Source organism: Salmo salar, chromosome 17 (assembly GCF_965601325.2).
Source record: "Salmo salar chromosome 17, fSalSal1, whole genome shotgun sequence".
NCBI lineage: Eukaryota > Metazoa > Chordata > Actinopteri > Salmoniformes > Salmonidae > Salmo > Salmo salar.
In genome coordinates this window covers 16,151,439-16,293,155 of record NC_138307.1, presented here as the reverse complement: position 1 = coordinate 16,293,155, position 141,717 = coordinate 16,151,439, and the positions used below count along the sequence as shown (strand labels likewise).

General features: G+C 45.5%; 10 protein-coding genes, 2 non-coding genes and 1 pseudogene across 18 annotated transcripts in view; 6 read left to right on the top strand and 7 right to left on the bottom strand.

Annotated features, from left to right (window-relative positions):
- pou3f3b (POU class 3 homeobox 3b) overlaps positions 1-411 on the top strand; it is a 2,061-nt gene extending 1,650 nt beyond the window's left edge. The window contains exon 2 of the mRNA XM_045698988.2: positions 156-411. Coding sequence (XP_045554944.1) covers positions 156-266 — 111 coding nt within the window. The 3' untranslated portion in view covers positions 267-411. The remainder of the gene's footprint in view (positions 1-155) is intronic.
- A 21,656-nt stretch (positions 412-22,067) lies between these two features.
- On the bottom strand, positions 22,068-35,329 carry LOC123728169 (NACHT, LRR and PYD domains-containing protein 3). Of its 3 annotated transcripts, none has more exons than XM_045698985.2 (9): positions 34,959-35,329; positions 33,930-34,083; positions 30,551-30,851; positions 30,347-30,379; positions 25,417-27,157; positions 25,103-25,270; positions 24,542-24,715; positions 24,291-24,337; positions 22,068-23,963 (listed from the first exon to the last, which is right to left on the bottom strand). In XM_045698985.2, the coding sequence occupies exons 3-9, from the start codon at positions 30,840-30,842 to the stop codon at positions 23,428-23,430; spliced, it is 2,991 nt and encodes a 996-aa protein (XP_045554941.2). In that variant the 5' UTR covers positions 30,843-30,851; positions 33,930-34,083; positions 34,959-35,329; the 3' UTR covers positions 22,068-23,427. The 3 variants fall into 3 exon arrangements, with proteins under 3 accessions (XP_045554941.2, XP_045554940.2, XP_045554943.2); XM_045698984.2 differs by having other exon boundaries at positions 35,039-35,329; XM_045698987.2 differs by having other exon boundaries at positions 35,077-35,329.
- A 45-nt stretch (positions 35,330-35,374) lies between these two features.
- LOC106575457 (small ribosomal subunit protein uS9m-like) lies at positions 35,375-60,059 on the top strand (annotated as a pseudogene). Its single transcript, XR_014381054.1, has 12 exons — positions 35,375-35,398; positions 36,071-36,253; positions 39,761-39,823; positions 39,932-39,965; positions 40,174-40,253; positions 53,144-53,229; positions 53,433-53,439; positions 53,822-53,893; positions 54,952-55,108; positions 55,347-55,455; positions 58,013-58,181; positions 59,618-60,059. The product of XR_014381054.1 is annotated as a small ribosomal subunit protein uS9m-like (transcript).
- Positions 60,060-60,787: 728 nt separating this feature from the next.
- LOC106575456 (SLAIN motif-containing protein 1) lies at positions 60,788-70,812 on the top strand. The gene is made up of 9 exons (XM_014151957.3): positions 60,788-61,429; positions 62,663-62,796; positions 65,419-65,550; positions 65,984-66,094; positions 66,846-66,995; positions 67,448-67,822; positions 68,807-68,959; positions 69,186-69,483; positions 69,594-70,812. The coding sequence occupies exons 1-9, from the start codon at positions 61,014-61,016 to the stop codon at positions 69,667-69,669; spliced, it is 1,845 nt and encodes a 614-aa protein (XP_014007432.1). The 5' UTR covers positions 60,788-61,013; the 3' UTR covers positions 69,670-70,812.
- A 381-nt stretch (positions 70,813-71,193) lies between these two features.
- Positions 71,194-71,265, bottom strand: trnae-uuc (transfer RNA glutamic acid (anticodon UUC)). Its single transcript has one exon. It is a non-coding gene; the product is annotated as a tRNA-Glu (tRNA).
- A 1,779-nt stretch (positions 71,266-73,044) lies between these two features.
- Positions 73,045-73,116, bottom strand: trnae-uuc (transfer RNA glutamic acid (anticodon UUC)). Its single transcript has one exon. It is a non-coding gene; the product is annotated as a tRNA-Glu (tRNA).
- A 215-nt stretch (positions 73,117-73,331) lies between these two features.
- Positions 73,332-79,572, top strand: LOC106575454 (WW domain-binding protein 4). Its single transcript, XM_014151955.3, has 10 exons — positions 73,332-73,467; positions 74,911-74,983; positions 75,260-75,322; positions 75,698-75,824; positions 76,162-76,347; positions 77,491-77,561; positions 77,717-77,792; positions 77,880-78,061; positions 78,195-78,382; positions 78,571-79,572. Coding segments are annotated over exons 1-10 (1,185 nt in total). The 5' UTR covers positions 73,332-73,465; the 3' UTR covers positions 78,788-79,572.
- Positions 79,155-82,625, bottom strand: LOC106575453 (peptide chain release factor 1, mitochondrial). The gene is made up of 9 exons (XM_014151954.3): positions 82,144-82,625; positions 81,837-81,934; positions 81,664-81,745; positions 81,428-81,535; positions 81,139-81,311; positions 80,921-81,038; positions 80,620-80,756; positions 80,414-80,512; positions 79,155-80,290 (listed from the first exon to the last, which is right to left on the bottom strand). The coding sequence occupies exons 1-9, from the start codon at positions 82,484-82,486 to the stop codon at positions 80,180-80,182; spliced, it is 1,269 nt and encodes a 422-aa protein (XP_014007429.1). The 5' UTR covers positions 82,487-82,625; the 3' UTR covers positions 79,155-80,179.
- A 105-nt stretch (positions 82,626-82,730) lies between these two features.
- LOC106575455 (tumor necrosis factor ligand superfamily member 10) lies at positions 82,731-86,022 on the top strand. The gene is made up of 2 exons (XM_014151956.3): positions 82,731-83,025; positions 84,092-86,022. The coding sequence occupies exons 1-2, from the start codon at positions 82,876-82,878 to the stop codon at positions 84,725-84,727; spliced, it is 786 nt and encodes a 261-aa protein (XP_014007431.1). The 5' UTR covers positions 82,731-82,875; the 3' UTR covers positions 84,728-86,022.
- Positions 86,023-87,222: 1,200 nt separating this feature from the next.
- LOC106575451 (coiled-coil domain-containing protein 122) lies at positions 87,223-89,493 on the top strand. Its single transcript, XM_014151951.3, has 5 exons — positions 87,223-87,877; positions 88,080-88,228; positions 88,391-88,789; positions 88,951-89,067; positions 89,331-89,493. The coding sequence occupies exons 1-5, from the start codon at positions 87,844-87,846 to the stop codon at positions 89,475-89,477; spliced, it is 846 nt and encodes a 281-aa protein (XP_014007426.2). The 5' UTR covers positions 87,223-87,843; the 3' UTR covers positions 89,478-89,493.
- Positions 89,494-90,035: 542 nt separating this feature from the next.
- On the bottom strand, positions 90,036-111,579 carry LOC106575452 (ephrin-A2). The gene is made up of 4 exons (XM_014151953.3): positions 109,856-111,579; positions 93,607-93,899; positions 92,740-92,805; positions 90,036-91,033 (listed from the first exon to the last, which is right to left on the bottom strand). Exons 1-4 carry the CDS (start codon positions 110,044-110,046, stop codon positions 90,900-90,902), a joined length of 684 nt encoding a protein of 227 aa, XP_014007428.1. The 5' UTR covers positions 110,047-111,579; the 3' UTR covers positions 90,036-90,899.
- Positions 111,580-119,782: 8,203 nt separating this feature from the next.
- ptbp1 (Polypyrimidine tract-binding protein 1) lies at positions 119,783-130,099 on the bottom strand. Of its 4 annotated transcripts, none has more exons than XM_045698468.2 (17): positions 129,991-130,099; positions 129,276-129,332; positions 129,099-129,183; positions 128,568-128,610; positions 128,193-128,365; positions 125,960-126,106; positions 125,614-125,823; positions 125,389-125,499; positions 125,059-125,248; positions 124,823-124,897; positions 124,524-124,660; positions 123,824-123,857; positions 123,239-123,331; positions 123,053-123,142; positions 122,330-122,456; positions 122,150-122,227; positions 119,783-121,500 (listed from the first exon to the last, which is right to left on the bottom strand). In XM_045698468.2, exons 1-17 carry the CDS (start codon positions 129,996-129,998, stop codon positions 121,368-121,370), a joined length of 1,791 nt encoding a protein of 596 aa, XP_045554424.1. In that variant the 5' UTR covers positions 129,999-130,099; the 3' UTR covers positions 119,783-121,367. The 4 variants fall into 4 exon arrangements, with proteins under 4 accessions (XP_045554424.1, NP_001133760.1, XP_045554426.1 ...); NM_001140288.1 differs by having other exon boundaries at positions 129,099-129,117; positions 129,991-130,013; XM_045698470.2 differs by lacking the exon at positions 129,991-130,099 and adding an exon at positions 129,470-129,582 and having other exon boundaries at positions 129,099-129,117.
- A 928-nt stretch (positions 130,100-131,027) lies between these two features.
- Positions 131,028-141,717, bottom strand: part of LOC106575483 (uncharacterized) — an 18,053-nt gene continuing 7,363 nt past the window's right edge. The window contains exons 3-6 of the mRNA XM_045698983.2: positions 137,697-137,777; positions 133,738-133,853; positions 133,394-133,452; positions 131,028-133,102 (exon numbers count right to left, since the gene is read on the bottom strand). Coding sequence (XP_045554939.1) covers positions 132,717-133,102; positions 133,394-133,452; positions 133,738-133,853; positions 137,697-137,777 — 642 coding nt within the window. The 3' untranslated portion in view covers positions 131,028-132,716. The remainder of the gene's footprint in view (positions 133,103-133,393; positions 133,453-133,737; positions 133,854-137,696; positions 137,778-141,717) is intronic.

Here is a 141,717-nt window from a genome sequence, read left to right as displayed (position 1 = left end):
TGATGGAATAGGAATAAGACTGCAAATGTGTTATATATTTTTCACCAGAACAAAACAAACCCCCCTTTTCCACCCAACCCCAAAACGCACCGATAACCTTCTTCCAAGCCCTGAAATGTCTTAACCTAAAAGGTTCCTTCTGCTCTTTCTTTCAGGGACATTTTTTAGTAGATTACTTAAAAGACGCAAGTTTAACTGGGCCGAGTGAACCGACCGACCAGAGGGTGACTACAAGTTCGTTCCATCAGGTAATTTTGGCGCATTAACAACACCAACTGGAAATTTCAAAGCAAGTAGTCCTATTAGAATTTGAAAAAGATTCCCCCTGTACCCTGTATCTGATTTGCGAAAGACAAAAGAGGCAGGCATTTGTATATTTAAAAATGGGACATTTTAAACCCCTACTTTAACAAAGGAACAAAAACTGCAACAGCATCAATACGAAGAAGAGTGGCATCCACGAAGCTTCCAACATATTTTTTGCGGGGAGGACTGCATGGTTTAAATTTTCACAAAGAGGAATTGGGATTTTGAGGCCCTCCACGCCTAATGATAAAATATATACTCACCAGGACTGTCCTCGCCATCTGATCTAAAAGATCACCTCTTTTTTTCAAATGGATTTTTTTCTTCATGGGACTTGAACACCGTGAATGAAGAAATAGAAATAGACATTTGAAAAGACTATCTTCAGCTGCACTTATTTGAAATTCTTCTCCTCTCCGTTGCCAAGTGTGACTGAATGGGTGCTGTGGATGTAACTATACATGCTGCCATTTCTAAGCAGTATTCTTTGGTAGGTTTTAATAAACAACAGACTCTGTAAAGCCGGCAATATAGATTCATTAGATCAGATGCTGATCTGACTTATTTACTTTATATTTTTCATCAAAATGACTTGTTTTAATATTCTATTCGGAATACATATCAATTATTCCAAACGGTAATTTATTTCCCCCCAGAACTTTGTGTAAGATGTTTTGCTTTCCTGTTTTCATTGTTGACTTCATTTGTTATGTTTAATTTTTGTATTCTCGTTTCTAAAAGGAGCACAAATCAACATAAACTGACATTGACAGTTGTTAGGTAATAAGGGTATATTTTGATGTGATAATTTGATTGTAATTTAATTTCAGTAGTGATTCCTTACGAGCTGATTGAGACCAATAAATTTGTTAGAATGAAATTACGTCATTGTGTGTTTTGAGATTTATATTTGAATTGAATATTCAGCTACGTTTGTTTATGAAACAAGGCGTGCATTCGTGATATTATTTGATGTGAGAAAGGTTAACGCAGAGGAATTGCCGATTGTTCTTGTTCCGACTACTTTTGTCACAGATTTGCATAACATAAGTTTACAAAAAAAGACTATAATTTAGGAAAAAATAGGCCTATGTTATATGAAATGCTGAACCTCTGTGCATCTCCACTGTCAATGTTACTGGTGCACCATAGGGAATTATATTTCACAATTTCACCAGGGTATATTTGATTTATTCACCATTCATATTTATCTTGAACTAATTCGCTTCTTCACCTTCATCATCGCAGCAGCATCCGATAACTTTATTGATTATGTAGCGTTTGCATCATCTAGCCCTATAATTAGTCCGTAGACGACTAGTCACTTCAAAGTACGGTCTATGCGTTTGTTTACATCCACCGCGTGACACTTCCGCAGTAGGCCCAATATGGGGGATCTTGCCGATCTTATTCCAGAGCTCTGGTTAATGCTGTAGGCCTATCTCACCGGAGTTGTGCGTCATGTTTTACAGACAAACATAAAGGTAGATGTTGCTACTGATATTGTTTGTCAAATATTGAATCATTCGCCCTACGTCAGTATAGGAGTAAGACGATCCGATTGAAAGCAGTATAGTCTATATATTTTAGTGTTATTGTTTTCATGCGCCAGTGTATTCATATGTTCAGAGTGGAAGTTACATCTCATGGACCTTATTTATGTTTTGAGAAACAGTATTGTTATTTTGCAAATATGCACAAAGGTCAAGATTCTTCATCCCGACACACTCACATGCATGCGCATGTGAACACACTGTACACTATCCACTGTTGTCATTACGTTATTAGAGTTTTGGCGTTGGATATTCTACTTTTTAGTTGCAAAGTGGTGACCGTATCCTACACTGTTTAGGTTTTCCTTGTAGGCCTATGGTGTAAATATGCTCTTGCATGGGATGGTGCAGGGTGCATGGACAACTCGTTTTTCAGTGACTATAGCCTAATGCTTCCCGAATTCCCATTATTGTAAACATCCTTTTGCGATGATTTAAATGAAACATAAATGTCATTAGTTTGAAAACAACACAACAAGCATGATGCTGACCTAATGTATAGCGAGTCTAAATATATCATGTTACCCTCAAAGTATGGTAGTCTTGGCGTAGACAGATGTTTCATGGTTTAAAATAATACTTAAGATAACTGCGATTTCACATTGACACCAGGCTTTGGGGCAATGAGTTGGACATTGATTAGGCCTATCAAATTGGACATTGGAGCCAACGAATACAAGTAGATACAATAATGGCGTTTTAATATGTTTGAATTAGCTTTCGTTGTGTAAAATTGACATTAGCGTCGAGAATGCAGTACCTACAAGGTTTGCGCATGTTTGTTTTATGTTGTGTGACTTTGGTCCAGCTTAGGCCTATAGGCCTGTGGATAGGCTACATCTCTATTTGCATAATAGTGCATGCCACGCCATAAATTATGCTACAGTGTAGCCTATATAAACTATTTCGATTTCTTAAGACTGAAATTAGGACGAAACCTATAGCTTGGAAATGCACTCGGCTCTCCAACTTTTCGCAAGTTGACTATTCAGCTAAATGCACTATCCACGCTCGAAGATTTAAATTTCGCGGATGATTTCCCATACACTAGTTGCTTAGCAACTGAATTCAACGTTATAGAAGAAGTATGCATCACTTTCCTTTGTCCTCATTAATAAAAGTGCCAGTCAGACACGCGGGTAGATTTGGTCATTCGAATCCATGAAATCCCAGAGAAATGGGTGGCTATAGCCAACGTTCTGATTATAGACGCATGCAGTTTGGTTCGAACTGAATAATACAAAAATATTTTTGTAGTATTAGATAGCTGCCACTTGCAATATGCAATTTCCATAAATGCCTATAAAGAAAAGTAGGATAATTTAAGACATGCATATAAAAAGTAAGAATATGTTTCGTTTGGATATTTCAAATAGCCAAGATAATTGTGAGCACACGCGTCCATCCATATACGTCACCAACGCACCCAATATAATCGAATTGGTATTTGTAAAGAGGGATAACCCATTGACTAAAATGAGTTGTCAATAATTTCAATCCTATGATATAACACAATATATAATAGGTCCAGGAAACCTATATTATTTTCCATATTCTTAATATTTGATCATCTGGGGCTTATTGCCCACCTTCGAAATGTGATAATATGTCACATGACGTGTGTGATATGTTTTCCACGTCTGCAAAATTATTTTGATCTGAATCGATGTTTCTGCGTTATGGGTCTAGTATAGGGATTATTACCTGCATTGTTTAATAGTACATTAATTATAACCATTATGCAAACTTAGTGCATTGTGCGTTTACCATTCATGCATGCGAAAAGTGCTTGTGCAGTATTATCTGTCTGTGTGAAGCGTTCAAAAGTATCCACATTTATAGAAAATTATAATATTTCTCTTTTACAGCGTGACGTGTAAAGACTTCCAAAATAACATAACTGGATTTGATTTGCTTTATGCACAAACTCTCTCTCGCCCAGCCAGCCTGTTCGCTCAGCATTTCATGGGTCTTCAAAACCTGGTGGGCAATACCCTGGCCTAGTCCTTTGTCTCCATAACGCATAAGGATATTTCTCGTTGTGGAATCTGTATGGCAGCGTAACTTTCTCTTTTAAATCGTGAACAATTGTTACCCGGGTTAAAGGGGAGGCCCCCCGTCACCCCAAAGCCCTGCAGTTCGGACATTCTCTCAACACAATGGGGTTCAACATAAGGCCGTTTTCATAGAGAATATTTGTTTCGCCACCACACCAAGCCATTCAGTGGTAGCAGAAATGCTCATCGACGTTTATGATTTGGTTAGATGTCTGCAAGTCCATCTCTGCGCCCAGTTTAGGCCTACAGTATGTGGCAGATTAACGTTGAGTGTTTTTGGATTCATTATTCAAATATCAACACTTTCTCTGCACTTCAGAATAAATCCGTTCAGTCACGGCGCAACAATGGGCCTAGCATAACGAATGGCAACATTATGGACTGCTGATAGGAGGATTTGGGTGACACATATCAACAACAACGACGAAAAACAACAACCTAACACAACAAATTGAGAAATAGCCTGATTCTTCAGATTGTGCTCTTAGACTCGATTAGACGTATAGGACTAATATGTTATAATGTAGGCCTGTGTGCACACCGTACACATTTACAGGATCTCAACATTGTTATTACGTGATAGTATACTATGCTAAAGTGTTTAATATGGTTTAGTTTAGGCTTATTTCTCACAACATCGGTTATATTATGCATGCACGTATAGTGTTTTGAATTCCTTGAAAGTGTAATATCCCAGTCAAAATGTGACCCCCACAATCGTTTCCCGCATATTCTACTTCTCCCACGTGCCGTCCACATGAATTTGCATTAAACCGGCGTTGTTTTCCATGGGGAGGCTTCCTCGATGGCCTATAGTTCATATCCTGTTGCGAAAATTGTAGACTTCTGTCGGTGATATAGATTCCCCCACCAAAAAATCTAAGCCCCCTCATGTTCTGCTCTTGACTGATGTGATGATAAAATCGAATGTATATTTATTTGATATATTCCTAATCTCTTACGAGTCATGACACATGCGTCTCCTTCCAAACTGAACTTCTTCTTAGGCCTTTTGTTCTATTGCTAATATATATATATTAAATCCCTTAGCCCAGCTCTTTTTCAGTAGGCCAAGTCTAATGGGCGTTGTAATAGGGTACTTCCCATGGTTATGTTATATTATGTCAATACTTCCACATGAAGCTCCATTTCATCAGAAACTTCCTGTTTCTCCTTCTGCGGGCACAGATTCCAGTGTCTCCCTCTAAAACGGTTTGGATTGATATTCCTTGTATGCATTTCATTGCCTGCAGGTAACCATCCTATTCTCCAGAAAGTGAAAGATAAAACCTTTAATCAACTTAAAATGATGTAACCAATGATATTATAACAAAAACGTTCACAATTGTGATGATTGATTTTATGATTTAATTTGTTTTGAAGAGTAACTTGAGCACAAAGGCATTGCGTTGTAAATATCTAAAATATGATATTATACATGTATTATAAAATATGCTAATCAGTAGCATATTTTTATTATAATTTTGTATTCGTTTCAAGTTAATGTCACGTGCACAAGTACAGTGAAATGCCTTTCTTGCCAGCTCTAAAACCAACGATGCCGTATTCAATATCAATGTAGTACTAAAAATAACATAAGGTAGAACAAAAACACACGAGAAATTAAAATAAGAAATTAGAAGAACATGAGACGTAAGTAACCTATATACAGGGTCAGTTAAATGTGTGACTGATTCAAAGCCATGAAGGTGTAGAAATAGTTAATATAGTGCGTGCTCTCTATAAACGTTGCAACTTCTTATGGCCTCATCCCTGCCTATAACATGTACGTTATTGGACTTCACTTACAGGTATTTAGATCCAAATGAAAAGGGAAAAGGTGAGCACGATAATAAGCACATAAACAGAATATAGGCCTACTATATATCATGTGTCACTCGGCCTTCTGACAGCCAGGGTCCGGAGATTGGACCGTACAAAGCACAGATTGAATTCCACGGATTGGCATGATGTGCTGCACGCGGGGTGCCTGTTCCTAATTCCGACTGCCTCGTGCCTACCCGACCTGACATTCTCACGCGCAAGAATGGAGGAGGACGCTTTAAAATATGTATGGCGGTGACGCGACTCTTGGGGTTTCCTTTCTATAAATCGTGAAGGTCAGGGTTTCGTGGTCACAGCGGATGGGTAGAATAGAGTCTGTTTAACTAAGTACTCTAAACTAACATGATTCAGTATCTGATCCGCCTGTCAACAACAAAAAAATTACTTCAAATGTAATGTTTTATTTTTTAAATTTGACATGCCATTAAAATGTAGGCCTACTAAACACATGCAGCTAAACATGTGTGACCCACAAAAATGAACGAATAATCAACACATAAAGACAATGAAATAGACGCTGATCTATAAACGTATTGTCCGCGTCCTTCTTCCGTTTGAAGACGCTGTATTGATTCACGTTTAAAGAAATAGGTTGACATATCCAACAACCTGAAAATACAGTGGCTAGATGTAACTGGCCGAACAGTTGACAACTCTTGTCAGTTGCAAGTCAGGCACCGTAAAGAAGACAAAGTGCACATCACCCAGTCACACTCATCCCTTCATACTCCATCCCTTCATACTCCTATAAGACAACTTGACCATTGTGAAATAATCAAGGAGGACTCGGCGTTGGTATGCCCTGCAAAGGTCTCTCACCCAAGTTGAACCGCGGGGTTTATGGTAGCCCACTTTCAGCCCATGAAGAGCCGTGCGTGAGATCCTGCTACATTACAAACACACCCGCAGTCACGCACGCATGGCTTCATTCACCAACCTCGCCAACCTCCCACAGCATCTATACATCTGATGTATGGGCATTCAGGACGTCATCTGCACAGAGGTAAGATTTGATATATTCGAGCGTACAGAATTTTTGGGGTTTTGAATGGACACTCGCCTCACTCTCTTCCTCATCAGGTCTGTTGCATGCATCTGTTTTTGACATATTGAGATTTATCAGTAAACTTTGGATACATCTATCGGGTGGGTTTAAATACAAAACTTTATCAAGCTTTAGCAGGAATATTAATGGAATGTCATTTTAAATGTGATAAAAGATGGCTTCAATTTGTTTCGTTTAAGTCAAGAAAAAACTTTGCCTAAATCCGTTTTGCCTTAGGCCTACCATTATAATGATTAATAGTAAATTCATCTTTATAATGCGTTCAACAGTAGCTGTATTATTATTATTATTAAGCTGGTGCTTTACTTGATACAAGGAAACACGTAAAGCTTCAAATATTCACATGCGAATCCAACTTTAGATCATGTGCAGGCTTCAGGTTTTCCCTAAAGATTATACCGACGTGTATCACTTTTCCAAGATGCACTTCATATACAGCCATGAAACTACAGCAAAGCCACGTATTTGCTATGGATTGTTTTGTCTCATGTCAAATTTCTTGCAGTAGAAAATATCGTTATGTTATGAAAATAATTTAAAATATGTATTCTTTTTTTATTCATCTCTTTGATGTATGAAATGGATTTTGGGGTAAATGTGGCTCTCCAAGCTTCTATGACATTACAGCGCCATCTGCTGGAATTAATACCTGGGTCTAATATTCTGTAAAATGAAGATGCTTTTTATTTTCTTTCCTGCAATTAAAAAAAAACCTGTATTGCATACAAATAATAATGATGATATTGGAAAGACCACGATAAAAACAAGAATTTCAAGTGGGAACATTATTTACAAATTAGGCAACTCTGAATGTCTTTGTGTGCTTTATGTGCGCATTATATTCAAATATGTAAACTGTTTTAATCAATGAAAGTCAACTGTTTTCGTCATTGTTTAAACATAAATTATATTTATCATATAAGCTACGTTGATAACACATTTAAAAAAAAAATCATATGTGAGGATTCGTATGTAGCGAATCCTGATTTTAAATGTATCACAATGTTAGCTGAGAGTTACAGTAGCCTACGTATAGACAGACCTCTTGCCCTGAACGCTTCGGGAAAACAGCGCTTCTGCTGTGCACGAGACATTAATAACAACAGCATTTTAAACATGTACTTTCTCTGACTTTTAATTTGTTTGAAAATTGCAACAGGTATACGCAAATTGAGCCTAATTGTTTGTCATGATGCGTGAGTTGATCTTATCTCAATGTTTTCCCCTTAAATGTAATTTTTAGGCTAGTTTTTTTTAATGTACATTTGATTTCGTTCAAGACTGGAGATTACGTTCAATTTTGGAAGTCTTTCCCGTGCAAATTATTATTGTATTTAAAGTAGGCCTATACATTTGATTCAATTTGACTTTGTATATTCTTATCTTCCACAAAATACAAAAAAATAGATTTTGGGGGATTTTTTAAGGAATATTTTCAATCCAGAGGACTTGAAATCACATGCATGTTTGACCAACCTGATGTTATTGTTAGATAGCCTGCGCTAGAGTGGGGTGACCCTCTCATTCACTTCTTTCTGCACAACACAGTTAAATCCCCTATGTCTGGAGGGGCCTTAGTGTGTCTCATACCCACTCCCCTAGACAGAGTTTTACCATTACAGTTTCAACCAGCATCGTAAGATACAGTAAAACGACAATAGACCAAACTACTGTATAGCTCCATCTCTCCTTTCTTTCTCTGTGTTCTCTGCGCTTTATCATAAAAGTCAGCTGTTGACCAGTCATTCGCCTACTCTCCTCTCTGCCCACTTCTCTCCTCTCCTTACCAAACCTCTCCAGAGAGTTGGACATCTCCACTAAGGAGGGAGGGGGACAGTTGAGGGTGACACAGTCCTAAAAGACCTGAGTCATCTGGATGACATCATAGCTCTGATGATGTCATCTCCTTTTCAGGAAAATGATTTAATGGGGGTGAGAGGATGTCTGATGGCATTGTAAGGTATAGGGTACACATAAGATGACTTCACTGTGTGTAAACTAACTATGTCCACCAAGGGAAAGAACCCAGACAGTTATAGTAATGACAAGTAGATTATCTCTTGACATTGTGTGTTTAGTATTTTCAAACCACAATATGATAACTCACTAAGTCCACAGTGCACACTTTGGTCCTCAAGCAAACTAAACCACTGCATATTTCAACATATAACTTGATGAATTATTGCTCTGAGTTAATAGATTGTTGATCACATCTAGTATCTCTTTCTAGATGTTCTTAATGTTTATTCTGTCAATCAGACCTGGGTTCAAATACATGTGTATTTGAGTATCTGGTATTTAAAAAAGTTTTTCTGTGTATTTGAGTATTTTCAAATACACAGCCCAAAACAAGTACTTTTATTTGAGTATTTGAGTGGTTATATAAAAAAAATTGAAAAATAAAAAAGTCTGCTAAATTGTATTTGACAGGACTTTCATATACCTGGGTTAAATGCATGGTCGTGTAGGCTATTTGGGTCAGTGTATTTGAGCATTTCAAATACTTTCCAAGTGTATTTCCAAATACATTAAAATATTAAACAACTTGTCTTTTAAAATAAAAAATATGTCAAAACTTACTTCGAATGTATGTGAAAGTAATTGCGATATTTGAAATAGTATTTGAACCAAGGTATGCTGTCATTTAACTAGTAACCGTAGCGTATTCAGCCAGGCTCACCACCACATGTGGTTTGGTTCTCACATATCAATACGCAGCAGAGAGAGGCTGTTCAGGCGATCTACGGCCTCAGACCTTGTGTCCGATGGCTGCTCCACACAAAACAGAGCATTCCAAACAACTGACGCCCACAACCACAGCAGGCCAGTGCCAATGAATAACGCTTCAAATCGCCCTTCGAGAATATTGTTCATACTTTACAATGAGAACTAATCCAGATGCCTGCCTAGGGCCAAACAAATATATATATATTTTTAAATGCATTCTTTAAAAAGTGTTTACAAAAAAAAACTTTTTTCAACAGCAATTTCACATAGACAAGAGAATAAAAAGTTTCCATCATACATAAACAGACATCTGATCTCACTGTGTGGTTATTGGTTAATAATCAAAATGTTATAGGATAACTCTTCAGACCAAACCAAATCAATTCACAACAAATAAAACCCCTAATACTTCAATCTCAATTTAAGGATCCCTGAACTGGGCACAACAAAGTTTCAAATTAATCATTGAAATCTATAAGCCTACCACCATTGCCTGTCTGTCTGGCCCCAAAATGCTAAACAGCTCCCTCCCTCTCTCACGTTTGACTGGAATAAATGTACCCAGAGAGGGTCTGGTTTGGTCTAGCCAGTGACGGGGACATGGAGGCGGCTGGGCTGATGGATCGATGGCTGGGACCATGAAGGGCCCGTCCTCAGGGGGTCTGGTCGCGGTGACATCTCCTGCCACACGCCGCCTGCCGTGGCCTCACAGTGGCCCGCCAACAGAGGTCAGCTATCCCAGCAGGCCGTTCACTTGGGCAGCAGTTACCAAGGTGACAGCATGTCAGCGACGGCCCCTGAGTCCTGCGGGGCGAGCCAGGAGCCGATGCATCACTGCCTGTGATGGATTTGTCAATAATACTTAGACCGCAAGGAGCGAGGCCTCGCGTGACACACACACACACACACACACACACACACACACACACACACACACACACACACACACACACACACACACACACACACACACACACACACACACACACACACACACACACACACACACACACACACACAGATGAAGAACTGTCCATCCTCAACACACACGCAAACACATACAAACATGCCAAAACAGGCGCATACTATATGCACAGACTCAAACACACACACACATTCACTCACACACACACACCCTTCACAAGAACGCAGCCTCACACATGCACTAGTGACATGCTGATTGTTTGAGGAGACATGTGCATTTGCATACATGCATGGATTAAACCATGGGAGCAGGAGGCTAGAGCAAGCTGGCAGATAGAATTACTGTATACTCTGAGACCCAAAGGAAACAGAGAGAGAGAGAAAATGTGAAAGGTAGAGAGAGAGAGAGAGAAAGAAAATGTAAAAGGTAGAGAGCGGAGAGAGAGAGAGAGAGAGAGAGAGAGAAGAGAGAGAGAGAGAGAGAAAGAAAATGTGAAAGGTAGAGAGAGAGAGAGAGAAAGAAAATGTAAAGGAGAGAGCGAGAGAGAGAGAGAGGAGAGAGAGAGAGAGAGAGAGAGAGAGAGAGAAAGAAAATGTGAAAGGGAGAGAGAGAGAGAGAGAAATGTGAAAGGTAGAGAGAGAGAAATGTGAAAGGTAGAGAGAGAGAGAGAGAGAGAAATGTGAAAGGGAGAGAGTGAGAGAGAGATGTTCACATTTAGAGAGAGAAAATGTGAAAGGGAGAGAGAGAGAGAGAGAGAGAAAATGTGAAAGGGAGAAAGAGAGAGAAAATGTGAAAGGGGGAGAGAGAGAAAATGCAAAAGGGAGAGAGAGTGAGAGTGAGAGAGAAAAATGTGAAAGGGAAGAAAGAGAAAATGTGAAATGGAGAGAGGGAGAGAAAGAGAGAAAATGTGAAAGGGAGAGAGAGAAAAAAATGCAAAAGGGAGAGAGAAAATGTAAGGGAGAGAGAGTGAGACAGAGAGACAAAATGTGAAAGGGAGAGAGAGAGATGAGGAGAGAGGGAATGTGACTCTGTATCTCATTAACCAGAGTTTGATTGAAAGCAGAGAGAATCTGGTGGGTTTTGCCTCAGAGGGGTTGCTGTGTAACCATTTATAGGTTGGGGATTGAATAGATTACTAATGGTTGGACACAGGTATTTTCAAGTTAGGTATTAAGGCCTCAGGCCCAAAGATAGATTGTGGTTAATTCATGCATTCTCACCTCTCTTTGGTTCTTTAGTTCTGTTCTACGAAATCCAAATGGAATATTTGCAGAAGAATGTGAGTTCCTGGTTGCGTAGGTATGGGGAACTTTGAGGGACATTACTCACATGTAGTTTCAACTCCACACCAGAGAGGAAATGGAGTTTGAAATCGTGTTGCCGTGCTAGCTTACGTCTATAATGTTTATACGCTGGCTTCAGGTCATGGCCTATGCCCTGGATTTATACAGTACGTATTCAATGACCAAGCCTCTGAAAGACATGAGGTAGGAGCACAACGCACTCTTCATGATGGAGAGACATTTTTACCATCCTTTTCAGTGATTGGTAAATAGCAACCACACTGGTCCTTCAGCCACTGTACAGTGGGACGGAGGGAAGAAGGGAACGGGGGAAGGAGAGAGGGAGGGAGAGGTTAGAGTGTGAATAGGACCAGTGTTAGTCCTGTGTCTCTGCCAGCTTGGCAGCACCAGAGGATGGCAGTCTGCAGCGTAGAATGTGTCATCTGTATAGAGAGGAATGAATGGGGAACTCACATGACAAGTAGTGTGCAGTACACCTGGAGAAGCCAGGAGAGGATTGGTCAATAAAGGACCAAATAAGTATGCAAGATCATAAGATGACAAGGTATTGTCTTTGACTCCCGAGTGGCGCAGCGGTGTAAAGCACTGCATCTCAGTGCTAGAGGCATCACTACAGACACTGGTTTGATTCCGGGCTGTATCACAACCGGCCGTGATTGGGAGTCCCATAGGGCGTCACACAATTGGCCTAGTGTCGTTAGGGTTTGGCCGGGGTAGGCCGTCATGAAAAAAAAGAAATTGTTAAATAAATAAAAATACATTTAGACTAGTGACGTCATTCTAATGTGACACATCACAAATTAACTACTTGTAACTTTTTTGGCAAACAAAAAATGGTTAAGAAAATATTACAATGAATCTACATAATGTTAAAGATTTGCCTCTGGTCTACTCTTCTCTGTTAGGAGCACATTTCTATCACATAGATACTAACTAACTAACTAACAAAATATGCCAGTTTTTAAGTATGTGCTCTATATGAATCAGCACGCACCGTTGTTTAAAGAGCTTTGCTACTCGCTGAAATAAAAGTAATTAATTGATGTTATACACCAAGGACATAATTATCTTTTTCAGTAACTGGCACATATTTAATTACCAGTAATTGTTCCCGAGCCTTGTTGAAAAGTGTTGTACACCAGACAGTGGTACTGTATTATACATTAATCCTGGTGCTGATACACACTCATTACCATGTTGGTGTCAAAGAGTAGGCATGAAAACAACAGTGAAAGATTATTGCCCCCACCCCCTTCAGTGATGTGATAATGAGCTGACATGTAGGGGAGACCGGGGCACAAACTAACAGTTTTGGTCTTTTGCTTATTTATGAAAACATTATTTGAGTTAGATTCATAATATGTTTATACAAACATCACATATCTCAGCTACCATTGCACACTAACTACATTTATAGGACATACCAGTCGTTTACAAGTAGCGGCAGTCAAAATGTAGGCGGGGTTAATTGTAACAGGCTGCAGGGTTAAATGGAACACTGTCTTCAATTGTAAAAATTAGGGGCAATTGAACAATTTTATGATTTGAAACTGATATTTGAAACTGATATATGAAAATACCCAAAATTGACCAAAAATATTTTAATTTCATCTTTTTGGTAAAAAATCTATATATTTTATATAAGATACTTTTAGCATTCAAAAGTATGAATATGTTTATTTTTTAAGGTATTATCTTAGTTGTATTGGGAAACTTGATGTAAAGAAGTGAAATGTTATATCACTATGTGAATGTGTCTAAATACCATATAAAATACCATTTAATTTTAGGTAAGGGGTTTAATAGTAACAAATGTTACAATTTGAGTCTAATCTGAGTCTTGTGAGAAAATACAAGAATAATTGTAATCAACTACACCAATGAAAATACTTATTCTTACTGATAAAAATCCTATATGATTAGAAACATAGGGGATGTTCCACATGTCAATAATAAAACAAATACAAAACTTCTTGTTGTCAATACAACAAAATATAATAATGTAATAGGCATGTAGATACACTAACCAATCATTTTCACGTTGAGTAACAGCTTTCTAACTGGTTTCTAATTTGAGTTATTTCGTTGTTACTCTGTGCCCCGGTCTCCCCTACATACATGTAGTACATACACATACGGATCTACTCCTGGTCCACATGTCTTTGTTTCCAGTCCTTAGGCTCAATACCCATCCTCCACCATAGGTGTTAATGCCAGCCAGATTGGAAAAGAGTAATTTAAGACCCCTGTCTACCACAAAGGGCACCAATACTGATTAACAGGACTTTCAGTGAAGTGTGGTCCCATTTAAAAGTGTCAGGAGCTAAACGTACCTGCTGGGCTGATGGGGGGGGCGCAATTCAGGCCCTTGAACATGAGAACAGGGTTTAATAAGTAAACAGAGACACAGGAGAAAAGGAGAACAGTGCTTCTGATCAGGGCTTATTTGCCCAGCCCCCCTGTATGCCGCAGTAGCTGATTAGCCCTGCCGATTGTACCTTGTAATTGCTCTGCCTTGACCCCCTCTAGGCAAATATTACATTTTAGTGGTTTAACCTTTGCAGGCTACAGTGTGGTGAAATTGCCAGAGCAGATGTCTATGGAGCCCAGCAGTAGTTCCCAGGTCCCTCTGATCAACAGAGAAAATGCCTCCCAGATTGGACCCTTGACTATAGTCTCAATTTGCCGCCGCAGCCTTTCAGTCAGACGGCTGATTTCTTTACAGTGATTTCCCCCAAAATGATTTCACTACTCCTGTCTCTAGGACTACCTACCCTGGCTGTGATTTGAGGTTGTAAGCGTGGCGTGTCATTTTGTGTCTGTGCAATCACTGTAATTATAGAGGGAGAGAGAGGGAGGGGGATCGATCAAAGGAAAGATTGTCAACTCATCAATCAATGAGAACAGAGTTTAAAAGTGGTCAATCTATCTATTGAATTCAAATTTCAATCCTAAGACTCTATTCAACATAGGCCTACAATATTGTTAACTCTAATAGTTAACATTATTCCTTTTAATTGTGTTAATTGCAACCATTTCCCCTAATGAAAAAAGGAAAAGTTGTAATGGTTCAACCAAGGACAACTCAAAGGTTTCTCTCTCTGAGAGCTCTAGTCTACATGAAAGACTTAAAAATGTCAAATTTTAGTTATTGACAATACAACAACCAAATCCCTTATGTGATGAAAGAGTGGTTACCAACTGGTCGCATCGTGTTGAAGGATCCATGAAGACTGAAGAAAACAACTCATTTCCACTGACTGTCATTGGTGTAATATTCCATGCAGCCACAGATTACTTGAGGAGAATTTAGAGTCAAACTCCTGTCACGCAGTCAGATAAAAGCATTATTTTCAGACAAATCTTTTTTTGTAATAAACTATGATTGATTTGCGACTACATGCTATATTTCTCTCCAAACCTCCATCCAACCGCAGGCAAAATGAAAACAATATGAATATAGTCGCAAAATGCTCACACAACCACATTGCACAGACTGGAATTTCCCTGACTTTCAACTTCCATGTTCAAATATCTGAATATTTATTTGCCCAGATAGGTCTTCATTCCAACTAGCACCAGTCTGATTCAGCACGGGCATAAAGTATGCATGCTTTTGATTTGATTGTGAAATCCTTCAGGTGTTACAGTAAGTAAGATAAGCTCACTGTGAAAACAAGTTGTTCCAACTTGAAAAAGAAAATAAAGTTACCCAACTGCTTTATTAGTGATTTTAGTGTGTACGTACATGTATGTGTATGAGTCCTGTCTCTCTCAGTGTCTCTGGTGTAGGGTATGGGGAAACCTGTGGGGAGACCCCTACTCATCCTATTTGCAGGCTGAGACCATTATGGGAAATGTTGGTGGGACGAGGCGGGCCGAAGTTTTTCTTAGGGCATTCTCAGCTATTTCCAGGGGCTCAGGTTTCCCCTGTCCCGTCTGGGTCCCCCCTCCCGCGCACCTCTTCCTCCCAAACCACCGCCAGCTGGCTCCCAGGGCCCCCCACCGCCCCTCTCCACACAACGCTGTAATGACTTCCTTCCTGCTGCTCCCGCTCTCCGGTGCAGGGACTCCCTGCCTCTGTCTCCACCTCGACACTCACCTGAAATGAAAAAAGGGAGCAGGGAAAAGAGACTACTTCTTTATTTTATCCTGGGAAAGGACTGAAGTAACCCTTCAGTTTGTTTCAGGGGGGAAACCCAATACAGAGAGAGAGAGAGAGAGAGAGAGAGAGAGAGAGAGAGAGAGAGAGAGAGAGAGAGAGAGAGCAAGAGGGGTCTCCAAAGTGGTTCCATATGATAGACGGAAGCCAAGCTTGGTCTGGGAGCCACTGGGCCACTCCAGGGACACAGACACCTGATGGTCACACCCAGACCCATACAGACAGAGACATCCCATAACTAAGACAGAAAGTCCAACAGAAAAAGAGAAGCATAGGGGCTGAAAGGACTGACAAATATCATGTGTTATCTTAGAAAATGGTAAACCGTGTGATGTTATACTGTTTTATATAGTAGCTTATTTTATTACATTATATCATAGCTTGTTATATCTTGTCATACTAAATCATGTTTACTATTTCATTGTCAAGATCTCTAGAGAAACCTCCAGGGCTGAAGCCCCAATAAGACATTAGATGTGAATCCCTGTGTTCAGTCTGAGGGTGGCTAGCTTAATGTAGCTCTCCCAGCCAGCTCTCCTCTCCTCAGCAGGACAGCCAGGCTCCCCGTCTCCCTATGGGCCCTTGCTAAAAAAGACTAATATCTGTGGACATCTATAGCTGCCGCGGTCCAATCTGTCTCAGTTGTCGATTCGTTTCACGGCCTGCCAGGAGTGTTTTGTAATTAGCCTGATATTGATGAAGGCTGATTCCAGCAGGTAATCGCTGACAGTTCAGCTTTATGTCTCCGCACCGCAGAATGTCTCTATTCATTAAAAGGTTTCACGAGTGTGAATTAATTTCCACTTCATGCTTTTGCTCTTTGATCAGCTGTGAGGGGGGATTTCATGGCCATCAGAGATAGGATATCTAGCTAAACAGTCTTCACGGTAGGAGACTGTGTGGCTCAGCGGGACGGGTGGGGAAAATGGCCGAAGACACAGCAGAGTGATCGGGGATATCTGATCTCATACTAGATTCACTGTGGGAATCAGTGATCACTGATGATCAGTTTGGGGGATTAGTCAAAGACCACAGACACACTGATAGGAATACCAATACTGTTGATGGAAGGTCTAATAGTAAACCAGAGGTTTACTGCAGAGTAGTCTGGACGCAGTGGTCTAAGGCACTGCATCTCAGTGCAGAGGCGTCACTACAGACCCTGTTTCAATCACGGGCTGTATCACAACCGGCCGTAATCGGGAGTCCTATAGGGCGGTGCACAACTGGCCCAGCGTCTTCCGGGTTAGAGGGTTTGGCCGGGGTAGGTCTTCATTGTAAAATAAGAATTTGTTTTTAACTGACTTGTCTAGTTAAATAAAGGTTAAATAAAAACATTTAAATGAATAATATCCACTATAGCAGGGGTACTCCACTCTTACCCTACGAGGTCCGGAGCTTGCTGGTTTTCTGCTGGTTTAATTGCACACACCTGGTGTCCCAGGTCTAAATCAGTCCCTGATTAGAGGGGAACAATGAAAACAGGCTCTGGAACTGGCTTCGAGGTCCAGAGTTGAGCTTGAAGGTTCTTTAACACAGGAGGCTGGTGGAACCTTAATTGGGGAGGATGGACTCTTGGTAATGGCTGGAGCAGAATCAGTGGAATGGTATCAAATACATCAAACACATGTGCTTGATGCCATTCCATTTGCGACGTTCCAGCCATTATTATGAGCCGTCCTACCCTCACCAGCCTCCACTGTACTACAGGGTTGATAGAAAACCATTTTGCCATGAGAGAATGAATAAGGAGACAAAGGGCTGAAGAGAAGTGTTGGTTAGGAGTGGAATAGACATCCATTATTAGAACCACTATAACCCTCTGGCCACCAATGCCACCCACCACCACCCTCCTCATCTTGGCACTGCTGCCTATACCCTGAGGCTGGCTAAGGTGGTGGTGGGCGAAATAGGCTTTTTGACCCCAGGCATTATAGAATGACAACAATTACCTCAGCTCGTCTCTTTAGCGTTTTGGTCAAGACAAGCTGGCTGCAGTCTGACTGGCCTCAGGCCAAGCTAGCCCATTAGTGCCTGGCCACATTAGAGATGCATTAGGTCAGAGCCTAAACTGTCCTGCACCCCAGCTGCTAACCGAGGCCCTCAGTGAGGGGCCATGTTGGGGCCAGGACCGGGACGGCTGCTCTCTGGGCTCAAATGGTACTATGGGATTTTACACACAAACACACGCACTCATGCACACACAGCCTGTTTATCACAACAAGGTAACTCCATGCCGGCCTATGTGTTAATACTGTATGAAAACTTATATTGGACAAAATGGTCAACAGCCCAAATAAAGAAAATCTCCTATACAGCCCTTTTGAACTTTTAGTATGCGTGTACTAATATACTAGTTGTTCAGGTGTGGCACAGTGTGTGCATCTGTGTGTGTGTTGTTCTGAATGTGTGTGTGTTTTGAAGGCTGCTCGCTGGACTGGCTCCGCGACACCATGTGGTCGCCTCATATCCCCAGGCTGCCTTTTCCAATCAGTGCCTGCCTCTCTCTCTCCCTCCCTCCCTCCCTCCCTCCGCTCACAACAGATAAGAGGCCAATCAGTGTTGGCTTGGGTACACATGCTTGTTCCTGAATGAGGGAGGAGGTGGGGGTTGTTGAAGAAGGCCTGGGGATATGTATGGTGCGCTGGCATCCATGACAAAAGCATACGCCTGTTTCCACAAGGGGGGAGGGGGGAGAGCAACTCTCTCACTCTCTACTCACCTCACGCCTGCCTCTCCTCTGAGATTAGTTATTAAGCAATTTGGGGGATACACACACCCTCACACACATACACACACACACTAAGAGGAGACAAGCGGTTTACACTATGCAAAGCATTCTCTATGAAGGATGAGTTGGGGGAACTCTTGACAGAGAATAGCAGGGTCTTGAATTAATGTAGGTGGTTGCGAGCCTGTTTGTCAAGAAGGAGTACCAGAGGAACGAGAGAGCCAAGGAGAGGAATAGGAAACACTATTAATAAATACGGCCGGCAGGTAGGCAGGCAGGCAGGTAGGTAGGCAGGTAGGTAGGCAGGCAGGCAGGCAGGCAGGTAGGCAGGCAGGCAGGCAGGTAGGTAGGCAGGCAGTCGGGTAGGTAGGTAGGCAGGCAGGCAGGCAGGCAGGCAGGCAGGCAGGCAGGCAGGCAGTCGGGTAGGTAGGTAGGGTAGGTAGGTAGGTAGGTAGGTAGGTAGGTAGGTAGGTAGGCAGGTAGGCAGGCAGGCAGGCAGGTAGGCAGGTAGACAGGCAGGAGGGTAGGTCGGCAGGCAGGTAGGGAGGTAGATAGGCAGGTAGGCAGGCAGGCAGGTAGTCAGCCAGGCAGGCAGTTAGGTAGGCAGGCAGGCAGGTAGTCAGGCAGGCAGTTAGGTAGTAAGGCGGGTAGGTGGGTAGGTAGGTAGGTAGGTAGGCAGGTAGGTACGTAGGTGAGTAGGTGGGTAGGCAGGTAGGTAGGTAGGTAGGTGGGTAGGCGGATAGGGAGGTAGGTAGGTAGGTGATAGGGAGGTAGGCAGGTAGGTAGGTAGATAGGCAGGTGGGTAGGTAGGTGGGTAGGTAGGTAGGTAGGCGGATAGGTAGGTAGGTAGGCGGGTAGGTAGGTAGGTAGGTAGGCGGGTAGATAGGTAGGTAGGCGGGTAGATAGGTAGGTAGGTAGGTAGGCGGGTAGGTAGGCAGGTAGGTAGGCGGATAGGTAGGTAGGTGGATAGGGAGGAAGGTAGGTAGGTAGGTAGATAGGCAGGTGGGTAGGTAGGTAGGTAGGTAGGTAGGTAGGTAGGTAGGTAGGTAGATAGGCAGGTAGGCAGGCAGGCAGGTAGTCAGCCAGGCAGGCAGTTAGGTAGGCAGGCAGGCAGGTAGTCAGGCAGGCAGTTAGGTAGTAAGGCGGGTAGGTGGGTAGGTAGGTAGGTAGGTAGGCAGGTAGGTACGTAGGTGAGTAGGTGGGTAGGCAGGTAGGTAGGTAGGTAGGTGGGTAGGCGGATAGGGAGGTAGGTAGGTAGGTGATAGGGAGGTAGGCAGGTAGGTAGGTAGATAGGCAGGTGGGTAGGTAGGTGGGTAGGTAGGTAGGTAGGCGGATAGGTAGGTAGGTAGGCGGGTAGGTAGGTAGGTAGGTAGGCGGGTAGATAGGTAGGTAGGCGGGTAGATAGGTAGGTAGGTAGGTAGGCGGGTAGGTAGGCAGGTAGGTAGGCGGATAGGTAGGTAGGTGGATAGGGAGGAAGGTAGGTAGGTAGATAGGCAGGTGGGTAGGTAGGTAGGTAGGTAGGTAGGTAGGTAGGTAGGTAGGTAGGTAGGTAGGTAGGTAGGTAGGTAGGTAGGTAGGTAGGTAGGTAGGTAGGTAGGTAGGTAGGTAGGTAAGCGGATAGGTAGGTAGGTGGATAGGGAGGTAGGCAGGTAGGTAGGTAGATAGGCAGGTGGGTAGGTAGATGGGTAGGTAGGTAGGTAGGTAGGTAGGTAGGTAGGTAGGTAGGTAGGTAGGCGGATAGGTAGGTAGGTAGGTAGGTAGGTAGGTAGGCGGGTAGGTAGGTAGGTAGGTAGGTAGGCAGGTAGATAGGTAGGTAGGTAGGTAGGCGGGTAGGTAGGCAGGTAGGTAGGCGGATAGGTAGGTAGGTAGGCGGGTAGGTAGGTAAGTGGATAGGGAGGTAGGTAGGTAGGTAGGTAGGTAGGTAGGTAGGTTGGTTGGTAGGTCGGTAGGCAGGTGTGTAGGTAGGTAGGTAGGTAGGCAGGTGTGTAGGTAGGTAGGTAGGTAGGTAGGTAGGTAGGTAGGTAGGTAGGTAGGTAGGTAGGTAGGTAGGTAGGTAGATAGGCAGGTGGGTAGATAGGTGGGTAGGTAGGTAGGTAGGTAGGTAGGTAGGTAGGTAGGTAGGTAGGTAGGTAGGTAGGTAGGTAGGTAGGTAGGTAGGCGGATAGGTAGGTAGGTAGGCGGGTAGGTAGGTAGGTGGATAGGGAGGTAGGTAGGTAGGTAGGTAGATAGGCAGGTGGTAGGTAGGTAGGTAGGTAGGTAGGCGGATAGGTAGGTAGGTGGATAGGGAGGTAGGCAGGTAGGTATATAAGTAGACATATAGAGAGGGAGATCATGTCTTTGATGTATTGATGCTGTCTACTGCTGCAGCGTGTTAGGCTTTGGTTAGAGGAGAGGAGAGGGGCATCACCCAGCTTATCTTAGAGGACATCAGTAAAGGCTGAGGGAGGATGCCCTTGGACATGTTCTCATTCCCACAACACTGTATGACTACCTCTAACGTTCTATGTCTAACTTGGTGGAAACTTTACTAATATACATACTGTAGATACATACACATGAATGGTAAAAATATAGTTACTACAAGGTATACTCCAAGGATATTCATTGATCATTTACCGGCCATGCACAAATGTGTTGCAACAGCCCCTGTAGTCCATTGTGATCTATAGGAGGTTCTCTGTTACATATCAGTGGGGTAAATACCAGGGAAAATGAGCTTGTGCAGACTGGCCCTCTGAGTCCATGTTTGTGGATGGACCATAATGGATTCTTAAAGCGATGAATGGCTTATAGGCATGACAGCCATGTTTCAGCGGGATGGGCTTATCCACGGCACAGGGCACAAAGGATATTAGGGAATCAGCGTAAAGCGCAGAGGAGACGACGACAGGAATAAAGCCTTGGCTCGCTGGTAAGCCCTCTTCCTCCTCCCTCGCCAGCCAGACCAGCCTGGAAACGTACGTGGTGGAGACGATGAAGCAAGAAGACTTGGCACACAGCCATATTGTGTGTTCATATCCCCATTACTTGTTGTGTGGTTCATTTTGTGGGCCAAAGCCAACAATTAATAAGTGTCACTCAATCTGCCATCATAGTGACTGGAGGTCATCGTTGTCTGTTGTGGCAGTGTCTTTCAGGATGAATGTCTGCTGGAATGCCTTGGTAATCCATATGGAACAATGACTGGATTGGATGGAAGCCAATTTCCTAATGACTGTGAGTGAGCGAGGTAGCCTATCATAGATGTGCCAACAAGCAACCATGCATCCATAATATAGGCCCAATATATGAATGTACTTCTCCTTATACCGTATATCTCTTTCAGTCTAACAGTTGGCAAGGTATTTGTTATCTATTTAGATATATTTTGAACAAAGCGCAGAAATCCAGATTAATAAAATGCTGTCATTTAATAAAACACATTACAAAAACAAAAACGAACAGTGTCTTGTTTGAAGTAATTACAACCTAGTGTCATGTTTCACAGTTTACACATGAAGAACTCTCTCCTCGGCGCGCACGCACACACGAATATCTCCACAACACAATCTGCTGAGGCTCCCCTGTCCTGTCAGAGTGGGACTGAGGCAGAGGTTTGATTTATGTGGCACCCCTCACCCCCCACTGTGAATTAGAGACCACGGGTCGAACACTATTTTTCTTTGTGAGCAGGAGCATGCTCGTGGCTAAAACCAGGGCAAACACCGTTTATCATTAGCTTGACGATAACATTCCTTAGGCGAATTAACCACGCCACCATATCGACTGGCACGGGCCGGGAGTCTGCGCCCCTTCACTTTGATTCATCTCCCAGAATTCCCATTCCAACTCTATCGAAGTAATCTCAGTGAAGAAACAGCATTGATCTCTAAACACCACACACACACACACACACACACACACACACACACACACACACACACACACACACACACACACACACACACACACACACACACACACACACACACACACACACACACACACACCACACACACACACACACACACACACACACACACACACACACACACACACACCAGGTCTGCAGTGTACTTCTTACCTCTTCTTCTAGATGCACAAAGGATCTGGACTTGCATACTACTTAATAGGCCTATGAAGTGATGTTTACCCTTGCCCATTCATGTACTGTAATGCTAGCACCTTACAGTCCATTCACAAACCTATTGCTGCTCACTGCCTTGTGCCTCAGTCTCTCAATAATATCAAATAAGTCTATGTACAAGTGGAGGCTGTTGAGGGGAGGACGGCTGATAATAACGTCTGGAATGGAGTAAACGGAATGGCATTCAGTTTAATTGATACCATTCAACTGATTCCTCTCCAGTCATTACCACGAGCCCGTCCTCCCCAGTTAAGGTGCCACCAACCTCCTGTGGTATGTACTATGTATCCTACTTTAGTCAAATATTGAAAGACGCCAACAGCACCTATGCTTATTGTATCTAAAAGTAGAACGTAAAAAAAAAAAAGAACATTCTAGAAACATTTTATTACAAACAATAAGGAAAAGCAATAACAACTAGAGATTTTAAATAGGAGATTTTTACAGCAGTGCGGTGATTCTAGTTACAAGGTCAGTCAACTTTAGAGATGTACGGTATATTCATGTTTACTTACTCATTCATGTCATGACTAGAGTGAAACATATCCCATCAGATCACCCAGATGTGATTGAACAGGAGTATGACTTTTCTGAAGACTCAGGTGTTCCTCTAGGACATAGGAGGTTATTTTACCTGACACAGGGTCACAGTCCCTGTGTCACCCCTTACATAAAACCCTGGGTAGACGGGCTCAGTGAATGTAGAGTGGAATGTGTGCAAGTGGGTCAGTGTGTCAGAGGAGACGCTGTAGAAGGACAGAGTGCCGGACGGCCAGTCCAGATACACTCCTACTCTGCTGGAGCGGGACGAGGGGACAGGTATGTCAGTTCTCTTATAATTGTGCCTGGCAGAGTAACTGTCATAAAATCTGTTCAGATTCCAGGACTTGTCATTGGCTCCAAGCCGACTGGCAGGACCCTTTCCTCTCCTGCTGATTCCTTTATATGTTACTGCTATACAAGCCCTCCCACTCAACTCTACCTCCCAGTAACAGCACCCAGTCAGACCCTCTCTACACAGCACCTGTTCATAGTCCTCAAATCTCTCTGGGTGATCTGAATACGGCTGCTCCTTCCAGGTCCATTCCACCTTCCTGTTCTCCTCAGACAGAGAGAGGGTTCTGTGTGCTGTGTTTGGGTCCAGTGTGAGATCACATGCATCTAAATGGGGGAGACCAGGATTGAAATATACTGTATTTGGGAAAAAACACTTGGAAAACATGTATTTGAACATACACAGTATTTACACAAACATTTAAATACTCCCATGCATTTGACCCAGGTCTGTTTGGTATTTGAAATAATGTATTCTGGAATATTAAAAAAATATACTTTAAAGTACTTCCATTAGAAGAAGTTGATGAGGGCCACATTATTTGTGAAAATACACAGAAAATAAGCATTTAAATAACACATAATCGAACACATGTATTTAAACCCAGGTCCAACACAAACAGCATATGTTCATGAATTAAACAAAAAACTCACATTTTTGGGGCCCTGATTTTAACCTGCACCCTCTACCATGGTCCACACTGTAGGAAAAGCAGTGGAATAGACAGTGAATTAGTCTCTCACACACACACACACACACACACACACACACACACACACACACACACACACACACACACACACACACACACACACACACACACACACACACACAGAGGAAGGAGACATACTGGGGAATACATTGTGTTACACTGAGTACTGATTGATTCAAAACCTCTACATACTTGAGTTTCTCCAGTTTACAGTGTGGATCCTCCCGTATAGCATAGAGCAGCTTCACTCCTGAGTCTCCTGGGTCATTGTAGCTCAGGTCCAGCTCTCTCAGGTGGGAGGGGTTTGACCTCAGAGCTGAAGCCAGAGCAGCACATCCTTCCTCTGTGACCTGACAGCCTGACAGCCTGCATCATGATTTCACATGAACATAAAAAATGACAGATGCATTTTGCTTCTTCTCTCAAAGCTGATATGGTTTAAACTTCAGTCTAAAATGTGATGTTCACATTGACTTCTGGATTATGATAAGGTACTGTACGTAGTACTAAACTATTTCAGACACTTCTAAACCATGTTGCTCACAAACAACGAGCATGGCTACAATATTGCTAAAACATTATTGCTGAATTAATTATTGGAGAAAATGAAAATGATGTGGATTTAAAACGTTTGTTTTACAGGACTTTTGTTTTGCAGTATTGAATCTGAAAGTTAATTAAACTGAAATTGGCCTCTAAACACATGTTGATCTAATGAATAATTATTACTTGTTGAAGTACAGGAATACTCACTTCAGTGTCACCAGTTTACATTGTGGACTTTGCAGTCCAGCAGAGAGTAGCTTCACTCCTAAATCCTGCAGGTCGTTGCCACTCAGGTCCAGCTCTTCCAAGTGTGAGGAGATGAGAGCTGTGCCCAGAGCTTTGCAGCATCGGTTTGAGAGGTTACATTGATTCAGCCTAAATTAGATGTTTAAAACGGACAATTTGAGGTTTTACAGCATGTTATTTGAGAAGTAGCATAGCAGTATAAAAATATATATATATATTCATTGAAATATTTCTTCCTGATGATCTGTATTTAAAATGTCCTAACAGTTACTCACAAGGCTGTTCTGGAGGCTTTGACTACTGGCAGCATCCTCAGAAGACCCTCATCTGATCTAAAGTATTTCTTCAGGTCAAACACATCCAGCTCTTCTTTTGAAGACAGCAACACAAACACCAGAGCTGAAAACAGTGCAGGTGACAGTTTGGTTGCTGAGAGACTTCCTGAGCTCAGGTAACTTTGGATCTCCTTCACTAGAGAATGGTCACTCAGCTCACTCAGACAGTGGAACAGATTGATGCATCTCTCCGGAGACGGATTCTTCCTGATCTTCATCTTGATGTACTCAACTATTTCCTCACTGGTCTGTGAGCTGCTTCCTGTCTGTGTCAGTAGGCCTTGTAGGAGAGTCTGATTGGACTCCAGTGAGAGGCCCAGAAGGAAACGGAGGAACAGGTCCAGGTGTCCATTCTTACTCTTTAGGGCCTTGTCCACTGCACTCTTGACTAAGTTCATCATAGGTTGGTGTTTCCGCAATATCCGCAAAAATGAGTTCTGTTGGACCAGTGGGTTTTTATTGCAGTTTATGAATGTGAGAAACACATAAACAGCAGCAAGACACTCCTGGATGCTCAGATGCACAAAGCTGAACACTTTCTTCTGACTGGTCCTCCCCTCCACCTTAAATATCTCGGTGCACAAACCTGAGTGCACAGATGCTTTTATGACTCCAATGCCACACTCTGTCAGGTCTTCCTCATAGAAGATGAGATATCCCTTCTCCAGCTGATGAAATGCCAGCTCGCCAAGTTTGAGGACTATGTTGTCACTTTCTACGGAGTTCTTTTTTGCTCTTATCCTGTCTGTCTGAAAGATCAGGAAGTGTAAGTACGTCTCAGTCAGGGTTTTGGGCAACTCTCCACTCCCTGCTTCATCCAACAGCTTCTTTAGAACAGTGGCTAAAATCCAACAGAACGCTGGTATGTGGCACATGATGTGGAGGCTCCTTGATGACTTGACATGGTTGATGATTCTGCTGGCCAGTTTCTCATCACTAATTTTCTTCTTGAAGTACTCCTCCTTCTGTGGGTCATTGAACCCTTGTACCTCTGTCCACTGGTGGATGTGTTGACGAGGGATCTGATTGGCTGCAGCAGGTCGGGACGTTATCCAGATGAGTGCAGAGGGGAGGAGCTCTCCTGTGATGAGGTTTGTGATCAGTTGGTCTAGCGAGGCTGGCTTTGTGTCGTCTGTCAGAACCTTACTGTTGAAGTTCAGAGGAAGTCGACTCTCGTCCAGACCATCAAAGATGAGCAGAACTTTAGAACCTTCCCCCAGGGTCTTCACCGGTCCCATGACACTGAAGAATTGATGAAGCAGTTCAATCAGACTGCAGTCCTTTCCCCCCATATTAGAATTAATTTGGCAAAAAGGAAGTGGAAAGATGAAATCAATGTCTTGGTTCTCCTTTCCTTCTGCCCAGTCGTGAATAAACTTCTGAACGCAGACAGTCTTTCCCACGCCAGCGATGCCCAGTGTAAGCCCTGTTCTGATTGGCTTCTTTTGATCAGGTCGGGGTTTGAAAATGTTGTTGGCTTCAATAATGGTCTCTCCTGTGGCTGGTGTTCTGGATTCCAGATGTATGACCTCATGCTCATCTCTGACCCCTCCCCAGGCCCCCTCGATCACATGGAGCTCAGTGTAGATCTGGTCTAGGTAGATGGAATCACCTTCCTTTGACGTCCCCTCATATATACAGCCGTACTTATTCTTAAGGAAGGATTTCAGTTTGTCTTGGACTGCAAGAAAAAACAAAGATCCAGTGAGTTGACTTTTTATATTACTGCCATGGTAACGGTATGTGTGTGTGTGTATTGACGTCCTTATGACATGTTTTGGTCAGGTTGTTTTGTCAAACGTCTTTTTAGAGACCATAAATGACCTGGTTCTCACACCAGATAACAACCAAAATATGACGTATTTCACATGTCTCGATGTCGTCATGAAAGAACACGTCTTTACCAAGTTGTTATCTGGTTATCTAAGACACTGCATCTCAGCGCTAGAGGCGTCACTACAGACAACCTGGTTCGAATTCAGACTGTATCTCAACCGGCCGTGATTGGGAGTCCCATAGGGCGGCACAAAATTGGCCCAGTGTCGTCCGAGTTTGGCCGGTCTAGGCCGTCATTGTAAATAAGAATTTGTTCTTAACTGACTTGCCTAGTTAAATAAAGGTTATATTTAAAAAATAATCTGGTATACAGTGCATTCGGAAAGTATTCAGACCCTTTCCCTTTTTCCACATTTTGTTACATTACAGCCTTATTTTAAAAAGTATTAAATTAAACTATTTCCTCAATCTACACACAATAGCTCATAATGACAAAGCGAAAACATTTTTTTAGAAATGTTTGCAAATGTATTAAAAATAAAAAACATAAAAACCTTAGATAAGTATTCAGACCCTTTGCTATGAGACTGTTTCCATTGATCATCCTTGAGATGTTTATACAACTTGACTGGAGTCCACCGGTTGTAAATTCAATTGATTGGACATGATTTGGAAAGGCACACACCTGTCTATATAAGGTCCCACAGTTAACAGTGCATGTCAGAGCAAAAACCAAGCCATGAGGTCAAAGGAATTGTCCGTAGAGATCCGAGACAGGATTGTGTCGAGGCACAGATCTGGAGAAGGGTACCGAAACATCTGCAGCATTGAAGGTCCCCAAGAACACAGTGGCTTCCATCATTCTTAAATGGAAGAAGTTTGGAAGCATCAAGACTCTTCCTAGAGCTGGCCGCCCTGCCAAACTGAGCAATTGGGGGAGAAGAGCCTTGGTCAGGGAGGTGAACAAGAACCCGATGGTCACTCTGACAGAGTTCCAGAGTTCCTCTGTAGAGATGGGAGAACCTTCCAGCAGGACAACCATCTCTCCAGCACTCTACCAATCAGGCCTTTATGGTAGAGTGACCAGATGGAAGCCCCAGGGGCCTGCGCCCGCTTGGGGCCAGGCCCTGACCCCAGACCGCCGTCCGGTCGGCCGTTGCCGACGCGGAGGGCCAGGACGTCTCTGAATATCCTTGAGTGGCCTAGCCAGAATCTGGACTTAAACCCGATCAAACATTTTTGGAGAGAATATATTCAGCAGCGCTCCCCATCCAACCTGACAGAGCTTAAGAGGATCTGCAGAGAATAATGGGAGAAACTCCCCAAATACAAGTGTGCCAAGTTTGTAGCGTCATACCCAAGAAGACTCGAGGCTGTAATCGCTGCCAAAGGTGCTTGAACAAAAGTTCTGAGTAAAGGGTCTAAATACTTATGTAAATGTGATATCAGCTTAAAATGTTTAATACATTTGCAAAACAATCTAAAAACCTGTTTTTGCTTTGTCATTACGGGGTGTTGTATGAATATTGATGAGGGTGGAAAAACAATTTAATCTGAATACTTTCAGAATGCACTGTATCCGGTCTTCTCAACCAGAACCAGTTTCCTACTAGAATATAACATCATAATGAAGTCACCTGTCCATAGCCATGCGAATTAGCGGTGCTGAAGGTGCTGCAGCTAATACATTTAAGTACATTTGGCAAATGTATATAATTATGGCTGTACAGAAATAAATAAACAAAATACCAGGCTACACAAGAGAGCATAATCTAGCCACCAAGGAGCAATAGCTTATCTTAAAAAATGTGGCTATTGGTTGCATTCAAGACAAGGTCATTGTTATTGATCTCAGTTTGTCAGTGTCAGAGTATAGGCTGTGATTTCATGTAAAACGATGTAGAATTGCATGAATTAAAGCCGCCCCCACCCGCCGGTCAGCACCTCCAACTCAAAACATTATCCTGCTGCTATTACCATGTTCACATGCTCGTCGGGACTTCCTATTTTCTAGTTGTGATGTCGGAAATGCGACGGTTTCATTATTGTGCTTTTTTATTTAACCTTTATTTAACTTGGCACGTCAGTTAAGAACAAATTCTTATTTACAATGACGGCCTACACTGGCCAAACCCGGACGACGTTCGGCCATTTGTTCGCCGCCCTATGGGACTCCCAATCACGGCCGGTTGTGATACAGCTAGCTTGATAAGATAGATAACAATGCTAATAATAAAATTAGCAAGCTTGCTTAACATTGACAATATGGTCAAACTAGATACATTATCCATATTGATGATGTCGTAGTTGTCAAAAATAGATTTATTGTCATCTTTTGGTTGAGAAGGTCAAAGGTCAATCACCACAACATTTTCTCTGAGTTTCCCACTTGTAAGTGCAACATCGAGGGTCGTTCAAGTGAAACTTCCCAGTCGGAACTAATGTGGCGGATGAATCAGAATTAGTTGGGTAACATAGATAATTAAGATGTTTTATTAGCATAATATGTTTATGTGAGATACTTGTCATTAGAAAGTATCCCTTTGGACCCTGGTGTCTTCCAGTTGCACTTTTCCCTTAGCTGGGGCTCAGTCACTTGGGGCCCAGAGAGGGGAGAGGTCAGGCTTGTCTTTTAAACATGTCCCTGAAGAGGACAGAATGGAACATTGTCTTCATATGTGAATGTGTCTTTACCTATTCTTAAACCATGTGAAGGGATGGCGTGATTAATGGGGAACTAATTATTTGTCTCCACAATGTCTGTGCGCAAGTCACTCCCCTCAGTGAGCTTGTCCAGGAATGGGATCAAGAGACATTTCTGATTTTTATTTAACTAGGCAAGTCAGTTAAGAACAAATTGTTATTTGCAATGACGGCCTAGGAACAGTGGGTTAACTGCCTTGTTCAGGGGCAGAATGACAGATTTTTATCTTGTCAGCTCGGGGATTTGGTCCAGCAACCTTTAGTTTACCAGCCCAACTCTCTAACCACTAGGCTACCTTCCGTCCGATAACTCCAATAGTATGTGAACACGGCATATGCACGTTTCAAATTCTGCCCGCTGGGTGCTGTTGTGTTGATTCAAACAGCTTACCTCTGACTTCTAAAACCACTAGAGCACTCGGGGCTGAAAGAGAGAGAGAGAGAGAGAGAGAGAGAGAGAGAGAGAGAGAGAGAGAGAGAGAAAGAAAGCTTTTTTAGTACATCAATTTCGTCTGGGATTTTCTGCTGCCTGCCGTGTTTCGCTGCTTGTTATGTAAAAATGATAATAATCTTAAAAGTTGAATAATTGTCTAACCTGCTGCTTCTGTTTTCTTAAACTCATTGTACTGGTTCTTTAACCTATCAGACAGTTGATTCAGATTCATCTTCCTCAGGATTTCCAGTGAGATCTTCACAGCTCCGTCAGGACTGTAGGTCTCCACCATCTTGTTTGTAATGTCCAGTCTGTCAGCATTCTCCAGCTGGCTCACTGGAATGTGAGGAAAGCCTTCCAGCACGTCCTGGGTCAGGTGCCATTTAAACATCTTTAGATTTCCATTATCAAGGTCCTCCAGAGTGGCCAGCAGAAGCTCAGCAACAGAAGGCATTTTGGATCACTGAGGATAAGACATGAGGAAGTTATCTGCAATAGACTTTAGATACACATGACTAATCTGCCATGGTAGTCATGCAGCATTCTTAAAAGTCGAATGCATCCAAGCCAAGCCCCCTACTGGGGAAAATCATTACAGTCTCACCGGTGTAGCTAGTGTCGTGGACGAATCAGAATTAGTTGGGTAACATAGATAATTAAGATGTTTTATTAGTATAATATGCTTATTTGAGGTACTTGTCATTAGAAAGTGTCCATTGGACTCTGGTGTCTTTTCAGTTGCATGTCTACCTTAGCTGGGGCTCAGACACTTGGGGCCCAGAGAGGGGAGAGGTCAGATTTGTCGTCATGGGAATGTGTCTTTACCTATTTCTTAAACCATGTGAATGGATGGCGTGATTAATGGGGAACCAATGACTTGTTTCCACAATGTCTGTGAGCAAGTCACTCCCTCCTTTTCTTTATTGTGGGGAGGATTATGGCAGTAAATGGACCCTTGTATGTCCTCTCTTAGATCTCACACTTAACCTGCGATAATATATGGCCTAGAGGCTCACTCCCTCCAGTGAGCCTGTCCAGGAGTGGGGTCAAGAGGGGGTTTGCTTGAGATGGGAGTATCTAGAGTTGACAATTGATATATGCCATTGGATGAAATAGTTCTGTTCAATACCGTACCAGGGAGGGACGGTTCTAAGGAGACCAGATACTGGGCTATACCATTAATCCTGTTGACATAGCAGTTACTGTCTGATGTGTTTTATTGATATCTGTCATACAAAACGTAACCTTTGTGAACTGTTACTAAGTATCTGTGGTTTGTCAATGTATGTTGAAGGGGCTGTATCGTTGCTATAAAAGATCCCTTTGCCATTCTGTAAGCACCTCATTAAATTATTCATTCGAGAGAATGCATTATTGGGGGTCAAGAACTTTTGCAAAAGTATCTTAAGTATTAAAGATGTAGTTTTAACTCGGACTGGTGTGTTTGTAAATCCTCATTTGGTAATGCGGAAATTAGCCACCACACTAGTCAGGTGTATTAGTACTGGGCTGAAACTAAAGCCTGCACACCTAGCTCTCCAGGACCAGGATTTTCTTGTGACTCAAGCTAGAAAGTGTCTATAACCGACATTACTGGCTAAGTGAAAAACAACACTTTGAATATGCAGTGCATTCAGAAAGTATTCATACCCCTTCCCTTTTTCCACATTTTGTTACTGTCACGTCCTGACCATAGAGAGCTCGTATTTTTCTATGGTAGAGTAGGTCAGGGCGTGACTGGGGGGGGGGGGGGGGGTTGTCTAGTTTAATTTTTCTATGTTGGGGTTTTCGTATGATTCCCAATTAGAGGCAGCTGGTCATCGTTGTCTCTAATTGGGGATCATATTTAAGTAGTTGTTTTTCCCACTCGTGTTTGTGGGAGATTATTTTGAGTTAGTGCATGTTGCACCTTTTCGTCACGGTTTGTTGTTTTGTTTATAGTTTGTCTTGCATAGTTTCACATATAAATAAAGATGTGGAACGATACCCACGCTGTGCCTTGGTTTCCTTCATATGACGAACGTGACAGTTACCTTACAGCCTTATTCTAAAATGGATTAAATACAATGTTTTCCTCGTCAATCTACACACATTACACCATAATGACAAAGTGAAAACAGGTTTTTAAAATGTTAGCAATTTTTTTTACAAATCCAAAACAAAAATACCTTATTTACGCAAGTATTCAGACACATTGCTATGAGACTCGAAATGGAGTACAGGTGCATCCTGTTTCCATTGATCATCCTTGAGTCCACCTGTGGTAAAGTCAATTGATTGGACATCATTTGGAATGGCACACACCTGTCTATATAAGCTCCCACAGTTGATAGTGCATGTCAGAGCAAAAACCAAGCCATGAGGTCGAAGGAATTGTCCTTTGAGCTCCGAGACAGGATTGTGTCGGGGAACAGATCTGGGGAATGTCTGCAGCATTGAAGGTCCCCAAGAACACAGTGGCCTCCATCATTCTTAAATGGAAGAAGTTTGGAACCACCAAGACTCTTCCTAGAGCTGGTCCCCTGGTCAAACTGACCAATCAGGGGAGAAGGGCCTTGGTCAGGGAGGTGACCAAGAACCTGATGGTCACTCTGACAGAGCTCCAGAGTTCCTCTGTGGAGATGGGAGAACCTTCCAGAAGGACAACAATCTCTGCAGCACTCCACCAATCAGGCCTTTACGGTAGAGTGGCCAGACGGAAGCCACTCCTCAGTAAAAAAGGAACATTACAGCCCGCTTGCAGTTTGACAAAAGGCACCAAAAGGACTCTGACCATGAGAAACAACATTTTCTGGTCTGATGAAACCAACATTGAACTCTTTGGCCTGAATGCAAAGCGTCACGTCTGGAGGAAACCTGGCACCATCCCTACGGTGAAGCATAGCGGTGGCAGAATCATGCTGTGGGGATGTTTTTCAGAAGCAGGGACTGGGACAATTGTCGAGGGAAAGATGAATGGAGAGAAGTACAGAGAGATCTTGATGAAAACCTACTCCAGAGCGCTCAGGACCTCAGACTGGGGCAAAGGTTCACCTTCCAACAGGACAACAAACCTAAGCACACTGCCAAGACAAAGCAGAAGTGGCTTCGGGACAAGTATCTGAATGTCCTTGAGTGGCCCAGCCAGAGCACAGACTTGAACCCGATCAAACATCTCTGGAGAGACCTGAAAATAGCTGTGCAGCGACGCTCCCCACCTAACCTGGCAGAGCTTGAGAGGATCTGCAGAGAAGAAGGGGAGAAACTGCCCAAATACAGGTGTGCCAAGCTTGTACCCAAGAAGACTCGAGTACTGAGTAAAGGGTCTAAATACTTATGTAAATGTAATAATTACTTTTTTTATTTGTATAAATTAGCAAACATTTCTAAAAACCTGTTTTTGCATTGTTATTATGGGGTATTGCATGTAGACTGATGAGGGGAAAACACAATTGAATCAATTTTAGGATAAGGCTGTAACCTAACAAAATGTGGAAAAAGTCAAGGGGTCTAAATAATTTCCAAATGCACTGTATCACTAACACACGACCCAACAACTTACAGTAGTGATCATTAATTTATTTCTCCCCTTTGTGTGAAGCTCTGCTCTTCATTCTGGTGAACTGAAGGGAGAGTCAAGGTACAAAGTGTTTCACTGATCCACCTCCTCCGTGTAGGAACCAGTTGGTCACCAACATTGTATCACCACTGTAAGCCTAAACATGTTGTAACAGAGAGAAGAATGACGGTGAATATGTTGGTACATCAAACAGAATTCAAGTGTACACACCCAAATATACTCACAGTCAGTGGTGGAAAGTACTTAAGTAAAAATACTTTAAAGTACTACTTAAGTTGTTTTTTGGGGTATCTGTACTTTACTACTTATAGTGTTGACAACTTTTACTTCACTACATTCCTAAATAAAATGATGTACTTTTTACTCCATACATTTTCCCTGACACCCAAAAGTACTAGTTACATGTTGAATGCTTAGCAGGACAGGAACATGGTCCAATTCACACACTTATCAAGAGAACATCCCTGATCATCCCTACTGCCTCCAATTTGGCAGACTCACTAAACACAAATGCTTAGTTTAAATGTCTCAGTGTTGAAGTGTGTCCCTAGCTATCCGTAAAACAAGAAAATCATGCTGTCTGGTTTGATTAATATATGGAATTTTAAATGATTTATACCTGTACTTTTAAATTTGATACTTAGGTATATTTTAGCAATTACATTTACATTTGATACTTAATTTTAAACCAAATACTTTTACTCAAGTAGTATTTTACTGGGTGACTTTCACTTTTACTTGAGTCATTTTCTATTAAGGTATCTTTACTTTTACTCAAGTATGACAATTGGGTACTTTTTCCACCACTGCTCACAGTTCACAAGCCATTTCCTCATGTCCATCAGTAAGCCCTTCCTCTCCACCAAGTACAAGTTAATTATTAACTACACAAACACTTCATATAGAGCTAACAAACTGGTTTGATAAAATGTAAATTTAAAGAAAAACATTGTGAGGCACTACCTCCTTTTAACAGTGTCTGTACTGATCCACGTCTGACTTAACACATACCATTAAGTCAATGTTCTCTTACTCAGTCCAGGCGATACTACTCTCCCTTATACTATATAACCCTTACTCCATTCACTCACTCTGCTCTGTCGTGTGGATTCATTTCGGAAATATTTACTTTATGTCATCTCCGTTTTGAAGATGATATTCTACTTTGTCGTCTCATAATAGATCCTGTGCAACAAATCGTTTTTTTACGGTTAACTTTTCCGGAGGACTTTACAAAACACCAGGAAGCCGCAGTGGAGAGAATAACTTCTTAAAGGAAAAGTTCAGTATTTTAACATTTGGAAACTAGCAATGGGTGGAAACTCCCTCCGGCCGAAATGTAGTAACATTGTAACAGTTACATTGTAATACAAATGTATTTGCTATCGACGTACTTCCTGTTTTCACGAGAGCGTCATTCAGCAAACATGGCGGCCTCCAGTGGAAGAACCGTGGGATATTTTCTCTGGAAATTCTGAAATTGCTGCTTCAATTTTTACACAGTCTCGTCAAATTTAACTCGCCAGGTAAAGCCAAGAGTTTAATTCGGCATCTTTTCACGGTAATGTCAACGGGGATGCACTGCAGAGAAGCGCTGAGTCGTCCCTGAAATAGCTAAGCGCTAGTAGCAATGCACTGCTTTGTCAACTAGCTCACATGTAAACTGTCATTGAAGTAAGACAGCCAGCTAGCTAAGTAGCTAGTTGACTTTCTAGATATTGTTCTTCTTGTCTCAACAATGATGCCATAATGGACATAGCTAGCTACATGAACATAGTGGACATACAAGTCGCAATATTTTGGTTTAATAGAACCATAGTTAAGCCTCCAGAGCTTGTTTACATAGCTAGCTAACGTTATACTACGTTAGTCCCATTTACTAGTGGATACCTTGCTGTCAAATGCACATCAGTTGGTCTATTTGTCAATGCCAAATCTCACCGTTTCGGACTAATTTAATGCACCTAAAGACCATAGCCACCTACAGAGACGAGCTGTCTATTAGCCCAGATAACTGACATTCATCTATCCCTGTGAAAACCAAGGCCCTGGGTTATAAAAGCACCAGTCCTATACTACAGTATGTATCCTAACATAAGATCCTCCTCTCTCCCACACCTCAGGTGCTGTCCAGACAGCTATGTGTGAGTGCTGTGCTCCACAGGAAGAACCTGGCTGCAGTGGGCCCAGAGAAGTTCTCAGAGGAGTTCATCAAGAAGCAGGTGGAGGAGTTCAACATCGGGAAGAGACATCTAGCCAACATGATGGGAGAGGACCCTGAGACCTTCACTCAGGGGGACATTGATGTAAGGAAGACTGCACGTATGTCTAACGAGGGGTGTATAACTCCTGTCTTTCGATAGTGGGATGCAGTGTAAACCCTAGAGGGATGTAGTGTAATGCAGTTTTTTGACCATACCCTACAATCAGAGACAGATTCATACCTCAATATGTCTATGGTGTCCACCCTCAACTCAATTGAGATATGGATTTGGCTAGGCTATGTTTAGAAAGGTGGCACCTTATTTGGAGATGTCACATGTATTTAAGGCGGTTTTCCAGCCATATTAGTTTAATTCCCCAACAGTAGTTGAGAATCATCTCTGGTCTGTCTCCGCATGCCATCAGCAGCATCTGGTGGAGCCGATCACACAGACACACTCTAACAGTCACCAGCAGGGGCCAGCACTGTGTAATGTGGTGGGTCCACTGTATTAGCAACGCCTGACACACACACACACACACACACACACACACACACACACACACACACACACACACACATCCCATGTTATATTCATTACGAAGGAAGAATGCATTAGCTTCGTTTGCCCCACTCATTTAGTTTGATTTCCCATGATTCTTCACTTCCCGGCGGTCTCTAACCATCGTTCTATATAATGAACAGAACTGTTAGCACTTACCAGTGGGCTGTGTAAAACAGTTTGTGGTCATATGCATGTCCTTAAAACACCTAGGTGATGGGGTAAGGAAGTTTAATTGAAAAGAACAGAAAGGCCCGCATGCTGAATTTGCCGCCAATTACCACCTTTAATGACAACGTTTTGATCCAACACGAATATTCATCAGGTCAAGCAGACCTCGTTATCCCATCCCCTAATATATCCACATTTTACCCCACATAGTCATTACACATACAACGCATAGTGGGTGTGGATGCTATACAAAACATGGCCATACAAAAAACAACACTTTATGCATATTCAATAATCAGAGAGGTACATGTTGGCATCAATAATTAAATTCATATGTACAATCAGGCCGGGTTGGAACCTAGACAGCAGTAAGGGAATATTATGTTCAAAACTGTAAAACACCCACCTACATTACCATTACGTGTGGGACGCACGGTGGTCGTGCAAATCATTACAGAGTGACCTACTTCAAAACAACTTGTGTGCCTCTACTATTCTGGTATCCATAAGATGTGCACATATAGTCATTATGAAAATATACAATAAGACCTGGATCTGATCACACAGACAGACAGACTCAGCAGGGGCCAGCACTGTGTAATGTGCTGTGTCCACTGTATTAGCAACGCCTGATACACACACATCCCATGTTATATTCATTACGAAGGAAGAATGCATTAGCTTCGTTTGCCCCACTCATTTAGTTTGATTTCCCATGATTCTTCACTTCCTGGCGGTCTCTAACCTTCATCCTATCTAATGAATAGAGCTGTTAGCAGTGGGCTATGTAACAGGAAGTGACATGGAGCGTCCTGTCCTCAGATGAGTGGAGGAGAGGGAGAGATGTGGGGACTGGGGGAGACTGGACGGGGAATGAGGGAGACGGGTAAGGGAAATGAGGGAGGCGGGAGAGGGAAATGAGGGAGACTGGAGAGGGAATGGGGGACCACTGGAGGGGGAATTAGGGGAAAAGGAGGGGGAATTAGGGGAAAATGAGGGGTAATGGGGTGGGGGAATTAGGGGAAAATGAGGGGTAATGGGGAGGGGGAATTAGGGGGAAAGGATGGGTAATGGGGAGGGGGAATTAGGGGAAAAGGAGGGGTAATGGGGAGGGGGAATTAGGGGAGACTTGCGCCTGTGTGTTGTTGTTGACTCTGGCTCAGTTGACTCTGGTTCAGTTGATGTGACATTCCTATTAGTGCAAACAATGCAAGTGTTAGCAGGTGAGATAATAAAAGTGAAAATTAGTTTCTAAATTAGGCACTGTGCAGAAACTATTGTGTAGCAGTACTCTCTTTAAGTTGTTTTATTGACATCGATGGAGTTTAGACAGAGTGGAGGAATCTAGATTGGTGTGAACAACACAGTGAAATCTGTGGCAGGGAGGTGGTCTCTCCCTTTCCCCTCTCTCTGTCTCTCCCTAGGGGACTCTGCCATACTGCAGCCTAGGGTATGAAATGAACAGGTGCTGCCTTCATCTGGCACAGTGTTCCACTCTCCTCCTCCTGTCTTCTTCTTTTTACCTCCCCCTCACCTGCCTCTCTCTCTTCTACCTCTCACTCTCCTTCCCTCCCTCTCTCTCTCTTTGATTCCCCTCATCTTGACAGCCCAAAAGGCTGCAGCATGCTCTCTCCTTCTAGCACCTGTTCCCTCTCTTAATTGAGCAGACAGAGTGAAGGAGGAAAATAAGTTAAAGATGAGGGAGAGGAGGGATGAACAGACTGGCTGGAGAAGAGTGGCAGGGTGGACACTACCTGTCTGTCCCCCTCTCCTCCCACACACACACACAAATGCACACCTTCAGAGACTCGCGCACACACACCTTCAGACTCTCTCTCCCCCACACACACACACACCTTCAGCCCCCCCCCTACCTCCCACACACACACACCCTGTCAAGTGTAGTGCCATCTGTAGCAACACTAATGACCTGGCTCCACTCTGCTGCCTTCACAAGGAGACTGGCTGTGAGTGTGTGAACTTAGGGTGAACTGGTGACTCTAGTCTGTCCTCTGGTTCCTGTCACATAGCTGTTTGTTTGTTCTCTCTCCCCTCTAACTTTCACTGCTGTTCTCTAGGAACTTCCCTCTAGCCTTTATCTGAACTCTTACAAGACTTGAGTGTCTCCTCTCTAACCTGTTAGCTAGCCTGGCTGCTACTATCATTTATCCCTGTTCAGAGCTGGCTGTTTAAACTAAACGTTTCTCCCTGTTCAGAGCTGGCTGTTTAAACTAAAGGTTCTCCCTGTTCAGAGCTGGCTGTTTAAACTAAAGGTTCTCCTTGTTCAGAGCTGGCTGTTTAAACTAAAGGTTCTCCCTGTTCAGAGCTGGCTGTTTAAACTAAAGGTTCTCCTTGTTCAGAGCTGGCTGTTTAAACTAAACGTTTCTCCCTGTTCAGAGCTGGCTGTTTAAACTAAAGGTTCTCCCTGTTCAGAGCTGGCTGTTTAAACTAAAGGTTTTTCCTTGTTCAGAGCTGGCTGTTTAAACTAAAGGTTCTCCTTGTTCAGAGCTGGCTGTTTAAACTAAAGGTTCTCCTTGTTCAGAGCTGGCTGTTTAAACTAAAGGTTCTCCCTGTTCAGAGCTGGCTGTTTAAACTAAAGGTTCTCCCTGTTCAGAGCTGGCTGTTTAAACTAAACGTTCTCCCTGTTTAGAGCTGGCTGTTTAAACTAAAGGTTCTCCTTGTTCAGAGCTGGCTGTTTAAACTAAAGGTTCTCCCTGTTCAGAGCTGGCTGTTTAAACTAAAGGTTCTCCTTGTTCAGAGCTGGCTGTTTAAACTAAAGGTTCTCCCTGTTCAGAGCTGGCTGTTTAAACTAAAGGTTCTCCCTCCATCTTTAGGATTAGTTAATGATATTTGACTTCTCTCTTGTTTCTGTTCCAGAGAAGCATTGCATACCTGTTCCCCTCCGGCCTGTTTGACAATAAAGCCAAACCACTGATGAAGGTAAGACTAGACTTCCTCCCTGTCTCCTTTTTCTGTCTCATGTAGAAGTGTATTAACTCAGAAACTTCATATTCATTAGTGATTCAAAATCTTCATCTTTTCTTCCAGCATCCGGAAGAGGTGTTTCCAAAACAGCGAGTAGGTCCTTTTTAAATAGATTTACAACTGAGATGGATTGTTCTACTCCTGTGGTCATTTTCACTCTGTGTGAGAGCTGCACTTTCACAACATCACCAGCAGGGGGACCTCTGAGTTTTTGCTCAATCTCTAACAGTGATTGGGCTAGATAAAGTAAAGTGGTTTACACCAATGGCCTAACTCTCTCTCTCTCTCACTCATATATCCTCTAGCTGTCCAATGGGGCGCAGATGGACGGCCATTCCACTTTCTGTTCTACACAGGAAAGCAGTCCTACTACTCTCTAATGCGCGTGAGTACTGGGTGTGAGAGAGACCGGGAGGAGAAAGACTGATGGGGGATGTTTTTCTGGAGGTAGAAAGCCCCCAGTCTTAGCCTCCAGGGCCCTATTTATGGGAGAGAGAGGCTTCTGATCCCCAGGGAAAGGTGCTCCTGTCACATCCCATTTCACACACACAGCCAGAGCTACAGCTGAATACAGCAGGCGGGCTGGGGGAGGGAGGGAGGGAGGGAGGGAGGGAAGGGTGGGGAGGTATGGAGAGAGATGTGGATGGAGGTGGGATTGTGAGAGTAGGAGCAGTGTGAGAGGATGGGGGGGGGGGGGGTGTTTGGGAGAGGTGGGTTGTGGAAGGTAGGGAGGGGTGCAGACAGGCAGGGGGTGTGACTGTGTCTGTGACGGGCCCCTCTGTCCCCGTCCTAAATCGTGTTTCAGGCCTGGCTCGGTGACCATGGCTGATAGTCAGGCTTTGTGCCTGGATGAGAGCTGCTCTGCCCTGGGGATTTCACCAGAGAGGTAGAGGGTCCCTGGAGACCGGTGCAGTAGATTAGCTAGCTACCCACCTCTACCCACCCAGCTTACCCTCCATCCCTCCATCTTCTGTATTTTTCCTTCACACCTGCTCGTTCTCCCTCTTTACCTTCCTCTTGTTTATATGGCTGATTTGACCATGGACAGAGGTGTGTTTCTCCGGTAGATAAGAAGTGTTTGTAACCTGGCAATATTTTTGTCCTCTTATCAACCCCCCCACCCCTTCCCATGCCCTGCAGCAAGCCCTGACTCCCTGCTGTTAGTTTAAATAGGGATGTCAGACCAGACGTGTCTGAGAGGGAGGAGGGCTGTCTGAGAGGGAGGAGGGCTGTCTGTGAGGGAGGAGGGCTGTCTGTGAGGGAGGAGGGCTGTCTGTGAGGGAGGAGGGCTGCCTGTGAGGGAGAAGGGCTGCCTGTGAGGGAAAGGGGCTGCCTGTGAGGGAGGAGGGCTGTCTGTGAGGGAGGAGGGCTGCCTGTGAGGGAAAACTACTCTCTCTCTTTCTCGCAATTCAATTTAAGGGCTTTATTGGCATGGGAAACATATGTTAATTAGATAATAAACAAAAGTGAAATAACCAATAAAAAATAACAGTAAACATTACACTCTCTATTGCTCTCTCTCTCTTCCCTTCTCCGTGACGGGGAACTCACCCCCCTCCACTCTTTTGGCTTTTCTCCCCCCCCCCCCCCCTCAGCCCAGACCCCTGTAGTGCAACCCGACCATGTACAACAAACACCCCAGTGTGCCTTTCAGGGGAGAACTGAGTCTGAGATTAAAAGGGGGACGGGTCACTACTCTCTCTGTTTCCCCCTCTTTCTATGCGTCTCTCTCACTACACAGCATATTGTTTGATACCTCTGGAAGAATCCCAATCCCAACATTTGAGTGTTAATTAACTCTGCAAACACACATCTACTTACATGTGCACAGTACTGTATTTACAGCCACAACACCTCCCCCTGCCACCATAATACATCACACACAGCTCTGCCAAGTCATTGGGGTGTACAGCTGGCTGTGTGTATGAGGAAGAGGCTTCCAGGTTGAGTGCTCTGTGGTTCTGTTGGGTTTAGCCCCCTCACTGCTCCACTGCCCTCTTCATCTTATCTACCCCCTAACCTACCCACTGCTGAGTGGAACCAGGGGTACCTGACTACCCCCTAACCTACCCACTGCTGAGGGGAACCAGGGGTACCTGACTACCCCCTAACCTACCCACTGCTGAGGGGAACCAGGGGTACCTGACTACCCCCTACCCACTGCTGAGGGGAACCAGGGGTATCTGACTACCCCCTAACCTACCCACTGCTGAGGGGAACCAGGGGTACCTGACTACCCCCTAACCTACCCACTGCTGAGGGGAACCAGGGGTATCTGACTACCCCCTAACCTACCCACTGCTGAGGGGAACCAGGGGTACCTGACTACCCCCTACCCACTGCTGAGGGGAACCAGGGGTACCTGACTACCCCCTAACCTACCCACTGCTGAGGGGAACCAGGGGTACCTGACTACCCCCTAACCTACCCACTGCTGAGGGGAACCAGGGCTATCTGACTACCCCCTAACCTACCCACTGCTGAGGGGAACCAGGGGTTCCTGACTAACCCCTACCCTACCCACTGCTGAGGGGAACCAGGGGTTCCTGACTAACCCCTACCCTACCCACTGCTGAGGGGAACCAGGGGTTCCTGACTAACCCCTACCCTACCCACTGCTGAGGGGAACCAGGGGTTCCTGACTACCCCCTAACCTACCCACTGCTGAGGGGAACCAGGGGTACCTGACTACCCCCTAACCTACCCACTGCTGAGGGGAAGCAGGGGTACCTGACTACCCCCTAACCTACCCACTGCTGAGGGGAACCAGGGGTACCTGACTACCCCCTAACCTACCCACTGCTGAGGGGAACCAGGGCTATCTGACTACCCCTTACCCCTGGTTCCCCTCAGCAGTGGGTATCTGACTAACCCCTACCCTACCCACTGCTGAGGGGAACCAGGGGTTCCTGACTAACCCCTACCCTACCCACTGCTGAGGGGAACCAGGGGTTCCTGACTACCCCCTACCCACTGCTGAGGGGAACCAGGGGTTCCTGACTAACCCCTACCCTACCCACTGCTGAGGGGAACCAGGGGTACCTGACTACCCCCTAACCTACCCACTGCTGAGGGGAACCAGGGGTACCTGACTACCCCCTAACCTACCCACTGCTGAGAGGAACCAGGGGTTCCTGACTACCCCCTAACCTACCCACTGCTGAGGGGAACCAGGGGTTCCTGACTACCCCCTACTCTACCCACTGCTGAGGGGAACCAGGGGTTCCTGACTGCCCCCTACTCTACCCACTGCTGAGGGGAACCAGAGGTTCCTGACTACCCCCTAACCTACCCACTGCTGAGGGGAACCAGGGATTCCTGACTACCCCCTACCCACTGCTGAGGGGAACCAGGGGTACCTGACTACCCCCTAACCTACCCACTGCTGAGAGGAACCAGGGGTTCCTGACTACCCCCTAACCTACCCACTGCTGAGGGGAACCAGGGGTACCTGACTACCCCCTAACCTACCCACTCTTGAGGGGAACCAGGGGTACCTGACTACCCCCTACCCACTCTTGAGGGGAACCAGGGGTACCTGACTATCCCCTACCCTACCCACTGCTGAGGGGTCCCTGACTACCCCCTAACCTACCCACTGCTGAGGGGAACCAGGGGTACCTGACTACCCCCTAACCTACCCACTGCTGAGGGGAACCAGGGCTACCTGACTACCCCCTAACCTACCCACTGCTGAGGGGAACCAGGGGTACCTGACTACCCCCTAACCTACCCACTGCTGAGGGGAACCAGGGCTACCTGACTACCCACTAACCTACCCACTGCTGAGGGGAACCAGGGGTACCTGACTACCCCCTAACCTACCCACTGCTGAGGGAACCAGGGGTACCTGACTACCCCCTAACCTACCCACTGCTGAGGGAACCAGGGGTACCTGACTAACCCCTAACCTACCCACTGCTGAGGGGAACCAGGGGTTCCTGACTACCCCCTACTCTACCCACTGCTGAGGGGAACCAGGGGTTCCTGACTGCCCCCTACTCTACCCACTGCTGAGGGGAACCAGGGGTTCCTGACTACCCCCTAACCTACCCACTGCTGAGGGGAACCAGGGGTACCTCACTACCCCCTAACCTACCCACTGCTGAGGGGAACCAGGGGTACCTGACTACCCCCTACCCACTGCTGAGGGGAACCAGGGGTACCTGACTACCCCCTACCCGCTGCTGAGGAACCAGGGCTTCCTGACTACCCCTTACCCACTGCTGAGGGGAACCAGGGGTTCCTGACTAACCCCTACCCTACCCACTGCTGAGGGGAACCAGGGGTACCTGACCCTCCCCTACCCTACCCACTGCTGAGGGGAACCAGGGGTACCTGACCCTCCCCTAACCTACCCACTGCTGAGGGGAACCAGGGGTACCTGACTACCCCCTACCCATTGCTGAGGGGAACCAGGGTACCTGACTACCCCCTACCCGCTGCTGAGGGGAACCAGTGGTATCTGACTACCCCTTACCCAATGCTGAGGGGAACCAGTGGTATCTGACTACCCCCTAACCTACCCACTGCTGAGGGGAACCAGGAGTATCTGACTACCCCCTAACCTACCCACTGCTGAGGGGAACCAGGAGTACCTGACTACCCCCTAACCTACCCACTGCTGAGGGGAACCAGGAGTACCTGACTACCCCCTAACCTACCCACTGCTGAGGGGAACCAGGAGTATCTGACTACCCCCTAACCTACCCACTGCTGAGGGGAACCAGGAGTACCTGACTACCCCCTAACCTACCCACTGCTGAGGGAACCAGGGGTACCTGACTACCCCCTACCCTACCCACTGCTGAGGGGAAGCAGGGGTACCTGACTACCCCCTAACCTACCCACTGCTGAGGGGAACCAGGGGTACCTGACTACCCCCTAACCTACCCACTGCTGAGGGGAACCAGGGCTATCTGACTACCCCTTACCCACTGCTGAGGGGAACCAGGGGTATCTGACTACCCCCTACCCTACCCACTGCTGAGGGGAACCAGGGGTTCCTGACTAACCCCTACCCTACCCACTGCTGAGGGGAACCAGGGGTTCCTGACTACCCCCTACCCTACCCACTGCTGAGGGGAACCAGGGGTTCCTGACTACCCCCTACCCTACCCACTGCTGAGGGGAACCAGGGGTACCTGACTACCCCCTAACCTACCCACTGCTGAGGGGAACCAGGGGTTCCTGACTACCCCCTACTCTACCCACTGCTGAGGGGAACCAGGGGTTCCTGACTGCCCCCTACTCTACCCACTGCTGAGGGGAACCAGGGGTTCCTGACTACCCCCTAACCTACCCACTGCTGAGGGGAACCAGGGATTCCTGACTACCCCCTACCCACTGCTGAGGGGAACCAGGGGTACCTGACTACCCCCTAACCTACCCACTGCTGAGGGGAACCAGGGGTACCTGACTACCCCCTAACCTACCCACTGCTGAGGGGAAGCAGGGGTTCCTGACTAACCCCTACCCTACCCACTGCTGAGGGGAACCAGGGGTTCCTGACTACCCCCTAACCTACCCACTGCTGAGGGGAACCAGGGGTTCCTGACTACCCCCTACTCTACCCACTGCTGAGGGGAACCAGGGGTTCCTGACTGCCCCCTACTCTACCCACTGCTGAGGGGAACCAGGGGTTCCTGACTACCCCCTAACCTACCCACTGCTGAGGGGAACCAGGGATTCCTGACTACCCCCTACCCACTGCTGAGGGGAACCAGGGGTACCTGACTACCCCCTAACCTACCCACTGCTGAGGGGAACCAGGGCTATCTGACTACCCCTTACCCCTGGTTCCCCTCAGCAGTGGGTATCTGACTAACCCCTACCCTACCCACTTCTGAGGGGAACCAGGGGTTCCTGACTAACCCCTACCCTACCCACTGCTGAGGGGAACCAGGGGTTCCTGACTACCCCCTACCCACTGCTGAGGGGAACCAGGGGTTCCTGACTAACCCCTACCCTACCCACTGCTGAGGGGAACCAGGGGTACCTGACTACCCCCTAACCTACCCACTGCTGAGGGGAACCAGGGGTACCTGACTACCCCCTAACCTACCCACTGCTGAGGGGAACCAGGGGTTCCTGACTACCCCCTAACCTACCCACTGCTGAGGGGAACCAGGGGTTCCTGACTACCCCCTACTCTACCCACTGCTGAGGGGAACCAGGGGTTCCTGACTGCCCCCTACTCTACCCACTGCTGAGGGGAACCAGGGGTTCCTGACTACCCCCTAACCTACCCACTGCTGAGGGGAACCAGGGATTCCTGACTACCCCCTACCCACTGCTGAGGGGAACCAGGGGTACCTGACTACCCCCTAACCTACCCACTGCTGAGAGGAACCAGGGGTTCCTGACTACCCCCTAACCTACCCACTGCTGAGGGGAACCAGGGGTACCTGACTACCCCCTAACCTACCCACTCTTGAGGGGAACCAGGGGTACCTGACTACCCCCTACCCACTCTTGAGGGGAACCAGGGGTACCTGACTATCCCCTACCCTACCCACTGCTGAGGGGTCCCTGACTACCCCCTAACCTACCCACTGCTGAGGGGAACCAGGGGTACCTGACTACCCCCTAACCTACCCACTGCTGAGGGGAACCAGGGCTACCTGACTACCCCCTAACCTACCCACTGCTGAGGGGAACCAGGGGTACCTGACTACCCCCTAACCTACCCACTGCTGAGGGGAACCAGGGCTACCTGACTACCCACTAACCTACCCACTGCTGAGGGGAACCAGGGGTACCTGACTACCCCCTAACCTACCCACTGCTGAGGGAACCAGGGGTACCTGACTACCCCCTAACCTACCCACTGCTGAGGGAACCAGGGGTACCTGACTAACCCCTAACCTACCCACTGCTGAGGGGAACCAGGGGTTCCTGACTACCCCCTACTCTACCCACTGCTGAGGGGAACCAGGGGTTCCTGACTGCCCCCTACTCTACCCACTGCTGAGGGGAACCAGGGGTTCCTGACTACCCCCTAACCTACCCACTGCTGAGGGGAACCAGGGGTACCTGACTACCCCCTAACCTACCCACTGCTGAGGGGAACCAGGGGTACCTGACTACCCCCTACCCACTGCTGAGGGGAACCAGGGGTACCTGACTACCCCCTACCCACTGCTGAGGGGAACCTGGGGTACTTGACTACCCCCTACCCGCTGCTGAGGAACCAGGGCTTCCTGACTACCCCTTACCCACTGCTGAGGGGAACCAGGGGTTCCTGACTAACCCCTACCCTACCCACTGCTGAGGGGAACCAGGGGTACCTGACCCATCCCCTACCCTACCCACTGCTGAGGGGAACCAGGGGTACCTGACCCTCCCCTAACCTACCCACTGCTGAGGGGAACCAGGGGTACCTGACTACCCCCTACCCATTGCTGAGGGGAACCAGGGTACCTGACTACCCCCTACCCGCTGCTGAGGGGAACCAGTGGTATCTGACTACCCCTTACCCAATGCTGAGGGGAACCAGGGGTATCTGACTACCCCCTAACCTACCCACTGCTGAGGGGAACCAGGAGTATCTGACTACCCCCTAACCTACCCACTGCTGAGGGGAACCAGGAGTACCTGACTACCCCCTAACCTACCCACTGCTGAGGGGAACCAGGGGTACCTGACTACCCCCTACCCTACCCACTGCTGAGGGGAACCAGGGCTATCTGACTACCCCTTACCCCTGGTTCCCCTCAGCAGTGGGTAGGGTAGGGGTTAGTCAGATACCCACTGCTGAGGGGAACCAGGGGTAAGGGGTAGTCAGATAGCCCTGGTTCCCCTGAGGGGAACCAGGGGTTCCTGACTACCCCCTACCCTACCCACTGCTGAGGGGAACCAGGGGTACCTGACTACCCCCTAACCTACCCACTGCTGAGGGGAACCAGGGGTTCCTGACTACCCCCTACTCTACCCACTGCTGAGGGGAACCAGGGGTTCCTTACTGCCCCCTACTCTACCCACTGCTGAGGGGAACCAGGGGTTCCTGACTACCCCCAACCTACCCACTGCTGAGGGGAACCAGGCATTCCTGACTACCCCCTACCCACTGCTGAGGGGAACCAGGGGTACCTGACTACCCCCTAACCTACCCACTGCTGAGAGGAACCAGGGGTTCCTGACTACCCCCTAACCTACCCACTGCTGAGGGGAACCAGGGGTACCTGACTACCCCCTAACCTACCCACTGCTGAGGGGAACCAGGGCTACCTGACTACCCCCTAACCTACCCACTGCTGAGGGGAACCAGGGGTACCTGACTACCCCCTAACCTACCCACTGCTGAGGGGAACCAGGGCTACCTGACTACCCACTAACCTACCCACTGCTGAGGGGAACCAGGGGTACCTGACTACCCCCTAACCTACCCACTGCTGAGGGAACCAGGGGTACCTGACTACCCCCTAACCTACCCACTGCTGAGGGAACCAGGGGTACCTGACTAACCCCTAACCTACCCACTGCTGAGGGGAACCAGGGTTCCTGACTACCCCCTACTCTACCCACTGCTGAGGGGAACCAGGGGTTCCTGACTGCCCCCTACTCTACCCACTGCTGAGGGGAACCAGGGGTTCCTGACTACCCCCTACCCACTGCTGAGGGGAACCAGGGCTACCTGACTACCCCCTAACCTACCCACTGCTGAGGGGAACCAGGGGTACCTGACTACCCCCTAACCTACCCACTGCTGAGGGGAACCAGGGCTACCTGACTACCCACTAACCTACCCACTGCTGAGGGGAACCAGGGGTACCTGACTACCCCCTAACCTACCCACTGCTGAGGGAACCAGGGGTACCTGACTACCCCCTAACCTACCCACTGCTGAGGGAACCAGGGGTACCTGACTAACCCCTACCCTACCCACTGCTGAGGGGAACCAGGGGTTCCTGACTAACCCCTACCCTACCCACTGCTGAGGGGAACCAGGGGTACCTGACTACCCCCTAACCTACCCACTGCTGAGGGGAACCAGGGGTTCCTGACTACCCCCTACTCTACCCACTGCTGAGGGGAACCAGGGGTACCTGACTACCCCCTACCCTACCCACTGCTGAGGGGAACCAGGATACCTGACTACCCCCTACCCACTGCTGAGGGGAACCAGGGGTACCTGACTACCCCCTCCCCACTTCTGAGGAGAACCTGGGGTACTTGACTCCCCCCTACCCGCTGCTGAGGGGAACCAGGGGTATCTGACTACCCCTTACCCACTGCTGAGGGGAACCAGGGGTTCCTGACTACCCCCTACTCTACCCACTGCTGAGGGGAACCAGGGCTACCTGACTACCCCCTAACCTACCCACTGCTGAGGGGAACCAGGAGTATCTGACTACCCCCTAACCTACCCACTGCTGAGGGGAACCAGGAGTATCTGACTACCCCCTAACCTACCCACTGCTGAGGGGAACCAGGAGTACCTGACTACCCCCTAACCTACCCACTGCTGAGGGGAACCAGGGGTACCTGACTACCCCCTAACCTACCCACTGCTGAGGGGAACCAGGAGTACCTGACTACCCCCTAACCTACCCACTGCTGAGGGGAACCAGGGTACCTGACTACCCCCTAACCTACCCACTGCTGAGGGGAACCAGGGGTACCTGACTACCCCCTACCCTACCCACTGCTGAGGGGAAGCAGGGGTACCTGACTACCCCCTAACCTACCCACTGCTGAGGGGAACCAGGGGTACCTGACTACCCCCTAACCTACCCACTGCTGAGGGGAACCAGGAGTACCTGACTACCCCCTAACCTACCCACTGCTGAGGGGAACCAGGGGTACCTGACTACCCCCTAACCTACCCACTGCTGAGGGGAACCAGGGCTATCTGACTACCCCTTACCCCTGGTTCCCCTCAGCAGTGGGTATCTGACTAACCCCTACCCTACCCACTGCTGAGGGGAACCAGGGGTTCCTGACTAACCCCTACCCTACCCACTGCTGAGGGGAACCAGGGGTTCCTGACTAACCCCTACCCTACCCACTGCTGAGGGGAACCAGGGGTTCCTGACTACCCCCTACCCTACCCACTGCTGAGGGGAACCAGGGGTACCTGACTACCCCCTAACCTACCCACTGCTGAGGGGAACCAGGGGTTCCTGACTACCCCCTACTCTACCCACTGCTGAGGGGAACCAGGGGTTCCTTACTGCCCCCTACTCTACCCACTGCTGAGGGGAACCAGGGGTTCCTGACTACCCCCTAACCTACCCACTGCTGAGGGGAACCAGGCATTCCTGACTACCCCCTACCCACTGCTGAGGGGAACCAGGGGTACCTGACTACCCCCTAACCTACCCACTGCTGAGAGGAACCAGGGGTTCCTGACTACCCCCTAACCTACCCACTGCTGAGGGGAACCAGGGGTACCTGACTACCCCCTAACCTACCCACTGCTGAGGGGAACCAGGGCTACCTGACTACCCCCTAACCTACCCACTGCTGAGGGGAACCAGGGGTACCTGACTACCCCCTAACCTACCCACTGCTGAGGGGAACCAGGGCTACCTGACTACCCACTAACCTACCCACTGCTGAGGGGAACCAGGGGTACCTGACTACCCCCTAACCTACCCACTGCTGAGGGAACCAGGGGTACCTGACTACCCCCTAACCTACCCACTGCTGAGGGAACCAGGGGTACCTGACTAACCCCTAACCTACCCACTGCTGAGGGGAACCAGGGTTCCTGACTACCCCCTACTCTACCCACTGCTGAGGGGAACCAGGGGTTCCTGACTGCCCCCTACTCTACCCACTGCTGAGGGGAACCAGGGGTTCCTGACTACCCCCTACCCACTGCTGAGGGGAACCAGGGCTACCTGACTACCCCCTAACCTACCCACTGCTGAGGGGAACCAGGGGTACCTGACTACCCCCTAACCTACCCACTGCTGAGGGGAACCAGGGCTACCTGACTACCCACTAACCTACCCACTGCTGAGGGGAACCAGGGGTACCTGACTACCCCCTAACCTACCCACTGCTGAGGGAACCAGGGGTACCTGACTACCCCCTAACCTACCCACTGCTGAGGGAACCAGGGGTACCTGACTAACCCCTACCCTACCCACTGCTGAGGGGAACCAGGGGTTCCTGACTAACCCCTACCCTACCCACTGCTGAGGGGAACCAGGGGTACCTGACTACCCCCTAACCTACCCACTGCTGAGGGGAACCAGGGGTTCCTGACTACCCCCTACTCTACCCACTGCTGAGGGGAACCAGGGGTACCTGACTACCCCCTACCCTACCCACTGCTGAGGGGAACCAGGATACCTGACTACCCCCTACCCACTGCTGAGGGGAACCAGGGGTACCTGACTACCCCCTCCCCACTTCTGAGGAGAACCTGGGGTACTTGACTCCCCCCTACCCGCTGCTGAGGGGAACCAGGGGTATCTGACTACCCCTTACCCACTGCTGAGGGGAACCAGGGGTTCCTGACTACCCCCTACTCTACCCACTGCTGAGGGGAACCAGGGCTACCTGACTACCCCCTAACCTACCCACTGCTGAGGGAACCAGTGGTACCTGACTAACCCCTACCCTACCCACTGCTGAGGGGAACCAGGGGTTCCTGACTAACCCCTACCCTACCCACTGCTGAGGGGAACCAGGGGTTCCTGACTAACCCCTACCCTACCCACTGCTGAGGGGAACCAGGGGTTCCTGACTAACCCCTACCCTACCCACTGCTGAGGGGAACCAGGGGTTCCTGACTAACCCCTACCCTACCCACTGCTGAGGGGAACCAGGGGTACCTGACTACCCCCTAACCTACCCACTGCTGAGGGGAAACTCCCTTTTTATAAAGATTATAAACCCCCTCACACCACCACCTCCCTTTTTATAAAGATTATAAACCCCCTCACACCACCACCTCCCTTTTTATAAAGATTATAAACCCCCTCACACCACCACCTCCCTTTTTATAAAGATTATAAACCCCCTCACAACACCACCTCCCTTTTTATAAAGATTATAAACCCCCTCACACCACCACCTCCCTTTTTATAAAGATTATAAACCCCCTCACACCACCACCTCCCTTTTTATAAAGATTATAAACCCCCTCACACCACCACCTCCCTTTTTATAAAGATTATAAACCCCCTCACACCACCACCTCCCTTTTTATAAAGATTATAAACCCCCTCACACCACCACCTCCCTTTTTATAAAGATTATAAACCCCCTCACAACACCACCTCCCTTTTTATAAAGATTATAAACCCCCTCACAACACCACCTCCCTTTTTATAAAGATTATAAACCCCCTCACACCACCACCTCCCTTTTTATAAAGATTATAAACCCCCTCACACCACCACCTCCCTTTTTATAAAGATTATAAACCCCCTCACACCACCACCTCCCTTTTTATAAAGATTATAAACCCCCTCACAACACCACCTCCCTTTTTATAAAGATTATAAACCCCCTCACAACACCACCTCCCTTTTTCTAAAGATTATAAACCCCCTCACAACACCACCTCCCTTTTTATAAAGATTATAAACCCCCTCACACCACCACCTCCCTTTTTATAAAGATTATTTTATTACTTATTTTGTTGTGACACAAATTGGTTTTTGCTTGATGTTTGCTTTCCCCCCGTCTGTCTGTCTGTCTGTCTCTCTGTGGCGGAGTGGCGGCGGATTAGACTCCACTCTATCAAGAAGGAATTAAACAAACATCTGCTGAATAATGGACAGGGAAATGAGTTCTCAGCCGGTCGCGTGGGGGAGGGGGAGGGGAGGGTGAGGCTGCTTTGGGACATGACCAGAATGCCAGGCTGCTGGCCCGGGTCGGGTCTGGGCCCTCTACCACCAGCCTTAACATACTGTGCCGCGCTTGATGGGCAAACGCCAAGCTCGTGGGCTCCATGCCAATTTAGACAAGCGTGCCCACGGACAGCGGGTAGCAAGCCCTCTCGCTCCTCATGGCGGCTTCTTGGGGAGAAAGGGGGAGTAAGCTTTAGCCCAAGTGCTCCCCAATTCAATTTTCCCACCCAATTAAATCCAGCCAAGGATGGGGACAGATATGGGATCTGTTTTCATAATGGAGAATCCTCTATCTCTTGTGTGTGTGCGCGCGCGCATGCGCCAGAATATACAATGCACTCCATACTGGTCTTTTCTTGATACAACACAAATACACATTGTTAATATTGAGTGAAAGGTTCATAGACCATAGGGTGTTCCATGTTGTTTAATCTGGTTGTCCGTGTCCTCCTGTCCCATTCAGGACACCTTCACTAAAGCCCTGGCAGTAGAGAAGCACCAGGACCATCTGAGAGGAAAGGGCCTCTTCATCCAGGATGCCAAGCAGATGTGAGGATAGTTGTTTTCACAGAGCAGTGAAATAAGTTCACGTGTGTGTGTGTGTGTGTGTGTGTGTGTGTGTGTGTGTGTGTGTGTGTGTGTGTGTGTGTGTGTGTGTGTGTGTGTGTGTGTGTGTGTGTGTGTGTGTGTGTGTGTGTGTGTGTGTGTGTGTGTGTGTGTGTGTGTGTGTGTGTAACTGTGTCTGTGTTCAGTTCTCTGGTGGGTAGTCGGTGGGTAGTCGGTGGGTAGTCGGTGGTTAGTCGGTGGTTAGTCGGTGGGTAGTCGGTGGGTAGTCGGTGGTTAGTCGGTGGGTAGTCGGTGGGTAGTCGGTGGTTAGTCGGTGGGTAGTCGGTGGGTAGACGGTGGGTAGACGGTGGGTAGTCGGTGGGTAGTCGGTGGTTAGTAGGTGGTTAGTCGGTGGTTAGTCGGTGGTTAGTCGGTGGGTAGTCGGTGGGTAGTCGGTGGGTAGTCGGTGGGTAGACGGTGGGTAGACGGTGGGTAGACGGTGGGTAGACGGTGGGTAGTAGGTGGGTAGACGGTGGGTAGACGGTGGGTAGACGGTGGGTAGACGGTGGGTAGACGGTGGGTAGTCGGTGGGTAGTCGGTGGGTAGTCGGTGGTTGCTGAAAGAAGAGCTGGAGGAGTTGTTGGTGGAGACCATCTCAGACCACGATGTAAGAAGGAACTCTGTTAATACCAGCACATCCAGATAGCTGCTCCTTTTCCTTGGTCTTTCTCAGTTCAACAGTTGTGCTGTGATAGTATTTACTGAGGAAAAAGATCTTAGATATCACTAGCTAGGTTTCCATCCAATTAGCACCAGGTTTTCATGGGAATATTCAAAAATCTGCATAAATTAAATATGTGCATTTTCCCACCAGAGAATAATCAATTCCATCAACTTGAATTGTTGCGGATAAAAGGGTGTGATTAGGTCGTCCACATAGAAATCAAGTTTGCGGTTAAATTCCCATGTACCGAATAAAACAAATACATGTTAAATGGATTTCTCACATTTTCAACTCTACGGATGGTTTTGTCACAAATGTTGCATTATATAGCGAATGTGCACCTTGGTACTGGCACGTGCGCTCCAGCCGACAGCTAGCAGATACATTGCGGGTGCAGCCTACATGATGAGATTATTATGGACTAAAGAGCGAGATTCGTTTCATTTGTCAAAAGGCACCCAAGCATAAATCATCATGTCACCAGAATAAGACCCTCAATATTTATTGGAAAGGAGCATCAAACTCATAACCTTGCACTTTCACCACCCTGTGATGTTCATCATCATTTATTTCATCTGTTGCCTAATAAACTTTACTTCAGCATGATGGTTATTATATCAATATTTGCAACATTTGGAAAGCTTACCGACAACTTTGCTGTTTCCATCATGCCTTCCAATATTTGTATCTGACATGTACTTTACTCAGATAGAAGGTTGGCTGGAAACCTGGTTGTTGGCATGCTAGACACTGTATTACTGGTATGATGCAGTTCACCTAGTCACCACAAGAGGTTGCTGTTTAGACACTGAACAGAGTCCTACACCGCCAATAGAAAGTAGGCGTGTGTGCTTATGTTCTTACGCTCCAGGGTGACATTTCCCTACAGATCCAGGATCAGCTTTCCCTCCCCCAATCCTAACCTTTGCCATTAGTCGGGGAAATGCTAAACTGACCCAAGATCAGCGTCTAGGGGCAACTCCTATTCTTCCATGTTGGAGAGGTTGCTGATGGAGAGGTTGCTGTCTCTGCCCTACTGCTCTGTGGAGGAGGACTTTGTCCAGCGCTACTGCAGACAGCTAGAGATCCAGTCCTCCAAGCAGCAGGTCCAGCCCCTACAGTACGACCAGCACGCAGTGGCTTACAGCACTGGAGATGGTAAACAGCAATCAAATCAATTAATACCATTGGGCTTTTATCAATCAATGGATCAATAAAATAGCATTTATTTGCATTTGTCTTAAAGCAGTTGACAGCAACCCGGGTCTAAAGTTCACCACCGTTTCAGTGATCTTTCCCTTTCAAAGAATGACCTACCTATTGGTTGGCCAGGGCTTCATGGTAAAAGAGAGAGATCTAGGATAATAAGTTGTGTGTGTGTGTGTGTGTTTCCCAGGCAGGAGGAAGACCGCTACAGGTATTGTCCTACTGAGAGACAGCGGCTCAGGCTCCATCAGCATCAACGGGACAAACTATGTCCACTTCTTCCCTGTCCTGCAAGACCGGTCCGTGTTTCTTCCCAGTAGACATCCACCGTAATGTTTTCAAATAGCATGTGCTTTCAGACCAGTACTGATGAAGTAGGAGACAAATCAGAGAGACATGGCTCGTTAGTGCTTCCTCTCCCACCAATGAAGTCACAAGCCCCTGCTTCTTTCCACACTCCTCTCCCCATCCTTCCTTAACGTGCACGCCGCGCCACGTGCACTCTCAAACAAAACACTGTTGAAAAGTAGCTTTATGTTGCACTTCACTGCGTTATAGCCTCTTTTATTTATCTGGGATATAGCAGAGTTAATTACACAACTGAGTGGGTTAGGTGGGTGGGTGGGTGATCTCCTGGGCTGAGGACAGACTGAGACAGGACTAATAGGACGTGAAGGGTGGTTTGACTGTGTCAGCAATAAGCCTTTCATTTAGTCTGCTGGGATGTGGGCCAGAACATACATATTCAGACACACACACCCCTCATCTGTCTTTTTCATGCTGAGACAGAAGAGTGACTGCTGTAGTGTCTAAATATGACCGTGTGGCTCTAACAGAGGTTGACAGGACTCTATACACACACCGCTGCTCTTTACAATCCTCTGGACAACCACTGCTGTTGATAACTGGTATCTCAGTGTCCAGTGCCCACTCCATTGACTGACTTACTTACCCTTCTCTCTCTCTCTTTATCCTGTTATCTCTCTTATTCTCTTTCTCTCTCGCTCTCTCTCGCTCTCATTCTATCTCATAACCAACTCCTCTTTCTCCCTCCCTCCTTTCCACCTCTCTCTCTCCCTCAATCTTTTTATCCCTCCCCTCACCCTTCTTTTCTCCTCTCTCTCCTCCCTTCTCTCAATCCCTTCCCTTCTCTCCATCCCTCTCCTCCCCTTCTCTCCATCTCATCCCTCTCCTTCTCCTCCATCTCCATCCCTCCCTTCTCTCATCTCCATCCCTCGTCTCTCTTCTCCTCCCTCCTCTCCATCTCATCCCTATCCTCCCTCCCTCCTCTCCATCTCATCCCTATCCTCCCTTCTCTCCATCTCCATCCCTCTCCTCCCTTCTCTCCATCCCTCTCCTCCCTCCTCTCCATCTCATCCCTCTCCTCCCTTCTCTCCATCCCTCTCCTCCCTTCTCTCCATCCCTCTCCTCCCTTCTCCCCATCACTCTCATCCCCTCCCTTCTCCTCATCCCTCTCCTCCCTTCTCTCATCCCTCTCCTCCCTTCTCTCCATCCCTCTCCTCCCTTCCCACCATCCCTCTCCTCCCTTCCCACCATCCCTCTCCTCCCTTCTCTCCATCCCCTCCTCCCTCCCACCATCCCTCCCTCCCTTCTCTCCACCCTCTCCTCCCTCTCTCCATCCCCTCTCCCCTCACCATCCCTCCCTCCCTTCTCTCCATCCCTCTCCTCCTTCTCTCCACCCCTCCTCCCTTCTCTCCATCCCTCCTCTCCCTTCTCTCCATCCCTCTCCTCCCTTCCTCCTCCTTCTCTCCATCCTCCTCTCCCTTCTCTCATCCCTCTCCTCCCCTCCCTTCTCTCCATCCCTCTCATCCCTTCTCTCCATCCCTCCTCTCCCTTCTCTCCATCCCTCTCCTCCCTTCTCTCCATCCCTCTCCTCCCTTCTCTCCATCCCTCCTCTCCCTTCTCTCCATCCCTCTCATCCCCTCCCTTCTCTCCATCCCTCCTCTCCCTTCTCTCCATCCCTCTCCTCCCTTCTCTCCATCCCTCTCCTCCCTTCTCTCCATCTCTCTCCTCCCTTCTCTCCATCCCTCTCATCCCCTCCCTTCTCTCCATCCCTCTCCTCCCTTCTCTCCATCCCTCTCCTCCCTTCTCTCCATCCCTCTCATCCCCTCCCTTCTCTCCATCCCTCCTCTCCCTCCTCTCCATCCCTCTCCTCCCTTCTCTCCATCCCTCCTCCTCCCTTCTCTCCATCCCTCTCCTCTCCCTTCTCTCCATCCCTCTCATCCCTCCCTTCTCTCCATCCCTCCTCTCCCTTCTCTCCATCCCTCCTCTCCCTTCTCTCCATCCCTCCTCTCCCTTCTCTCCATCCCTCTCATCCCCTCCCTTCTCTCCATCCCTCTCCTCCCTTCTCTCCATCCCTCTCATCCCCTCCCTTCTCTCCATCCCTCTCATCCCCTCCCTTCTCTCCATCCCTCTCCTCCCTTCTCTCCATCCCTCTCATCCTCTCCCTTCTCTCCATCCCTCTCATCCCCTCCCTTCTCTCCATCCCTCTCCTCCCTTCTCTCCATCCCTCCTCTCCCTTCTCTCCATCCCTCCTCTCCCTCCTCTCCATCCCTCTCATCCCCTCCCTTCTCTCCATCCCTCCTCTCCCTTCTCTCCATCCCTCCTCTCCCTTCTCTCCATCTCTCCTCTCCCTTCTCTCCATCCCTCCTCTCCCTTCTCTCCATCTCTCCTCTCCCTTCTCTCCATCCCTCTCCTCCTCTCCCTTCTCTCCATCCCTCTCCTCCTCTCCCTTCTCTCCATCCCTCTCCTCCCTTCTCTCCATCCCTCTCCTCCTCTCCCTTCTCTCCATCCCTCTCCTCCCTTCTCTCCATCCCTCTCCTCTCCCCCTGACAGGGAGCAGTTGATGTTCTCCCTCCACTTCATGGGGTGCTGGGGAGGTTTGACATGCAGTGCAGTGTGAGTGGCGGGGGCCATTTCAGCCAGGCGGGGGCGCTACGCCTCGCCATCTCCCGTGCCATGCACAGCTTCCTGTCTGAGGGACAAGTGGAGACCATGAGAAAAGGTTGGTAGTGGTACTACACACACACACACACACACACACACACACACACACACCTAACGAGACACACACACACACACACATCATTCAGAAAGCTTTATCTATTTTTTTATTTTATTTTTATTTAACCTTTATTCAACTAGGCAAGTCAGTTAAGAACAAATTCTTATTTACAATGATGGCCTACTTAGAGGCAAAAGGCCTCCTGCGGGGATGGGGGCTGCGATTAAATAATAATAATCTAGGACAAAACACACATCACTACAAGAGAGACGACACTATATAAAGAGAGACCTAAGACATCAACATAGCATGGCAGCAGCACAACATGACAACAGCATGGCAGCAGCACAACATGACAACAGCATGGCAGCAGCACAACATGACAACAGCATGGCAGCAGCACAACATGACAACAACATGGCAGCAGCACAACATGACAACAGCATGGCAGCAGCACAACATGACAACAGCATGGCAGCAGCACAACATGACAACAGCATGGCAGCAGCACAACATGACAACAGCATGGCAGCAGCACAACATGACAACAACATGGCAGCAGCACAACATGACAACAGCATGGCAGCAGCACAACATGACAACAGCATGGCAGCAGCACAACATGACAACAGCATGGCAGCAGCACAACATGACAACAGCATGGCAGCAGCACAAAACATGGTACAAACATTATTGGGCACAGACAACAGCAAGAAGGTAAAGACAACAATAATTCACGCAAAGCAGCCACAACTTCCAGTAAGTGTCCATGATTGAGTCTTTGAATGAAGAGATTGAGATAAAACTGTCCAGTTCGAGTGTTTGTTGCAGCTCGTTCCAGTCGCTAGCTGCAGCGAACTGAAAAGAGGAGCGACCCAGGGATGTGTGTGCTTTGGGGACCTTTAACAGAATGTGACTGGCAGAATGGGTGTTGTATGTGGAGGATGAGGGCTGCAGTAGATATCTCAGATAGGGGGCAGTGAGGCCTAAGAGGGTTTTATAAATAAGCATCAACCAGTGGGTCTTGCGACGGGTATACAGAGATGACCAGTTTACAGAGGAGTATAGAGTGCAGTGATGTGTCCTATAAGGAGCATTGGTGGCAAATCTGATGACCGAATGGTAAAGAACATCTAGCCTCTCGAGAGTACCCTTACCTGCCAATCTATAAATTATGTCTCCGTAATCTAGCATGGGTAGGATGGTCATCTGAATCAGGGTTAGTCTGGCAGCTGGGGTGAAAGAGGAGCGATTTACGATAGAGGAAACCAAGTCTAGATTTAACTTTAGCCTGCAGCTTTGATGTGTTGAGAGAAGGACCGTTTTAATTTACATCAAATGAACAACATTGGCTGCTGTTCCTCTGTTGCTTTGTCGTTGATGTATTGTACTATTTTTGGTTTGACCTTTGACCTGCATCTCTGCCTCCCTCTCAGCTGGGCTGCTGACCCCTGACCCCATAATTAAGGAGAGGAAGAAGCCGGGCCAGGAGGGAGCGAGGAGGAAGTTCACCTGGAAGAAACGCTGAGGTGGAGGACAGAATAGAACTGGACACAGGGAAATCACAGCAACATCTTCATCATTATCTTCCTCTGAGATCAGAACTGTTATTAGTAAGTGGACAAATTGTTCATCCAACCCCTGTTGTAGCTTTTTATATGTCCCCTAAAGGTGTTTTAGATCTGGAAATGGCCACCAAGTACATGACTCAAATACATGTACAAATTCAAAGGGGTTCTGTCCATGTGAGGGCAGAATACCCAACCAACTCCATATAGGCTGTAATGTTTTCTTCTGCCACCAGAGGGCCATCTCTGGTAACACACCTGTCCATTGTCATTGTCTGTATATTGAAAATAAAATGTTGTTTTTCATATACCTTGCTATAATATGCTGTTTTTATTCCATAGAAAAGTAAATGGCCAGTAACGTTACAGCTGCACCTTAACCAGGCGCTGTCCACGGTCATGGGGTGCTGAAAGTCCACATTAGGGATTCTGCCTTAGTCGCTGTCCATGGTGATGAAACCTGCGGTAGCAGATTCTGTATATTTCTTGCCTTCAGAACTTTCACTCCTGCGTTAAATTGGAAAAGGTCACGACAGTTCCATCATGTGCCGTCTCAATTTACACCACAGGATGGCGATCAATGCGCATAAAATGCCCTGGTTAAGCCAGGGGAGTGTTCAAGATGCATGGGCGCTCTGAGCATGCGGTTGTAGAATATGTACTGTGGCTGGTGAAATTATTATTACATTCAAATTCAATAGATATTTATGTGTATATCAATGAAGTCAATTGTGTATGCTTGTAGACAATAAAATATAAATGGTTTAGCCAATGTCTTGTGTTATCAGAAGGTAGGCTATGAAAAAAAGAATGTAATTTTCACTTTGGACGTAATCTCTCATTCTGTTTTAATAAACATATTTGAAGCAAAAATGTTGCATCTTCTGATGTTCGATGTTACAGACAAAGGCAATGTGTTGTGCATTGTCTTTGTGGTCAAACAAATGTCACTTATCAATGTCGAAACTGTGACGTTTGAGGCGAGAACGCTTGCACGCACCTGTCCTGTAATCACTAATTAGGCAACCGTTCCCGTGGTGGACTCAACACTTTGGGGGTGGAGACAGTCTGTAGCACGCCACCATCCCTCATTGGGTGACATGGGCGGCATCTGAATGCTCTAGTCCTGATGGGCACTAGAGCAAGCGAGATACAACCCATACCCAAATCACAGTGTGGGCAACGGGTGAGCTGAGACTGAGTGTAGCTTACCCCGTCCACCATTTAATAAAAAATATATCGGGTATTTGTACTTTTCCATCCAATGGATGCAGCAGTGATGAACCCCCAGATAATGACGGATGTCAACGGCAACAGCAATGCCGCGAACGCCGAACTGGAGGTGAAAAAACTCCAAGAGCTGGTTCGGAAATTGGAGCGGCAAAATGAGCAATTGAGGACGCGGGCGAACGGCTGCACTGGTAGCCCCCACATTCTACCTCCCTCCCCGGCCTACATGGCGGGGAGCTACTGCATACCTAGTCCGTTACCGACGCTACTGTGCCAGTCTTCCTTGGAGTCATTTTTCCCGTTGGACGAACCGTTCGAATATTTACATTCACCTTATGTTGATACTGCTCTTGAGACGGAGGCTGATTATATGGAACCTACGGTTCTGGATGAGGTGGACATTCTGGACCTAGATGCTATATTCTCTAATGAAGACTCTGAAGCTACCTGGTAACTATTTCACAATGTGCAATGGTTTGTATAATGTAGCTGAGAGGTGCCAAATTTAATCTGACAGATTTCTTTGAAACCTGCAGTCCTTATTCGCATATGACAATTCATCTGTCATATACGATGGTGATGCAGTGTTCTGTTCATTTTCTAGGATATGTGACTGTTACTCTGGTAGGCCTATGGAATATAATGATGTACCTGCAAATGAGACTCATATCCTAGTAGGAATGATATACGGCGACAAAGCCACACCTTCGGAACAAATTGGACAGAAACATGGAGCTGACACTTGTTCCAATATCATTCGATTTTTCTTTAGCAAACACAACATATCGATGTGTTGCAATTATCATAGTCAATGATTATGATTGAGCAGACGGCCACTGCGCGCTGTGAAAATGTGCCTGTTGAAATGGAGGCTAGACCGCATCAGTCTGAGACATGTCGACTTGGGGGTGGACGACTGGACACACAAAGTGCTGTTATTTTAGTGGTAAAACGTATGCATAAGAATACCCGCTGATAAAAGGTGACATTCTACTTTTGACTCATTCTTTTATTATGTCAAATCCATTATAGTTCCCAAAACCAATTTTGGACTGCAGTCAGAATTGGCTGCTCCTCACTATGCGCCACGGTTTGCACTTGTTGGCTACAATCAATATGATTCTATTCTCAGGTCCTAAGTGACACATACAGCCTGCAGGGAAGACAGGATGAGAGCCTGAAGAGGACTTTACTGCCCTATAGTCCCATATCAACCCTTATGGGCCTACAGGGAAGACTGGTTTCAGACCAGGGATACATTTTCCAGTTTTACTATGATCCCAAAAATGTACATCAAGCCAAAACCTCACTTAGGACCTGAGAATAGAATCATATTGATTGTAGCCAACAAGTGCAAACCGTGGCGCATAGTGAGGAGCAGCCAATTCTGACTGCAGTCCAAAATTGGTTTTGGGAACTATAATGGATTTGACATAATAAAAGAATGAGTCAAAAGTAGAATGTCACCTTTTATCAGCGGGTATTCTTATGCATACGTTTTACCACTAAAATAACAGCACTTTGTGTGTCCAGTCGTCCTCCCCCAAGTCCACATGTCTCAGACAGATGCGGTCTAGCCTCCATTTCAACAGGCACATTTTCACAGAGCACAGTGGCCGTCTGCTCGGCAGTAAAGTCCTCTTCATTCCCCCTCTTCTGGCTCTCATCCTGTGTTCCCTGCAGGCTGTATGTGTCAGCCAAGGCCCGGCTGTGGGGGGAGAGCCCTGTTACCCCCCTCCAGTGGAGCAGACAGGTCCTGGACAGCCCCAGAACAGAGGTGGAGTCTGCCCGCTCACTGTGCCTCAGGTTGGACCAAGGTATGAGGAGGGGTGGAAACTAGGGACCAACAAGGGTGGATGGATGGATTGATAGATGGATGGCTATATAATAGACCATAGGTTTCTATCAACCTGCCGAAGCGTTTTGTTTTCAGACTTTCTTTCAGCAGATGGTTATGATTCTACTTTACTGTGTGGGGGGGGGCGGCTAGCACTGTGATGCCTTGAGCTCAGTGTGAAACAGGTCCTCAAGTCTCTCAGGATTATGTAACCAGCCAACTCCAGACTATTTTGGACTCTGAGGTAAAAGTACAGCACCTTGCCAGACAGTCACTAGTCACACACAGCACTGGCTACATTAAACTAAACACAGTACCGGCTACATTAAACTACGCACAGCACCGGCTACATTAAACTACGCACAGCACCGGCTACATTAAACTACGCACAGCACCGGCTACATTAAACTACGCACAGCACCGGCTACATTAAACTACGCACAGCACCGGCTACATTAAACTACGCACAGCACCGGCGTCATTAAACTACGCACACGACCGGCGTCATTAAACTACGCACACGACCGGCGTCATTAAACTACGCACACGACCGGCGTCATTAAACTACGCACACGACCGGCGTCATTAAACTACGCACACGACCGGCGTCATTAAACTACGCACACGACCGGCGTCATTAAACTACGCACAGCACCGGCTACATTAAACTACGTACGGTGGTCACGCACAAGCGGAGCCACTCCTGAAAAGACAGCCGTATACAAACCTACAGACCCACACATTCGCAGCATGGTTATGACAGTGAGTGCATTCATTTCACCTGGTTAGGTGATGGAGATCACATTCTAATTCACAGCATCTACCTGAAGAAGGGTTTCAGTGGAGAGGTGACCGGGTCGAATGAGAATGAATGGGTGGCCATGACGTGAATGTATGAGTGGCCGACTTTGGGAATTTAGCGGTAACGTCAGGGTTAATGCCTCTACTCCTGATACATTCCATGGTGTCTAATGACCACTGAGAGTGGACCTTGGGTTAATGTCTGAGAGGAAGCTGTGGTGTGAAACAGGACAGTGGAAGAGTGAATAGATGTGATGTGACGTCTCCCACGGTCTTCGCTGAAGGTAATGTATTAATACAGCTTTAGTCCTCTAAGCTCTTAATGAGAGGTGAAGCACTGGCCGCAACTGTCTGTGTGTGTGCGTCACTTTCAACAACTTAGAGTAAACACACACGTCAGCTTAATTGCATTTCTTTTTACTATTATATATTTGAAAAGTATCTGTTTTTGCACATTAGGTCCAATTTAACTTGGCGTTCATATTATATACTTGTCATGCAACAGCTTATCGTTGCATCAGTGAAGCTGCTATTTTATTTGTATTTATTTAACTAGGCAAGTCGGTTACGAACAATTCTTATTTACAATGACGGCCTAGAAACAGTGGGTTAGCTGCCTTGTTCAGGGGCAGAATGACAGATTTTTACCTTGTCAGCTCAGGGATTCGATCAAGCAACCTTTCGGTTACTAGTCCAACGCTCTAACCACTAGGCTACCTGCCACCATTTCATCAGTGAATTACAGGTAACTGCCAAAATAAAGGGAACAACATAAAGTGTAATACTTATAAAATATACTTGTATCCCTCATATACTCATGTTTCCTTTATTTTGGCAGTTACCTGCATTTTACGACAATATATTGCTGTAAGGATCTCTACTAGAAGCCTGTATATTAATTCCACAGTAGCTGTAACTGCAGGAAAAGCCTTCCGCTGCTTTCACACTTGACCTACTATCTGCCTGTTGCTACGTTCACAGGGCCTCCCTCGGCAACCAGAGGGGTAACCATGGTTACCGTGTTTACATGAAAGGCATCTCGCCTCTGCTGCTAAGTGGTTTATATTCTCAGTGACAGGTATAACATAACCCCACTCTATCTGTGGTGCAGGGATATATGCAGCGCAGTGTTGAGCAGCTCACAGTCTAACCACCACACAGAGGGAAAGAGAGAGATGATTTGCTTTCTCAGCTCTGCAACATTTATTATTCATTCTTCTCTCTCTTTGTTCTTTTGATCCACCACATCTCCTCTAGATAGATTGCTGGGATAATTTGCTTAGCGAGTGTTCATTCCTGTAGGTCTCCTCTATGAATATATATCAGAAGGTGTGTGTGGTCGCTGCTCCGTCCCTGGTCTTGGCCTGTGCTGAATGGGTGTGTTGAGCAGTGTGTGTGTGAGGGTTGTGAATGCTGCTCCGTCCCTGGTCCTGGCCTGTGCTGAATGGGTGTGTTGAGCAGTGTGTGTGTGAGGGTTGTGAATGCTGCTCCGTCCCTGGTCCTGGCCCGTGCTGAATGGGTGTGTTGAGCAGTGTGTGTGTGTGAGGGTTGTGAATGCAGCTTTGTCTCCTGAGCATTGGACAGCAGATGTGTTCCCTGGCTGCTTCTGAATAGGGGTTCTGTGACTGTCACAGCAATGTGACGCGCTGGGTGTGAGGTAAACAACCGCTTCACACTGCTGATCTCTGTTCCTTGTGAGGGGCCCGGAAAGCACTGACAGCTCTGTGTGTGTGTTTTGGGGGTGGTCCGATACAGTATGACATTGCCTTTTCCCCTCCCTCCTCCTACCTCCCATGCGTAGTCCATAGGTGGCGGGGGGTCTTCTCCAGCCACTCTTCCCCTGCCCTCCCCCTGAGACGTGTAGCTGGAGTGTCCCCCCTCAGTGCCTCGTTCTCCAGGTCCTGCTCCACCCCTCCGCCCGCTGACAGACCTGGTAAATACACACACAGATTACTATGTGACATAATGTTACCATAATATTACCATATGACGTTAGTTGAACTAGGGGTTTTTCAACCTTGCAACCTGATCAGGAGAAACTCTTGTCCCTATTGAGCAGGAAACCTCTGCACCCTATTGAGCAGAGTCAGGGCCCTATTGAGCAGAAAAATCCTGGGCCGTGTTGAGCAGAAACTCAACACTCCTGATCAGTTCACCAGGTGAGGAAAACCCCTGGTCCTTAGACACGAAGGGCTACTCCATCCATGATTACTTCTTAAACATGGTATTTCACAATTGAAAAAAAATACCACAGTCTCTTCATTGGAATAGTTTTCTTTTTTCTCCATTAAAACAACTCTCCGTGATTCTCTTTCTCTCCCCCTTATCCTGTCTCCTTCCCCTCCCTTTCTTTCTCCCTCCGTCAGCCTCATTCTCCTCACCCCTCCATCCTCTCCTCCACCTGTCCCTGACTCCTGTAGGGACGGCTGAGAGAATTCCCACATTCCTCCCAGCCAATCACTCCTCAGCTAATCGCAGTAAGCCGCTCGCTCCCCCACTGGCCCACATTGTCTCAGTCTCTGTCATGTCAAGGTTTGCATCTCAATAGTCTTTTTGACAGAGCTTCCTCTTCTTGTCTCCTCTCCTTCATTCCTGCTGATGTTAGAGATATGGACTGGTGAAACACCTTAAGTTTCACCTACTGGTTGTATTGTCAGATCAGAATAGAGGTGGACACAAGAGGAGAGGAAGCCGCTATAGACTATTGAGAAGCCCTCAAGGTCATCATTCATCATTTGTCACGGCAAGAGGAGGAGTGTTTCAGTGTGTGTTCAGTTTCTGCTGCTTCAGGTGTTTGCCATGTGAAGTTCAACATAGTGGGATGGTGAGGGGACAAACTTGAGTGGAATAGTGCCGTTGGTGATGGAAGCGCCACATGTCACACAGCTAGGTCGAGCCTGGGGGATCTGCTTGGCGGCCATAATGGAAAATGGCCATGGGGGGCTTGGAGTGGCCATAAACACAATATGGCCTTTTCTAGCTTTGTCTGTGATTTGTGGTGCTTCTATCACCAAAGGCACAATTCCATGACGTGGCCTCCCTACTAACAGTGACTCGGCAATGTTTCTTAAAGGGAGAGTGATGTTGTTTTGCTGCCAGTGTGCCTCTATCTAAACTAATCTTGCTTTTCATCTGGTCAGTTTTCTTTGTGTTCATTGTTAATGTAAAATCTCTGCCATGTAATTTGTCTGTGATCTGACCTCTGAACTGTGTTGTTGTGTGCTGAAGGCCGCAGCCTCCGGCGGTTCCTCCTCAGCCCCCAGTCTTCCATGGACAGTGAGCTCAGTGCCTCTGAGCTGGAGGATGACTCCATAACGCAGGGATACAAGCTGCAGGACCTTGTTGACGTCCAGGTCATGGCTCGTCTGCAGGAGGACAGTGAGTCCCTCACCCTTTATTAAAAACTGTTTTGGTGTTGTCACATAGTTGTGACTATATATTGTTTTACATAGTAAGAGGTGAGTTTTCCCCCCTTTCTATGTAAAAGTATGGAAAATGCTTTATAAATCAGAACTATTAATAATAACTATTGAGCAGGTGACCTGAAAGGGAATAACTCTGGGCCCCAAGGTTAAAAGTATGGCCCAGAGTTGTTCCTGGTCAGTTCAAGTGGTCTTGAATTCCTGGCCATATTCTTGCCCTTTATTGTTCCTCTCTCTCCTAATCTTCCTCTGTCCTTCTCTCCCTTCTAACACTGTAACATGTGATACAAGACCTCAGACTTCATCCAGGCTTTATTAACCTTAACCTCAGGCGCAGAAGGTGACGACTGATTGTGTGTGCGTGCGTGTTTGTGTGTTTGCGCTTGTCCGTATTTCCCCCTCCTTCAGGTCTTCGTCAGGACTACGCCACCACCCCCACCTCCATCAACCGCCGCAGCGGCAGCTTCTCCTTCCTCTCCCTTCAGCACAGCGGCGAGGCCGACCTGGAGGAGGAAGAGGATGAGGAAGAGTACGTGCAGCTACCTCCTCCCCAGCCCCGTCTGACCCGTGTGGGACCCACCCTGCAGCGCGGCCTCTCCCACTCCCACACCTTCTCCAGCATACGGGACTGGAGAAGGAGCACAACCAGCCTCTCCAGCCCCTCCACCCCTCAGTACCCCTCTGGAGGATTCTCCTATCAGCCCCCTCCCCAACCCCAGGCCCTGGCCAGCCCCACACTCAGCACCTACACACCCGAACAACAGGGCTTCAGGCCTGGATCAGGTGAGCATGCCTGGCCCATGCAGGTACTTGGGTTGCGTTCATTAGAGAAAATGGGAGATTTTTTTATGACAATGAAAATGTTTATTGGACAGCTCCAGGTTGCACTGGACTCCTCCATTTTATATATATATATATATATATATATTTTTTTTTTTTAAGTGTTCTCCTGTTCGGTGTCTATTGGACTCAACCCTGGCCCTCTGCTTAAATTTATGAAGTCTCACACTTTCTAATAAGAATTCTTGCTTTGCAAGACTCTCCTCTAATAATGTTTATGTTTTCTGTGTATTTATGTTCGCTATGTATTTATGTTTTCTGTGTATTTATGTTCGCTGTGTATTTATGTTTTCTGTATATTTATGTTCGCTATGTATTTTGGAGATCACATTTGGAATGTAGATGCATACGAGTACATTTTTCAAACAAGCCTTTTTGTTGTCTTGATGGAACATTTGCATAACAACAAAGTACAATATTAGTAGGGTTACAAAATAACTGACACACGACATGATGGCCCTCTTATGACATAGTTATACTAATCTATTTATAGGTTTGTGTTCAACTTGTCATCGTTTATGTTTAATGGGGGAACAGGTCATTTTAAGGTCACCCACTCGTTAGTCAGTACCATAGGTACTTCCCTAGCCTGTTGACTGTACTGGCAGACTACAAGGGATGTGCTCACTGTAAGCCTCTTGAGACACTGACTGTTCCGTAAGCTCTTGAGGCTATTCTGTTTCTGTTCTGTGAGCTAAACCTGGAGAGGGACACTGAACAGAGGGTGGTGAGATTACAGGAGATGTTTATCTTTGGGGCCTCAACACTGGTGTTCTTCAAAAGAGAGTAGTGAGTGACATGTATTCCCTTGAAGAGGGCTCTATGTCGAATCTGAGATGATAAAGTCTTAGTCATCTAGATCTGTGGCCTTGAATTCATACAGGAATATTGTGTGTGTGTGTGTGTGTGTGTGCGCATTATATTTAGATAAGCTGCGGAGGAGCATGCCCAACCTGTTCAGGGCTCCCAGCGTGCCTAGCCCACTGAGCCCAGCCAATCACATCGGCTCTCCTTCCACCCTTCGGAACAGTCTGAGTTTCGACTCGTCCAATGGGCTGGCCAGCAGGCTACAGTCCTCCAGTGAGATACCCTCTTCTTTGTTTTAGCTCTGACCATACACATATGATAAAATTGCAGGGCTTGATTGACTTGCCAGAATTCATCAAATTGAAAATGATCATTCTAAGTAGGTAGTCCATACATTATACAGTAGATCTGAGGAAAACATGAATATTATATCAAACCATTAATAACCCATTAATCTGTATATGATGTATTGTCAACCCCCTGTTCCTCTCCCCACTAGTCCCTTCACCCGGTCAGTTGCAGAACAGAGTCCAGAGTGTGGGGAACTTCCAGTCGTTGTCACGGCAACCCCTCAAAGCCACAGCCTACGTCAGCCCCACTGTGAAAGGGCCAGTTACCATGCCGACCTCCACCAGTCTGCAGTCCCTGAGCGGCATCAGTGGGATCCCCCTCCCCAGTAAACCAGCCGTGGGGGTTGGGGGCACTCCTACGCCGCCCCGGAGTAGCCTGCCCCGCCCCGCCTCCTTTATTGGGACCAGCTCCACCCCTCGAAGCAAGATCGCCCAACCCACACGCAGGTAGGCTACTGTAGGCTCTAGGGGAGCACCAACAAGATCAAAACTAGGTTCTTGTTGTCTGGGATCATAATTTCCTATTTTTCATCCCAATCTGATCTTCTTTTCCCCAGTTTATTGACGCCTCCTAAGAGCTTGTCCAGCCTGAGTGCCCTACGAGACGGGAGCTGGAGAGATGGCTGCTACTGAGAGAGGGATGAATGGAGAGGAGAAGAAGAAGAGCTGGCAATGTAGAGACCCTGCTGGTTGGGGTCACTCACTGCCACACAAAGTGTTCTTGGAGAATTGAGAAGGCAGGTCAACCAAACTATAGGGAATAACAACCTTGTGTAGAATGCCCTCATGATTGGGTATGTGAGGTGTGGTCAGCACTCAAAGTCAAACATGCATTCTCCACCTGTCCAATTTGGTCTGTGCCAAGGGGAATCCCCCTGTTGATATTTTTATGCACTAACAAGTTTTAACCACGTTATGGTTACATTAACCTACTAAAGAAAGAGCTGCCACTTTATGCTAATTAAGCCACATAATTCGTTTTTTTTACTTTGGAACTATGATTAATAAAAGGTGTATTTTCTCAATGGAGAGCACCAAATATGCTGCTAAAAAAAAGTCAAAATCACTCCCTATTGTCTGGGTGTATTTGGTCAAATTTTTACATGGCAAGGTATATTTAAAATAAATCTTATATTATTTATTATCTTATGATTAGTGTAGAGACTAAAGTTAACTTTCAGTGTGCATTGTTGGGATGCTGATCGTATTGATGCAATATTCATGATTTTTTTTATGTGAAGCATATTAACCAAATTAAAGCTAATGTCTCAATCTGTTTACAAAATGTCTCACCAAGACAGGGAAATGACTTCAAGTTGTGTTTTGGACACTTTTTAAACTATAAAGATTCCCTGGTATATCTATGAAATATTTGTAATTGTTGCACTGATTGTACAAGTGTGAATTCAAATGTAATTGTTTTTGTTCATTTTATTTGTGATATTGCACTTTTATGGTTAATTATAATTTTGTTGATGAAGAGCACAGGGTAGATGTTTTGTCTTTTGGGATGAAGGATTACTTTTTAAAGATCACTTATGTAGCATTCTCTGTCTGTTTCTAATAATTTTTTCAGTATTTCAAAAAGCAGATTTAGTCTTCATGACACACATCTCACCATCTCTTTTTTTTTTACTGTATTTAATTGAATGAGTGTAGTTGTTTTAAAAAAACTAAAATTAAAGATTTTCAAATTATAAAAAAAGTATTATTTGAACCTGATATTCAATTCTGTCTCTAGAGTTAGTAGGCTACTGATTATTTTCACAGGTGAAGTTCTTACAATTTCGATAAATTTGTCAGATTGATTGTATTCAGTTTCCGTATCAAAGGACATGTAACGCTTTCTGTTTTAAGCCTATCCCAAACATTAACCCTTACCTTAACCATTCACGCCTAACCTCAAATGTGGAGTTAATGTCTAAACAACCTTAAACTTAGAAATTTGACGTTTGAGTAACGTGGATGAACGTGTAATTCTGGTGTGAGAATGTGAGCGCTAGTTTCAGCATTACTAGAGTAGCCTACATCGGATAGAGTATTCTATTTTGTCAGTTCGCAATATTTTAACAGGCAAAGCCACAGGCAGGCATATACCGTACCTGTATCTTTAGGCCTACTGTGCATAACATGTTCAAGGTTTTAATAAAAATGTCGTTCCCATACCGGGAGTCGAACCCGGGCCGCCTGGGTGAAAACCAGGAATCCTAACCGCTAGACCATATGGGAGGTCAGAAAACGTAGTAGTAAGGGTTTGATGATTAGTTGAATCAGGTATGCTTGTCCAGGGTTACAATAAAATATATTTGCTGTTGGGGGTATTCGAGAAGTGATGTAAAGTACTTAAGTAAAAAATACTTTAAAGTACTACTTAAGTAGTTTTTTGGGGTATCTGTACTTTACTATTTATATTTTTGACAACTCTTACGTTTACTTCACTACATTCCTAAAGAAAATAATTTACGTTCTACTCCGAACATTTTCCCTGACACGCAAAAGTACTCGTTACATGCTTAGCAGGGCAGGACAATTGTCCAATTCACTCACTTAAAGAGAAAATCCCTGGTCACCCCTACTGCATCTGACCTGGCAGACTCACTAAACACAAATGCTTTTTTGTTTGTAGTGATGGGTTGTTCGCGAACGAGTTGGCTCTAGGTGCCGGCTCTTGTAGGTGAACGTTGGGAGCCGGCTCGCACATCAGAAGAGCCGAATCTATTTATACCCCCCAAAAAAATTTAAGAAAAAGATATGAATAATCAAAATATTTAAATGAATAAAATTAACTAATTCAAATAACGAAAAAAGAAATAAAATAATATAGGCCTAAATGCTCAAGCGCACACACATCCGTTCTGACTGTCTGCTCAGACTAACAGCCTCTCACCTGTTGTTCCTGTCAATCAGACACGCAGTGTCAACCAATGAACCAAAGATGCGTGAGGGAGTGCCAAGCCAACTCACAGTCACACACTTAGCAGCCGAGGAGAGAGGAAGGACAGCTGTGAAAACAACAGCTGGAAAATTAGTCGGAAGCACAGTAGCATTTGGATGCATTTTAATAATGTAGACAATGTTTGAGCACAGTGTTGAATTTGCCAAAACAAAATCTCATTTAAAGCCGGTTCTATGCACAACCTACACCGGCATATGCGGACTGTGCACCCAACTGTGAAGCTAGCTGTAGCGGAGCTTCGAGAAGCTAGCGGGCCTGCTAGTGATAGTGGTGGAGCATGCACCTCCACACGTGGAGATGGATCCACTCAGTCAAGTAGGCCTACTCCGCGACCCACAACTACGCAGTCCTCTATGGACCAGTTTGTGCCAAAGTAGCAAACAAGGCCAAATCTGTAGCAAAATAAGGCCAAATTGATATTGCATTGGCTAAAATGATTGCCACCGATTTCCAGCCAATTATAGCAATAGTCTAAATCCAATGTACACAATTCCAATCAGGAAAACCCTTTCAAAAATCACGTATTCCACAACTTTACGAGATCACACAGGCTTCAGTGCGGGAAAGAATCCAAAAAGCTACTGAAGTTTGCCTTACCACTGACTGCTGGACATCAAGAGTAACCACTTCTTACATGTTGGTTACATGTCACTTCATTGAAGATTTGAAGATACCCACGGCTTACTAAAGTCATGACAGGAAGACATCATAGTGGCCACATCCGTTCCCTCTGAGAGGGTCTTCTTGAAAACGGGACAAATAATTACTATGAGAAGAAACCGCATCAGCCCCTCGAAAGTGTGGCAACTTTGATACTTAAGTATATTTCAGCAATTAGACTTTTTGATACATAAGTACATTTAAAACCAAATACTTTCAGACTTTTAATGAAGTAGTATTTTAGTGGGTGACTTTCACTTTTACTTGAGTCATTTTCTATTAAGGTATCTTTACTTTTACTCAAGTATGACAATCGGGTACTTTTTCCACCAATGTATTGGAGGAGAAGGGTTAGGTATAGAGAACATCATGTTCAATAAACAAAAGCGTTGTTCCCATACCGGGAGTCGAACCCGGGCCGCCTGGGTGAAAACCAGGAATCCTAACCGCTAGACCATATGGGAAGTCTTGAGCACTGAAGGGACTATAGACTATTTGTTCCGTCTACACGAGACGGATGACATATTTATATTTAATTTCATCATTCAATCCATTCTTCTCATATTCTTTATAATAAACTGCAATTAAAACGACACTTTCAAACGACTTTGTTGTCAAAATAAAGCCAATAATAGCGATAACAGTAGCGAGTACAAACAGTTTTGACCCTCAAAGACATCCGTACATACGTCATAAGAAACGGACGCCGTGTTGTTGATGGTTGAGAATGTTCAACATTTTCGGCTTTTGTGCGTAGCTAGCTAGGTTATTTAACCTTAATTATTTTAACGTTATATTGGATCAGAAAACACAATGTGAGTATTTTGTTTAAGATTTACTAAAGCCATTTTCTTGCCTGTCGAAATTCTCCCCCCCTTCTAATTTCCTTAATTTTGTCACTAGAGTCAAATACTTTCTCTAGAACAAACTTCACATCAGGATAGCCAACCGAAATGAATGTATGTGTGTTATATTAAACAGAGGGAGTAAAATGCTACTAAGATCAGTGAAATGTAGGCTAAACTGACAACGGAGTGCCATTGGAACACAGCTTCATTAAATAGTACCCGAAAAACACCAGTCTCAACGTCAACAGTGAAGAGACGACTCCGGGATGCTGGCCTTCTAGGCAGAGTTGCAAAGAAAAAGCCATATCTCAGACTGGCCAATAAAAAGAAAAGATTAAGATGGGCAAAAGAACGCCTCCTCACTGTTGACGTTGAGACTGGTGTTTTGTGGGTACTATTTAATGAAGCTGCCAGTTGAGGACTTGTGAGGCATCTGTTTCTCAAACTAGATACTCTAATGTACTTGTCCTCTTGCTCAGTTGCGCACCGGGGCCTCCCACTCCTCTTTCTATTCTGGTTAGTGCCAGTTTGCGCTGTTCTGTGAAGGGAGTAGTACACAGCGTTGTACGAGATCTTCAGTTTCTTGGCAATTTCTTGCATGGAATAGCCTTCATTTCTCAGAAGAAGAATAGACTGATGAGTTTCAGAAGAAAGTTCTTTGTTTCTGGCCATTTGAGCCTGTAATCGAACCCACAAATGCTGATGCTCCAGATACTCAACTAGTCTAAAGAAGGCCAGTTTTATTGCTTCTTTAATCAGAACAACAGTTTTCAGCTGTGCTAACATAATTGCAAAAGGGTTTTCTAATGATCAATTAGCCTTTTAAAATGATAAACTTGGATTAGCTAACAAAGTTGCCATGGGAACACAGGTTGCTGATAATGGGCCTCTGTACGCCTATGTAGATATTCCATTAAAAATCAGCAGTTTCCAGCTACAATAGTCATTTACAACATTTACAATGTGACACTGTATTTCTGGTCAATTTGATGTGATTTTAATGGACAAAAATGTGCTTTTCTTTCAAAAACAAGTAAAAAAGTAAGACATATGTCTACACTGTATGTTATTTTAATGGACAAAAAAAAATGCTATATATATCTATATATATATAAAGCAAAACATTTTGTCCATTAAAATAACATACAGTGTAGACATATGTCTTACTTTTTAACTCTGCACTGTTGGGAATTGTCTCATAAATTAGCATTTCACTGTAAAGTCCACACCTGTTATATAATATGACCAATAACATTTGATTTCATAGTGTTGCATCTGTTCATAAGCTAGCGAGCTAGCTAGTTCAGTTTGTACAACCATGGTTGCATTTTATTCACTGTCCAAATTGCTATTCTGATCAGCTTTCAAACACATGTTTATGAAGTTGTTTATTTTGTTTGTATTACTCAGGTCGGAGTATTGGAAGTCCCAGCCAAAGAAATTCTGCCAGTACTGCAAGTGCTGGATAGCCGACAATAAACCTGTGAGTGTTGAGTAAATTGTCATGTAATTTGTACCGGTATGTAAAGTTGGTGTACTTAGCTGACCAGCTACCCATTCAGACATGATCATCATGCTAGTTATTCAGTCTCTTTGACTAGACCCTACTCATGTTGCTAACGTTGAATGAATGCTTACTTGTTCTTGGTGATCTGTGTCAAAGAGAGAGTATTCTGTTACGTTATGACTGCAAGGGGTTGTGGCTGAGGACAAGATTTGATCATGTATTCACCCCTGTGCTTGTTTGTTTCTCATGCAGAGTGTTGAATTTCATGAACGAGGGAAGAATCACAAAGAAAATGTTGCTGCCAAAATTGCTGAGGTGAGTTGTCATCATTGTGTTTTTCCTTCACTTGTGAAACATAGAAAGATGGGTGCCTGTCAGTGCCAGGGTTGTAGCTAACATACTGCATAAGAAATACAGATGCCATAAATGTTGTCAATCACCTGAGACTATACTGTTTTCTCTCTGGGCTCTATGTAGTCTGCTGATAACGTTATTACACAGAGGTATCAACAGGGGTCACTGTTGCAAGGGAAACTATTGATGCGTTGTAAACACAGCTTGGCATGCATAGCCCTCCTGGCAGGCCTAGTGGTGTATTTCAGCAGAGATAAGGTCCAGATATGCCACTCTCACCCCATGCTGTCATCTCATTGGTGACTTGACTGATACTCCGGCCCCTCTTCTGTACAGATGCAAAAGAAGAGCATTGACAAGGCGAAGAAGGAGGATCGTCAGTCTAAAGAGTTTGCAACGATGGAGGCGGCTGCACTGAAAGCTTATGAGGAGGATATGAAAAGGTTGGGGATAAAACCATCAGGTAACTTCTTAATTAAATGTTTTATTGATTTACTAACTTAATAACCTGCCAGTCTGTTTTTATTTGTACCGTCTAATGAGTGTGTAACTTATTACCATTGTTTCTTATAGTTTTTGTATTCTAATATTTTATCTCTTATTGTTGTTGCATTGTCGAGAAGGAACCTGTCAAGTAAGCATTTTGTCGGATGATGTACACCATGCGTATACTGTACATGCGACTAATGAAACTTGAAGCTTTTAAAAAGTTGTTAGAACACACTCAGTGTAAGTTGTTTTGGATAAGAGGGTCTGCTCAAATGGCTAATATATCAATGTGATTTTGTGTGTTTGCTTAGGTTCCCCATCTCAAACCAAAGCCCAAACTCCAAGCCCAGTTCCATCTCAATCTCCATCTCCATCTCGAAAACAAGAAAAGAAGCGAAAGCCTGGAAAGGAGAGGATGCCCAGAAACGAATCAGAGAACTGGGTGGAGGGAAAGACAGGCGAAGGACTCACATACTACTACAACTCTATGACAGGAGGTAGGCAAGGTTCAAACAAGATGCTTGAAGTGCTTAAAGTAATTGAATTTGGCACTCTGAAATTCAATTACTTAAATACCTTGAAAATCTGAAGTTGGTACTTGAAAAGTACTTGAATTAAAATGAGAGGAGAACAGAAAACGATCAAATATGTTAATATGAAAAATATTAGAAAAAGATATTGCTCTTACGAATTCCTTTCCAGGTACACTACAGAGTTTTATTTCATGTGTTTCGCACTCTGGTTGCCAGGCGAGCTCTCTCATTCTACCCACACTGCCACTCAGCCAGGCAGGTACAGAACCGACTGATTAGGCACTGCCAGACATCACATCGATAGCTAAAATGCTGGGCAACATGGTGTAATCTGCCCTGGAGGGGAAAGGCACAACACTGCATCCTGCGCTGGTGCCAGTTCTACATTATGAGACTTTATCTCAAGCTTTTATTTTTCCTCATTCAAGGGGCGCCTGCGATATTCCACTTTATCAAGCGGCAGCCGTGCTCCTGCTGTTCTGGTTGTCGTTCACGTGCTGTTTTCCTCACACAGCCCTTCTCCCGACCGGCAACTCTAAAGCTGCCAGTCAGAAGCAAGACGTTTTGTCGTAGCTATTGAGTAGTAGATTCCCACTAAAACTACAATACTGTCATAAAGCTGGAGGTGTGTAGTAATGCGAATAAGAAATGTGTGTTCACAAGTAGGCATGTCCCAAACTCTGCTCATCACTACTCACATTACATCATCAGTACTGATTTACCTCATGTATGTAGTAGAAACGTATTATTGAGTAGAGCTTGTAAGGTAGTAATGAATAGTATGTTTCTTTTATGAGGTCTTGGTGAATATACTGCCATCTGGTGGCGAATAGAAACAATTGCATAATAGGAACTATTACAAATTGCTCGTCCTTGGAAATAAATATTAGTGCTTAAAAAAGTACTTGAAAGCCCTTGAATTTGGTTTGCAACTGTCTGTATGAACCATGGGTACGAACCATGGGTAGGCTGAAGATCACAACACCTCCGCAGATATCAGAGATGACGGGTTAAAAGTCAGACTGTGACTTTAATAAATCAGTTTTGAACATACACCTAGGACCATTCACCTTTCTCCTGAAGCATTGTGTTTTTATATCTTTTCAGATTTTCAGTGGGACAAACCATATGGGTTGCAGAGAAAGAGCACACCATCTCCACAGCCTGGTCAAACTGAGGTACACACAACTATTTAATTTATTTTTCTTAATACCTTTCTTTTCACCAGGAAGTCTCTTGTATGTTATTACCTATTTGATATGTTTAGAGTCAGTGTAATGTACCGAGGTAATGCATTCAAGTCCTGGTTTGAACACACTTCTTCTCCCTGTAGATCTCCTTAGGTAGTGCCTGGATAGAGGCAGTCAGTCCTGATGGATTTACCTACTACTACAACACAGAGACTGGAGGTCAGTCTATAAAGACAGGTGATGACAAGAATGATGTTTGACATAATTATGTTTGACATAGTTTTGATGCTTCCCCCACTCTGACAGAGTCCTGCTGGGAAAGACCTGGAGATCTCCCTGCCGGTGGTGAGTCTGGGTCTGAACCCAGTGGAGAGATAGTGGGCACCCCAGGGGTAGATGACCCATCTGCCCTGCAGCCAGAACCCCTCTCTGAGGAGGACAGCTCCAACAGTACCAACAGAGCTGGGGAAGGAGAGGATTCCAAACAGGTCACCAAGACTGAGTTCTCAATACAACCCCATTGGTAGTGAATGGGCACAAACAATAGTAGGCATTAGTTTAGGATTTGAGTCATGGTGACTGACGATTATTTCAATAATCATTTGCTCTCCTCACAAAAAGAATACACCGCCTTCAGACAAGGAGGGAGAGGATAAAGATGGTGAGGATGATGGGGGGAAGGGAGACGAAGTGGCCAAAGACACACCGACAGCTGTGCCTGAGGAGAAAGAGGAGAGGCCCGCTGTTAAGAAGCCCAGAAAGACCAACCCTTACGGAGCCTGGGAGCAGATACAGGAAGAAGAGCCTTAGTAAGAGACTGTTATACCGTCAATGTCTTCATTTGGATTTAACTGAGATTTTGTTACAGTTTGCCTTAATGAACAGGACCCTGGTGCTAGTCTGTCTCTATTTTAGCCAACTTGTTATTGTGTGCCTTTATTAAATGCTAAACTAATAACTCACCTATCTGCTCTATACCCCATGTTCTCTCCTCCAGTGAGAAAGTGGACCTGCAGCTCCCACAGGTGGAAGGTTCAGCTAGCGCCCCCGCGGAGCTGCCACCTGAGCCCAAACCCAAGTTTAGGGAGCGTATCATCACCTCTCTGGGCGACGAGGGTGGCCCCGCGTCGGGAGCCGGGGCCACGTTCAGGAAGAGGAAAGCGGAGAACGGGAAATCCTCCAGGAGCCTGAGGCAACGGGGGGATGATGACTAATACCCAGGCTAACTCAGATATGAACTCTTTTTTAAACAGACAAAGGCTTGACAAACTGGGGGATGTTGTTGGGAGACTGTTGTTATTGTGTAAGGGGACAATCCTAGCAACATCATATCAATACCTGGATCCGCAGGTCAGGTCCCTGTAGGCTACAGAGAACCCGAGTTAGCTACTCACCAAGATGCCATCATTTCAGAATTGTTCAGGTTGAATTTTACCCATCCAACCACCCAAGCTACAGTATATCAGCAGCTTTTGGGGTTGAACGATAGGACAAGCAGACGTCTGAAACAAGCTGGATCAGTGGCTTTATCTGTCCTAACTTGAAGTGTTACTCTTTACAATTTCCTTTTTCAATGCCTGATGCCCTCGTGCTTTTTTATTTGAGTTGAATAGCATACAGCCGTGACAGACACAGACAATCTCATTCCCAGAGATATTTTCTTATGAGTGATGTATTTTTAACTGGATAATTTGTGGATGGCTTGTGAAGGACCGCTGTGATGTCCTTACTGTGGTGGTGGTCATTTACCACATCGCCACCTGTACCTGCTCAGGCCTGGGTCTCCCAAAACCATCTTAGCACTAAGGTCATCTTTTGTCTATTTAGTTTCAATGGAATTAACATGATCCTAGTGCTACGCTGCTTTGGGGAAACCCAGCCCTGAACCGTAGCCCAACATGGTTGGAGTATGCGAGAAAGAAAACGCAAAGAAAGTTTTCTACAGTATGATTGATTAAAGATTGCTCGCAATAAAAAAAAAAGTACAATGTTGAATATACATTCTGCTGGTGTGGACATTTTCTCTATGCTTCTTCCTTTAGTCCATCAGCCTTTAGTCCTCCATCAGCCTTTAGTAATCAATAGTCTTCCATGGATTTATTTTGCAGACTTCTGTCAGAGCAACTCAAACATTTCACAGGGGGTTGAGTAGCCTCGAAGGTAATTCAACCCTTCATTGGTGCCAATACACGCTCATTGCTATGGCTGTGTAGGAGAGATACTAATGCCATCGCTGGCCAGCTGCCAGACCGCCTGGGTGCTTGAGATTAGAGCGTGTGTGTTGGGCTGAAACATAGCTCTGACACACCCAATAGGAGCAGGGCTCATCGCCAACTATTTTCAGTAACATTTTAGGACTTTATTAAGACGCTAGGGTGTAATTGGGTATATGTCTGAGACTGGTTAAAGAGCTGGGTTGTCTGCAGCCAGGCTCTCTTTTCTCCACCCACACGCCATTCTTTTCACAAACTGAACCAGGATCAGTGTTTGCGCCACTGCTTCCATATCTGCTCTGACTCCACCAGTCTCGACTGTTCTCCTGTCAGTGCTGCAGCAGTGGGTCATGTTAGCTAGCTCCCAGAACTAAGGCGTCACACTGTCTTGAGTCAGTATCTGTGAATGCAGGTCACCACCAGCTCCAGCAGAGCCTCCTTGTCTCCGTGTTCCAACAGCTCTGAGATCAGATCATCCAGGGGCTCCCCGCCCCTCATGAACTCCTGCCAAGAGAATACAGAAGACACATTAACCAACTATTACCACTACATGTAAAAGCATGACAAACATTACACAACAAATCAACTTCCATTATAGACTGCTTGTTTGCATAGTTAGAAGTCCACCTTGATATCTCTGGTCACATAGCCAGTCCGGTGATCTGTCACGCGGTCCTGGCTGAAGTTGTAGGAACGAATCCTCTCCGACTGGGAGCGAGTGCCCACCTGGAGAAGGAGTAACATGAATGGCTCTGAGGTGAGTTAGGGAGAGAGAAAGGGGGAGGGAGGAGGGGGACAATAAAGCTTTAGGATGGGACTGTGTCGGGGATCACCTGCTGTTTGCGTGCCGTAAGTCTCTGCTCCGTCTCTCTACCCATCATGCTCTGGTAGAGGCGGGCCTTCAGCACGCGCAGGGCCGTGTCACGGTTCTGCAGCTGAGAGCGGGACGTCTGACACTCTGACACCGTACCTAGGGTCAGAGAACGGGTCAGTCAGTAATTCCATTTCAATTCAGTCAATATCAGGAGATCAATTCAAAATCAAGAATTGAGAAGTGCCATTGATTATTATTTTTTTTGTTCTTAAAGTGGATTTTCAATACATATTCTGTTTCTCCAAACTGAACGCTCTTACCTGTTGGCAGGTGTACTATTCGGACAGCACTGTCTGTTGTGTTGACACTTTGACCTCCCGCCCCTCTCGATCTGAACGTATCAACCCGCAGGTCCTTAGGGTCAATGCTGATGTCCAGCTACAAAACAGAATGCCAATTTATTATCGTTCAGGCAGACAGACAGACAGGCAGGCAGGCAGGCAGACAGACAGACAGACAGACAGACAGACAGACGTACCTCGTTGGGTTGTGGCAGGACGATGACGGTCATGGTTCCTGTGTGAATGCGTTGCATCCTGGAGGACAGGCCCACCTCGGGGATCCTCTGGACCCGGTGTGTCCCTCCCTCATGCTTCAGACGCCGGTACACACTCTCCCCCGCTATCCTTACTGCCGCATGGTGCAGTCCACCTGAGTGAATCAAATCAGACAATAAACACACCAATCATTTCATACATAAACGCAGACACTTTCATCCAGTGACCCATAAAACACAGACAGTAGGACAGACAGAAGAGAAGCATTACCATATTCAGCAGGTGTGTAGTTGAATATCTCAAAGTCCCAGTTCTTGTAGCTGGCAAGGCCTTGGTACATGTCAAACATCTCTCTGGTGAACTGTTGACAGATGTCACCTGGATCAAAACATGTGTACCAGAGGGGACATACATTACCATTAGGACCAGGAGTGTAATGGAGAGCCGTTGTCCATGGCCTATGCTGTTCATTGAGTAATTACAGTAATTACAGTTCACTGACTCACCTCCTGTTGTCCGCCCTGTTACCACCTCCAGAAGGACATTACTGGTGTCGTTTGGGTCACTGGGTACTAGTGTCTGGATCAACTGGGGGAATATGAATTCAGATTTTCTCATCAAGTTCCAGACTGACCAAGGCAGACATTTAAAATGTTCTGTGTCTAATGTCTGTTCGTACATCTTTTCTCAATGACTCGATTCTTTGGGTGATCTGTGCTTGTTCCTCTTTCAATAGCTGGACCATTTGTCGGTCTTCCTCTTTGGAACCGACTGTCCCTGTAAAATGAGAATATGGATGACAATGTATAACGTTTTCAGATACATGACACATTTCACAGTTAGCACATTGTTTTTGAAGCATTGGCGACCTCTTCTGGTCATTAAGGCACGCAGGCGTTAGAGACACTTATGAAAGGAAGACACAGAAAGACCACTAGCTAGTTAGCAATTAACAAAATACACAAAACAGAACACAGCTTACTTACTCTGAAGCAGAGTTTCAACCTCCTCTAGGTCTTTCACGGCATGTTCAGCGCTCTGAAACGCAGTGGCCACTGGTGAAAGTCCCACCTGTCTCTTGTTCAACTCTTTCCTGGCGGGGTCGTTGAGAAACCCATGTTGTAATGTTTTGGTGACATCTCTGTACTCTTCCACAAGCTGCCGAAGATATCTTTGTACAGACTCATTCCGGTATAAATCTCCCAAATGATTGTTACAATAACGTCTTGATGATACGAGTGATCGATTTGCTAGCTCCTTCCATATTCTCTTGCGCATGTGGAGGGGCGAGACGAGGCCACACAGTCGAATACATTTCTGCGTAAGCATTTGGCTACAGTGTATACGAAATAAGTGTAAACTACTTACATGAGTTTATCATCTCAGATTTAGTAACATTGTAAACAATATAATCACGCTTCCAGCAAGGTCAAAGAGTGGTGTTGAATGCTGGGATATGTAGTCCTAAATCATGTTTTTCGCACAGTATTTTACAACAGCACCCCTGGTGGTGTTAAAAAGCTATTTAAATGAATCTGTAATCTGATTGGTCCCCAAAGAGGGGGGTACTAAACTGAGAAAACCGCCTCCTAAAACTTCTATTGGTAATGACAATACGCTGAAATACAAACATATCTCGGGGAAAGCATAGCTTAACATTGGGTCTGTTTGAAACACAGTGGATATTTGACGTTCAGTATTAAACGGATCTTTAGGAAATGGAAAGCAGTCTGCCAAGATTTCAGCAGCTCAGGAGAACAGAACCAATTTCAAACAGAACTCTTATTGGTACCGTCGTTTTCATGGGATTACTTCAAGTGGTATCAAGTGTTGCTGTTGTACTTCACTTGACAGGTCATCTTCAACAGGTAATCATAATACAAATACTAATGCATAGGTCTCTTACATTGGATTATACTGTAAAAATGATCCTAAAATCTATGTCATTCTATAGCACAAAGTTGTATTTTGTATGAAAAAGGTTATTGTTATAACAGTTTGCAGGTGCTGCAAGAAAACATTGGACAAAAAAAGTATTATATACAATGATTGCCACAAATACACATTGCACTAAATGTAATCCATTTCAAGTGGTTGCTCTCTCACCACAACATCTATAACACATTAAACTTCAAACAGAGGCAAAGTGTTTCATATTGTATGGACGGTTTTACTGGCTATTGCTTCTTATGGCTTACAAAGTAGCTTTATGTATTACAAGAGAGCAACAAATCAAATAAAAGTTTATTGGTTTACACAGATTTGCAGATGTTATCGCAGGGGCAGCGAAATGCTTGTGTTTCTAGCTCCAACAGTGCAGTAATACCTAACAATACAAAACAATATACACATTATCCAAAAAGTAAAAAGAAAGAAATGAAGAAATATCAGAATGAACGATGTCAGAGTCCGGAATATAAATATGTATATTGGTGTGTAGGGACAGTTGGGACACTATATTAATAGAGAAGGTGTGTACAGCAGTAGTTATATAGGATGGCTATGACTAGAATACAGTATATACTGTACATATAAAGTGACCTAGTGGCCTCATGGGTGGAATGTTATTCATATTTTTCATAATGAATAAACATTATTTCAAAAACTTGCAGAAAATCCGATGTTTCTATGTCAAACGTTTTTGTTATATTTCAGTCTTCTGTCATGTGTATATAAAGGGTAATATTGAAATGCAGGAGTCTTCTTTTTAAGCCCACAACCGTGTGTGAAGGTGTATACTTGTTTCAAAGTAGATTTGTTTAAGAAATACACTGTGTGACCCTGATTAGCCTACTGCAGTAAAAAACTGTTTAAGTGACAAGTGGTCAATAACTCTATAAATGCATCTAACAGCACTGTATCGATGCCCAATGAGGGATTTGGGCTACTGTGACCTCTAACCTCTCTTGCCGCTGTCTCTGTTGTCAACTTCAGGTCACCCAGACCGGACCAACCCTAGTTGAGACTTCGGACGACCTCCAGAGAGGGGAGTCACAGAGGTGCCCAACCAAACCCAGGGAGGTCACACCATCAGCCCACCTGCCCATTCAGCCTCCCAGTGGGCACATCCAGAGAGACATCCAGAACACCATGATCCACTGGGACCACGCCCATGGACACCTGTCCAAGATCGGGTACCATGACGGCAGGATCCTGGTCCGCGAGGGAGGCCTGTACTACATCTACTCCAAAACCTGCTTCAGGTACTACGACCAGGTAGAGGAGTCACTGTTGGAGTCTGGGTCTCATGCTCCAGGGAGAAGAGAGGCTTCAGCAGAGCCTAGCATTCACAGAGAAGATGGAGCTGGGGCCGGGGCTGGTGCCCTTCTTATACAATACGTGTTCCACGAGCGTCACAGTCACAGTGCCCCCCACAGGCCAGCTGTGCTGATGAAAAGCGGCAGCACCAAGCACTGGCAGAGGAGCCACTACCACATGTGTTGTCAGCAGCAGGGAGGGGCTTTCCCCCTGGGGCCCGGGGACAGTATCTACGTCAGCGTGTCCAACTCCTGGCTGCTGGACCCGGAAGCTGAGGGAAGCTACTTCGGGGCCTTCAGAATCAGCAGATGATGAATGAGGAAGGAGACCCAGGGCACTTAATTGATGAATTAGTAACTGATATCACTTTAATCCCATTCCCAGCTCAGGGCTGTAGATGAGGTGCAATTCATATCTTTTAGATAGCTGGACTGTCTGCATATGGAATAGATTTTTGTATTTTTATACTGCGAAAACAAACTGAATTTGGCTCACTTTTAATTTAGTTTTATGAAGTTTTCAATATTTATGTATTTTCTGATGTATCTCGTATTCAATTCTGTGTTCAGTTTTTTGTGTGTTTATAGAACATTCCAATAAAGCCATATACAATTGTAAAAATACAGGAGAGAGATTATAAATGCTCTGTTATTATCACCAATATTGACATGCTTCAACCCATTTTATAGGAAAACAGGGATGCCATTAGACCATTACATTTCACCCTGAGAGACTGTTTTACCTCAGCAGATCTCTGAAAAATTGACACTGTCTCAGGTGTACGAGTGCAGGGCGTCTCGATTTTATGTGCTTTCTGTGGTTAGAAGGGAATAACCCCAGTTAGTGTTGCATGCTGGGAGTGCTGTGTCATGCATATTTAGAGGCCCCCTACTCTCCTTACTCATTCCCTGATTTCACTGACCCCTATAGTCCTGCCCCTCCCCCACCTCGCCTCATGTCTCTGATTTAAAATGAAATGAGATACTCTTTTGTTGACGTGTAATGTCATTACTATGCTCAGTTTGCCTTCTTCACATGAAAATCCATTTGCGAAGTGAGGATTCGATCTGTCCATGCTTGGATTAGAATAATTCAACACACACACCATATTTCCCTTGCAAGCTTTCTTCACTCGTATGTCATTTCCATGTCAAAGCGTGCATTAACGCCACCTAACTACACCATCTCAGCTCGACAGTTGCACTGTTAAGAGAGTATTAATGTCGTCCACTGAAACAAAGACTGTTTCATTTGTTTTCAGTCTGGCATATAGCTGGCACCACTCTGTAACCTTTCAGAAAATGGGCAACAATAGCACACAAATCAGCTCAGCTTTCAATAAAGGTTTAATTTGTAGAACTGCTGATGCAACCACTCAAATTACTATACTTCAAATCAGTGGAGGCTGCTGAGGGGAGGACAGCTCATAATAATGTATGAAACGGAGCAAATGGAATGGCATCAAACACATGGAAACCTCAGTATCAGTATTCACCTCAAAACACAGGTGGCCCAAATAACAGCAGATGAGATGAATAACAGGGTATTAATGTAGTTGACCACCCACAGCCAACAACCCCTGCTCTAGGGCCATTAATGGTATTTAAAAGATCAACATTGTATGAAATTAAAAATAAACATAGCTATGTTCTACTGTATCTCCATCCATCCCCTCTTTGTTGTCTCTCTTCCTATTTTGAGGAAGGATGGAGTGGACAAAATAATAGCAACAGATACACATGTTTTAGTGCTGATGAAACACAGGGAATGAGAGACAATGTCAGGGAACCAGACAGGAAATAGTTGTGGTTATATTGAGTCACAGATGGAGGGAGGGATTGGAAGGAGGGAGAGACTGGAGGAAGGGAGGGACAGTAGGAGGGAGGGAAGGAGGCATGGAGGGGGAGCACCCTGTTGAGTCATACATACTGTTTATCCTGTTGTGTCTATGGGACTGAGACTGGGATTGACTGAGGAGGGCTCTATTTAATCAAACACACATGAGAAATTCAAACGCATAAAAAGTTCATAGGATGTAATGGCGCAATAGCCTATAAGATCATGATGTTCACTGCAGCACATCCGTTTTGTTTTCATAACTGGTTATGGGGCACCGGCACACACCTGTACCTATTGCGTACACCGTAAACGTGCCTCAATAAAGCCACAAGACTCAGAAACCACAGCAGCTAATTACTCAGAACTTTAGCATCTGGAGGCAAACATGTTAACAATAATAGCCCAGTGTTTTCCCTATACCTAAGCATTCAACCACAAATGGGGAACTCCAACTGTCATCACGTTCAAACAATTAGCTATTTTTTGTGCGCAAACAAACCCAAACAACAAATAAAATATTTACATCCACCAGCACAAATAACTGTCAGGTCCTGTGCTAGTAAATCAAATCTATTGGCTATTGTTTACCAAATGGTGGGTCCCTCACCAGCCTTCAGCCCAGCTAGCGCCTTCACAGCCAAATCCTACTGGGTCATGGCTTTATAGGCTGCATGGGCCTGGGAAAGAAACCTTGTTTTGTTCATCTGGATGGTCGCAATACATTTCCAGTAGGCTGCACAAAAACTGAAAGGACTTGATCCCATCACACACACGCGCGTAAGCGTAATGGGGATGTATTAGTACTAGCTTCCTTATATCCTTCCTATATTCTGGTTATAGTAAGGAAACGAAATGAGTGACTGAGTACATACCCTGGAGGGCTGCTGTGTGCAATCAAATGGCCTACAGACACATTTTCTCCATAACTGCCGTCTTTTCATATCATAAATTAGATTTATAAAGGTATAGAGAGAGAGAGAGAGAGAGAATGGTCCCTACTTTATTCGCTAACCCTAAAACACCACTTGTGGACCTAACCAGTAGGCTATGGCCTCACACTGGGAACAAAGAAACATGTAAATACACATAACTCACATTTATACTGTCTCGTACCACCAGAAACCATAGGGACAAGTCCCTGTCATTTATCACATAAAAATGATGTATAGAACCAAATCCGGACATCTGGAAATCCATTGTAAAATAAATTAAGACGAAAACGAGGGTTACATTTCCTTTAGTTTACTTCACTGACCAATGGATTTGAATAACGATCACTATTTATTTCCCCTACATTTTTAGTGGGAAGGGCACAAATGAACGTTTCTCCAATATCTGGAAAATGAAGATGAGCCACTCAATTCAATGGAACTCTTTGGGTGTGTCCGAACTTGTGGTTTCTTTAATGGTTTAATTCTTAACATAAGTATATTGTTTTACTCGGCAAAGGCGAAGTCAGTCAATCTGGGACGTATTGGGGGAATCCCACCGGAACCCCCCCAGGAACTTCAGCCAGGCCAAGAGAGCGCACGTGCTGAGCTGAGCGCGAAAATCAACTCTGTTTCGCGCACAACAACAAACGTGTCAACATGGCCAACTCTGCTGGGATGACGGTGGAAAATGGCAAGAAAACATATAGCAAATTCCTTATAAAATGTTGGACTGCCTGTATTATCTTGGGATGCTCTGCTAAAACAACAGCAAAGTATGCCTGAAGTTGTTGGGGGTGGAGATACTAAAGAGTTAACGTTAGGACTACAACAAGCTAATTTAGGAAGCTAACGTTAGCTAGCTTAGCTAATAACAATCCACCTTCTTTCTTCAGATGTGACAGCGTCCCTTCCATGTATTTCTGTAGAGACACACGGAGGGCCTGACTTCTCTCTAACACAAGCTTTAGAAGACGTCTCTCAACAAGGATATGCCCAGATTGTGGCGCTCCAGGAGAAACAACAAGTGCTCAGCTCTCTCCAGGTGAAACTCTCCTTACCTGCTAACACAATGACCAGTAACATTTTAAAACTCCAGGAACACTGTAATTATTGCTGCTTAAATTATTGATTCCATGCAACATTAATATTAGAACATTTGTTTTAACACTCAGTGTAAAACAATGTTGTTTTCATTTGCTACCAGGCCATACTATCAGACATTGAGAAGAAAGGCAAAGACGCTGAAGTGGAGTTAAAATCCAATGTGAGGCAGATTCTCATCCTGGAGGGTGAGATGGAACACCTGCAGCGACACATGCAAGACCTGGGCCTGAGTTCCATCACCGTCTACAACGAAAACACAGAGCTCCGACTGCTGATCGAGGAAGAGGAGGACAACTCCAGCTGTGTGCTGGCCGGTTACAACACCTACCGGAACAAGATGGAGGGCCACCGGACAGCTGTCTTGCAAGCGGAGAGCCAGACGAGGGCTCACAGGGAGCTAGTGGAGAAAAGGGCTCTGGTCAGAGTGCTCACAGAGAGGAGAGAGGAGCTGAGGGCAGACCTGGAGAACCCAGAGGGGAACGCTGTGAAGCAGGCACAGGTAAGAGCAGATGAGGAACCAGTGTAGATGTTGACAGATTACAGTCATATGGGATATGTTAAAAAAAACTTTAATTTGGTCCTGTGATCCCTGTTTTCTCCTATTCATCTGTTCGCAAATTGTTATCGTGAATCAATAATAAAACTGCAATCTCTTGACAGAAAGAGATGGATGAAATGAGGGGGCAGATCTCAGCCCGGAGGAAGATGGTGACTGAGAGAAGAGAGCTCATCTTGAAGGAGTTTGAGAGTCACACACTGATCAAGAAGCATATCGAGGTACGGTAGTGAATCCCTATTGTCTGATGCTCACTCACCCTCATTTTCCTCTCATCCAACAGAAAATAAGTCACTCCAGAGAGTTTCTGTTAGATAAAGACCCACCATGTACAGTATTCATAATAAGAATAACTATTTATCTGGTACCTTTCAAACATGCAGCTCAAAGTGTTGTACATACAAAAAGGAAAGAAATGCAGAACAATGTCAACAAAAATCAAAAACTACAATATCTGTTTCAAACCCAAGTGTGTTGTTCTCAGATCCAGAACAGACGGTACAATGCCATCGTGAAGCGTCTCCACTGCCAACTGATGAAGGCCCAGTCCGGCCACAGGCAGTTGTCTAATGATATCTACCACATGGAGAGAGAGATCCAGGACCTCAAGAAGCGCCTCGAGGTGCCATAAGTTAGCGTTCTGGTTCATAAAACTGTACGTTTTGTAGTATGACCTAAGGCTAGGAGTTTTCCCTAACCAAGACATACTTCAGGCCCTAGTGTAGGTCTGTGCGTAACTGTTTTGTTGCTGTTCATTTTCTTTTTTACATTTTTCTCTCTCATAGTTTTTTCAGTGAAAGTAATGAATTGGAAAGCCATTAAACAAAAACATGTTTTTACCAAAAACTCCCTTTCCCTCCACATTACAAATTTACCTGAATTTAGAGGTAAAACGGTGACACTCACTGACCAGCAGAGGGCAATGGTGTCAACCAACTAAGAAATAGCAGCTCTTCCTGCATTACTGTATAGAAGACAATAATCACGTCAGTCACTTTGTAGACAAAACAATATTTATTGGTGTGTTTCTCTCCTGTCTCATCATCTTGACAAAAACAACAGATCAGAACAGGAGACAAACTGATGAGATGGAGACGTGAAGGAAACCTTTTATACATTAAACCATGGCAGGGATCGCCTTAGCGTAAATGCTGTACATGATAGAACCAACTACCAGCGGATTACACACACTAAGACACGCAACATCAGAGGAACAGAATACTGAGTCATCATCAACGGTTTTAGGGTTAGAGAATAAAGTAGGGACCAAACTTTCCTTTCTCTCTCTCTCTCTCTCTCTCTCTCTCTCTCTCTCTCTCTCTCTTTCTCTCTCTCTCTCATATATTAATAATTGATGGTGCTTTTAAACGGAACAAAAATAAGATGAAACAGGGTAGAAACGTGTTCTTGTTTGTTTGTGTATGTGTGTGAATACAGTGCTTTCTCATTATGTTCCCTTCCCGACATTAAAGAAGTCTCGGTCCCCAGAGACTCTTTTTCTTTCTCTCTCCTTTTCTTTGTTTAGTTCCCTCTCCCCTTCCTTCTCCTCTTCCCTCTGTGGGCTGGGGGTTGCAGCAGTAAATATAGTTGAGTCGTGTCTCTGTCCATCAGAAGCTTCTGAGTGTCAGATCAGAATCTGCACTTTGGAAGTCTAATTAACTGTCCATTTCAAATAAAACCATGACATCATCCGTAGAACCATCTTCAATTAAATTATATGTGATCATGTAAACATAACAGAAACACCATCAGTTTAGTTAGTTCCGTCCAGATTCACAGTGGTCATGCATGTGTGTGTCCAGCCAACTACCACCACCCCCCATCCATGTCCCTTCAGACACCCCAGGGGGGTTAGGGTTAAGTTTAGACTAGGGGCTCTTCATCCATGAATTAGCCCAGGGGCTGTAAATGCTTGTCCTGGGGACCCACAGTGGTTTTTAATCCAGGACTGAAAGATAGTTTCTCCCTGAGCGTGTGGGAGTTTGAGGGACAGCCAGCCAGGCAGTCTTCCAGCAAAGACTCTGTTCTAGGTCTTGCTCCAGTGGAGGGGGAGTCACAGCGATGAGAGGGAGCCCAGTAGCAGTGAGGCCAGGCTGGCTATTAGGGCTGGGGCTAGCAGGGACTCTGGGCTCCAGTCTGCAGCTCCATCAGTCAGAAAGGCCTCTGGAGAGTCAAACCCTGAACTGCCTGGAACAGACAGAGAGAATGACAGCATGACTCAACAGAGAGCGAAAACACTGAAGTCTGAACAGACGGAGAGAAATAAAACATCTGAAAGGAGAGATAGGACAGAATAGCACAGAGAGAAAGAGGCAGAGCGGGGGGGCGGCAGAGAGGGGGCCGTGATCTGAAAGGAGAGATAGGACAGAATAGCACAGAGAGAAAGAAAAGGCCAGAATGATCTGAAGGAGAGATAGGACAGAATAGAACAGAGAGAAAGAGAAGGCCAGAATGATCTGAAAGGAGAGATAGGACAGAATAGCACAGGGGGGCCAGAGACGAAGGAGAGAAGGCGGCACGAGAGGGGCCGTGATCTGAAAGGAGAGATAGGACAGAATAGAACAGAGAGAAAGAGAAGGCCAGAACGATCTGAAAGCGGAGAGAAAATGATGGAAGCATTTGAAAGTAGAGTGAAAGAAATCTAAACAACCAACTGATTGGAGAGAGAGAACAACAGAATGGAGAGAAAATGACTAAAATAGACAGAAAATAACAGGAATAATAATAAGAAATTGTTGGCGTTCCAGATACAGCAACAGAGAAAGAGAATGAGAGAAAGAGTATAAGAGGAGAAAGAGAGAGAGGAGACTAATGTTGCCAAGACCTCAGCAGGGGGTTTAGGCAACCTTATTACAGTTTAATACAGTTGTACACACACAGTGATAATTGTAGAAAGACTTTAGAAGAAGATGAGGTTTATGTCAGAGTCAGAAGAAACTAGTAATTACAGAGGAGAGGAGTCATGTCTCTAGGAACTAAATTAAATGGAGAGGAGTCATGTCTCTATTAGGAACTACATTGAAAGGAAAGGAGTCATGTCTCTATTAGGAACTACATTTAAAGGAGAGGAGTCATGTCTCTATTAGGAACTACAGTTAAAGGAGAGGAGTCATGTCTCTATTAGGAACTACATTGAAAGGAGAGGAGTCATGTCTCTAGGAACTAAATTAAATGGAGAGGAGTCATGTCTCTATTAGGAACTACATTGAAAGGAGAGGAGTCATGTCTATTAGGAACTACATTTAAAGGAGAGGAGTCATGTCTCTATTAGGAACTACATTGAAAGGAGAGGAGTCATGTCTCTATTAGGAACTACATTTAAAGGAGAGGAGTCATGTCTCTATTAGGAACTACATTGAAAGGAGAGGAGTCATGTCTCTATTAGGAACTACATTTAAAGGAGAGGAGTCACGTCTCTATTAGGAACTACATTTAAAGGAGAGGAGTCATGTCTCTAGGAACTAAATTAAATGGAGAGGAGTCATGTCTCTATTAGGAACTACATTTAAAGGAGAGGAGTCATGTCTCTATTAGGAACTACATTGAAATGAGAGGAGTCATGTCTCTATTAGGAACTACATTGAAATGAGAGGAGTCATGTCTCTATTAGGAACTACATTGAAAGTAGAGGAGTCATGTCTATTTTGGGAACTTAACTTAAAGGAGAGGAGTTATATCTCTATTAGGAACTAAATTTAAAGGAGAGGAGTCGTCTCTATACATTTAAAGGAGCGGAGTCGTCTCTATTAGGAACTACATTTCAAGGGGAGGAGTTATGTCTCTATTAGGAACTTGAAGGAGAGGATTTCTGTCTGTCTTTCTACTGTCCTGTCTTCTCTCTGTGTTTGTGTGTGTGTGTGTGTGTGTGTGTGTGTAGTTAGAGCGTGACTTACCTGGGGGTCTGACATACACCTTCAGCCTCAGACACGGCCTCCCTACATGGTTGGGATGAGGAGACGCTGACAGAGAGAAAGAGGGAGGGAAAGAAAATGAGATGGAGATAGGTTGTAGTTTGCTATGTCGGTTACGCCACTGTGAATGGGGTTCAGGTTAGACCTGGGTGATCCCACTACATCTGGTGTCCATGAGGTTGAAAGGGAGATACACACACACACACACACACACACACACACACACACACACACACACACACACACACACACACACACACACACACACACACACACACACAGTGAGAGGATAAGAAGAGCCAAGTCTGACCTCAGAGCAACATCATACAAATCTGCAGCTCAGAGGAAATAACCATGACCCTTCCTCTTCCCTCCCTCCCTCTACCTTTCTCTCGTTCCTCCTCTTCTCTCTCTCTCCTCATAGCAGTAGTAATACATATACTAGTAGTTGTACTGTAGCAGTAAGAGGAGTAAATCCTAACTTACATTGAAGTCAAAAATTGTACTTCATGCATTCATGTCAAATTCGACTTAAATGGAAATTTCAACTCACCCCATAATATGTTGTTGTTGTACTGCAGTAGTACGACATATTTCTCACATTTATAGTAGTAGTACGGTAGTAGTACAAGATATTACTCACATTTATAGTAGTAGTACTGTAGTAATACAAGATATTACTCACATTTATAGTAGTGTTACTGTAGTAGTACAAGATATTACTGACATTTATAGTGGTAGTACTGTAGTAGTACAAGATATTACTCACATTTATAGTCGTAGTACTGTAGTAGTACAAAATATTGCTCACATATTAGTTATATTGTAGTGATATGATATATTACGCACAGATATAGTAGTATTCGTGTCCTGGCCTGAACTCGAAGCCCAGGGAGAAAGGCGTAAACAGCTGGAACTTTTCTGAGAAGCGCAGGGGACCGTCAGGACCGGTAGGTCGGTTGCACTCCCAGCGTTTGAACCCCCTCATCCTGTGTTGACAGGAAGTGTACCCCTCGTGGTTGACCATGAACAGGATATAGCGTTCCATTCGACCGTGAGCCGGAGGGCCATTGCTGTAGAATGGACAGTAGATGTCGAGGTAGTCATTTATACTGACCGCAACCCTGTAGTCATGGTGGAACCTAGACCGCAACACAACAACATGGTTAAAACACTGCCACAACACAACCACAACAAAACCACAGGGTTAGGATTGATTTACACTGCTTTCTCTTTCCATCTAGCTGTCCCTCGGTCTCTCTCTGTTTCTCTCTTTCTCTCTCTCCTTGCTTCTGTTTCTCTCTCTCTCACACTCCTCATATCTCTCTCCAACTCCCTGTCCTCCACCATCTATATCCTCTATCCCCTCATATCTCCCCTCTCCCCCATCTGTTGTCTCTCTGTAAGCATTAATCAGAGTGCTCAACCACCGTGACCAAGCGGATACACACACACACACACATTACACAAAGATACAAACGCATGCGCACAACTCTACTTTCTGCTGAAAATGTATGTGGGTCTTTCTATAAATAATGAGGCCAGTGTGACATTGGGCAAAACATTTCTAAATGGTTTGAAACAAGATCAAAGGATTTTCATGCAGTTCCAGATGTGTACTTAGAGGAATAAAAGGGAATACATGCAAATTAGCCCATTACTCCACCTATACAACAACACAGGACTAGGACTATACATCCTTTAAGTAGGGTTCACACAGACACTGGCAAGTCTAATTCAAGGACGTTCAGGGTTTCAAGCACTCTATTGTCCTTTTCAAGGATCTCAACAATGTTAAACAATTGTATAACTTATATAATTGTACATGTAGGGCCTAATATAGAACCCCCATCCACCCAAAAAGTGCAAAAGAAAAAGTAGGTCATTACCACTTTAAGAAAAATATTTTTTTTAGGCCTTGATATTCTAATTATTATTATTACATTCTAAAATATGTGAGAATAATGTGGACATTGCCTGACTAAATAGATTGGATGTATGCATGGCGATTTTTCAGTAGATGTTGTCAACCTCATAACAACTGTACGTGATTTTACGGCAGCATAGTTGCAGCGGGAAACAAACGAAAGTGGCAAAAACGGATAAAAAATGAAATCACAGATAATTATATGGGAGCAGGAGAATTTATAAATTGGCTACAATAATTAGAAGTAATTTTCAAGCACCAAATTGAGGAAATGTCAGATTTTCAACTCAAGGTAGGCATATTCTAGTGCTTGAATTGCTGAGCTCCAAACTCATGTTCAAGTGGGCTACTTCAAGCCCCTTGTTGTTTAAAATGGCAGGTGTAACATGGAAAATAAAATGGATTTGTCATGTTATTTCATTACCAGATCATGTTGTGAATAAGCCCACTAGGCTATGTAATTTGTCGTCATTATATCCAGAATAACTAATAGGAAGAGTGTTGGGTGTTGCGCAATAGTCTATCTTACACAATTGCGCACAGCTAGACTCAGGAATGAGACACCAAAATATTCTGGACCTACAGTACCAGGCAAAGGTTTGGACACCTACTCATTCAAGGGTTTTTCTTTATTTTTACTATTTTCTACATTGTAGAATAATAGTGAAGACAACAAAACTATGAAATAACACATTTGGAATCATGTAGTAACCCAAAATGTGTTCTTCGAAGTAGTCACCCTTTGCCTTGATGACAGCTTTGCAAGCTCTGATCCCCCCTTATACTGTGTATGATCCCCCCCTTATACTGTATCTTAATGTAATGACATGAAAAAAAATTGGCAGATTATTATCAATGACTTATTAAGAAGTTGTCCAGTATAAGAAATCCTCACTGGTACCCTAGTTTATAGAAAGACCCGTGTGTGTTTGCTTCATTGTGTGTGTGTGCTTCATTGTGTGCGTGTGTGTGTGAAGGGTTTAGGTTGTGAGGATTTCTTCTCTAAAACAGAAACACAGCTTTTCTCCTCCAGTGGCCAAACCTTGCCCCCCACCGATCTAGAAATAGGCATCCGCTCAGGGGGAAACACACACAGACATCAAGCGACGCCCAAAGTGTAGCAGCTCTGTTCCACTCTTTCCATTTTCAACCCTGAGAATGAAAACCAATAGTAAAATGGTCAAAAAAATGCAACTCTAGCCTCATGGGGTTTCAAATAATCATATTTTTATTTTGTTAATTTACTACCATTTATGTTCTTGACATTGCGAGCTATTCACTGGTGGAGATGTAAAAGTAATCTGAATAAGGGCTGGATTCAATCCAATCGTGCATTACAGGCAATGTTCCCACATTGCTCAATCGGAAATTACCTTTAAATGCCAAGCGTGTTTCAATGTGCGAACAGATTGTATCCCGGCCTAAGTATATTCTGTTACATACCCAATATTGGGGGTGAGTTAGAGAGAGTAGCCTAACAGGGCTGATTGAGATAGGAACAGGACTGACTGACTGACTATAGTAACAGGACTGATTGAGATAGTAACAGGACTGATTGAGATAGTAACAGGACTGATTGAGATAGAAACAGGACTGACTGCGATAGTAACAGGACTGACTGCGATAGTAACAGGACTGATTGAGATAGAAACACGACTGACTGCGATAGTAACAGGACTGACTGCGATAGTAACAGGACTGACTGCGATAGTAACAGGGCTGACTGCGATAGTAACAGGGCTGACTGCGATAGTAACAGGGCTGATAGAGATGGTAACAGGGCTGATAGAGATGGTATCAGGACTGACTGTGATAGTAACAGGGCTGATAGAGATAGTAACAGGACTGACTGAGCTATAACAGGGATGATTGGATAAGTTACATTATTGATAGAGATATTGACAGCACTAATAGAGATAGTAACATGATTGATAGAGATATTGACAGCACTAATTGAGATAGTAACATGATTGATAGAGATATTGACAGCTCTAATTATAAATAATTCTATAAAGGTAAAGAGACTTAAAGTGTATAAATAAATATTTTTCTTGTTAACAAAATAGAGTGTTGGGCAGAAGGGTAAGCTATATTCTGAATAATTCACATTAAACACACACCCACCCACACCCCCACACACACACACACACACACACACACACACACACACACACACACACACACACACACACACACACACACACACACACACACACACACACACACACACACACACACACACAGGGTAAGCTCTTGTGTGAATTATTCAGGTCAGCCAAACTGTTGCTGCTGTTGGCTGTGCTGTGTAGCTGTTTCATATTTAATGGTCCTTTTGATGTGTATTAATTAACTACTGCTAGCTCTGCTGTTTCTCTTCCTTTAAACACACACACACACACACACACACACACACACACACACACACACACACACACACACACACACACACACACACACACACACACACACACACACACACACACCCTCCTTAGCCTGTGGGCCTAATGGCGAGATGAAAGAGAGGAAAGAGGAGGAAGGGGGATACGGGGGAGGAAGAGAGATACCCCTCAACTAACTGATACAGGAGTAGCTAGGAGAGGTTGTGTCGTTAAGAAGCGATGTGTGTGTGTTCCTCTGGCGCTCTCATTTTAATCCTTGTATAGGGGTTGTGGTGGGAATCTGCACACCATGCTAAATCGATACACACCCTTTCGCTTTAAAGAGAGTGTGTGTCTGTGTGTGTCCACCTTAGTATGCAGCTCAGACATAGCGGGGGAATATTTGTACTGGGGGGTGTGGGGGGGGTTACATAAGACAGACACTTAAGTGGTTTTGACCTTGGTTACAACCCCCTCATACACACATGCACGCGCACACACACACACACACACACACAGTCATACACACACACAGTCATACACACACACACACACACACACTCAAGCACACAGTCACTCACACACAGACAGTCTCACACACACACAGTCACACACATAGTCACACAGTCACACACACACCCACCCACCCACCCATACACACACACACTAAACTTTATTTTAAGCACTGAGTGCGTACATGAAGGCAGCGTATGTGTGTGTGTGTGTGTTAATATAGATTAAGAGCCTGAAAGAGGACACATTGAACTGAGGGAAACGGGACCATATCCTTTATTCCCCCCTTTCTCTCCATTCTTGCCTTCCCCTCCTTTTCCTCTAGGTCTTACCATTCCCTTTCTCTTTCCATGACCCTCTCCACTTTCCCTCCATATTCTTCTCTTTCCTCCATCACCTTCTCTTCCCTCCATCTCCTTCTCTTTCCTCCTCTTCTCTTCCCTCCATCTCCTTATCTTCCATCCATCTCCTACTCTTTCCTCCATATCCTTCTCTTCTCTCCATCGCCTTCTCTTTCCTCCGTCTCTTCTCTTTCCTCCATCTCCTTCTCTTTCTCCTTCTCTTCCCTCCATCTCCTTCTCTTTCTTCCTTCTCTTCATCTCCTTCTCTACCCTCCATCTCCTTCTCATTTCTCCATCTTCTGTTTTCTTTTTCTTAGCAGTTGTCCTTCCTCTTCTCTAAACAGTTCCTTTTCACCATCTCTCACTCCATCCCTCAGTAAAAAGATCAGACAGGCTGTTTGCTCTCTCGCTCCCTCTCACTCCCACTCTCTCTCTCTCTCTTTCTGGCAGGATGACAGCTCTCACTCGTCCCAGGGCAGGCCCTTATGTAAACAGCCTCATCGCACTCAGGCAGTGTGTGTGTGTGTGTGTGTGTGTGTGTGTGTGTGTGTGTGTGTGTGTGTGTGTGTGTGTGTGTGTGTGTGTGTGTGTGTGTGTGTGTAAACCCCCTCATTACCATATCAAAGCCCGTGATCGCTCCTCTCCTCCCAGTGTTAGAGTGGCATATTAATAGTTGTGTAGGTTAAACTTCCAGATAAAGCAGGCTGATGAAGGTTAGTTCTCTCTGTTTGAAAGAGTTCACTTACTTGCATTTCCCTGCGGTGTGTGTGTGTGTGCCTGTGTGTGTGTGTGTGTTTGTCGATTGAAGAATATGATACAGGACTGGGCTTTGATTGGCTGACAGATTTGATTGGCTGACAGATTTGTCTTTTGATTGGTCCTACCCCGAGGCTCTCAGATGACCTTCAGCAACTTTCTCAACTTTTTTCTCTCATCCACCACTTCTCTCCTCTCATATCCCTCTACACTCTCCTCTCATATCCCTCTACGCTCTCCTCTCATATCCCTCTACGCTCTCCTCTCATATCCCTCTACGCTCTCCTCTCATATCCCTCTACGCTCTCCTCTCATATCCCTCTACGCTCTCCTCTCATATCCCTCTACGCTCTCCTCTCATATCCCTCTACGCTCTCCTCTCATATCCCTCTACGCTCTCCTCTCATATCCCTCTACGCTCTCCTCTCATATCCCTCTCCCATCTCCTTCAAATCCCTCTACACTCTCCTCTATTATCCCTCTACGCTCTCCTCTCATATCCCTCTACACTCTCCTCTCATATCCCTCTACACTCTCCTCTCATATCCCTCTACACTCTCCTCTATTATCCCTCTACACTCTCCTCTATTATCCCTCTACACTCTCCTCTCATATCCCTCTACACTCTCCTCTCATATCCCTCTACACTCTCCTCTATTATCCCTCTACACTCTCCTCTCATATCCCTCTACACTCTCTTCTCATATCCCTCTACACTCTCCTCTCATATCCCTCTACACTCTCCTCTCATATCCCTCTACACTCTCCTCTCATATCCCTCTACACTCTCCTCTCATATCCCTCTGCACTCTCCTCTCATATCCCTCTACGCTCTTCTCTCATATCCCTCTACCCTCTACGCTCTTCTCTCATATCCCTCTACCCTCTACGCTCTTCTCTCATATCCCTCTCTCCTCTCCGGGACTAGTTTTGTACGGTACTTCCCCTCCCGGGTATGAGAGGGTTGGGGAAGCTTATTGAAATAAATTGACTAAAAGTATGTAACTGCTCCAGTGATTCTGATGAAATTGAATAATTGAATCTCACAGTAGATGCTTCATATTTGTCTGATTGACTGACGACTAACTAACTGATTAAACAACTGACATAAACATAAGAGTTTTCCCCTCATTCCTGCCCCACCCTTCTCTCTCTCTCCCTCCATTCCTCTCTCCACCCACCCATCCTGATGTGTGTCTACTGCAGTAGCCTGACTTAATCACTCAAAGCTGGAAAACACTTAGAGGCTCTTCACTAAATCCATATCGAACACACACACACATCCATATCAAAATGAGGTTATATCTGCGGGCAGTTTGCCACATCTTTGATCAATAATATAATTTCTGTTTTATTAATAACTCCAAACACTGACATGCCCCGTAAGCACTTTACCAGAAAACAAACAACCATAACCCCCTTCTGCCCCCAACCCTTTACCAGACAACAACTAACCCAACCCTTTACCAGACAATCACCACCCCAGCCCTTCATCAGATAAACACCAACCCAACACTCTAGCAGACACCCACCACCCCAACCCTTTACCAGACAACCACCGACACAACCCTTTACCAGACAACCACCACCCCAGCCCTTCATCAGATAAACACCAACCCAACACTCTAGCAGACTGTCACAAAAAGAGCCGTGTTGAATAGACCAAACTGCAGCGGGAATATGGATGCTCATGTTTTAATTCAAAAAAGGAGTAACGCATCCACTGGAAAACAATATACACGACAGGAACAGTTTTGCAGGCACACAACACGCAGTGCAAAAAACAACTACCCACGAAAACCAAACAAACACACACCTACTTATGGGACTCCCAATCAGAGGCAACTAGAAACACCTGCCTCCAATTGAGAGTCCAGCACCCAAAACTACACATAGAAAAACAAACCTAGAACCTATACCAAACTAATACACCCCACTACACCACACACAAAACCCCATAATACAAAACAAATATACCTCTGCCACGTCCTGACCAAATATAATAGAAATAATACCTAAATATTGGTCAGGACGTGACATTACCCCCCCCTAAAGGTGCAGACCCCGGAATGCACCTTAAAAGAAAACACAAAAAAATCCCCATTACCCCAACAAAACCAAAAAGCAATACCCCCTAAACAATAAGGGAGGGAAGGGAGGGTGGCTGCCGTCAACGACGGCACTGTGCTACACCCTCCCTCCCCAACCCACCTATCCTGGAGGTGGCTCCGGTGCAGGACGTGGACCCTGCTCCACCCTCGGCGTCGCCCACTTCGGTGGAGCCGATAGCTGCGCCAGGCAGACGGACCACTCGGGCCGGAGGACAGGAGGGCCCCTCGGGCCGGGCCGGGGGACAGGAGGGCCCCTCGGGCCGGGCCGGAGGGCAGGAGGGCCCCTCGGGCCGGGCCGGAGGGCAGGAGGGCCACTCTGGCAGAACCGGGCAGTCTGGCCACTCTGGCAGAACCGGGCAGTCTGGCCACTCTGGCAGAACCGGGCAGTCTGGCCACTCTGGCAGAACCGGGCAGTCTGGCCACTCGGGCAGTCTGGCCACTCTGGCAGAACCGGGCAGTCTGGCCACTCTGGCAGAACCGGGCAGTCTGGCCACTCTGGCAGAACCGGGCAGTCTGGCCACTCTGGCAGAACCGGGCAGTCTGGCCACTCCGGCAGTTCAGGGCAGTCTGGCCTCTCCGGCAGTTCAGGGCAGTCTGACCTCTCCGGCAGTTCAGGGCAGTCTGACCTCTCCGGCAGTTCAGGGCAGTCTGACCTCTCTGACGACTGTTGACTGGCGGGCAGCTCTGACGACTGTTGACTGGCGGGCAGCTCTGACGACTGTTGACTGGCGGGCAGCTCTGACGACTGTTGACTGGCGGGCAGCTCTGACGACTGTTGACTGGCGGGCAGCTCTGACGACTGTTGACTGGCGGGCAGCTCTGACGACTGTTGACTGGCGGGCAGCTCTGACGACTGTTGACTGGCGGGCAGCTCTGACGACTGTTGACTGGCGGGCAGCTCTGACGACTGTTGACTGGCGGGCAGCTCTGGTGACTGTTGACTGGCGAGGCTGGGTTGACACACTAGACTCCTGATGCGTGGGGCTGGTATAGGACGTGCCAGCCTGGAGACACGCACCTCCATGCTAGTGCGTCTGGCGGGAAACACCGGACCGAAAGGGCGCACTGGCGGTCTTGAGCGCAGGGTTGGCATCACCCCTTCCGGCTCGATGCCTACTTCGCCCTGGCACATGCGGGGCGCTGGTACCTTGCCTACCGGCCTGAAAATCCCAGGCCTCACCACAGCCCCAACCCCAAAGCACGGGACCTGTCCAGTCTGCCCTACAAGGGTACGGGGAGCTGGCCTGGGGCTGTAATCTCGCCCCGCCAAATAGCCCTTGTGCCCCCCCCTAAAAAATTCTTGGGGCTGCCTCCAACATTCCTCCCTCACTTGCCTCTGTCCTCTTCTCCGCTGCTTGGTCCTTTGGTGGTGGGTAGTTCTGTCACAAAAAGAGCCGTGTTGAATAGACCAAACTGCAGCGGGAATATGGATGCTCATGTTTTAATTCAAAAAAGGAGTAACGCATCCACTGGAAAACAATATACACGACAGGAACAGTTTTGCAGGCACACAACACGCAGTGCAAAAAACAACTACCCACGAAAACCAAACAAACACACACCTACTTATGGGACTCCCAATCAGAGGCAACTAGAAACACCTGCCTCCAATTGAGAGTCCAGCACCCAAAACTACACATAGAAAAACAAACCTAGAACCTATACCAAACTAATACACCCCACTACACCACACACAAAACCCCATAATACAAAACAAATATACCTCTGCCACGTCCTGACCAAATATAATAGAAATAATACCTAAATATTGGTCAGGACGTGACACAGACACCCACCACCCCAACCCTTTACCAGACAACAACTAACCCAACCCTTTACCAGACAATCACCACCCCAGCCCTTCATCAGATAAACACCAACCCAACACTCTAGCAGACACCCACCACCCCAACCCTTTACCAGACAACCACCGACACAACCCTTTACCAGACAACCACCAACCCAACACTTTACCAGAGAAACCACCAACCCTTTACCAGACAACCACCACCTATAGAGGATTCTCTACCCAGACAACCACCACCTATAGAGGATTCTCTACCCAGACAACCACCATCTATAGAGGATTCTCTAACCAGACAACCACCATCTATAGAGGATTATCTAACCAGACAACCACCACCTATAGGGGATTCTCTAACCAGACAACCACCACCTATAGGGGATTCTCTACCCAGACAACCACCACCTATAGGGGATTCTCTACCCAGACAACCACCATCTATAGAGGATTCTCTACCCAGACAACCACCATCTATAGAGGATTCTCTACCCAGACAACCACCACCTATAGGGGATTCTCCACCCAGACAACCACCACCTATAGGGGATTCTCTACCCAGACAACCACCATCTATAGGGGATTCTCTACCCAGACAACCACCACCTATAGGGGATTCTCTACCCAGACAACCACCACCTATAGGGGATTCTCTACCCAGACAACCACCACCTATAGGGGATTCTCTACCCAGACAACCACCACCTATAGGGGATTCTCTACCCAGACAACCACCATCTATAGGGGATTCTCTACCCAGACAACCACCACCTATAGGGGATTCTCTACCCAGACAACCACCACCTATAGGGGATTCTCTACCCAGACAACCACCACCTATAGGGGATTCTCTACCCAGACAACCACCACCTATAGAGGATTCTCTAACCAGACAACCAGCATCATTTCTAATTTTTCTGTCTCACTGTATAAACTTCCTCTTTTTCTCTTCAAATGATTTAACACATTTCTACTTTTAACCCTCTTATGTCTCTCAGCTTTCGCTACTGAAATGTCGTCTTGAGGATTAATAAAGTATTAACTTATCAGCCTATACATTTGAAAGTCTAAGTGATTTGACGGTAGTTTAGAGAAAGCATTTGGCTAATAACACTTTTATCAATGTCTATGTACAGAACATAGAACATTTCTAAATCATTTGACACTCTTGTAGTGTAGATGGATCATTAATACATTATTTATCCATCTGACTGTGTAAAAAAATATAAAGTATAAATGATTTGTAGAGCACAGGGTTACAGCTGAGGTTAGTGTGTGGGGGGGGGGGGGGTAGAGCTAGGCTTAGAGACGAATGTGGAAGCATTACAGGAGATGTTCTTCTTCACAGCTGAAACATGTTAAAGCGAAATAGCACAGTGCACGCATGCACGCACACACACCTGAATGAGGATGGCAGAGAGAACATGAATTATTCATCCAGGCAGTCTCTCCGAATTAGTGAGAAAGGAGGGAGAGAGAGATTGTGCCTCATCACCTCCTCAAGACTAATAAAGACAGCAGTGAGTGTGGGGGGGGGGTTAATTCCCTTTCTCCACAACCAGAGAGAAAACAGTCTGAACTTTGAACCAATGAGGAGATGTTGCTGGGAGCATTTCCTCACCAGCTGTGGCACACACACACACGCATCTCTGAAAACATCTCTCTCTCAGACATACAAGTATTTTCTCTCTAACTGTGTTTCTCTCACAGATGTAGAAAGCAAGAAAAACTTCAGAATAATAAGCTATCAACAATCCCTTTCCAAAATACTCACACACACACACTAATGCTTAAAGTTAGTGGTTGGTCACTATGAGTAAGCACACACAAAGCGTGGATTACAGTCTGTCCTTGTCCATAGGACCGCTTTCAGGGTAAGGAAACTAATAAGGCATTTAATCATTTGGGTGAACTATCCCTTTAAGAAGCCCAGCGTAAAGCGGTTAGTAATGTTAGAAGGTAGCCGCACCGCCACTTTCTCAGCAGTCTAGTTTTTAAGACCGACCCAGTTTAGAACAGTGCACCATCTCTAACACACACACACAAAGACACACAGTTCTGGGATCTGGAAAGAAGACAGAAGTGTGCGTTTGAAGTGTGTGTGATCAAACGGTGAGTATGCAGCTCCACAGCCATACGCCACAACTCATACCTCACACACTCCTCCTGTAATCTCTTTATCTCCTCTGTCTCTATCCCCACCTTTCTAATAGTCTATTTCTTTCCTTTCTCACTCCTGTCATTTCATTGTCGTGTGTGTGGGTGGGCGTGCATCTGCGCCGAATACCTTCTTTCCATCTCTTATCTGTTTCTATGTAATATTGAATGTTTCCATCTAACATCGCTAGTATATTGTGTTTCTAATACAGTACACCAGATATCTTGTATCTATCTGCTATCTTTGACATTTACTATCAGGTATTGTATAGATCAATTAAAACAAAGAAGGCTATGAAGTTATATAATGTGTGTCCCTCAGTATTATGTCATTGGTGTTACCGCCTTGAAAATCAATGATTAAAAAGATATACAAGGACCTTGAGCATTCTCTCCAGTGGCAAACTTATCGGGGATGGGTCTATATTAAATCAAATTATTAGCTAAACACACCCTTTTAGTATGTCATACATTTGAGGATTCAGTTAATCATGTGGTGTGTCTCAATCCAAAGTGCCACTTGGTGTTAGTGAATTGAAATGAAGGGAAATAACATTGTGAGCAAAATGATTAATCATATCACTTCAGTACATTCTTTTTAAAGGATTGATGACGTTAGATTTCAGCATTTGTGGTCTCCATTTCAGAAAAACCTGAACCTAAAATGTCTCATTGTGTAACAATGTGTGCTGAGAGTCGGGAAGCAAGGAGTGAGTGTTTTAATAAATAAACACAACTAAATACAAAAACAAGAAACACAAACAACGCATAGACATGACACTGGAACAGAAACAATGATGACTGGGGAAGGAAGTGACATATATAGGGAAGGTAATCAGGGAAGTGATGGAGTCCAGGTGAGTCTGATGAGGCGCTGGTGCGCGTAACGATGGTGACAGGTGTGCTCCATAACGAGCAGCCTGGTGAGCTAGAGGCCGGAGAGGGAGCACACGTGACACATTGGTGTTACCCTCATTGGTGTTAATACTCCTACTGGTGGCACAATGTTATCATAATGGTAAACGTTATTTAAAGTCATTAAGGTAACATATTAGTTGATTTAAAATGGGAAGATGTAACTAAATACATTTAAATAAATACACATCTAGAAGAATGAAGTACTTTTTTTCCCAAAGTGCCATGTCCAATTGTCACCGTAATTCAAGAAGGACCTGTCAGTGAAGCGAGATCAGATTAAGAATAAGGGGATATTTCAGACAAGTGCCTCCATCTTTTAAAACATATAATGAGTGGTGATGTGATTGCAATATCAAACACACACACACCACTAAAAACAGAGATTTCCTGACAAAGTTTGCTGAGTGAAAGTTGTTCTGAGTCCTGACCTTAAATGTTTTACAGATATTTAACATCACCTGTGAAGCTAAACCAAGTGGAAAACAGATTGTGTACACCAGCAAAACATCTCTTCCTGTCTCTCTACCACATAATATCTCTCATCCACCTCTCGCTTCACAACTCTTCTTCTCTCCTTACAACCCCTGTCTCCCTCCCTCCCTCCCTCCCTCCCTCCCTCCCTCCCTCCCTCTCTCTCTCTCTCTGTAAAATGGTGTACTGAGAGCTCACACACACACACCAGAAGCTTTGATTATTGTATTGTAATCAAGTCAGAGATGTTAACAGGCTTTTGTTGTCTTGTCTCCTGTTTATTTTCTATTGTTTAGACGTGTTTGTCATAACTGGTGTACATCAGTCATAGTGGGAATAAAAGGTAGACAGACACAGACAGACAGACAGGCAGACAGAGGCTGTTTCATTTCGAACAGAGAAGACAGTAAGATAGAGAGCAGGCAGACACACACACAAACACACAGAGGTTTGCTGTTACATGTAAGTGTATAGTACAGATGTGTGTCAGAACAAACTGAAAGATATATCTGTGTATGTCACAGGGGACAGTAGAGAAAGTGTGTGTGTGTGTGTGTGTGTGTGTGTGTGTGTGTGTGTGTGTGTGTGTGTGTGTGTGTGTGTGTGTGTGTGTGTGTGTGTGTGTGTGTGTGTGTGTGTGTGTGTGTGTGTGTGTATACACTGCTCAAAAAAATAAAGGGAACACTTAAACAACACAATGTAACTCCAAGTCAATCACACTTCTGTGAAATCAAACTGTCCACTTAGGAAGCAACACTGATTGACAATACATTTCACATGCTGTTGTGCAAATGGAATAGACAACAGGTGGAAATTATAGGCAATAAGCAAGACACCCCCAATAAAGGAGTGGTTCTGCAGGTGGTGACCACAGACCACTTCTCAGTTCCTATGCTTCCTGGCTGATGTTTTGGTCACTTTTGAATGCTGGCGGTGCTTTCACTCTAGTGGTAGCATGAGACAGAGTCTACAACCCACACAAGTGGCTCAGGTAGTGCAGCTCATCCAGGATGGCACATCAATGCGAGCTGTGGCAAGAAGGTTTGCTGTGTCTGTCAGCGTAGTGTCCAGAGCATGGAGGCGCTACCAGGCGACAGGCCAGTACATCAGGAGACGTGGAGGAGGCCGTAGGAGGGCAACAGCCCAGCAGCAGGACCGCTACCTCCGCCTTTGTGCAAGGAGGAGCAGGAGGAGCACTGCCAGAGCCCTGCAAAATGACCTCCAGCAGGCCACAAATGTGCATGTGTCTGCTCAAACGGTCAGAAACAGACTCCATGTGGGTGGTACGAGGGCCCGACATCCACAGGTGGGGGTTGTGCTTACAGCCCAACACCGTGCAGGACGTTTGGCATTTGCCAGAGAACACCAAGATTGGCAAATTCGCCACTGACGCCCTGTGCTCTTCATAGATGAAAGCAGGTTCACACTGAGCACGTGACAGAGTCTGGAGACGCCGTGGAGAACGTTCTGCTGCCTGCAACATCCTCCAGCATGACCGGTTTGGCGGTGGGTCAGTCATGCTGTGGGGTGGCATTTCTTTGGGGGACTGCAGAGACCTCCATGTGCTCGCCAGAGGTAGCCTGACTGCCATTAGGTACCGAGATGAGATCCTCAGACCCCTTGTGAGACCATATGCTGGTGCGGTTGGCCCTGGGTTCCTCCTAATGCAAGACAATGTTAGACCTCATGTGGCTGGAGTGTGTCAGCAGTTCCTGCAAGAGGAAGGCATTGATGCTATGGACTGGCCCGCCCGTTCCCCAGACCTGAATCCAATTGAGCACATCTGGGACATCATGTCTCGCTCCATCCACCAACGCCACGTTGCACCACAGACTGTCCAGGAGTTGGCGGATGCTTTAGTCCAGGTCTGGGAGGAGATCCCTCAGGAGACCATCCGCCACCTCATCAGGAGCATGCCCAGGCGTTGTAGGGAGGTCATACAGGCACGTGGAGGCCACACACACTACTGAGCCTCATTTTGACTTATTTTAAGGACATTACATCAAAGTTGGATCAGCCTGTAGTGTGGTTTTCCACTTTAATTTTGAGTGTGACTCCAAATCCAGACCTCCATGGGTTGATAAATTGGATTTCCATTGATTCTTTGTGTGTGATTTTGTTGTCAGCACATTCAACTATGTAAAGAAAAAAGTATTTAATAAGATTATTTCTTTCATTCAGATCTAGGATGTGTTGTTTAAGTGTTCCCTTTATTTTTTTGAGCAGTGTATATATTTTTTGGGAAAAGGGCAAGACAGATACATGGATGTGAATGTGCCGCAGGGGACAGGAGAGACTGCACATGGCTAAGTCTGTGTGTCTGACACAGTTGAGAGGAGAGTAGGCCTTTCTGCGCACACACACACACACACACACTAGCTACTATCATCTCCTTTCAGTCTTTCTCTGAGGACATCCATCCCATAGCATGAAACCCTCTGCAACCATTATTAGGGACCTCTGGAGGAGGATGGAGAGAACCACAAAGCCTCCCAGAAGAGAGAGGAGAAAACGTGATGGGGAGAAAACGGGATGTGGAGGACACAGGATGGGGAGAAAACGGGATGTGGAGAAAACGGGATGGTGAGGACACAGGATGGGGAGAAAACGGGATGGGAGGACACGGGATAGGGAGGAAACGGGATGTGGAGGACACAGGATGGGGAGAAAACGGGATGGGGAGGACACGGGATGAGGGGGAAAACGGGATGAGGGAGAAAACGGGATAGGAAGGACACAGGATAAGGAGAAAACAGGATGGGGAGGAAACGGGATGGAGAGAAAAAGGGATGGGGAGGACACGGGATGAGGAGGACACGGGATCAGGAGGAAATGGGATGGCGAGAAAACGGGGTGGGGAGGAAACAGGATCAGGAGGAAATGCGATGGCGAGAAAACGGGATGGGGAGGAAAAAGGGAGGAGAAGAATATAATTACTTTGAAGGATCAACCCTGGGATTAGATTTGGCTATTCTCTGAGGCTAGAGAGACAGGATGCGTGTGTTTCGCAAAAACAAAGCTGTGTGTGTGTGGTTTGAAACTCATCTCCTGTTCATTTGTTTCTGTATAAACAAACTTTTCTATCAACCTCCCATCACACATTAATTCAGCAATATAACAATAGCATTGCACAAACAAAGCAGGTTGTCTGATGTAGCACGTTGACAGAGGGAGGAGGGGAAGAGCAGAATGAGAAAGGAAAAAAAGAAAGAAAGAGACGGAGAGAAAAAGAGAGGAGAGTCTTCCTCCTTGCCTGTTAAATATTTGAGCACTTGTGGAGAGACAGAGCTGTTAGCTGAACTAAATCAGCAGCGTCGGTGTGTGTGTGTTGCAGGGGGAGACAGGGCTGTTAGCCGGTTAGTGGTAATTCAACCGTGATAGAGTGGGAGCACTTTCACTGTTTATATATGTACCTGAGAGAGAGAGAAGGGATGTAGGGAGGGGGAGGCAGGGAGGGAGAGGGAGGCTGTCCAGTCTGTCAGAATTCATTAGACTGACAGAGCGAGGCTGCTCTGCACCATGTCAATGAGACCCAGCTAACCACAGCAGTGTGTGCGTGTGTGTGTTTGCGTGTGTCTATCCCCTATACTCAATAACTGGAGAGGGAGGCAGAATGAAAGAGGGAGGCATGATGCCCTCATTGTCTATCAGAGACAAAAGGAGCTTTCAGCTCAATTATAGCATCCACACAAACACACACAAACACACAGACTGTATCATCCTACCTGGGGTTTGTGCTGTTCCAGTAGACAGCATGGTGGTCGAAGATGATCTGGTCTTCAGCCCAGACGGACAGACAGGAAGACAGGACGGTCAGACACATCAGAACCACCTGCGTCACACACGTACACACACTCCTCTGACCAGGCCGAGCTGTCCACCTCACACTCCTCAAACCAGTTACACACAACATCATAGTGTCCACTTGAAGTCTACTTGTTAGATCCACCTCCACAGTAGTGTTCGCTGGTTATGTTAGCTTACAGTTGAGTTGGAATATCCAGTGCATGGACAGTCTCAATCAGTGTGGGCATTCAAAGATCCCAGTCCATTCTGATTGTTCCAGCCTGTTAGTGGAAACAGGGTGGCAGAGGTCGTAGTGTGCAGGACTTTGAATCCAGGACTTTGTAATGCGGTTTGAATCCAGGTGTGTTGTTTTAGCGTGTTTTTGTTTACGAACCTTATCCTGAACCTTTACCACTTTGCTAGCATGCCTAAAGCTAACCTTACCTTAACCAATCGCTAGCATGCCCAAACCTAACCTGTTGCGCTTGCATGTTGGGCAAATCACTCAATCTCAATCAATACAGGAAGAGTGTATATGTTCTTGCCAGGGTCTGAGACTTGTCCTCCCATCGTACAACTTGTGCTCCCCTGAATATGACATCCAAACTAGTGACTTTCATTCTCCTCAATCCACGCGTTTATCTTAAGTCCACTGTCTGTTCATTGATGATTGATTACGGTGATGAGACATTGTTATTATTTGACATATTTCTGTATTTCTATAAATACTGGCGTTGATGAATTATCAGCCATCTCACGATGTCGTCCTCTCTCTTTCGATCACACACTATCAGCACAAATAGAAACCTCTTCTCTCCACTCCTCTCCTCCACTCCACAAAGAGACGCGAAGCCAAATCCAATCTGGATTTAATGTCGTCTGGGGACCGAACATCCTGACTCCCCTCAGCTCGCTGGGACTGAACTGTCTTCAGTAAGAGATCTATGGGTTCGTAACAGTTTCCTCAGGGAGTTGTTTTGGTACTGAACAGTTTCTTCAGTGAGACATGTTCCATACTGATTTTTTTTTTCAGTGAGTTATGTTCCAGTGCTGAACAGTTTCTTCAGTAAGAAATTATGTTTTGGTGCTGAAGGTTCCTCTAAGATGTTTCGGTACTGACCAGTTTCCTCACTAACATATTCTGTTTTGGTGTCGAAGGTAGATGTTGCGGTACTGACCAGTTTCTATCTGGTCCGGAACACCTCCCTTCATTAAGGGAGGTCCATTTGAATATTCTTCAGATGTTCGTTCGGGTCAATAAACCACGACAGGTTAATCGTTTCCTCAGTGAGAGTGGTTGGTTGGGTCCTGTTATTTCTGCTCGTTTTTATCACAGATCACCAGCTATCACGCTCCTCCCGTCCCAAGTTCCTCTTCTGTCTGTTTCTGCTGATTTGTATGTCAAATCCAATTAGGCTTCATGGTCCACACTCCACAATGTTCTTTACGGATCAACACACAGAGACTGGCAGAGACACACACACACACAGACTGGCAGAGAGACAGACCGACAGAGTGAATAACGTGGCGATCCTTCCAACAGTCTCTCACGGTGACAACACTCCTCGTGGTGAATCTGATTCGCAGCTCCCGCTGCTGCCAGAATCTCCTCACTGCTCGTTTTCACCTCCTTCTCTCTCTCCCTCTCCCCATCCTCCCTCTTTCTCCCTCCCTCCCTCTCCCCATCCTCCCTCTTTCTCCCTCCCTCCCTCTCCCCATCCTCCCTCTCCCCTCCCTCCCTCCCTCTCCCCATCCTCCCTCTCCCCTCCCTCCCTCCCTCTCTCACTCTGAGCTGGCGGAGTCTCTCAGTCTCTTACCTCTGGGGACAGTGTCTGACTCACTGCTCTCGCGGCACTGAAGCCGCTTAGTTCAGCTGTATTACACTGTATGTATCCACATATACATAACATGGGTTATGTCATAAGCGTCGTAAGGATTGGACCAAGGCGCAGCGGGTAAAGTGCTCATCTTCTTAATTTATTAGAAATAACACTTAAACAAAAGAAACAAACAACGAAACAGTCCCATACGGTGCACAGACTATACAGGAAATAACCACCCACAAAAAACAAGTCAAACAAACCTCAACTAAATATGGCCTCCAATTAGAGTCAACGACAACCAGCTGCCTCTAATTGGAGGTCCTACCAAAAACCAACATAGAAATAGAACACATAGAACCTAAACCAAAAACACACAAAACAAACACCCCCTGACCAAACTACAATGACAAATAACCCCTTTTACTGGTCAGGACGTGACAGGTTAGGATAATACTGACAGTGTTAGGTTAGAACATCACTGTCAATCCAGTTACTACATCTTTACAAATCAAGTCGTGTAATCAAGTTATTACTACACCTTTATTGTACAATTAAGGTATTACTACATTTGTACTGTTCCAGAATAATGTAGTTATGATTGTAGTGCATCTGTGCTGCAAGAATGTATATAATCGAAGTATTAAGAGTATTGTAAGAATACTTATCTGTATGAACAGATATATATATACCCCAATCATAACCAATATAACCCAAATACAGCTGTAAAATAATACATCTACCGGCATACTGGGTCTGCTCTGTGTAATAAACCATTCTAACCATCATAACCAAAATAACTGAATAATAAACCAACCATCATAACCTAAATAAATGAATAATAAACTAACCATCATAACCTAAATAAATGAATAATAAACTAACCATCATAATCTAAATAAATGAATAATAAACTCACCATCATAACCTAAATAAATTAATAATAAACTAACCATCATAACCATCATACATGAATAATAAACTCACCATCATAACCATCATAAATGAATAATAAACTAACCATCATAACCAAAATAAATGAATAATAAACTAACCATCATAACCTAAATAAATGAATAATAAACTAACCTAAATAACCTAAATAAATGAATAACAAGCATTTCGCTACATCCACAATATCATCTGCTAAATGTGTATGTGACCAATAAAAATGTGATTTGAATAAACTAACCATCATAACCTGAAATCTCGCGTCTTGTGACGGCCGGCCGCCCAACAACCTGCCCGCTTGACCCTATCCCCTCCTCTCTTCTCCAGACCATTTCCGGAGACCTTCTCCCTTACCTCACCTCGCTCATCAACTCATCCTTGACCGCTGGCTACGTCCCTTCCGTCTTCAAGAGAGCGAGAGTTGCACCCCTTCTGAAAAAACCTACACTCGATCCCTCCGATGTCAACAACTACAGACCAGTATCCCTTCTTTCTTTTCTCTCCAAAACTCTTGAACGTGCCGTCTTTGGCCAGCTCTCTTGCTATCTCTCTCAGAATGACCTTCTTGATCCAAATCAGTCAGGTTTCAAGACTGGTCACTTAACTGAGACTGCTCTTCTCTGTGTAGGTGTTCCTCAAGGTTCCGTTTTAGGACCACTATTGTTTTCACTATATATTTTACCTCTTGGGGATGTCATTCGAAAACATAATGTTAAATTTCACTGCTATGCGGACGACACACAGCTGTACATTTCAATGAAACATGGTGAAGCCCCAAAATTGCCCTCGCTAGAAGCCTGTGTTTCAGACATAAAGAAGTGGATGGCTGCAAACTTTCTACTTTTAAACTCGGACAAAACAGAGATGCTTGTTCTAGGTCCCAAGAAACAAAGAGATCTTCTGTTGAATCTGACAATTAATCTGGATGGTTGTACAGTCGTCTCAAATAAAACTGTGAAAGACCTCGGCGTTACTCTGGACCCTGATCTCTCTTTTGAAGAACATATCAAGACTGTTTCAAGGACAGCTTTTTTCCATCTACGTAACATTGCAAAAATCAGAAACTTTCTGTCCAAAAATGACGCAGAAAAATTAATCCATGCTTTTGTTACTTCTAGGCTGGACTACTGCAATGCTCTACTTTCCGGCTACCCGGATAAAGCACTAAATAAACTTCAGTTAGTGCTAAATACGGCTGCTAGAATCCTGACTAGAACCAAAAAATTTGATCATATTACTCCAGTGCTAGCCTCCCTACACTGGCTTCCTGTTAAGGCAAGGGCTGATTTCAAGGTTTTACTGCTAACCTACAAAGCATTACATGGGCTTGCTCCTACCTATCTTTCCGATTTGGTCCTGCCGTACATACCTACACGTACGCTACGGTCACAAGACGCAGGCCTCCTAATTGTCCCTAGAATTTCTAAGCAAACGGCTGGAGGTAGGGCTTTCTCCTATAGAGCTCCATTTTTATGGAATGGTCTGCCTACCCATGTGAGAGACGCAGACTCAGTCTCAACCTTTAAGTCTTTACTGAAGACTTATCTCTTCAGTAGGTCCTATGATTAAGTATAGTCTGGCCCAGGAGTGTGAAGGTGAATGGAAAGGCTGGAGCAACGAACCACCCTTGCTGTCTCTGCCTTGCCGGTTCCCCTCTCTCCACTGGGATTCTCTGCCTCTAACCCTATTACAGGGGCTGAGTCACTGGCGTACTGGTGTTCTTCCATGCCGTCCATGGGAGGGGTGCGTCACTTGAGTGGGCTGAGTCACTGACGTGGTCTTCCTGTCTGGGTTGGCGCCCCCCCCTTGGGTTGTGTCGTGGCGGAGATCTTTGTGGGCTATACTCGGCCTTGTCTTAGGACAGTAAGTTGGTGGTTGGAGACATCCCTCTAGTGGTGTGGGGGCTGTGCTTTGGCAAAGTGGGTGGGGTTATATCCTGCCTGTTTGGCCCTGTCCGGGGGTTTCATCGGATGGGGCCACAGTGTCTCCTGATCCCTCCTGTCTCAGCCTCCAGTATTTATGCTGCAGTAGTTTATGTGTCGGGGGGCTAGGGTCAGTCTGTTACATCTGGAGTATTTCTCTTGTCTTATCCGGTGTCCTGTGTGAATTTAAATATGCTCTCTCTAATTCTCTCTTTATCTCTTTCTTTCTTTCTCTCGGAGGACCTGAGCCCTAGGACCATGCCTCAGGACTACCTGGCATGATGACTCCTTGCTGTCCCCAGTCCACCTGGCCGTGCTGCTGCTCCAGTTTCAACTGTTCTGCCTGCGGCTATGGAACCCTGACCTGTTCACCGGACGTGCTAGTTGCACCCTCGACAAATACTATGATTATTATTATTTGACCATGCTGGTCATTTATGAACATTTTAACATCTTGACCATGTTCTGTTATAATATCCACCCGGCACAGCCAGAAGAGGACTGACCACCCCTCATAGCCTGGTTCTTCCTAGGTTTTTGGCCTTTCTAGGGAGTTTTTCCTAGGGAGTTTTTCCTAGCCACCGTGCTTCTTTCACATGCATTGCTTGCTGTTTGGGGTTTTAGGCTGGGTTTCTGTACAGCACTTTGAGATATCAGCTGATGTACGAAGGGCTATATAAATACATTTGATTTGATTTGATTTGTGTCACGGAGGCTCTCCGCACTGCTAAAGCTAACTCTCTCTCCTCTGCTCTCATCCTTCTAGACCTATCTGCTGCCTTTCATACTGTGAACCACCAGATCCTCCTCTCCACCCTCTCCGAGTTGGGCATCTCCGGCGCGGCCCACGCTTGGATTGCGTCCTACCTGACAGGTCGCTCCTACCAGGTGGCGTGGCGAGAATCTGTCTCCGCACCACGTGCTCTCACCACTGGTGTCCCCCAGGGCTCTGTTCTAGGCCCTCTCCTATTCTCGCTATACACCAAGTCACTTGGCTCTGTCATATCCTCACATGGCCTCTCCTATCATTGCTATGCAGACGACACACAATTAATCTTCTCCTTTCCCCCTTCTGATAACCAGGTGGCGAATCGCATCTCTCCATGTCTGGCAGACATATCAGTGTGGATGACGGGTCACCATCTCAAGCTGAACCTCGGCAAGACGGAGCTGCTTTTCCTCCCGGGGAAGGACTTCCCGTTCCATGATCTCGCCATCACGGTTGACAACTCCATTGTGTCCTCCTCCCAGAGTGCTAAGAACCTTGGCGTGACCCTGGACAACACCCTGTCGTTCTCCACTAACATCAAGGCGGTGACCCGATCCTGTAGGTTCATGCTCTAGAACATTCGCAGAGTACGACCCTGCCTCACACAGGAAGCGGCGCAGGTCCTAATCCAGGCACTTGTCATCTCCCGTCTGGATTACTGCAACTCGCTGTTGGCTGGGCTCCCTGCCTGTGCCATTAAACCCCTACAACTCATCCAGAACGCCGCAGCCCGTCTGGTGTTCAACCTTCCCAAGTTCTCTCACGTCACCTCGCTCCTCCGCTCTCTCCACTGGCTTCCAGTTGAAGCTCGCATCCGCTACAAGACCATGGTGCTTGCCTACGGAGCCGTGAGGGGAACGGCACCTCCGTACCTTCAGGCTCTGATCAGTCCCTACACCCAAACGAGGGCACTGCGCTCATCCACCGCTGGCCTGCTGGCCCCCCTACCTCCGAGGAAGCACAGTTCCCGCTCAGCCCAGTCAAAACTGTTCGCTGCTCTGGCACCCCTATGGTGAAACAAGCTCCCTCACGACGCCAGGAGAGCGGAGTCAATCACCACCTTCCGGAGACACCTGAAACCCCACCTCTTTAAGGAATACCTGGGATAGGATAAAGTACTCCTTCTAATCCCCCCCCCCCCCCCTTAAAGATTTAGATGCACTATTGTAAAGTGGTTGTTCCACTGGATATCATAAGGTGAATGCACCAATTTATAAATGACTAAATGACTTAAATGTAAATGTAATAAACTAACCATTCTAACCATCATAACCTAAATAAATGAATAAACTAACCATCATAACCTAAATAAATGAATAATAAACTAACCATTCTAACCATCATAACCTAAATAAATGAATAATAAACTAACCATTCTAACCATCATAACCTAAATAAATGAATAATAAACTAACCATCATAACCTAAATAAATGAATAATAAACTAACCATCATAACCTAAATAAATGAATAATAAACTAACCATCATAACCTAAATAAATTAATAATAAACTAACCATCATAACCTAAATAAATTAATAATAAACTAACCATTCTAACCATCATAACCTAAATTAATTAATAATAAACTAACCATTCTAACGATCATAACCTAAATAAATATAAACTAACCATCATAACCTAAATAAATTAATAATAAACTAACCATTCTAACACAAACAGCCGAGACCAAGCTGCATGTTGTCTGACTGTATTATTCATAAGGTGGCTGCCCGGAGCACGCATGTTTAAACACACACCTCTCGTCCCTCCTCTACCCCTCCCTCCTAGTCTTCTGTCTCGCTCCTCCATCTCTCTGCCCGTCTGGAGCGTGCATGTTTAAACACACATGCAGGAGGATGAAGTAGCTTGTAGATGCGCTACCCAACCCAATACATGAGCAGAACAGGGTTGAGCAACCCTGGAGCTGTGTGAGCTTAAGTGCCTTGCTCAAGGGCACAAAGGCAGTATGTAGGACATGGGATAGAGACCACTGCCAGCAGCCCTCCGGCTGTCTGCTCACTCCCTGCAGATATTCCCCATGAGCCCTGGGATCTGAATTGGCAACCCTCCGGTTACTGGCCCGCTTCATATCCAGGATAATGACAGATGAGTTTTTTTTTTACAAGGGCAGTTCTAAAATATATATATATAGTACCAGTCAAAAGTTTGGACGCACCTACTCATTCCAGGGTTTTTCTTTATTTGTACTATTTTCTACATTGTAGAATAATAGTGGAGACATCAAAACTATGAAATAACACATGGAATCATGTAGTAAACAAAAAAGTGTTAAACAAATCAAAATATATTTTACATTTGAGATTCTTCAAAGTAGCCACCCTTTGCCTTGATTGACAGCTTTGCACACTCTTGGCATTCTCTCAACCAGCTTCATGAGGTATGCCTTGTTAAAAGTTCATTTGTGGAATTTCTTTCCTTCTTAATGCATTTGAGGCAATCACTTGTGTTGTGACAAGGTCGGGGTGGTATACAGAAGATAGCCCTATTTGTTAAACGACCAAGTCCATTTTATGGCAAGAACAGCTCAAATAAGCAAAGAGAAACGACAGTCCATCATTACTTTAAGACATGGTCAGTCAATCCGGAAAATGTCAAGAACTTTGAAAGTTTCTTCAAGTGCAGTCGCAAAAACCATCAAGCGCTATGATGAAACTGGCTCTCATGAGGACCACCATAGGAAAGGAAAACCCAGAGTTAACTCTGCTGCAGAGGATAAGTTCATTAGAGTTACCAGCCTCAGAAATTGCAGCCCAAATAAATGCTTCACAAAGTTCAAGTAACAGACACATCTCAACATCAACTGTTCAGAGGAGACTGCATGAATCAGGCCTTCATGGTCGAATTTCAAAGAAACCCCTACTAAAGGACACCAATAAGAAGAAGAGACTTGTTTGGGCCAAGAAACACGAGCAATGGACATTAGACCGGTGGAAATCTGTGCTTTGGTCCGATGAGTCCAAATTTGAGATTTTTGGTTCCAACCGCCGTGTTTTTGTCAGATGCAGAGTAGGTGAACAGATTATCTCTGCATGTGTGGTTCCCACCGTGAAGCATGGAGGAGGAGGTGTGATGATGCTTTGCTGGTGACACTGTCTGTGATTTATTAAGTATTCAAGGCACACTTAACCAGCATGGCTACCACAGCATTCTACAGCAATACGCCATCCCATCTGGGTTGCACTTAGTGAGACTATCATTTGTTTTTCAATAGAACAATGACCCAACACACCTCCAAGCTGTGTAAGGGCTATTTGACCAAGGAGAGTGATGGAGTGCTGCATAAGATGACCTGGCCTCCACTATCACCCAACCTCAACCCAATTGAGATGGTTTGGGATGAGTTGGAGCGCAGAGTGAAGGAAAAGCAGCCAACAAGTGCTCATCATATGTGGGAACTCCTTCAAGACTGTTGGAAAAACATTCCAGGTGAAGCTGGTTGGGAGAATGCAAAGCTGTCATCAAGGCAAAGGGTGGCTACTTTGAAGAATCTCAATATATATATATATATAAAGAATCTCACTTTTTTGGTTACTATATGATTCCATATGTGTCATTTAATAGTTGTGATGTCTTCACTACTATTCTACAATGTAAATAAAAATAAAAACCCTTGAATGAGTAGGTGTGTCCAAACTTTTGACTGGTACTGTATATTGAAGAAAATCCAACAGTGTGTGGGCAGGAAATTACTACTATTTCATCACCACCACCAGACCCCTACGGTTGTAAGGGGGACTTGAGGTCTGAACAGAACGCACCGTCACCAAAGCAATGTCCTCGAAGTAAAATGACAAGAAAATGACACAAAGGTGATGTCACAGAGATAATCACCAGGGCCGTTTTTCTAAAGTTAACTATCTGGATTACGGATAGGCTTAAATGCATAGAAATAGAATGAATAGAACAGTAGTTCAAGTCAATGATTCGCCTGTTCTATTCAATTTATTTCTATGCATTTAATCCTATCTAATTGGCGAAAAAGTCGCCTCTGTTGCAGTGGGGACAGAGTCAGGGAGATAATCACCTGGTAAAGTCATCTTCGTACCAGTGGGGACAGCCAGAGAAATAATCACAAGATAGTCACTTCTGTGTCAGTGGGGACAAAGTCAGAGCGAGAGATGGCTCCACATTGTATCCAGGAAAATATGGCACTGTGATGTATACTGTATCCCTACACTTGGCTCTGGCTCCACCAAGTGGCCATACAGGGATTGACCAGTGAGAGGGTCATTCCCAAGCCTATCAGAAGGCAAAGAAGCTTGCTTAAACCTCTCAAATCTATTCAGATCTGCAAGTGTGCCTATAGGGAGTAGGGGCCGGGGGTAGTGCCTTGAGACTAGGGGGCCATTTGGAAATCAGGAAACATCAAAAACACAAGGCTGTGTTCCATTAAGTTTAATTTCTTTGTGATACAAAACTCATCTTTACAGCCCTCCAGAGAAAGCTGGCATTACCTTTATATCAAAATATACATGTTGGAATCAACGTTTGTTAACTATATATCAAAATATACATGTTGGAATGAAATGGAATCTGTGGTACAATCCAAATCACTGTGGTACAAAAACACTAAATATAGACAGACAAAAACCCTCCCCCTGCTTCATGATATCACATCCTGCTGACCCCTGACCCCAATAAAACCCATAATGGAAAATAAAAGCGACAACCGTTACCAGGAGCAGAATACAGAACTACCTCACAGCTATCCACTGTGATATCATCAACTAGGTCAACATACAGTATATATTCATGCTTAAAGTACTCTACCAACATAGAGGAATTTAACAGAAATGGGACACGAAACCAAATATCACAAATTCAAGGTATAACTCACTCAAAATTACTATTTTTAGCTCTAGTGGCCGACTGATTAGGTATAAAATGAAAACAAAATCAAATCCCTAGAGGCGGTCTTTCAATTTGGACCATAGAATCAAACCAATGGGAGAAAAGAGAGTTTAGAACGTTGTCTTTTAGTAGAAGGGGTGGTAGGTACTTTGGTCCTCAATAACATCAACCATCAATAGCTACATGAAACCGTTTATGCTACAGAAGAATCTATAGCAAAAGCCATATATAGACAGTCAGTACCAGAACAAAGGTAATAAATACGTTTGTGTTGTAGGCACTAAATATCTAAGGCTGTGTGAAATAAAATTAGAGTATTTCATGTGTGTATCTGTAAAATATTAGGGGTGAAGTAGGCACTAAAGACTAAACGCTGCATGATTTTAAGTAGCACCTCTGGAGCAAGAATTAAGACTTGAGGCACAGTGACCGGTAGATATCAAACAGTACACCGTATAGAAAATGATAGAGTATAGAACTACCAATGTTACAAAAATACAAATGGAATGCATAGTGTACATCTAGAAATCAAAAGGGAAGACCACAGCCATATATTTCAAATCAAATTATTGATGTTCAAAGAAAAAGCTTTTTTGAGAGTCTAATCATATAAAATCAATGTAATAGCATGGAAAGGCTAGCCGGCTGGTCTGGTTAAGGCACTAGACTGTTGCGGAAAGGCATTTTGTTAGATCAATATGACTAGTGGTGAAAATCCCAAGGACAGACAGTAGAAACAGAAAACATTAATCAATGGATTTCTCTTTTTTTAAGTATATGAAATGGAAAAAAATAAAACATTGTAATCTAGAAACAGAAAGACTAGATGTGCATTCTGCAGAGTGTAGAAACAGAAATACTAGATGTGCATCTTGGAGAGTTCTGTGAGTTTCCTTCCATAGAAGTCAAACTACTAAAATAAAATATGAACCGATTATATCCATAGTAAATGTAAATAGTTGTGTAAAAATGATAAAACTTAAAAAAGTATAAAGGAATGATTAAGTGTGTCGTGTGGAATAAGACTTGACATACAAACGACGTGGAAGGCATTCTGATAAACAGGTTTGGTCTATACTCTGTAGTTACAGCTGTGTGTGTGTGAGTGATTGTGTTAGATGGTAGATTTGGAGAAAGACACTCTGAGGTGGTGGTTGTCTCCCAGGTCATGGTTGTGGAACTCGATGAGACTCTCAACAGCTTCCTCCACTGAGCTCATCTGGATCAGAGCCATCTTACGGTCCTTCCTATACACACCAGGAAAGAGGATTCCCCATTACATCAGGTAGTGATGCCATAAAGTCAAAAACATCATCAGGTAGCGATGTGATAAAGACCATTCCACCATTGGGTAGTGAAATCATAAAGATCTTTACATTGTCGGGTAGTGATGCCACAAAGACTATTACATCATTAGGTAAAGATGCCATAAAGACAAGCACATCAATTACCTCAACTAACCTGTACCCCCGCACACTGACTCAGTACCGGTGCCTCCTGTATATAACCTCGTTATTGTGTTACTTTTTATTTTAGTCTACTTCGTAAATATATTCTTAACTCTTCTTGAACTGCACTGTTGGGTTAAGGGCTTGTAAGTAAGCATTTCATGGTAAAGTCTACATTTAAATTTTAGTCATTTAGCAGACGCTCTTATCCAGAGCGACTTACAGTAGTGAATGCATACATTTTTTTTCTGTGCTGGCCCCCCGTGGGAATCGAACCCACAACCCTGGCGTTGCAAACACCATGCGTTGCAAACACCATGCTCTACCAACTGAGCTACAGGGAAGGCCCAGGTCTACACTTGTTGTATTCGGCGCATGTGACAAATAAAGTTTGATTTGATCATTAGGTAGTGATGTCATAAAAGTGTAGTTGGATGTTGAGACTTACTGGAAGAACTTGAAGGCCGTGACTGAAGCTCCTGAACTGCTGAACAGTGCCTTCAGATCCTCCTCTCCTACTGCAGGACTAGAGAGAGAAAGAGAAAGCATTAGCAGAGAAAGCAATAGGACACTTTCAAACATAAAGAGGATGTTGTGTGTGTGTGTGTGTGTGTGTGTGTATACGTACGGTATGTTGGAGAGGTGCAGTGTGCCAGAGGGAGGGTAGATGTTGTTGTAGTTTTTGGAGCCAGGCTTCTTAAAACGGTGGAGAGGAGAGGTGGCATAGTCCTTAGTCAACCCCTGGTCCTCATGGCCTTGAATAGGATAGAGTAGAACATGTCATGACACAACAGTAGTGGATGTTAGACGGCCCATACCTTCTCTCTGGGCAGCTGTGTGTTTAGACATGGTAGTGTGTGTACATACCTTCTCTCTGGGCAGCTGTGTGTTTAGACATGGTAGTGTGTGTACATACCTTCTCTCTGGGCAGCTGTGTGTTTAGACATGGTAGTGTGTGTACATACCATCTCTCTGGGCAGCTGTGTGTTTAGACATGGTAGTGTGTGTACATACCTTCTCTGGGCAGCTGTGTGTTTAGACATGGTAGTGTGTGTACATACCTTCTCTCTGGGCAGCTGTGTGTTTAGACATGGTAGTGTGTGTACATACCTTCTCTCTGGGCAGCTGTGTGTTTAGACATGGTAGTGTGTGTACATACCTTCTCTGGGCAGCTGTGTGTTTAGACATGGTAGTGTGTGTACATACCTTCTCTCTGGGCAGCTGTGTGTTTAGACATGGTAGTGTGTGTACATACCTTCTCTCTGGGCAGCTGTGTGTTTAGACATGGTAGTGTGTGTACATACCTTCTCTGGGCAGCTGTGTGTTTAGACATGGTAGTGTGTGTACATACCTTCTCTGGGCAGCTGCACGGTGGTGTGTTTAGACATGGAGACACGTAGAGACCGGCCATGGAGACGCACCCCGTTCAGGTGGCTCATCGCTGAAGAGAAGACAAGACCGTCATACACCAGAACACACACACGTGCTACTAACTACTTCAACAACACACAGACGCACGGTCCCATACACACAGTACCTAGCTGAGCCTGTGTGCCATCAGCCATCTGGACCAGAGCGTTGTCCTTCTTATTGAACAGAATCTTAACTCTCATCACGTCGCCATACACACCTGGAGAACACACACAGGTTAAAACACAGCACACACTGCAAACCAGATGCATTTTTCATGAAGAGACTTAGTTGTAATGTCAGTGTTGTAATGTGATGGTCTTGATCAACAGCAGACAGACTAGACTACTGTAATGCCCAGACAACAGGTTCTATACCACCACACTACTCAGTTTCTGGCCATTGAAATGACTGATTCATGTAAAGGAGAGCTTGGATTTCTGATTCACAGACAGACAGACCACAACATGAAAACCAGCCCAGGTAACAGATAGATTCAGTACCAGTTGGTAATTAAATAAATATATTAAGTGAAACAGATTAAAGAATGATAAAATAATAAAAAGTATATATTTAGGTCAATATAAGGGTAAATGAAGACTGAATGAGGTAGGTACAGTCAAAGGTACAGTGATGATATAATATTATTGGTAACAGTAGGTAAATGTAAAAACCTAAAGTCATAAAGGGAAACGAAAGGCTGATAACATACCAAAGAGAATAAAGAGGCAGTTTGGTGTAACGCTCTTTATAAACAGCAGGGGGAGGTAGAGGAACCAGGGAGGGGGAGAGAGAAAGAGGGAGGGGACAGGGGTAAAGTGGAGGAGGAGAGTGGAGTCAGGGATGGAGGGATGGAGTCCAGCAGTCAGCAGCCAAGAGGTCCACGGGAGGATCACATGGAGGAGAAAGAGAGGGAGACAAAGAGAGAGAGATAGAGGGAAGAGGGAGAATGATGAGAAGAAAGAGTTGGCATAGGAGTGAGTTTTTATAAAGGGCAAAGAGCAGGATGAGATGGGGAAGGAGAGAGAATAAAAGAAAGGAGGTAAAGAAGAAAAAAACAAGGTCAGTAAACACAGAATAGTGTCTAAATTAAAACACTGTGACTATGGCAACACTAGGAGGAGAAAAGAGAGATTAACAATGCAACAGTACAGGTCAGATAATACAGTACAATAACATGGGGGGTGTCTCTATATAAGGATTATTGTGTCTCCAGCAACTCAAGAATAGACAAAAAGGAAGCCATGAAATGGAAGATAACAGAAAACTGTTAGTTCTAAACCGTGGAGACACACCCATTTAAAGGGCTCAGAGGAAAGGTTTACTATGGTGTGCTTGTACAATAGAGAAAGGATGTATACTGGTATGCTTGTGGGTGAGAGAAAGAGTGTGTGGGTAGTAACAGTCCTGACCTCTGGGTTGAGGTTGCTGACCAATAGGACGCCAGCTTGTCCTCCGCCACCGCCGAGGGCTTGCAGGCCGAGACGAGTAGCGGCCATGCCCCCTGGACCCATACCGAATGACGCCAAGGCACCGGGCATAGACAGACCTAGACACACACAAAGAAACACACACGTTATCTCAAGCACCGGGGCCAAGCTGTGCAGCTGGAGTACACCGACCGATGATTTGACAATGTAGTAATAGCTATGTAATAAACGGAGGCTACAGGTAGAGTGAACCAGCTGACTGTGTTAACGTGAGGATGTACCTGCAGCCTGCTGTAGAGTGAAGGCCTGGGGGAATCCGTGTCCATAAGGAGACGCTGAGATCAGACCTGGAGACCCTGGAGAGATAGAAGGTGGGAGAGAAACAGAGAGGGAAAAACACATGAGTCTAATTTCAGTGTCAGTATGACAGTCTCTAGAAGAGCACCCTGGTAGCTACGTGCTATCTCCTGGTACAAAAAAAACTTTGAGAAACACCGGTCTAACGTGTGTGTGTTACCGAAGGCGGCAGCAGCCATCGCGTGCTGGTCCATTCCAGGCTGAGGGTTGTGTTGCTCTCCAGTAGAAAGGTCAGGTCTGGTGTAGTCACGGCTCTTATCGTTGTTAAACTTCACGTTGAGGCTGGTCAGCTTGGAGAAACTCACCCTCAGAGTACAGCAGCCGTTATAGATGTTCTGACCGTCTAGAGACTGCAGAGACACAGAGGGATTAGGGGTGTGTGGAAGTTCAGGCAAGTCCATTTACAGCATCTATTATTGATGTTCTGACCATCTGGAGATGGCAGAGAGAGAGATGGAGAAATCATAGGTTTATTGGGGGGCGTGTGTACCATTTTGGTGTGCTGTGCCGTCATGGGGTCAGCATATTGGACCAGAGCCTGGAACTGGTTGTTCTTAGTGAAGGTGATGATCTTCAGAACAGACCCATACTTGGAGAAGATCTACAGGGAAGAACACACACAGGTTACATCCCTGCTGCAGGCATTTTGACAACAAGCAAAAGAAAACCATTTGAACACACTCATGACTAAGAAACACTGGTGGAGTGTGCGTACCTGGTGCAGGACTTCCAGTGTGACGGGGTAGAAGAGGTTTTCTACTATGACTCTAAGGACAGGGCTCTGGGTGGCCATGCCTCTGGCTCCCATCTCTCCCCCTCCAACTGACATGGTAGCGCCCATCCCACCCCCCATACCGGACATGGTAGAGCCCAACATGGTGCCACCCTGGACAGCATTCACCGCCTGCAGTGCTGCCTGGACTCTCTGGGGCCGGGCACACACACACAAACATACACTGTTATTACATTGTACTGTGGGCACTATGCTGTAACCGGTTTACAAATGTGCTACAGACATACAAGTTAGTGAGTCTCGTATTAGTATGGGTCAATGGCATTACCACTTGGTTAGGTGAGTTGTCGGTCTTGAGTTCCTTGTGGTTGCTGTACTGCATGAATACAGGCTGCTGTCTGATGAGGGGGGTGACCGTAGCGTAGTAGTTCACCATGGTCTGTGCCTGGTCCACAGTGTTCATCTCCAGGAACGCCTACACACACACACACAAGATCAGCCAGGGAAGGTGTGTGTGTGGACACCATGTATGTGTTCCTGAGTGTGAACCCCTTTAGGGTAGAGGATCTGTGTGTGTGAACACCTTTAGAGTAGAGGATCTGTAGTGTGTGAACACCTTTAGGATAGTGGATCTGGTGTAGAGGTCGACCGATAAAAAAATAAAATAAAAAAATAAACAATTATTTAAAAAAATATTTTTTTTTTTGTATATAAAATAACAAAAGGGCCGATTCCAAGTTTTCAGTACAATCGGTAATCGGCCTTTTTGGATGCCGATTATGGCTGATTACATTGCAATCCACGAGGAAACATCAAGCCTATCAACTCCCGAGATGAGGCTGGCAATACTATAGTGCCTATAAGAACATCCAATAGTCAAAGGTATAGGAAATACAAATGGTATAGAGAGAAATAGTCCACGCGTCATATTTCCAATAATAACTACAACCTAAAACTTCTTAACTGGGAATATTGAACCACCAGCTTTCATATGTTCTCATGTTCTGAGCAAGGAACTTAAATATTAGCTTTTAGCACATATTGCACTTTTCCTTTCTTCTCCAATACTGTTTTTGCATTATTTAAACCAAATTGAACATGTTTGATTGAGACTAAATAGATTTTATTGATGTATTACATTAAGTTAAAATAAAAAAAGTGTTCATTCAGTATTGTTGTAATTGTCATTATTACAAATAAATAAATAAAAAAATTGGCCGATTAATCGGTACCGGCGGTTTTTGGTCCTCCAATAATCGGTATTGAAAAATCATAATCGGTCGACCTCTAATCTGTAGCGTGTGAACCCCTTTAGGGTAGAGGATCTGTAGCGTGTGTGTGTGTGAACCCCTTTAGGGTAGAGGATCTGTAGCGTGTGTGTGTGTGAACCCCTTTAGGGTAGAGGATCTGTAGCGTGTGTGTGTGAACCCCTTTAGGGTAGAGGATCTGTAGCGTGTGTGTGTGTGAACACCTTTAGGGTAGAGGATCTGTAGCGTGTGTGTGTGAACCCCTTTAGGGTAGAGGATCTGTAGCGTGTGTATGGACCCCTTTAGGGTAGAGGATCTGTAGCGTGTGTGAACCCCTTTAGGGTAGAGGATCTGTAGCGTGTGTGTGGACCCCTTTAGGGTAGAGGATCTGTAGCGTGTGTGTGGACCCCTTTAGGGTAGAGGATCTGTAGCGTGTGTGTGTGAACACCTTTAGGGTAGAGGATCTGTAGTGTGTGTGTGTGTGCACCTTTAGGGTAGAGGATCTGTAGTGTGTGTGTGAACACCTTTAGGGTAAAGGATCTGTAGTGTGTGTGTGTGCACCTTTAGGGTAGAGGATCTGTAGTGTGTGTGTGTGTGTGTGTGAACACCTTTAGGGTAGAGGATCTGTAGTGTGTGTGTGTGTGTGTGAACACCTTTAGGGTAGAGGATCTGTAGTGTGTGTGTGTGTGTGTGTGTGCACCTTTAGGGTAGAGGATCTGTAGTGTGTGTGTGAACACCTTTAGGGTAGAGGATCTGTAGTGTGTGTGTGTGTGTGAACACCTTTAGGGTAGAGGATCTGTAGTGTGTGTGTGTGTGAACACCTTTAGGGTAGAGGATCTGTAGTGTGTGTGTGTGTGTGTGTGCACCTTTAGGGTAGAGGATCTGTAGTGTGTGTGTGAACACCTTTAGGGTAAAGGATCTGTAGTGTGTGTGTGTGTGTGCACCTTTAGGGTAAAGGATCTGTAGTGTGTGTGTGTGTGTGCACCTTTAGGGTAAAGGATCTGTAGTGTGTGTGTGAACACCTTTAGGGTAAAGGATCTGTAGTGTGTGTGTGAACACCTTTAGGGTAAAGGATCTGTAGTGTGTGTGTGTGCACCTTTAGGGTAAAGGATCTGTAGTGTGTGTGTGAACACCTTTAGGGTAAAGGATCTGTAGTGTGTGTGTGTGCACCTTTAGGGTAAAGGATCTGTAGTGTGTGTGTGAACACCTTTAGGGTAAAGGATCTGTAGTGTGTGTGTGAACACCTTTAGGGTAAAGGATCTGTAGTGTGTGTGAACACCTTTAGGGTAAAGGATCTGTAGTGTGTGCGCATACCTGGTTCTTTCCCTTCATCATCAGAAGGTTGGTGACCTTCCCAAAGGGCATTCCCATGCTGATGACCTCAGAATCCTGGATGTCCCCGGGCAGCTGGCGCAGGTGGATGACACGCGATGGAGCACTGGGGCTCCGCATCTCACCTTTGAACTTCTTACTGTCATTACCGTTGGCTACAAACACAGACACCTTTTTAATTTAACTTCCTACTCTTAGCACCATTAACTACTAGAGAACAGCACAGAACATTCTGATTACCAGACATTAACATCAGCTACTAGAGAACAACATAGAACATTCTGATTACCAGACACATTACCATTAACTACTAGTGAACAACATAGAACATTCTGATTAACCATCAGCTACACACACCTGGGGTCATGATGTAGGAGGAGAAGAGTTCATCAGATCCCCTCTGGAAGAGAAAGGAACATTCACAATGATCATAACCACATACACCATGGAGACAGAGACAGGCCTAGCTGGGTTGTATTGACTAAGCACCAACCGAAGAAAACCCTGAACAAGCCCAATAACAAACTTGTTTCCATTTTCTGTTGCAAAACGTCTTGCTACATGCACCAACAAATACGACCCGGGTAAATGTATTAACAGAGTAATGGCTGGAGAGGAATAGTCTGTCAGACAGATGGTCTTGCTCAGCCAGACTACAGTTAATGAAGCTGCTCTGTGTAAGTCAGTCAATGGTGCTCATGTCTGGAGTGGCCCAGCAGCCTCACCCCATCGCTCTACAATACTGCTACTGTTCCAGCCAGAGACACAAAGACACTCATGCTAACAGCACTCAGAGACACAGCCACAGAGGAGAGACTTTAACCAACGTTTTAGCACAGAAGACAGAGAGAAAAAACAAGGAATTAAATTGTGAATGAAGACACCTACCTTGGTACCCACTGAGACACTGGGGAGAGAGAGAAAAGGAGGGTTACTCATTTGAGTTACTCCAAAGAGGGCAGGATGCATTTTCCTAAAAGATCAACCAATCAGTAAATCACTCAATCAACATTTTACATTACATTTTTGATTGATTGTAAATGTAAAATCTATCAGGAGACTTACTCTATGTCTGTGACGTAGCCAGGTCCCATAGGATACAGATCAGCATCTAACTTGTGTCTGTTGAAACAAAGGGGGGGAAAAAAGAGAGGAGAGAAGGAAATGGAGGAGGAAAGAGGAAGTTTAGTTACTAACTTTATGGAAGTTCATAGCTAGCTAGAAACGGCATTGACTCAAGAAAAGTTGCTTTAGTTCACCTCGTTGAATTGAAATGTCCCCTGAGCAGCTAATAGCCATAGAATTGGAAGAATTTACCCTAATCCTGAACACACAACATTCGCCTTCCACAAACACGAGCGCACATATGGAATGCGGAAACTAGCTAACGTTACAAAGACACGTTGATTCAAGATGGGCGTTTTTTTTAACTAAATTTGCCAATACTTTAAAGGTGGTTACTTTCGTCTACATGAAAAAAAAACTGCAACTAGCGTTTTTTTCTGTTATTTGCAATATAATAAGTTAAAAAAAACAACCCTTATTAAAAGTCTTAACTTCAACTAGTTCGCACCCCTTCCGGACACGCTCGCGCGCAGACAATGCTAACTAGCTAGCCTTGTTGAAAGTCTCAAGCATCATCTCGTCTCAAACTAAACGCTAAACTACTACTAAACATATTGCATAACATAGCTATATATCAAAAAATTTATAAATAGTTGATCTACGGTTAGATTATTTACGTTTCTTTTCGACATAAAACGACATATTTTTCACTCACCCTTCCATCGTTCGATATAATCCACAGGTCTCTGGAGCGGCGGCAGATTTCCTTGATTTTCATACAAAATGGCTGAATACACCGAGGCGTTCGTTGATTGGTCCAGGTACTTGGAAGAACCCGAAATGGGCGGGCACTTACACCTAGCATCGCGATTTGATTGGTTCGTAAAATATGGGGGGTATAACATTCTCTTAAAGTTCTCGGCCGAAACTTGACCATAATCACTGTGAAACCATACCCTTGCTTTGCATTTGTTTACCTGGAAAAATAACGAAGAATGGTTTTCATTGACACAGATTGCTTTATTATGTTCTGGTATTGGATGGCTGACTCGCAAACCTTTGCAACTAAACAATGAATGCTGCTTCTTTCCTGTTTCACAATCAGTTCATGTAGTTCAGAAAATACAAATCCCATACGGGGTTGTAGTTCATGCATTGGCCAACAGATGGCATAATTTGTCTGTTACAGGGCTGACTGAGGAGGAGCAGCTGTGTGATTTGGTTTACTATGGGACTCTGAGGCAGACCTGCTGGGTCAAAATGTCAACGTTCTTCATACTTCAGCAGCAGATTAGCATGCTGGATACAATGGAATAGTCATTTAGGTACAAACTCCATGCTGGGTAAACAAAATCAACCACACATCAATTATTAAAAAGTATTTCACATACTTGACCCAAGTGGTTTTTTTTGCATGTTTTTGTTGTTGTATTTAGTGGTTTGAAACAGTTGTTACTATTTCCAATGCATAAAAAAGCAGAGGTAATCTATGGTGTTGTGGATCTGACCCATAAACGACCCCAGCTAACCCAAGACCATCACACTCCCTGGTTCCAGCAAGAGATCTGTAATCTCTCACTCTCCCTAACCCCACCTTCTCTCTCCACCTCCCTCTCCTCCCTATCCCCTCTCTATTTCCCTTCATTCAACCTATCCTCTCCCTCCTCCCTCTCTCATCCCAGACCCCACCCTTTCTCTTTCCCCTAGTGTACACTGTAGAGCAGGGTAATGGAACACACAGACACCAGAGAGTCTCTGGGAATGGAAGGTTTATTCGGCTGACGACAGGTTTCACCTTCCCTTCGATCCCAATAGAACCCATTATTACATTCATGTTAAGCAATATGCCGTGATGATGGATATAGTTATCAATGATACTGATCAGACCTGATGAGGAGTATTACGATCAATAACAACACTAATCAGAGTTAGAGTTAATGCTACATCAGAAGATTCAACATCACTGACTCAACAAAATTCATAAGCATCAGCATTTAAACAATGGCTGGGCTTGACTCAAACAGTGAACCAGCCATCCTTTACATTTTTTTAACAATAAAATAGTGAAATGTGTTTATGAGTTGCACAGTGTCATAGTGAGTCTAATGAGGAGATTAGTAGAGATGAATAGAGATCAATAGATTACTAGATGTAAGTGGAGTATAAATGACTTGAGATGATGAGATAAGAGATGATGACATGGGATAGACAGTTTAAAACAGAGATAATGATGTTATCTGAGATGTACCAGATGACATGGTGTGGTTGCTTGATTCATTGATTGATTGGTTTACCTACTGATTTGTGATGATGGTACAAGCTTGCATGCAGAGTGTGGCTGGCTATGATTTGGCAGAAACCAAACAAATAAATACATTGTATAAAACTTGATATCAATATATTTGAATACTGTTCACACTGTGAAATTATATTACAGAGACAATATAATATGAAACTGACTGATAAATACTTGATAGACAGAGAAATATACAACATGTATGTCTTCTTCATATTCTGGACTAAAAAACAATGATAGACATTTTCCAGATGGCTCCGATAGCAGACACATTACAATACAAAGACCTGCTACATTTTCTTTTCAACAATAACGTGACTGCACATCCAGTTCAATAATAAAGATAATATTGATAGAATAGAATACAGAAGTACACACAGAATACACTATAAATGTCAAGACAGAAAAATATAAAAATAGCAATCAAAATAAAAGAATAATCCATATCAGAAGAAATACATCGTAGTAAATAGTAGTACGATAGCAGTACACAGTGAGCGAGTTTTTGTTTGATCAGTCTGGAGGTACTAGCTGCATCTGAAATAGCAGCCTTTTCCCTATACCAGTGCACTGTGGGAGTGTTTTGGCCTAAAGTACTATAGGGAATAGGGTTCCATTTCAGATTTCCCCATTGTTATTGTAGTACTAGAGTAGTACATAGTCTAGTGTATATTGTCCTGGCTGTAGGTTGTTATTGTAGTACTAGAGTAGTACATAGTCTAGTGTATATTGTCCTGGCTGTAGGTTGTTATTGTAGTACTAGAGTAGTACATAGTCTAGTGTATATTGTCCTGGCTGTAGGTTGTTGTTGTAGTACTACTATAGTAATACACAGTAGTACTGATTCTCCAGTGTCTGTTGGCCTTATATGGTTGGTGTTGGCTGTAGTTTTTGCTGCTTGGCAGGAGGAGTCGGACTGTTTGGTTTTGTAGTGCTGATAAGTGTGTGATCAGACACGCATACACACGTACGCACTCAAGTCTCTCTTGCTCTGACACACTCACACACACACACACACAAACTCTCACACACATCTATTTTTCTTTGACACACACACACACACACACACACACACACACACACACACACACACACACACACACACACACACACACACACACACACACACACACACACACACACACTCACATGACTGTGCAACACTTGCAACTCTGTTTCTTCTCCTTCTCCCCCTCCTCCCCTCCTCCCCCATTTGCCCCCCCTGCCTCCCCCTTCTCACCCGTACTCCCATTGGCTGCTGCCTGGGTCTCCGTCTCCCCCTCTCCTACCCCCTTCCCCTCCCCGTCTGGTAGCATCACAAGCTCCGCCTTGACTGAGCCGTCTCCACCCTCTGTCCCCACTGCTTCCCCCACCTCCCCCGCTATCTCACCCTCCAGAGCTGTATAGCCCATGAAGACCAGGGTAACAGGGTTCTCAGCGCTGGCCTGGTCTGGACTGGGACCGAACAACTTGGCTTCTACTCCTGTTAGTTCTCTTCTAGGACTCTGGTTCTGTGATACTCCATTTACAGCTGGGGGGAGAAGGGAGAGGAGAGAGGGGGTCAATAGAGAGGGGAGAGAAAGAGGTGAGTGAGAGGGGGGAGCTGGTTAGGCTCTACATGAACAAAAATCTAGAAAACATTAGCCAGGTTTCCATCCGACTGTTTTTATGTGAATAAAGTCCCGTCATATAAAAATAGTTTGCATCATATAATCAGCAAATGTTGGTAAACTTTTGGTAATTTTTAACAAATGGAAAAAATGCAATACCAGATGGAAAATAATGATCAGAATGTTAACAGTTTATTAACAGTAGAACTGACCTCCTCCGTTCTCTTTGGTCATGACCGGATTCTCCAGCTCCTCTATCTCCTGCTCCAGGCTGACACACACACACACACACAGACACACACACACACACACACACACACACACACACACACACACACACACACGCACGCACGCACGCACGCACGCACGCACGCACGCACGCACGCACGCACGCACACACACACACATTAATTACACATGAATGGAGTGTGTGGAGAAAGAGTATTAAAGAGAAAGTAAAGAGTTACTTTGCTTTATCGACAATGACGACCGGCAACGGCGTGTGTGTGTGTGTGTATGTGTGTGTGCCTATGTGTGTGTATGTTTGTGTACTAACCAGAGGATGCTCTTCTCTAGTGCCTTAGTCCTCTCTTCGTCCTCCTGAAGTCGTCTTTGAGTCTCATCTTCCTCTGGAGCCCCATCCAACAACCAGCGCTCTCTCAGAGCCTTTGACTACGCACGCACGCACGCACGCACGCACACACGCACGCACGCACGCACACACACACACACACACACACACACACACACACACACACACACACACACACACACACACACACACACAGTTAGAATAGAATGAGCAAGGGCATTGAGAGAGGGTAGACAGACAGTAGGAAATAGAGGTTCAACCCCTGGGAACAGAGGAAGGTATTTAGGCAATGTACACACTTAGAAAAAAATGAACCAATAAGGGTTCTTCGGCTGTCCCCATAAGAGAACACTTTGAAGAACCCTTTTTGGTTAAGGGTAGAACCCTTTCGGTTCCTTGTAGAACACTTTCCACAGAGGAATCTACATGGAACCCAAAAGGGTTCTAAAGCCTTTTTTCTAAGTGTATATTTCAGGCAGCGACACTGTCAGCTACGTAGACCAGCTCCAGGAAAAAGGAGTAGGCCTTCTCTCCCCAGCATTCTCCTGTCAGCTAGACCAGCTCCAGGTTAAAGGAGTAGTCCTTCTCTCCCCAGCATTCTCCTGTCAGCTAGACCAGCTCCAGGTTAAAGGAGTAGTCCTTCTCTCCCCAGCATTCTCCTGTCAGCTAGACCAGCTCCAGGTTAAAGGAGTAGGCCTTCTCTCCCCAGCATTCTCCTGTCAGCTAGACCAGCTCCAGGGAAAAGGTGTAGTCCTTCTCTCCCCTGCATTCTCCTGTCAGCTAGACCAGCTCCAGGTTAAAGGAGTAGTCCTTCTCTCCCCAGCATTCTCCTGTCAGCAAGACCAGCTCCAGGAAAAATAAGTAGTCCTTCTCTCCCCAGCATTCTCCTGTCAGCTAGACCAGCTCCAGGAAAAAGGAGTAGTCCTTCTCTCCCCAGCATTCTCCTGTCAGCTAGACCAGCTCCAGGTTAAAGGAGTAGTCCTTCTCTCCCCAGCATTCTCCTGTCAGCTAGACCAGCTCCAGGAAAAAGGAGTAGTCCTTCTCTCCACAGCATTCTTCTGTCAGCTAGACCAGCTCCAGGTTAAAGGAGTAGTCCTTCTCTCCCCAGCATTCTCCTGTCAGCTAGACCAGCTCCAGGGAAAAGGAGTAGTCCTTCTCTCCCCAGCATTCTCCTGTCAGCTAGACCAGCTCCAGGGAAAAGGAGTAGTCCTTCTCTCCCCAGCATTCTCCTGTCAGCTAGACCAGCTCCAGGGAAAAGGAGTAGTCCTTCTCTCCCCAGCATTCTCCTGTCAGCTAGACCAGCTCCAGGGAAAAGGAGTAGTCCTTCTCTCCCCAGCATTCTCCTGTCAGCTAGACCAGCTCCAGGGAAAAGGAGTAGTCCTTCTCTCCCCAGCATTCTCCTGTCAGCTAGACCAGCTCCAGGGAAAAGGAGTAGTCCTTCTCTCCCCAGCATTCTCCTGTCAGCTAGACCAGCTCCAGGAAAAAGGAGTAGTCCTTCTCTCCCCAGCATTCTCCTGTCAGCTAGACCAGCTCCAGGTTAAAGGAGTAGTCCTTCTCTCCCCAGCATTCTCCTGTCAGCTAGACCAGCTCCAGGAAAAAGGAGTAGTCCTTCTCTCCACAGCATTCTTCTGTCAGCTAGACCAGCTCCAGGTTAAAGGAGTAGTCCTTCTCTCCCCAGCATTCTCCTGTCAGCTAGACCAGCTCCAGGGAAAAGGAGTAGTCCTTCTCTCCCCAGCATTCTCCTGTCAGCTAGACCAGCTCCAGGGAAAAGGAGTAGTCCTTCTCTCCCCAGCATTCTCCTGTCAGCTAGACCAGCTCCAGGGAAAAGGAGTAGTCCTTCTCTCCCCAGCATTCTCCTGTCAGCTAGACCAGCTCCAGGGAAAAGGAGTAGTCCTTCTCTCCCCAGCATTCTCCTGTCAGCTAGACCAGCTCCAGGGAAAAGGAGTAGTCCTTCTCTCCCCAGCATTCTCCTGTCAGCTAGACCAGCTCCAGGGAAAAGGAGTAGTCCTTCTCTCCCCAGCATTCTCCTGTCAGCTAGACCAGCTCCAGGGAAAAGGAGTAGTCCTTCTCTCCCCAGCATTCTCCTGTCAGCTAGACCAGCTCCAGGGAAAAGGAGTAGTCCTTCTCTCCCCAGCATTCTCCTGTCAGCTAGACCAGCTCCAGGGAAAAGGAGTAGTCCTTCTCTCCCCAGCGTTCTCCTGTCAGCTAGACCAGCTCCAGGGAAAAGGTGTAGTCCTTCTCTCCCCAGCATTCTCCTGTCAGCTTTATGTGCATTCCAACCATATGATGAAGAAGAATTTACAAACAACACTCCCCTTTTCTTCATCCATCCATCCACCCCTCTCTCTCTCTCTCTCTCTCTCTCTCGCTCTCTCTCTCTACTTCACTGTCTCTCATCCATCACTCTCCCTTTCTATCTCTCTCTCCATTAAGCAAATATGTATATACTTTTTTCCATAACGCTGCATAAAACTCCTCCCTCTCTCTTCCATATTTCTCTCTGTCCCTCCATTTTACATTTACATTTGAGTCATTTAGCTGACTCTCTTATCCAGAGCGACTTCCAGTTAGTGCATTCATCTTCAGATAGCTAGGTGGGTCAACCACACATCAGACATAGTAAGTACATTTTTCCTCAGTAAAGTAGCTATCAGCAGTGTCTCCCTTCCCCCCACCCACATAATTGGATATAATTGGATATACACATCCCTCCCCAGCTCAGCACGCTGTTCATTGTTCTGGTGTAAAAACTACTTACACTACTGACAATGGAAGGAACACACACACACACTCATACACATACACACACACACACACACACACACACACACACACACACACACACACACACACACACACACACACACACACACACACACACACACACACACACACACACACACACACACCTTACTCTACTCTCAAACTTTTACTTCTCTACCATACGTGTGCATGTCTCCATGGTTACATCACAAAATCTCCAGGCTGCATTACATCATCACATATGACACCTAATTAGAAACAGCCGCTGTAGAACTCATTGTGTGTGTGTGTGTGTGTGTGCGCGTGCGTGTTTGTGTGTGTGTGTGTGTGTGTGTGTGTGCGCGTGCGTGCGTGCGTGCGTGTGTGTGTGTGTGTGTGATGGTGTGTGTGCGTGTGTGTGTCTAGAGACAATCCATATAAGGTTAGTCAGAGGAAACAGATTTGTGTCCCACTCCCTCTGAGCAGGAAACCACTCTCACACACATACTGTACCCCGTTTTAGCCACACACAGAAAAGACAAGAGCACACAAAGAGCACACAAGGTCATTGGTGGTGTTCTAACACACACTACTTTATCAGAGGCTGGTGCTTCAGTCAGTGTGTGAAGGGTTATCAAAGGGCTATTTTAACTTTGGTCAAGTCAGCTAGAGGGGAGATAACAGGGAGGCTATGTAATGTGCATCGAAGCAGGCTTTATCTCCTAGCTTGTGTTAACAGTCTGTGACAGCCGAGTGTGTTTCTATCTGCTACTAAACAGAGACACAAAGGCCTGTGTGTGTGTGTGTGTGTTTATTTATTATTTGTATTTTTTTATTTTACCGTTATTTTACCAGGTAAGTTGACTGAGAACACTTTCTCATTTACAGCAACGACCTGGGGAATAGTTACAGGGGAGAGGAGGGGGATGAATGAGCCAATTGGAAGCTGGGGTTGATTAGGTGACTGTGATGGTATGAGGGCCAGATTAGGAATTTAGCCAGGTCCCCGGGGTTAACACCCCTACTCTTACGATAAGTGTGTGTGTGTGTGTGTGTGTTTGTGTGTGTGTGTGTGTGTGTGTGTGTGTGTGTGTGTGTGTGTGTGTGTGTGTGTGTGTGTGTGTGTGTGTGTGTGTGTGTGTGTGTGTGTGTGTGTGTGTGTGTGTGGCGTGTGTCTGTACCTTTAGGTGTTGAAGCTGTCTTCTGTCATCTTCCAGCTGTCTCCTCTTGTTCTCGATCTCTGTCTGCCTCTTCCTCTTCTCCTGTAAAGACACAACACACACACACACACACACACACACACACACACACACACACACACACACACACACACACACACACACACACACACACACACACACACACACACACACACACACACACACACACACACACACACACACACACACACACACACCCCCGTAAGTGGCCATGTTAAAAACATTTTAACCAATGTGATGTTTGCTGTGTCTGCATGTTCATGCCGGATATGAGTCCATTACGGCTTCTAGCATTAGCCTAATGCTTCTGGATGTTCAGCTACAGACATTCATCTACAGGCTTTACGTTGTTAGGAGGTCTGGAAGGATAGGAGGTTTGGAGGGATAGGAGGTCTGGAGGGATAGGAGGCATGGAGGGATAGGAGGTCTGGAGGGATAGGAGGTCTGGAGGGATAGGATGTCTGGAGGGATAGGATGTCTGGAGGGATAGGGGGTCTGGAGGGATAGGAGGTCTGGAGGGATAGGAGGTCTGGAGGGATAGGGGGTCTGGAGGGATAGGAGGCATGGAGGGATAGGAGGTCTGGAGGGATAGGAGGTCTGGAGGGATAGGATGTCTGGAGGGATAGGATGTCTGGAGGGATAGTGGGTCTGGAGGGATAGGAGGTCTGGAGGGATAGGAGGTCTGGAGGGATAGGGGGTCTGGAGGGATAGGGGGTCTGGAGGGATAGGGGGTCTGGAGGTCTAGAGGGATAGGAGGTCTGGAGGGATAGGGGGTCTGGAGGTCTAGAGGGATAAGGGGTCTGGAGGGATAGGGGGTCTGGAAAGATAGGAAGTCTGGAGGGATAGGATGTCTGGAGGGATAGGAGGTCTGGAGGGATAGGAGGTCTGGAGGGATAGGGGGTCTGGAGGTCTGGAGGGATAGGAGGTCTGGAGGGATAGGGGGTCTGGAGGGATAGGGGGTCTGGAGGGATAGGAGGTCTGGAGGGATAGGAGGTCTGGAGGGATAGGGGGCCTGGAGGGATAGGGGGTCTGGAGGTCTAGAGGGATAGGGGTCTGGAGGGATAGGAGGTCTGGAGGGATAGGAGGTCTGGAGGGATAGGGGGCCTGGAGGGATAGGAGGTCTGGAGGGATAGAGGGTCTGGAGGGATAGGGGGTCTGGAGGGATAGGAGGTCTGGAGGGATAGGAGGTCTGGAGGGATAGGGAGTCTGGAGGGATAGGGGGTCTGGAGGGATAGGAGATCTGGAGGGATAAGGGGTCTGGAGGGATAGGGGGTCTGGAGGGATAGGGGGTCTGGAGGGATAGGAGGTCTGGAGGGATAGGGGTTCTGGAGGGATAGGGAGTCTGGAGGGATAGGATGTCTGGAGGGATAGGGGGTCTGGAGGGATAGGAGGTCTGGAGGGATAGGGAGTCTGGAGGGATAGGATGTCTAGAGGGATAGGATGTCTGGAGGGATAGGATGTCTGGAGGGATAGGGGGTCTGGAGGGATAGGAGGTCTGGAGGGATAGGAGGTCTGGAGGGATAGGGGGTCTGAAGGGATAGGGGGTCTGAAGGGATAGGGGGTCTGGAGGTCTAGAGGGATAGGAGGTCTGGAGGGATAGGGGGTCTGGAGGTCTAGAGGGATAGGGGGTCTGGAGGGATAGGGGGTCTGGAGGGATAGGAAGTCTGGAGGGATAGGATGTCTGGAGGGATAGGAGGTCTGGAGGGATAGGAGGTCTGGAGGGATAGGGGGTCTGGAGGTCTGGAGGGATAGGAGGTCTGGAGGGATAGGAGGTCTGGAGGGATAGGGGGTCTGGAGGTCTAGAGGGATAGGGGGTCTGGAGGGATAGGGGGTCTGGAGGTCTGGAGGGATAGGGGGTCTGGAGGGATAGGGGGTCTGGAGGTCTGGAGGGATAAGGGCTGAAAGGGCTAATAGGTCTGAGGTGTGTGTGTGTGTGTGTGTGTGTGTGTGTGTGTGTGTGTGTGTGTGTGTGTGTGTGTGTGTGTGTGTGTGTGTGTGTGTGTGTGTGTGTGAGGTGGGAGGAGGGGTAAAAAGCTATGAGTGGCAGAAAGTTTGACAGTAACAGGATGTTTCAGGATGGTAGAACAGGCAAAATATTGATCTAACATACAAATGGTTGGTTGTCTAACACAGGGTTTCCCAAACTGGGTCCTGGGGCCTCCCCCTGGGTGCACGTTTTGGTTTTTGCCCTAGCACTACACAGGTGATTCAAATAACCAACTCATCATCAAGCCTGGATTATTTGAATCAAAATGTGCACCCAGACGGGGCCCCAGGACCCAGTTTGGGAAACCCTGATCTAACACAAGATCTCATAGTTTCCGTTCGAACATCGACGTACAGTATTATGGATCAACTTCTATTTTTGATGCATTAATTCGGCATGGTTACAGGGTTAATTCAGCATGGTTACAGGGTTAATTCAGCATGGTTACAGGGTTAATTCGGCATGGTTACAGGGTTAATTCAGCATGGTTACAGGGTTAATTCGGCATGGTTACAGGGTTCATTCGGCATGGTTACAGGGTTAATTCAGCATGGTTACAGGGTTAATTCGGCATGGTTACAGGGTTAATTCGGCATGGTTACAGGGTTAATTCAGCATGGTTACAGGGTTAATTCGGCATGGTTACAGGGTTAATTCGGCATGGTTACAGGGTTAATTCAGCATGGTTACAGGGTTAATTCAGCATGGTTACAGGGTTAATTCGGCATGGTTACAGGGTTAATTCAGCATGGTTACAGGGTTAATTCGGCATGGTTACAGGGTTCATTCGGCATGGTTACAGGGTTAATTCGGCATGGTTACAGGGTTAATTCAGCATGGTTACAGGGTTAATTCGGCATGGTTACAGGGTTAATTCAGCATGGTTACAGGGTTAATTCGGCATGGTTACAGGGTTAATTCGGCATGGTTACAGGGTTAATTCGGCATGGTTACAGGGTTAATTCGGCATGGTTACAGGGTTAATTCGGCATGGTTACAGGGTTAATTCGGCATGGTTACAGGGTTAATTCAGCATGGTTACAGGGTTAATTCGGCATGGTTACAGGGTTAATTCAGCATGGTTACAGGGTTAATTCGGCATGGTTACAGGGTTAATTCAGCATGGTTACAGGGTTAATTCGGCATGGTTACAGGGTTAATTCAGCATGGTTACAGGGTTAATTCGGCATGGTTACAGGGTTAATTCAGCATGGTTACAGGGTTAATTCGGCATGGTTACAGGGTTAATTCAGCATGGTTACAGGGTTAATTCGGCATGGTTACAGGGTTCATTCGGCATGGTTACAGGGTTCATTCGGCATGGTTACAGGGTTAATTCGGCATGGTTACAGGGTTAATTCGGCATGGTTACAGGGTTCATTCGGCATGGTTACAGGGTTCATTCGGCATGGTTACAGGGTTCATTCGGCATGGTTACAGGGTTAATTCGGCATGGTTACAGGGTTAATTCAGCATGGTTACAGGGTTAATTCGGCATGGTTACAGGGTTCATTCGGCATGGTTACAGGGTTAATTCGGCATGGTTACAGGGTTAATTCGGCATGGTTACAGCGTTAATTCGGCATGGTTACAGGGTTAATTCAGCATGGTTACAGGGTTAATTCAGCATGGTTACAGGGTTCATTCGGCATGATTACAGGGTTCATTCGGCATGGTTACAGGGTTCATTCGGCATGGTTACAGGGCTCATTCGGCATGGTTTGGGGAAGGCTCTGCAAACCAACCGAACTCATACCCTTAAGTATCATAAAGTACTCTCACGGCTTGCTAGAGCATTGTGAACTGTCGTAGCGCAGTGGTCTGAGCAGGCCACTAGAACTCATCATAAGTCTTCGCCCAGTGCTGGGCAATTTCTTTTTTTTGGTGAGCGCGACATTCTCAGGAACTTTTCAAATGTCCAAAATCGAAGTCTATTTCTGTTGATCAGGCTGGCCTAACAGGAGTCTATCATTATTGATGGTTGTATGAAAACAT

Excerpts from the sequence above, each read along its gene's own strand:
- ptbp1 (XM_045698468.2), bottom strand. Across the intron at positions 126,107-128,192 it reads TGATGAAGGGAAAGAACCAG|GCGTTCCTGGAGATGAACAC; the intron begins GTATGCGCACAC and ends GTGTGTGTGTAG. Across the intron at positions 125,500-125,613 it reads CACTGGAAGTCCTGCACCAG|ATCTTCTCCAAGTATGGGTC; the intron begins GTACGCACACTC and ends TCTTCCCTGTAG.
- LOC106575451 (XM_014151951.3), top strand. The coding sequence starts at position 87,844 with ATGGCCAACTCTGCTGGGATGACGGTGGAAAATG. Across the intron at positions 88,229-88,390 it reads AAGTGCTCAGCTCTCTCCAG|GCCATACTATCAGACATTGA; the intron begins GTGAAACTCTCC and ends ATTTGCTACCAG. Across the intron at positions 89,068-89,330 it reads TGATCAAGAAGCATATCGAG|ATCCAGAACAGACGGTACAA; the intron begins GTACGGTAGTGA and ends TGTTGTTCTCAG.
- LOC106575452 (XM_014151953.3), bottom strand. The coding sequence starts at position 110,046 with ATGATGTTGTGTGTAACTGGTTTGAGGAGTGTGAGGTGGACAGCTCGG. Across the intron at positions 93,900-109,855 it reads TGGAACAGCACAAACCCCAG|GTTCCACCATGACTACAGGG; the intron begins GTAGGATGATAC and ends GTTGCGGTCTAG. Across the intron at positions 91,034-92,739 it reads GGTGTATGTCAGACCCCCAG|GCAGTTCAGGGTTTGACTCT; the intron begins GTAAGTCACGCT and ends TGTCTGTTCCAG.
- LOC123728169 (XM_045698985.2), bottom strand. The coding sequence starts at position 30,842 with ATGCCTTCTGTTGCTGAGCTTCTGCTGGCCACTCTGGAGGACCTTGAT. Across the intron at positions 25,271-25,416 it reads AAAGCCTCCAGAACAGCCTT|GCTGAATCAATGTAACCTCT; the intron begins GTGAGTAACTGT and ends CATCTAATTTAG. Across the intron at positions 24,716-25,102 it reads TGTAAACTGGTGACACTGAA|GCTGTCAGGCTGTCAGGTCA; the intron begins GTGAGTATTCCT and ends ATCATGATGCAG.
- LOC106575455 (XM_014151956.3), top strand. The coding sequence starts at position 82,876 with ATGGAAAGCAGTCTGCCAAGATTTCAGCAGCTCAGGAGAACAGAACCA. Across the intron at positions 83,026-84,091 it reads TGACAGGTCATCTTCAACAG|GTCACCCAGACCGGACCAAC; the intron begins GTAATCATAATA and ends TGTCAACTTCAG.
- LOC106575456 (XM_014151957.3), top strand. The coding sequence starts at position 61,014 with ATGGATGCAGCAGTGATGAACCCCCAGATAATGACGGATGTCAACGGC. Across the intron at positions 61,430-62,662 it reads GAAGACTCTGAAGCTACCTG|GCTGTATGTGTCAGCCAAGG; the intron begins GTAACTATTTCA and ends TGTTCCCTGCAG. Across the intron at positions 66,996-67,447 it reads GGCTCGTCTGCAGGAGGACA|GTCTTCGTCAGGACTACGCC; the intron begins GTGAGTCCCTCA and ends CCCCTCCTTCAG.
- LOC106575453 (XM_014151954.3), bottom strand. The coding sequence starts at position 82,486 with ATGCTTACGCAGAAATGTATTCGACTGTGTGGCCTCGTCTCGCCCCTC. Across the intron at positions 81,935-82,143 it reads GGTTGAAACTCTGCTTCAGA|GGACAGTCGGTTCCAAAGAG; the intron begins GTAAGTAAGCTG and ends CTCATTTTACAG. Across the intron at positions 81,039-81,138 it reads TCCTGCCACAACCCAACGAG|CTGGACATCAGCATTGACCC; the intron begins GTACGTCTGTCT and ends TCTGTTTTGTAG.
- LOC106575454 (XM_014151955.3), top strand. Across the intron at positions 74,984-75,259 it reads GGATAGCCGACAATAAACCT|AGTGTTGAATTTCATGAACG; the intron begins GTGAGTGTTGAG and ends TTTCTCATGCAG. Across the intron at positions 78,383-78,570 it reads ATACAGGAAGAAGAGCCTTA|TGAGAAAGTGGACCTGCAGC; the intron begins GTAAGAGACTGT and ends TCTCTCCTCCAG.